This window comes from Bactrocera oleae, chromosome 2, assembly GCF_042242935.1.
Source record: "Bactrocera oleae isolate idBacOlea1 chromosome 2, idBacOlea1, whole genome shotgun sequence".
Taxonomy (NCBI): domain Eukaryota; kingdom Metazoa; phylum Arthropoda; class Insecta; order Diptera; family Tephritidae; genus Bactrocera; species Bactrocera oleae.
This window is the reverse complement of record NC_091536.1, coordinates 9020361-9131926: the sequence shown is the minus strand read 5'-3', so window position 1 is coordinate 9131926 and position 111566 is coordinate 9020361. Positions and strand designations below refer to the sequence as shown.

Here is a 111566-nt window from a genome sequence, read left to right as displayed (position 1 = left end):
AATCTAAAATAAATAACTTAATAATCACACGTTGCCGTAACAAGATATGGCAGACGAACATGATAAAAAATGGAGACTAAAGAAACATACATTTTTTCAAATTGGAAGTTTTCAAAAGTAATGCATCACCACCTACAAAAATATTTCGAAAGCAGTGCTCTAAAGTTTTTAAATTAAAATTAAAAAAAGAGTAAGAAGAACATTAAAGTATATGAATTCAGAATTAAACACCTTAATCGAATTTGTGAAAATATGTATTATATAAATACTCGAAACAGACAGAAACATAGTGAGTTTCAACGTTAATATGTATCATAAAAAACATGTTTCAGTGCAAACAAAGTTTGGCAAATATTAATTGATGCTGAAATTTTATAGTAACTAAATATGCGATTAGAGCCTGATCTCAACTCAACTGAAAACATTTGTTGAAAATATTAAATATCAGAATCCATTTGAACACAGTGAAAAAGTATACCCCGAGAGAGAAAGCTTTACCAATATTGATTAAATCAGTGACATTGTGTTAAAGTAGCGTAAGTCGGCTTTATTTAATGGTGGAAGCTAAATTTATTCAAAGCTGCGACTCGAAGTTGTTTAAATAATTGTTTAGAATCAAAAGCTACGAATAATGCTAAAATATATGGTATTTCTTAAAAATGCTAAATTTTTACTAGAGATCAAAAAAAAAATTACCTTAGTCTAAGTCGACTGGAACTATTTGTTGTAACATATTGTCACAAAAATATTCGTGTAAAAATGGTTAAATTGCAAAATATTAATTGAATTAGACATTTTTTCATTTGTCGAAATCAAAAATGGCCAAAAAATTTTTACTATAGCATTTAAAATATGCAGCGAAGAACTAATTTAATTCAAAATCCGAAATTTATTAATGAAATGTTTTTCAGAAATAAGTAATTGAATTTTTGAAAATATCATAACACTATGAAACCTAAAAAAAATTACCTTAAAATGATCCATATATACAGTATACCAAACGTATTTATTTTTTAACTGTTATTAATTCACGCAACTTTTACTCGTTCTGCAACGAGTTATAGTATGTATATTATTTTTTAAATGAAAATTATGGAAGCTCAACGAGCGAAAACGTAATTCGAAAACTGGTCAACTAAATAATTTAAGTTTAACAGATACATATATTAAAGAAATCTGCTCACATGAACTAATAGAATGTGAAGAATGGTAAGTGCAAGTAACAAACTGTGATATTAATGTGATTAATTGAAGTGCGCAATGCTCAAAGTCACTGCTCCCTACATACATATATACATATAAGAAAAATAACTTCTTAGTTTAGTTCTCTGCTTTACAGGCTGAAAAGGCGTTATAAGTGATATAAAAAAGTTTTGCCATAAACGAAACAAAACAAAAAAATTAAAAACAAAAAATAAAAGATTTGCTCAACCCGGATGCAAGAAAGAATTCAAAAATGGATAAACCAAGGAATGGTAAATTTTAAAATTCCTTTGAATTACATACATATGTACAAGTTTTGTTGAAATTCTTTAATTTTTGTTAAAATTATACCAACATATAAGTTTACAACTGTTTCTGTTTGTATCTCATTGATTTATTATTACAAATTTATGATTTTTTATAAAAAAAAAAAAAAAAACAAACCAAGACATTAGATAAGTGCAATAAATAAACAGTATAAATGAAATGAAAAATTAAGAAACAAAAATATGAGAAATAATAACAGCGTGCTATTATTGATAAAATATTCATAATAAAACAAAAAAGCCAACATAAAGTAATGGTTGTCTGAATATAAAATCTGAACAGGCATTTCGGCAACACGCTTATTATTACAAGCAAATTTTTAACTAAGAAGATATAAGAAACGAAAAAATCAACTAATTTCGGCTGCAAAATACAGAGAATGCCTGAAATATGTTCTCTGCGAAAAATGTTTTGGCAAATAAGCTCTTAAAAAGAAAATAACAAGTATATAGTGAAAGACAGATTTTAATATTGCAATATGAAAACACCAAATTTTATCAAATGAAAAAGTACAAAAAAATAAATTAATTAAGCACAAAGCTTGTATTTAAACTAATAAAGCAAAAATACTTAAAAGATAAAAATCACATTCCAATAAAACGTTTAAAAACCGAACAAATGCTGTAATTGCCAAGAAATGCTTCATTAGAAAGAGTTTTTAGCAAATAAAAAATATAGTACAAATATTCTTAAAGCGTCTGCTCAAAAAACCCGATGGCATAAAAGCAAAGTTGTGCAAAAATTATTATATGGATAGTTAAAAAAAAAAAAACTTGAATCAAAATGCAGATCATTTTGAAAATTTTATTCGATTGAATACCATCGCTTTTTTCGATAAAAAAATTAGTTAACTAAAATTCTGACCAAAAATTTCATACCAAAATATGTACTTTTGTGAAAGTTTATTTGAAATGATCGAAAGCAACAGAACTCCAGTAATACATACAAGCCATTATGAAGACTGATTTATATACACATTTATATTAAATAATGATAAATTCAAATAAAAAAAATTGAATATTCTAAAGATTTTGGACACAAACTTAAAAGTACTGATTGAAACGAATATTTTATTGCTTTATTTTTTCTAACGAAAATAATTATATTTTGTTTGTTTACATTTTTTTTTTGTTCTTATGAGCCGATTTGTTTAATTTTATCCCTTTTTTACTACTTTTCGTTTATGTGTAGAAAATAAATGAATAACATCTGTACTGCAGCTGACTCAATAAACATATTTTTAAACAATTTCGTGGTTTTAATAAAGCTTATATGAATTGAATTAATATCTATATACATATTTCAAAAGCGAGCGAACATCTTGCCAGCAACTGCTAACGTATTAAGGTAAGCATTTGTACATGTACACATGTTCATAACAGAAAATAATGCTAAAAAAATAACTGAATTAACATTTGAATTATTGTTTTTTTTTTAATTTTTAATCCCAATTTAAATTAAAAATAGTTTTTAATCCCAAATACCTGAATAAAACATAAAAAACAAGTACAAGTTAAAAAAAATTAATTTTTATTCCCAAATACCGAATAGAAAATATTTTTTATCCAAAAAATAAAATAACGAATTAACAAAGAAATTGTTTTAAAATTTACATATTTTGCGTTGGCGTACTAATTTTTTTACCATTTTAAACTAGAGCTCGCACTGAGTCATCGTACTCAATACTCTAGAGCACTGGTCGGCAAACTTTCAAATTCAAACGATTTGTTTCTTATCGATTTTTAATGCTGATAAAACACAAAATTTCTAATTTTAATCTCAACATCTTGAGTTTAAAAACCAGAATTAAAAAATTAAAAATAGATTTCCATCTAAGAATGATAAATTTAATTTTTAATCCAAAAATTTTCAATACTCAAAATTCGGTACCCTGGTTCATAATAAAACTAATATTGCGGCGCTTAAATCCTAGATCTATATTGGTTTTCAAAGAAACAAGAAAAAGACATTAACTTCGTCTGTATCGACGCTATAATACCCTTCACAGGTGCATTTCTTATAACATAAAACGATCTTTATTTTAATTTTAATCGTTCAGTTTGTATTATCTCGAAATCGTCCCAAATTTCGTAAAGAGATCTCTTCAAATAAAAAACTAAGTATTAAAAAAGACGTGTATTTGATCGTTCAGTTTTTATGGCAGTTATATATTATAGTAGTCCGATAACGAACGTTCTGACAAAGGAGCAGCTTCTTGAGAAGAAAAAGACGTGATGGATATGGCAAAATCGACTCATGCTTATCATTTATATATATTATAGGGTGTATGAATACACCCTGTTCAGGGTATAATAGCAACACTAAACTTCCTTAACCATATTTCCATCATTACGAGTACAAGCCATTAGGGCAATCGTTGTTGTAGTAGCATAAAATATTCTACAACGTGTTTGAATAATTCAACCATGCAATGACTCGTTATGACTGTGGTGGGACGATCTTACTGTATAATGTTCCACGGTTACAGTGATTATGGCTCCTGTGGGATTTATAGCTGAATCCCAACAAATACATCAACGAGTATACAATATAAAATGTTTCTGCTCATTCTACTACGACTGTTGTGTATATGGTCATGGAATAACTGCACCATTAGCATACAAATTTAAAATTTCCCAAAATCAGCTGATTCTCATAAATACCCCCATATCACTCACTATTGAAAAAAAAACAGATTTGATGGTGTCAAACTAAAAACCAATTTTGTTTACTTTCAACTAAAAACAAAAATTGACTAATTAACGCCACGACAACACAAAAATGGCGTGGATATCGGGCTTAGCAGACAAAGCCGAAAATATTTTAAACAAGTTAGATAAAAATGCCGCCACTGCATTGCAAGTAGCAGCTACTTCAGGAGGCGATGGTGATAGTGGCGAAGGTAACGCTTTGGAAGCGATGCGACGCAACTTATCCAATAGTAAATTGTCATTAAAAACAGGATTTTCCCCAATCAAAGCAAGAGGTAATATTAGTGCCAATATGAGTAAATCAGTAGAAGGTGATACGGATGTTTTAAACGCTTCATATCACACTGCATTGCCTGAGTCAGTGGAAGCAAGCGATAAAGTTGAATGGCATATAAACTCTACTGTTTCATCACGACGCAGTTCCACCAATTCACGTCCCGATGCTGTGGCGATTGAAGTGGAAGAAACAAGTCCGAAACATGACATACTGAAAAATGTTGATACAGAAGGATCTCTTCTAACTGGAACGCAGGAAAGTCAAGAGTTGATGGCATTTAAAATTGCATTAAGCGAAGTGACTAGCGAACGTGACAACTTGAAGGCACGCTTGACAAAAATAAACCGTGATAATGAAAAAACCGCATTTCTTACAAAAATACAAAGTTTGGAGACACTATTACAACGTTTAACCGAAGAGCGTGATCAAACACAATATGAACTGGGCAAAGCACAGGGTGCCAACAGTGTATATGCGCATACAATTTCAGAGCTCGAAACTAATTTAGCTAAACTGCAACAAGAGTACTTGGAGACGGCACATAAATTGCAAATGCAAATGAAGGAAACGGAGCAGCTCCGAAAAGAACTTCAAGAATATCGACATAAAGCGCAGCACTCACTGCAAATAAAGGACAACCTTATAGCCGAACTAAAGGCAAATGGTGTAACAGCTGGCTCAGCAACAAAAAGCGAAGATGAAAATGATTTGCGGTTGCTGCAAATGGAGCTGGACGCTTTAAAGCATGAACATCAGCAAACCTTAGATGAAAGTAGTACTTTGCGTATGCAAATAGAAGAATTACGACATGATTGGCAAGTGGTTAATGAACAACACACCACATATATGGCAAGTACACGCGCAGCTGAAGAAACGTTAAGAAAAGAATTACGTACGGAACGTGAACGTTTACTCGCAACAGAATCCGAACAACGTGTACAAGCGCAAGAGTTGGCAAAGTTACGACAGCAGCTCAGTAATCAAATGGCTGCAGCTGCGACACGCCTTCAAGAAAAGGATTCACAACTAGAAAAGCTACGTGCTGAGGTGCAACGGCGCATCGCAACAGTGCATGTCGCAGATGGTGCAGCGGTAGCTACGTTTGAAGAGCGCATTAAGGTGCTCACACAAACATTGGTGGATAAACAGCAAACTGTCGAACGCATCACATCCGAACGGAATGCTTTACGCATACAACTGGAGAAAATGCAAGATCAACTGCAACAGCAATACGCTTATAACAATAAGCCGCTTTCGCGTAACTCATTGTTATCCAATACAACTGATGACAGTAAGTACCTGCATGCACACCTATTTATATTTACATATATTTGTATATTATTTTACACTTTATTTGTCTGTGTAGTCAAAGCACAGTTTCCACTTCTGATGCGTGAGAATCCTTTCGACAACCGTGTGGCCCGTCGTGTTAAACGTGTCTACTCTTCACTCGACTCTGCTGGCATTCGCTTAGGCGCCTTCCTTCGACGTTATCCGCTAATGCGTATATTTGTGCTCATGTATGTTGGCCTCTTGCATTTGTGGGTTATGTTTGTGTTGATCTCATCGTCTCCAAATTAAAACCACTTCAATAAGTAATCAAATATTTAAATTTAATAGTGTTTAAACTAAACTTATGGACAATATTTTAAATAACCATAAAAAAAGTTGTATTATATATATATGTATGTATTGTAATTGTATTGTCATCTACACATTATTGGTGTTTAGCTGTATAATCAACTATTATATATATAAAGAGAACAATTTCTTGTTAATATTATATTTCTCGTTTTAGTGGAATTTAAAAACAAAACTTTAAATCGAAGTGTTTAATTATACGTATATTCATATGATCATAACCAAATTTAGCACATACTTAAATCAATATAGTCGCATATAAAAGTAAGTTTCCTTTCGTAAACAAAATAGATCAGCTAATTTTCCTGTGTAGAGTCGTTTTTGCCCAAATTGACGGCATCGAGCGTTTCTCTCCGCTCTCTTGAAGCTAAACAGATTGTTGCAGTATTGTTAATGTTTAAACCGAGTAAAGTGCAACTAATTCTTTTAGCAAGTAAATATATTCTTTAGAATTCAGAAGAGCAAACTCAGCTACTATCAACAGATTGTTGCGTAAACGATATATTTCAAGTCACTTTTACACCCGTTTCAAACGAAAAAAGAATGTAGAAGAAAACTTTTTCATATGGACGATGACTTGAAATTTCCTCATACTTTGATTTGCAGTCCGTGAGAACCAGCGACACGTAGAGGAGCTGTACTATTATCCAAATCCGCCAACGCTGTCCTTGTATATTGTAGTTGAATGTCCAAGATATTTAGATTTACACCAAACAAATTTTTTTAGATGTGGATTCACTGTGAAAGAACCTTAAGTGATATCAACTTAATTTATCCCCGTCCTTGTATGGAAAATGTTTCTATTTGATTTGATTTAAAATATCTTCAAGAAAATGGGCATAGAATATTCTCAAAGGCAATGCTATAATATCTGAACAAAATTTTGAGATCGGTCCACTATAGCATATAGCTGTCATATAAACTGTCCCAGGCAACGTTACAACTTTCGAACGAATTTTTTAGACCGGATCACAAACTCATGTGTGGAAACTTTTTTATTTGTGAATGGTATACTAGCTTCAGTGCAACGAAGTTAATTTGTTTTTTATTTTAATATTAGAATACAACAACTAAGTATGCGATTCAATACTCCAACCTAACGTATATCGCTACACCTTCACTAGCTGGTCCTGATTCTCCATCTATTTTTCTCAATGTTATGTACTCGTTAGAACTGTCTGCGAACGAATGGTTTTTTACCAAGTTTTTCCCAGTCAAAAGTACTCTAGTTTGTGAGTTTGCATCTATATATCTAGTGGCATAACCAAATAAAAATCGTTATTTAATTTTTATGTTTATTATATTAGAGAGAAAACAATTCACTTTATTGAAAATAATAGCTTTATTACATTTATATACATATGTTTATAATTAGTTGTTGCAAAATACATCTTTATCTGCGGGTCTGCGTTATTATTTCCGACAACTTAGAACTAAATAAATATTTGTTATATGCGCCAAAAATGTTAAATGTAAAATTTTTTGGGTTCAATGATGCCTTTTAATAGTGAGTATAAATATTGATATATGCTCGTATACATGTAAATATATGTATATGTTTTTTGCTTATTTATAAATATCTGCGGTCTCCGCTCCCTCGTGCTATTTTTTATATTTTTAGAATATATATCTGTCAATTTTTTTTTTAATTTTCTTTTCCAATATGCGTTTCTTTTTTTCTTTTAGTTTTGCCTGACAAGAATTACAATTGCAATAAAAACAACAATTAATTTTAAAAACTGTTTTATAATTTTTTTTTCAATTTTTACAAGCTCCCAACATATCTGGTGTGTATACGCCGTGTATATTATATATAAGTATATATTCCAGATGCACAAGTACAGAAAATTGTAATTCTTTATAAAGAGATCAACTTAAGAATATGTGTTATACATACATACATTTTATTTTTAATTTAATACATTACATATAATTTTCATAGTTTAAAAATATTTTTGTTTGCAAATTTACTGCTTGCATTTTTTTATTTTACCATAAAATTTTGCTATAATTTTTAATTTATTTTATGATTAAATAACTTTTTATTAAATTAAAGCGAATTTCTTTAATTTTCATTTGCAATAATTGGTCGTTTGTTATTGTTGGTTGTTCACATGGCGGTCGTGCTTGAGTGTGTGTTTGTGTTGCAAATCATAGAGTCCATCAAACGGTCAACTGTTGGTTAATATGTATTGGTGGCGGTGGCAACATTAGCGGCGCTGGAAATTTAACGCCTTTTGCCGAAACGCAAGAAAACGTGATCAACATCGGAACGCTTCAGGGGCGCCTGATCGGTCAACAGTGCTAATGCGTAAGATTGTTTAACACATATGAATATTTTGAAATTTTCAAAATTCTGAAAGTGAAATATTTTACCTGCGGCTTCGCTATTCAAGTACGATTTCAACGCTGTAGCCAATTGTTCCGAATTGTTCAGGGCCGAACAGACCTTTTGAATGTGTGGTGGCATATCTTCGACCATGCCCGATTGGCAGAATGGTGGCACACCCATGGCGTTGCTGGATTGCGCAGCGGCGATCAAAAGGGTGGCGAAGCAAAGGATTGCGAAGATTTGGCTTGACATGCTGAAAGTAAATAAAGCAAGAATTTTTTTTTTGAATAATCTCTTCCTAGCAATGTCTTTTTGGTTAACTAATGTACAAATTGTTTGATATATTGCGATGCCTATTCATAGTTGTATCTTCTAAATATATTTTAAATATTTATAGAGTTTAATTTTGTTATGTTAATAGCTTATTCGAAAGAGCGAACAATATTTTACGGACATGACTGCATGTATTTGTTTGCATCGGCTCTTTTTCTGCAGCGTGCCCTCTTAAACCAATTTTCAAAACCTCGAAAATGGTTTCTAGCATTATTCACGATTGGTTTGCTTGGTATCATATATAGCTTGTATATATTGCTGTTCCAGCTTTTGTCGGACTATTACATAGAATGCTCCTTGATTCCTTAGCGTCTTTGATTCATAACCGACATTCTAAGACTAATCGATGCATATGAAATCGCATAAAATTGATGTTTATTTGAATACTTTCTAATAAAAGAATCACCGTCACGAAAACGATCAATTCAATCTTAAAAAATTCTTTAAACTCACTCTTTGTAATTTTTGCTTAAGATCCATCGAAAGAAAAAAAAACTGACATAAAATTTTTTTTAAACCCACAAGAGTATATGACGTGCCCTTTCTTTTTCTCTCTCTCTCTAAGTCATAAACGGCTGTCTTACTTCAGTTTACGCTCCCGATTCTTAGTTTAGCTGAACTTTTTCTTCTATTAATGGCCTTTATTTTGATGCTCCCCACAAAATATTAAGTTAATAGTATTAAGCCACTTTACCCTTTGGATTGACAGACGAGAAGTGACCGTTAATAAAAAAAAATTTTAGGTTATGATTTTTTATCTCCAGTTGACAATGCTGAGCAAATTATCAGCATACACATATGTATGTATGTATAAACAAAACGTAAATCAACATAAATAACAGTTATGTAATATGAAAATCGTCCTTTCGCCCTTTTCTTTGTCTGTTTTAAGATTATATGCATATTTTGTGCTAGTAATATATATTCTACCTCAATAAATATACTTTAAGTTTCCTTTGCTTGGTGCAACAAGGATATTGTATTTCTTGCTTCGTCAATGTAAAAAGGGGGACAACTTTCTTTGCTACTGTATCTAACCTTCGATTTATCTTTGTTTTTCTGCTGGGAATAAATTACACTAGAATTTGAACTTTCTGAAATGCTTCCCTTATGAAAAAATAAATGTATGTACATATGTATGTAAGCACCCTTCTCAGAAGACTATACACAAAAAGATATAATTTATTTTTTTCTATATTTGAAACTATGTGCTCTTTAAATTCTTTAATGTTTTCCTTCATTTCCATTAAATAGTATATGCATTAATTTGTTGCTCAATATCTACTAAATAAGTCAATATATTCGCACTATTCATTGCTGTTCCGTTTGCGAACGCACCTTTGATTATATGCCATAAATATGTGATCTAATCTCCATAAAGACTCGACTATAAATTCCACTAGGCGAAATGGTAATAGTTGTCTTCGATTCGCCATACAATGGAAAGTGGCGAAAAGAACAAGCAATAGGCATAAATCAAGCAGGCTGACGTAATCAAACAGAGGTGGAAGAGTGGGCGGTTATATATAATATTAATTATTACTTCACTTCTATTAAATTTGACTTGTCACTAATTGTTTCTATTACATGCCAATTTTTTGACAAACGAGCAGAGCTCAAACATAACGAGCAGAGAAGAGACGAATCGAAGACGGCTATTATAAAAAAGTATATGATTTATATACCTACGAAGGCAGAGTGGAAACAGTCACATACAATAGTGAATTATTTAAACATTTATGGTAAATGGAAATAATATGGAGTAACGCTGTAAGTTTGCTACATAGATATCTGCTAGGCAAAATATATTTCTAATGGCTTATAATGAACGGTTCTTCTTTTGAAAATAAAAATAAAGAGGTTCCACGGTTTAAAAATTAATGACAATGTTCATCAATCTTGTGTATAATTTATTTGGATTTATTTAACATACTAAACTTCTGCCATAAGATGGTGTAACATCCCTGTATTGAATACATTAATGAACATTTATGAGTCATGATCGCTCCCATAGCACCTTTTAATTTTATTTGAGTATACTAACGGGTTTTTACTGTCTAAATATTATTTAGCTAACTATTTTTTACGTTATATGGTTCCTACAGAGTAATATGCTTGCTTGTTCCTGCTTGCATTGAATTAACTGTCAATAAAGCAAATGCCAACACAGGCTAGTGCAAATGATCCATCAAATCAAGGCTGGCGCTGTTACAATGTTTATGTCATCTGCGAGCATATAAGCATCTACCACACCTATACAGGTAAATGTAAAACGAAAATATAGAGAATGCAACTAGCAACAAGCGAGAACGTGCGCAACACATAGTCGAATAATCAAAGGCATGCATATGTATATTTGCACATACTCATTCATATGTATGGTACATAGTGCAGCTTAGAAGAACTTACACTCAACGCTACAAATTGTAGGCTGATAAAAATTCTTAGACTTAGACTTTTTTTAAGACAGGTTGGCGCTTCAATAAACAGTACCAGTCACACACACGCTTTCAGTAGACACCCTGTAGAGAAGTGTAAACTGGTAAATCATATTATGCATTGAGAGTAAAGAATATAGCGCTATTAGTAGCGCTAAATAGTAAATCAATGTACTATATCATATAATGTCTAGCTAATGGCAGTCGTTGGAATATACTTTCCGTTCACTTCGTCGACTATTGAGTTTCATTACTACTTCCTAACTTTTAAACTCTAGCGAAGTTATGTAGAAAGCGACAATTGGTACTTTGCACGGCATCACAATATTTGATTCGCTATTTTCTTAGATGGAAGAGAATTTGTTATGATCTTGTATTAAGAAGGTTATGAGTATTATAATGAGTATTATATATGTACCTTAAATTTGTTCGTTATTGTATAAATTATTCGAAACTAAAGCATTTCCCCGCATTGCATATATATATTTTGTAAAGCATAGTGTGTATTTGAAATTGTAATGAATACATAAATTAACTTTCAGTACAAAAAATACTTAAATTAATTTACTATAATTTTCTTTTGAATGCATAAACAATATGGTAAAGAGACAATGTCTCTTAGTGCCATAAAAATCGACTAATACCAATAAATGCCTGTAATAAAATAAAAGAAGTGACACTCACACTTTAGCAGATATACAACAAAGATTCGCCTTCATTATAAACTTAATGAAAAATAAAACTACTCTACACCCCAGTCACTATCAAGTTTGATTTTGCCATAAAATCTTTATTTCTAAACTAAAAACTACCGTTCACTGGCAGTCCACAAGGACTAATATCAACTTAGTCAAAGCACATATACCAAGTACAATACGCATTTCCTTGCCGGCAAACAACTGTATTGTGTGTCATTGACAGCTGGCAAATGACATACGACGCACTACGAATAAATATGAGTGTGAACGTACGTCTACCACTAACTTCTAACGGCACTAAGAGGGCAGGTTAAGAGGATAATGGATAAAAATTACCATCACGATTGCATTTTGCTATTCTGCACGCTATCAATCTGCTGTTTACACCGTACAGGTGGTGTTGCAAACCAGCCGCAAAAGCGAACAACAGGAAAGACGAGTGTTAATGTCAATAAGTTAGAAACTGGAAGTTAAATTCTGCAATAATCTTAATAAAGTGCCGCTCTTAAGCGCATCTTACGGCTCAGGCTCGTATTTTGCGCATGATATAATGTTAAATGATGAGAGCGTTACATACTTTACGGCACATTAGCGAGTGATTATCGGTTGCTTGGCGATCACAACATTGTATTGCATACTTTGCAAAGATTGTGCGTATTTAATGCCAGCAATTTGATTTACTTTGCGTATAATACGAACAGCTGTCGCTTGAAAGGCCGAAGGGCATGCAACTGATTGAAACACTAATGAAAATGTTATCTTTAATCTCATTACTATGCTTTCTATTCTTATAAAAATTTATACAATAATAGTACGGTAATTGCTTAGCGTTCATGTTTATGCAACATGTTTGGTCGTTTTTTTATACTGTCATACCCGCAAAGTGGCCTGCAAATGGGAGATCTTTCTCAAATGCTTCAAATTGACACTGTGAATGTTGGATTATTATTAGAAGCACTTTCATGTTAGTTATGCTACTGGGAGGTTTAACACTGTTGGCAACTAACTAAAAAAAATTGTATCTTTAATTTTGGTATTTATCTACGGTACGCGCACTACAAGTAGTTACTCAGTGTTTGGAATATAGATTTGAAATTTTACACAGGTTTTTTTTTCCCAAAAAGCTGCTTACCGATATCGGACCGCTATAGGATATACTTAGCTGCCATACAAACTGAACGATCGGAATGGTTGTATGGAAAAATTTTTGATTTGACGAGATATCTTTACGAAAATTTGGAATAGGTTATTGTTTAAGGTAACTATGCAATCTTCGAAGAAATTGTTTTAATCGTATTGCTATAGAATATAGCTGGCATACCAACAGGACAATCAGAATTAGGTGCTTGTGTGGAAAATTTGTTCAGATCGAGTCACTATAGCATATAGCTGCCATACAAACGACCGATCAAAGTTTTTGTAAGGAATCTTTTGTACTTGTGGGTATTATAGCTTCGGTGCATCCGCAGTTAACGTTTTTTCTTCTTTCAGTAATTTTGGAACTAAATACTTCCACATTCCACTGTGAATTCACTTAAATGAAACTCTAACGGTAAATGTGTGCTAAATGTTGAGAAGTATGGTCAGAGGCAGAAATTCTGTGAAATTTGTGATGATGAAAAGCCAATAAGTATACAATTGAGCTAATTTCGTGCTTCAAATTAAAAACCAGTTATTAAAGCATATTTTTAGCGGTAAATACTGCTACAAATACATTTTCAATTACCATAATATGCAACTACATTTTATGAAAATTATAACAAATTTTCCTAGTAATATCCATGTGTTCTTTTTAATTCTACCAGCTTCGTGGCTTTTAATCACTTTCGCATACACACATAATTATGTGTTCACGTGATTCGGTGCGTGTTATAATTGCTCGAAAAAGGGTTAGAAGCATATTGACTGAAGTGATGCTTGACACCTCATAGGCATTTGTCACGTTTAGAATGAAATTCGTTCTGTGCTGTGTCCGTGCGTTTAAGCATACATGCAAATATATCATATTCGTATATGTGTATATGAGATATGCAAGAATGCATGCACCAGCATTCCATTCCTATAGTTCCGAGTACCTTACTCAATTGCGTATGCTGTACGGGCATCTTTGTTTAACGAAGCTTACATTGCAATTTTTACTAAACTGTGGCAGCGTAGGGAGTAACCTTCCTAAAACATATGTACGGTGTGTCCTATATATGGTATACATATATAATATGTATGTAGATATACACAAAATTTAGAATAGTGTTTGAAAGGAATTTTCGACGTGATCGTGTACTGATATGAGGTTTTGTATTTACATAATTGTCCTTACTCAATAATTACTCACAACAATTCTGAAAATTGCGTTCAACTAACAATGTCGTCCAATTCTCAAGTAATGTTGTTAAACCTAACCATAAATATCCATATTTTTCACTGTTATATTATAAATGTTTGTATTACCCAAAAGCGTCAGATATCCTATAAAGTATATATAAATGATCAGCGTGAAGAGCTGAGTCGATTTAGCCATATTCATCTGTCTGTCCGTCCGCCTGTATATGTATATGCGAACTAGTCCTTTAGTTTTTATATATCGGAGATACCAAAAAGTTGCCAATTTGTCGATATCGGACCACTATAACATATGGCTGCCATACAAACTGAACGATCGGAACGAAGTTCTTGTGTGCCAAGCTTTTTCATTTGACGACGTATATTCACCAAATTCGGCACGGGTTATTGCCCAGGGCAACGGTGTAAGCTCCGAACAAATTGTTCAGATCGAGTCACTATAGCATATGGCTGCCATACAAACTTTGTGAAGGGTATTGTGGCTTTGAAGTTACCATTTTTTGGTTTTCATTAACCATATCTCAAAAATAATAACGATTTTAGATTAAAAAACTTTTAGTATTTCGAAAATCTGCTAACCGCTAATCGCTTATATATTATATAAATTTTATTTGAATTGTTTATAAAGATTTTAAAAAACTAAATATTTTTTCAAAAAGTTTTTTATATTTTTCAAAAATTGAAATTTTTATTTGAGTCAGATATACAAAAACTAAGATATAAAATACTATAATCCGCAAAAAAACCCAAAATTTATTCATATTCGTATGAAAATACTCATATTTACGTAATAAATTAAACTTCTTCAATATAAATTTTAATGAAAATAATATACTTAAATAAAAGCAAAAATTTATTTAAACGAGAAAAATATTTCAATATAATTAACTTTATTTTTTTGTTACTTTTAAAAATAGTCGGCTTCGTTTCACCATTGCCCGTTATATTTTTTTTGGGGCTCTACTCTTTTGACAGAGAATTGACGTAAAAAAAGAACAAATTTAGCCATTTGATTCACTACAAAAGAGTGAATAATATATATATACACATTTGATTATATAAATATGCATGTAGTATATAAATCTACTTCTATAAAGTACATTTTCTTTATGTTCATTTTTTATATATTATTTTACATTGTTCAACAGATATATATACAAGTACATAACTTCACTGCAAAAAAATCTCACTAGGATAACTGCGGCTACTTTCAATATGCACAACTATTTTAATTGTAAAAATTTCAACAGATAACTGTTTCATATTAAACTGTTGCTTTTTTGATTCCCTTGAACGGAATTGAAATCAAAGTTCATCAGTCAGCCCAGTTTTCTTCTATATTTACCCGGAAAAAGGCATTCGTAGAACAAAAATGTCTCAGCGTTCAGCATTGAAGAATATAAATGTAAATATCACAAAACTAAAAGTCGGAATATGAATATAAATAAGATTGTAGTGAATTTACTACTAATTTCATTTTTGAAAATAATTTTTTTAAAGTAAATATACTTGAAAATTGCCGAAAAACAAGCTACGTTTATAAAAATTCTTGTTTGTTCAAATTTTTCAATTTTGCAAAATTTATTTTATTACTATTATATATATGTACATACATATGTATAACTGTACATAAATGTGTACGTTTCGAATTTGGTAAAAGCTTTTTGCATTAACTTTATTACGCTATTCTAACCTATATTTACTTTCTCCACAAACTTCAATTCAAAATAAATAATATTTACGTTTTTTGTTTGGTTCCTTATCTTCTAATGAAACCTAACTAACTAACTATCAGTTGTAGGCGGTTATTTGCACTTTTTTTTCTATAAATAACACATTTTTATTGTGAAGCACAAAAAATTTTCATATAACTCGCTAAAGTATGAGCAAAACATTGTGCTAAAGAGCATTTATTTATTCGCCATAATTTTAAAATTCTTCAAAAGCGCACGATTACGCGCGAACACCTTAGCAACTATAGAATATACTTGTATTTTACGCACCTGTTGCTTTTACTGTTTACAGTTGTGAGTCTCACTGAAAAAATTCAAAAGTAACTGTCACTTGCGTTCGACTCGTACAAGAAGACTTGTGGCGATATTGCAACTGTATCGTCGAAGCACACTTGTTTGAATGATGTTTATCGCAAACAGGATACGTCTTTTTATATGCAACGAACGAACTCGGCTTTGGATGCTGGAATTAAATAAGCAGCATTGCCATTGGCTCACATTTCCAGCGGCGATTTTGATTGTTTGTCATTGTGGGTGGGATGTTGCTCATACGCCCTCGCCGACCATGCTGACAACCAAACGTTAGTGTGAGTGCGTGTATGTTTGAGTGAAGTTTGAAGAGCTGCAGTAATAACTAATTTTTGTACACTTGTGTATGTGTGGTGGTGTGCTTAAAAAATGTTACACTGTTGAGTTTATCTTAAATATTTAAGTTTTTTTATGAACATTCATCATTGACTATCGCTGGCGCGTGCACGCACACTTATGTGTGTATGCGCGTGTGTGCCGTCTAATCTCTAAGGTGCAGGTGCTTGCTTATTGCATTCAACAGCTTTCCTCTTCATAATCAATTTATTATATCATAAGTTTTTATACACTTTTTATGTTTTTAATTATCTGTCATGTGGAATACGCCTCTTTTGTAGAGGCACCACAGGATAATGCCGGTAAATATCATTTTATTATAGAAGCTTAACTAAAACAACGAGTATAACTATTTTTTGTGTTGTTAAAAAATGATTGTTTGTAACCATAGTTGTTAGACTATAAAAAACAGGCGACATATGCTCATATTATATATATTTTTTTGCATCACAAGAACGCATTGTTCTGAAGAATAACATGTGTACAGCTATACGAGTATATATGTATGTATATGCTATCAACGTTAATATTTTTATTTGTTTGTTCATTAAATAGCTAAATAATTAGCTTGCCATTATTACTGAAACTAAGTATTCACCGCCGAAGTTGAAAGTAAAAAGAAGAATATTTTACAAAGATCTGAACAATTCGTTCATAAATTGTAGTGTTGCCTTGGACAAGAAATGTCGTAAAGATAACTTATTAAATATAAAAGTTTTCCATAGAAGAACTTAATTTTGATCGTTCGGTTTGTATGAGAGCTATATTCTATAATGGGCTGATAACGACGGTTCTGACAAATGTGCAGCTTCCTGGGGAGAAAAAACTGTGTGCAAAATTTTAAATCGATATCTCAAAAATTGACGGATTAGTTCGCGTATATGGTATATACAGACGGACGGACAAGCGGACATGGCTAAATCGATTCAGCTCTTCACGATCAGTTGTGTATACGTCTGTCTGTATATATACGCCCTAGTCTGTCAGTTTTCAAGATATCAATCTGAAACTTTGCACCTGTCTTTTTCTCACTGAGAAGCTGTCATTTGTCGGAACGGCCGATATCGGACCATTATAGCATATAGCTGCCATACAAACCGAACGATCGGAATCAAGTGCTTGTATGGAAAACTGTTTTATTTGACGAGGTATCTTCACGAACCTAGGCACGAGTTATTGTTTAAAGCAACAATGTATTATCCGCAAAAACTGTTCAGATCAAATCATTATATCATATAGCTGAAATCAAGCAAAAAAAATATTCATTTTTTTACATACCCTAATACATATATTTACATTTACATTCCTCTTATTTTAACATTGAATTAGACCGTAGTATGTATATCTAGGTAGGTGTTTGTAAATGTGAAAAAGCAAAGCGCTACAGTGAAGGGCATTCATGAAAGAGGAGTGGGATGGAATTTCGCGTAATCTGTCCTTTATGACTCTGGGATTTGCATTGAGACAACGCAATTAATTTTGCAAAGAGCGTGTTCGGAATACGAGTCGCTTACCACATGATAAAGAATTCTCGAATTCTGGCTAAGATAATGGCAAAATCCAAAGAACAATTCGAAGAGTACTGTGAAAAGAGCATAAGTTGGTCATCTCGGGAAGCAGAATTACGTAAATACATTTAAACAAAAACGGGTGGTAGTTACCAGCACTCCAACAGCTTCTAACCATTTTCCACCATTCGTTCAATCAGCGTAATCAAATTGTTTAAGATATGTTAAGACGTTGTGAGCAGTATGTTTCGTACATATGTATAATCGCATTATCCTGCGCTAATGTGTGCATTTAATATCTCACATTCTGTGCACTCCAAACTATATACCATATGTACACACATACTTACAAAAAAGAAATATGACGAAATTCTAAGACTAGCTATACCCGCGCACATTGAATAAGCGCGGTATTCACATTTAGTTAACTGATCTCTTATATGACTATATATTCAATTAAAATATACGAAGATTACGAATCTGAACTAACAATAAAAGATTTCTAAGGCTTGGGTCGTGTACGTAAGAATGCTCAAAATCACAAAGTGAAGTGAGGGAATATCAGAATAAAGCGCTTTGAATTTGGCGTTCCATTGTACAAGTATGCTTAAGAAGAATCGTAAAGTCCTTGTCAGTTACTGTGCAAAATGTTTATTTTCATACATATATCATACATATAAGATGATATCGCGTTTATATCACATCAGTATACCTGTAATACCACGAAGGAAACGTCAAAACCTCTATAAAATCTATATATAAATGATCAGCATGACGAACTGAGTCAGTTTTGGAGATATCGACCTGAAGACCGCTCTTTCGTTCGAAATGCTGATAACGGACCATTATAGCATATAGCTGCTATACAAACCACTAGACTCTTAGATTCAATCTTAATATAAATTAAATTATTTATCGAACACTATTTGTGAAATAACAATTTGACTGTATGTATTCTGAAATGTCCAAATGAGGTAGGCAGCGAGACTATTGCGAAGGCTGAGTGTTCGAGATTACTTCAAAATTGTATAAAATGAAAATAAATTTATTTTTTGGTACTTTTTTCTTTTTAGCTCTACAGAGGCGACTTTTACCGGTAGGTTACTCCATCCAGAAGAAGCTTAATAGTTCGTACCCCTTCTGGACGAACCATTATTAACTGAATCCCTAAATAATATAAAAGTTCGTTTATGCCGGATGATAGATTTCCTTACTTGTTTCATATATAATTATTTTCTTTTGACATTATTCTTGATACACTTAATGTATGCTCATAATTTAGATATATGTACGACTGTGTACACATATTTATACATACATACATATACATATCCATTTATTGAAAGTTCTAAAATCTAATCGTAACCGAGCAACAACCAAGATGCGTATATCCAAGTGATAATAGTTTCATTGACGTTTAAAGTTTATCCCTTCGCTGTTGTTGGCATATTTTATGTATGGTAAATACGAAGTTTAGTTATGTAAGTACATACATACACACATTTTAAGTAAGTAGGCATTCGCGTGAAAATCAATCAAAAACCAATGGAATGTATATAAAATTTGCATAAACAAATTGCAATTCTGGCCGCTACATCAACTGCACTTCCAACGTGGTGCCTAGTACATCACGCACGAACACTTCGGGTATTTAGTCGGATTATGTCACACTTGTTGGTGGTGAAGTTTCCAGAAGACATTAATTCCGTCACTGATGTGGTTGTTGTCACATTACATATAATACATATGTATAAACGAGGTTGTTCCAATAAATATTTATCCTACAAAAGAAAAACAAAAATTTTGAAAATAATTAAGGTTCATTTCTCAATATAATTTTCTTTCAGCACAATACACATGACTTAGGGTTTCTCCAACTTCTTTAACCCGTCTGAAAATACGTTTTCGGGAAATCTTCAAAGTACGTCTCCCTGGCAGCGATAATCTCTTCGTTCGACTGAAATTTGCCTGGGGAAGAAAGAAGTCATACGGAGTCAAATCTGGAAAACACAGTGGATGGTACAGCGGTTCGTAGCTTAATAACTGATTTGAGCGTAGCGACGGCGGTGATGTGAGCAGATGCGTTATCATGGCGGAAGGGGCCTTTCTTGTCAATAAGACAGTATTCGCCTACTTTAGGACTCGCCGCAGAACAACTGCTAAGAAGTAGATTCACATTTGCACTTGGTGTCCTCCTCTTCAGTCGAGATCATATACTTTTGATACAAATTACACATACTATTTATGTCGCCGAAAGATGTTGGAAGGGAGTTGGATATGTGGAGTAACGTTCGTTCTTATACGAAATATAAACTCATTAAATGGTCTAAAGTGCCGACACAGGGTTGGTGGTGATCCAACCATTTATCAATGTATATGGACATATACTAAATGTCGAGTTCAAAACCGAAACGGGCCGATACTTACGAAGTCCGGAAAAGGGCTACCTCCACATATATCCGCTGTATTAAGCAAATGTTTTGAGGCAATTTGTTAGCCTATGTCGCTACAACAATAATAATCTTACCTCCGTTTAGTAAAAAATTCCAAAACGCAAGGGACAATTACTGAACTCCTTTTACTTATTACAGCAACAATAACTACATTAAAAACGCCTCATAAAAAGTATTTTACAATGAAATCAAAAAAAAAAAAAAAGAAAGGAAATCGACTTCGTAGTCAATTTTATATTCGTTCTACATTACCATATATATAAATATACAATAACCTTTAAAATAACAGTACATATGTTAGGTATGTACTAATTTCTTGTTACCGCTAAATCCCTTCAATTCTCAGAACTCGTTTTAGTAGTCAACGTAGGATCCGGCGCATTCATTGCGTAACCCAAAGTTTGTAATGCTCGTCGCAAGCCAGCAAACACTGTCGGATCTTCAATTGTAGACGGTATTTCTACCAACTGATTCTTTGCAAAATCTGCCATTACCCGACGCATTGTCTTGCCCGACCGTGTACGTGGTAATGCCTCCACGGGCGCCACTAAGCGAAAAGCGGCGATAGGCCCAACAACATCACGTATAATTTTAACGATTTCTAACGAGAGTTTCGCACCAGTCCTCTTACTATTATCCTTGGGTATATAAAGACAAAGTGGTACCTGCCCTTTGGTCGCTTCGGGCACACCAAATACAGCGGCGTCAACTATATCGGGATGACGTAAAACCGCATCTTCTAAACTTGATGTTGAAATACGATGACCAGCGACATTGATGACATCATCATCACGTGCCGTTACAAAAATATAATCATTTTCATCCTTATAACCAGCATCCATTGTATCGTAGTAGCCCTGGGATGAAAGTAGAAACGAGAAAATAACAAACAAATTATAACTTAACAACTGTGGAAAATATTTCCCCAAAATTTAAGATATTTGTAGTTCTCAGCTTGATATCTAACATTATTCTTAAGTTAATGTATTATTGAGACAGAATATTGGGAGCTTTAAAAGTACCTTAGTTTTTATCAAAGTTAAGTTACTTAATTAACATTTGTTTTCAACATTGCCTTACCGGATATTTCTGGAAATAAGTTTTCTTGAAGAGTACGTCATTTTTATAAAGTGTCGACATGAATCCAGGCGGAAGCGGCAATTTCAAAGCGATGCGACCCAACTTCGCGGTCTCACATTCTTCACCGTCGGGTTTTAGGACCTTAACTGGAGGATACTAGATGAATTTCTATGGTAAAGAAAAACTAATATTTTTTACTTACTATTATAGCCAAGGTATGGCAAACCAGTTGTGTACTTTGGCGGGTTCAGGCTGTGTTTAAAACCGGTACAAGTCGCAGTAACTGGCGAGCCCGACTCGGTTTGCCACCAATGATTCAATACTGGAACTTTAAAAACACGTTCTATCCAGTTTTTTGTCTCGATATCGCAGTGTTCACCAGCAATGAATATGTTACGCAGAGATTTAAGAGAATACTTTTGTCCATATATAACATCTGGATCAACACGACGTATAACACGGAAAGAAGTTGGCACAGAAAAGAGCGCATTGACGCGATGTTGTTCTATAATTCTGTAAAAGAACGATTTATTAATATAAACCTTGTGACTGCAATGTCCATATTATATTTTTTATTGTGGCACACCTGAAGTACTGGCCCGGATCAGGTGTACGATCTGGTTTGCCCTCATACATAACGCTTGTTGCGCCAAGTAATAGTGGACCATAGCACATATAGGAATGTCCAACAACCCAACCCAAGTCCGAGGCAGCCCACCACACATCAGACGGACTAAGGCCGTAGATCTTTTGAATCGTATACATCAGTGACACCAAATGTCCACCGGTTGGTCGCTGCACACCCTTCGGTTTGTCCGTAGTACCCGAGGTGTAGAGTATGTAGAGCGGATCATTAGCCTCGACGGGCACACAATCGATTGGTTGACCTAAATGTTGTACCGTCTCCCACAACATATCAGTTTTCCAATCCAAATTACCGCTCCGCAAAATATTTTCGCGTATGTGTACGATATTACAAATTGGTTTCCATTTTGACATTTCGACAGCCGCATGCAATATGTCTAAATAGGGTACAACCTTACGAGGTTCGACACCACAGTTCGCCGAAAGTATAAATTTCGGTTCAGCATGTTCAATACGCATACAAAGTTCATTGGCAGCGAAGCCACCAAATACCACAGAGTGCACAGCACCAAGTCGCACCGTGGCCAACATAGCGACAATTGCTTCTGGTATCAGTGGCATGTAGATAACGACGCGATCGCCTTTCTGCAATCCTAAACTTGCGAGACCGCCAGCAAAAGCTGAGACCTAACAGTATTAAAAATAATTTAAAGTACATAACAGCAGTAGATAAAATGGTATAAAGTACCTCATCATAAAGCTCTTGGTAGGTGACATGACGTATAGTATTCGTCAATGGACTATCGTATATAAGCGCCACTTTATTGCCATTACCATTGAGTACATGTCGATCCACAGCATTATAGCAAGCATTTACATAACCACCACAATACCACTTCGTAAATGGTGGATTTCTATTATCCATAACACGATCCCATGGCTTGTGCCAATCGATTAAGCGTCCAAGATCACTCCAAAATTCTTCAGGATTCGAAATGGACCGGTTATAGGCATCCATATACACTGGATCGTGTGCGTCACTTAGTAGTTCACCTGAAAAATAACCAATGCAATTTTTTTTATTTTTAATCAAAATAATATTTAAACAGTTACTCTCATCCACCAACAGGAGGAGTAAGTTTCCATTCCCACGACAAGCGATTTAACGTAACCAAAACGGACACCGATTATTATCCGACCAAAGACCGCCAAATCGACAGATTGCTCAAAATATAGGGAATGGTTTCTGCCGCTATAACAGCAGTATTAAGATCCACTGTTTGTGGCAAAATGTAAATAAAGGTAAGGCGTTCGTATAAAGTGTGAGTAATTTATGGTTTATAGTAGGACATCAGAATTCAATTACGAGTTCGGGAGTTCATTAGCCGTTTCTAATTGAATTCGCTTATTGAATAAAAAGGTAATCCAAAAAAAAATTATGTATTCGTTTAAGAAATGATTAAATGTGTTCCTTTTTTACCGCGGCTCTTCGCATTATGCAAGTTTTTTTAATTGAATTCAAATGACGGAAGAGAAATATGTCCATTTGTTGGTGCACTTTGGAGTATTGTATTAAATGTACAATATTACATAAATTCACTAAACGATTTATATTTTTTAAAAGCGAAACAAGAAAGGTTAATGTTTCAACATTCCTACAGTTTTATATAAACAAACGAATACATACATAAGTATGTAGAATACGGCGACATAGAAGACGATGATATGCCATTTTATTTTCCATTTCGGATATACAAATGATTTTTTGTTTAATTACAATTTCTAAAAGTTCATATTTTCTTTAATTGTGTAATTGTAAAATGCTTACTGGCAACATAAGTTTTTTCACCGAATTTCTATCTAACCGTTATTACAGATATTTAAACAATGCAATACTTTTTTGTGTTTTTGACAGCTGTTAACTTGATTTATACTCAGCTTGGTTTGACATTTCATAGTGAACAGACATATTCCGTATTAACGTTTGTAATTCGTGCAAATTTATTATCAAAATAATTCTCCATCCATCCACCGCAGGCAACAATTGGAGCCGCCTATAATGTTGCAGTCCACGGGGAAAGCTATAGAGCCATTATTAATGACGTTTTCTTGCCTGAATTGGAGGATGTTGATGTGGATGACCTTGATTCCAACAAGATGACGCTACATGCCATACAGCTAACAAAACAATCAATTTATTGAAGGTAACTTTTGGTGAGCGCATTATCTCGCATCGTGGGCCTGTGGCGTGACATCCAAGATCGTACGATTTAACGCCGCTAGACTATGTTTTATAATATTATGTCTCCGCAGATAAACCCGAAACGATTGACGCGTTATTGCTGACGTACGACTCCAATTGCCGCAAAAAGTGGTTAAAAATTTTACCTCTCGGCTGAAATTTATACTTGCCAGCAGCAGCACAGTTATCGCTTAGCCGAAATCATTTTTAAAACATAATTTCAAACCTATATCTTTATAATAAAGCTATATTCTTAGCACTAACATTAAATTATATGCGTTTGATTTTTCTTAAAAACCACATGTCTAAAAAAAACAATCTGTATGTAGACATATATTATATGCTACTACATATTAAACTTAAGAAAAAAAGTTAAGTTACTTAAGTTCACTCAGAAGTTAAAATGAACGGCAACATAAAATAGACGGTCGCTAGTAATAATTTTTTTTATGCTTTACATCGGCCGGTATAAGAATCCGCTTCACTTGCAGCTTCCTACAACTATGGAACACGGTATGGTGGACTATACTTATCACATGTGTTTTCGTTTAGTTAAATCCAAGTTCAATGTTGCTCTATTGTAGCCTTCGCATTTCATTTATCAACTTTCAATATGTTGTTCAGGTCTTCATCACCGGAGCATACCAACATTTATACCCATAAGGATAAAGAACAAGAAATTAACGTTAACTATTATGAAAATGTTTTATGTTGTTTCAACAACAACTATTAATTGTTGTGAGTATACACAACAATTTCAAAAAAAGCCTCACAACCTCAAATCTAACATCAAGGGACGAGAAATATTGAATCAAGAAAAGTTTTTGAGAGCATAAAATCCATTAAGGCCCGTAGCTGTTCAAAAGTACGAGAATTTCTAAAGTGACAGTAGACCATTTATTTACACAACATACTCGTACTCCCTGTCTTATCTCAATAAATACGAGTAATTTATTAGTTTAATATTAATTATCGAAATATATATTGCTTAAGCATAGGGTTTGCAGTTTATTATGACAGCCGAAATCGCTTACGAAACATGTGGTACGCAAACGATATGAATTTCAAAAAATATGATAACGGTGTAAAACGGTGTATGTTTTGTCACCCTTCGACGTGACGTCTGTGCATAGGTCAATCGTTTAAATTCCACATAGGTAAATTGTAAAACGTCTGAATAATTAATTTGTTGGTTAATTATGCCTTTATATTAGCTTACTAAATCATGCAAACACCCGTATATACATATGTACATTTTTTAGCTAGAGTCACTAGTGCATATGTATATAGATGGTCACCCGTTGTTTAGCTAAAAGCAGTTTCAGATTCTAAATGAACAAACCTTTAACCTTTCTAAACAAAAACAAAATTATCAAACAAAAACTCACATTTCAATCAAAAAATTAAAACTAACTGCATATTTTAATCTAAACAGTTAATCAAATAAGTTCAGCAGTTTTCGAGCGGCTTGAAAAATATACATATTTTACTTTTTTGTCAGCGAGCGGCAATTAACCATATGTTCCGGTCTTAACTATGTCAAACATTCCAGCAAAAAACAAAATACCCGAGTCATATCGTAAACGACTCAAAGCTGCGCCATGTCGCTTGGATCGCTTCGGATCCGCATCAGCTGTAAATGGATGTACTGCTCTGGTGTTATCACGCTCCAATAAAGCCAGTGAAACATTAGCTTGAATTAGATTACATGATCCCGAGATTTTCTGGAAAAATCTTGCAATAATACTATATACTTTTTACTCGATTAACACGCAATGCGTCGGGAGTTAGTTCAAATTCTGCCGAGGCATATTTTCAAAGCTTACACTTTTTTACCAAAATCTTCCACTACTCAAATATTCATGTTTACAGGATTTCGATCTTCCATTATCGAATGTTGTTTAATAATTATCTTCGACAGAGTTTATAACGCAACTCTGTACCAGACTTTTCAGACATTTTTGGTTTCTGCGTTTAGTGTGAAGTGTAGTAAAGTATGGTAAAGTGAGGACGATTCTCGAAATATTGCAAAAACTTATAGAAGAACCTGCCAAAGGATTACATGTGACATATTAAAATAACTACACTGAAAAATTTTGCTTGTTAATTTTGGCGGAATTTAACTTATGAACAGTTGTCCTCAGGCATCATAGATAAGATATTTTCCTTAAGTACAATATATCATTTCATTTTTAACCGATTTTCTTAATCCAGTTGTGCTTACTATCCCTAAAAAGTAACTAATATGATGTAGTAAAATCTTGTTTTTGTACGTTCCGACTGTTTCGGATTTTCAATTGAACAGTGATTTATCACTCTTAATGTGTATTACTGCCATCTGTCACTTCACACTCTTCACATGCTTGTTGCCGGCAATTAAATAGTTAACCGCTTTAATTACCCTTTTTTAAAACTGTGATCTAGTTTATAGGCATAATTTAAGTATTAATTATGTGTGTAGATTTAAAGTTACTCGGTGTATGTGCGTTTATAGAACTTACCCTGCAAAGTGTTAAGGTTACTTTTGTGTGCTTTATCGCCAGCCATTATATTTGCTTTGAATTGATAAACCGTTATTTAAATGCTCGGAGAAATCGAATATTTGCTTAAATAAGTTTTGATACACTTTAATTTTAATTAATATCCTTGATTGATCCTTTTTCACTTTGCCTAAGGCACTTTTCCCTTCGATGCTCCTTCTTTTTCGGTTTTCAATTCCACACACAGCCGTTGTCTTGAGTTGCTCAAGTCAAACTGAATTCGAGTTTTAAAACACTTATGCATTCATAAGCAATGTATAAATAAAAGAAGAAGAAGAGCGTCGCGGGAAAAGTGATTTTTAACAAACACACACATACAACGCATTTAAATAAGTAATAGGGTTATGTGAATAATTATACTAACTTCGGAATAAAAAACACAAATAAAATTTACATTGTTTCAATGCAAGTTTCCCCACTGGAGTGAAGTATTAATGCTTTAGTAGTGTTTTTAATTAGGCATAAAATTGCATATAAAAACATATTTTAAAACCACATAATTTTTTAAGAAAACTTTCCCACTTAATTTCACTTAAAGATCTAAAAGGACAGGTGTAAAACCGAAAATATTTTACGTGGTATATTGGCGATAAAAAAGGGACGTGATTGCATTAATTTTGACATTGCTCAGGTATACTCGAGAACAGAGTTTGAAGCATAGTTATGTTAAAATAATACTCACGGACCGACATATTCGGCATTAAACTTGTTAGAATAAAAAAAAATATTATATGTAGTACATGGTAGTTAATGGTAGTATTGGCCCGATTTTATCAATTTTGCCAATATCACATAATACTAACATGCCAGAGACTAATAAAATGCTCAAAGGTTTTAATTAACGTACCTCACACAACAACATCAATCACATGGAGTAAAGTAAGCCGGATGTTCGAAAAATCCTGATATTATTTATATGGGGTCAAGTTGTCACTCAATTTTATCCATTTTAGGCACAAATATACTTTCGGTAAAAAGTCAACTAAATGTATGGCGTCCACATATTCGGTACCTAGGGGCTTGAACAGTTTTGCTTTCGATTTGGTCATAAGGTGGGTTACTTTAAAGACATTATTCGTGGAAAGTTTAATGCCGATACATTAATTTTTGCTTGATTTTTATACTAGAAAGTGAGAGAATCAAATAGAATTAAAAATTTTGTTATATGGGAAGTAGGCGTAGCTGTAGTCCGTTATCGCCAATTTTCGCATTGTAACATAGAAATATCAAAAGAATGCTACACACCAAATTTTATTACTTTCATATCATAAAAAATCATGTAGGAAAAAGGCAAATTATAAACCAATTTAATGCATTAAAATTTACCCAGCTATTCAACACTCATTGTAATAATATACCAAAAATTTATAATGTATCCTCTAGTACGTCGTACACAGATGAAGTAACATTAATTAATCATCTTTTGTCCAGTTATAAATGGATCCGAACGTAAAAGAAGTGAATTCAACATGTCGGAGTTTATTATAATGCATGACTCAATTTTGTGGGTTTCATTGAGTCTACAACTCTTTAATAACTAATTGCTCGACTCTGCAGCTTCCTCCGAAAGCTATCCAGTTGATACAAGTGCATGCTCTAGCACATCAGATCCATGAATTAAAACCTTATGGACCGTAGCCGGCAAATAGTAATATGGATACTCTTGGATCAACTCTCTGGTAGTGTCAAGGGCGAATTCATTAAATTTGTCCAAATTAATCATGTAACCCGAGGCAATAGCTTGAAATATACAAGTAGTAGCACAACGATGGATGAGGTTTTCATTAGGTTCTGTAATTTTGGAAGCCAATTTGGTGTTTACAAAAATCGCATCGTTGAACGATCTCTGTTCACGTCTTGCTTTAAACATTTAGACAAGTTATTCAGATCCTTTGGATTTTCCCCACATATGTAATATTTGGAAGAGGATGATTCATTTAAGGCGTTGCATACTTTGCCATCCACCATCTTCAATTGTGAACTATATTCAACAAATATCTTTCTGTTATATATAAATAATTCTGTCGGCTTAAATTTATCTATTTTCTGACCTTAAAATATTATTCCTCTTCAATTGAGAGTTTGGTTGTCTCTATTTTATAGCCTTAACAGGGCTTCGGAGGAAACTTCGGAGACATAAAATATATATAATACATAAATGATCAGCATGATGAGCTGAGTTGATTAAGCCATGTTCGTCTGGCTGCTTATATATACCACTATAGCATATAGCTGCCATACAAACTGAACAATCGGAATCAAGTGCTTGTATGGAAAACTCTTTCATTTAACGAGGTGTCTTCACGAAATTTGGCATTTATTATTATTTAAGGCAGCAGTGTATTCTCCGCAGAAATTTTCCAGATCAGATCACTATATCGTATAGCTGACATACAAATTGAATGATCGGAATTAAAGTTCTCGGAATTAAAACTGAAAACGAACGTGTTGATGAAAGCCGGCGATTTTTCCAAATTATTGTATGGTTACTTTTTGAAATTAGTTGAAGAGATACGTATTATGTAACAAATAAGTTTTTGTCTTCAAAATCATTATTTGAAATTTTTTTTTGTACTCACTATGAGCTGTACTTCCATCAAATCACCATTTTCCAATTCAAATTGAATCACCCGTGGTTGATTCGACTACATTCCCTTGAAGCTCCAATATGTTCGATGCTGTATTGTCTAATAAACTTTGCAACTTGATTCGACTTCAGCATGAGATTCGTCTACAGAAATAATCTCTCGGTATCTTGTTTTTTTTGCATTTGACGTTCATTGCGCAAAGCAGAAACAGCGGACTCATTTCAATTTTTTTCACTTATGTATGCAGCCAATCGTTATAAAAACTTCCTTCAATTCAGGTATACAACCATTATTCTCAATATCATATTGAACAACGTCGACCATTTTCTCTAACTTCTTTGCATTGCTATCCATTTTTATGCACCTTAAATTAAAAATATGCAGTCTTGAAAGCACACACTGATACGAATCGCCTTTGAGAATGAAATCAAAAATTGAAAACAAATACAGCATAATTTAAATTGTTTTAAATAATATTAATTAAATGAACAGTGAAAACTGTAAACAATTACGAAAGAGGAAAAAAAAATAAGAAGGCATTAGTATTTTGACGATTACAAATACATCCGCAAATTTCCGCACATAACGTTTACATTTTTATTACCTTAAGACTCTGATAAAGACAATATAAAATAAACTTAAGAAGGAATCTTAGGGGAACGCAGTTACAACTTTATATAAACAAATTGAAGTCGCACAAAAAAGTTCCAAAAATAAACAAATACATAAGTAGGTGACATAAAACAATAATTTCACAAAAAACACAAATCAGTTTAGTCTTAATTTCATAAGATAAAGTAATTACCTTTAACTTCAAAATCCATAAAAAATATATTTAGTTTATTTACCTGTACAATTACCAGACCAGTTTGTTGTGCGCTCTTGATTCGAAATATTTCCCCGAAGCTCGGATGCGCTTTGAAAATAAACATGTGTTCATGCTTTTAATACAATTTTTAGAAAGTACCGTTAGATTTTCAGCGAAAACCGGTTTGCAAATAAGAAGATTCGACCATTTAGAGGCAAGTTGTAAACATTTTGACCGAAAATTCGAAGATGGATTTTTTTGATTTTTGGCCACTGTGCACTGAAGCGAAGTCTTATTGCTTTAGTAGTGTTTTTGATTAGGCATAAAAATGCATATAAATTTTTTTTTTAATACTTATGTGCATATATGTGGAAGTGTATATTTTCAGAATTTGTAAAATATTTATTTGCTACTAGTGACTTATATATGTGTGCAGGTATGTACGCGTATGTATATAGGGATATACATATATAAGATATGCGAATATGCAATTTTCTAAAGGCTCGACCATACCTATATACATATGTACATCTATGCATATTTATGTCTATTTGGGATCGGTAAAGCTACTATTCATATGAGCATCACGCCAAATCTCAAAATATTTTGATAGGTAAATTATTATATTATACTAATATAGATAGACTTCCGCGATCTTACTTTTAATTGCAATCAATGTGAAGGATGTGACATTATTTGAGCCTAATCCCCTTCGGATTTTGCATCGTTACGTGATCCATTGGAACACACCAGAGAATTATTTGATCATCCCATTATGACTGAGTTCCAAAAGTATATAAAATTTTCAAATTTATTTTTACAAAAATTATATTTACCCATATTTAGGTACTAAAGTTGTTTGATTTCAACTTAATGATGATGACAGCATACTTATTCTCCAACTTTATATATCCTTTTATTACCAATTCGTTGAGCCCTAGAAAAAATAAGGTTTCCATTGTTGGTGTAAGAGTGGTTAGGTTCTCAAAACAGATAGCCAGTAGCATAAGTGGGTTAACGAAGGGTCAACCAGGGAAAACTGAAATTTTATCTGCTGCACTACCCAGGTTATACAAGGGCTACTGTAGTTTGTATTCTGTTCAGGTTCATGTCTAATACTGTGCATATGCTTGTTGAGGGATTCGCCCATTGACAAGAACTGAGTTAAGAGGTTGTGAGTCTTCAAATGCTAAACTCATTTCATTGATTCTTGGCAATGTACCGGTTGTCGGAACTTCAAGTTGATGTCTCTTATTCGCAACTTCTTGAGATCGACCGGACCGAAAACTGTCCCATCTTTGAAAAAAGTAGGATCCTATTGCAACCGGCAAGACTCAGACAATCAAAACTAACATTTACGTTTTTTTTATTAACATCATATGTCGGCTCTTAAGAATTACTATTTCATTCACTCCAGTCATCGGTTATAGTTGGTTAAATTTTGTGACTTTTTTCATATGATTTTCTTTCCGCTCAATAATCTAGTTCAGATGTTTTCGCCAGTCAGGTAACACGCGTCTTACGAGATCAAATCGCTATTGGCTCAGAAATGCGTAGAGAAGATCAACAGCCAAGTCCGGGTCCACCGGGTTTTGGTATAGGTAGCACTCTACAGGAGTATGAGTAAAATTCTAGAGTTAACATTTTGCAGCATAGAGCCCCCACTCACCCCAAGCACGATCCTGGAATTTATCCGGATGCTGGGGCTAAATGAATCTTAGTGAAGGAGGGAAGACACAATTGACTAGATGTACACCTTACGATGTTACATTATATAAGTACACCCATATTTAATACCAATCTTTTCACATAAATATTTTCATTTGCTGGTCCCTGCGACAGGCGGGTCTGTGTAAATGGAACGTCTCCGAATTCATATCCAGTCTAGGAATGTTCTAATCACCATCATTATCAAAAAAAATAAAATAAGGAATATTTTCTATCTCTACAACAACAACAAGAGTTTCCTGCCTTTCACTTGTAGACAATGCTAAAGGCATAATTAGTTTTATTATATTAAAGCGCAAACACAATACCGAAGTAGCATCGGAGCGACTTTTGTTTATTGGTAAAAAAAAAACCTTTATTCGACTCTAAAAATAATTATTTCTTTTTCTTTTGCGATTTTTTGCTCTTCTTTTGTGGCGGAACACCATCTGCGGCATTTGCCGCCGCTGCATCCACCATTTCCACATCGCCACTCTGCTCTGCCGTCAATTCAGCGCTGAATCCTTTGATGTATGGTTTAACCAATTGAAAAACGAGTTTTTCATGTTGAACATTGCGCGAATCTAAACTCAAGCGCACAGTCACTGGATCAAACGCATGGAAAACGACATCACCGCAACGTTGTGTGTAGTCCTTTAGGCAAAGTAACGATATTTAATATTTAAAAGATATATAATAGTGAATTTGGGCTCACCTCTTCGTTAAACGTGAATATTACATCGCCTCGTGTGGACTTTTTGTCTCCGGATAAGGAGTTTAGATAAACGGTGCCCTCCAAACCGAATTTGGGAATGAGCACTTGCAATGCATTCTTACGTACAAACAACACATAACTGTAAATGCAAAAAATTAGTTTCAAATTCACATCTGCATGTCAAGGTATGCTCACCCTTCTTCGTCTTGTGTTTTGCCGCGGAAAAACAAATGCGTATTCAACGCTACAGATGCGCGTCCCGCATATTGCGCCATCTTGTGGCGATAATTTAGATTATGACATAACTCTTCATTCAACTTCTTATCCAACAAATCGGCATATGTGCTATCAGAGCCAATAGAAGCAGCTAATAGCCGATGTACAATGATATCCGAGTATCTGAAAATATATACAATATTTCTATTTGAACAGTTGTTACTAAAGTATATTTTGCAATACACACCTACGAATTGGCGATGTGAAGTGGGTATAAATAGGTGTGGCCAAACCGTAATGGAAGAATTCTTCCGGCTGCAGTGTGCCACTGATAAAGTACACTGCCTGCATCATGCAACGTGTGGTCAGAATACGTATCATCGTATTAAAGTATACGTTATCCGGTTTCACGCAAGCATCCAATGAGCTGGCCAACTCTAAACCCGTATCGGTTTTAATTTCAAAACCTTGATGACTCGCTGCTTTAATGAGCGGCTCAAAATTGCTCGGTGCAGGACGCGGATGTCGACGTAGCATAGCGCATTCGGGAAATTCTGCACATATATGCTCGGCCACGGTGCAATTTGCCAGCAACATAAACTCTTCAACCATGGAATTGGTTTCACGCACTTGTTTCGCTTCCACTTCGAGTGGTTCATGCGTTTCGCTATCCACCTGGAAGCGTATCTCAGGTGAGGCCAACACCAAAGCGCTGTAGAGTAGAATATATATATATATATATATGTATATATGTATGCTCAATAATGTTTAATAAAAATTCTTACCCATTATCCATACGTCGCTTTTTTAATATTTTCGCTAATCTATTGAGGTGTCGCAGAGATTTGGCGATTTCCGTTTGCTGTGTAGCGTCATCGATTATAATTTGTGCCTGTTCGTATGTCATTGCCGCTTTAGATTTGATTACACTCTTGTGAAAGCGTTTAGCTACTATATTCGCCTCATTATCCAGTTCCCAAACACAGGAAAATGCAAAACGTTCCACGCCACCTACTAGCGAACATAAATTGGAACTCAAAAGTTCCGGCACCATATCTATACGTTTGCCTACCAAATAAACAGTGGTACCACGTGCTGCTGCCTCATTGTCCAACGCGTTCCCCGGCCGTATAAAGTGACTTACATCAGCGATGTGTACACCCACTTCTAAACGACCGTTTGGCAGTTCGCGGCAATGAAGAGCATCATCAATATCTGTGCAGCCTGGTGGATCCACAGAGCATATATATAAATCGCGTAAATCGACGCGCTGTGCGTAGTCCTGTAGCGCAATAAAAACTTATATTCGAAAATAGTTAAAAATAAAAATATTTCGATAAACCTACCTCCTCCGTTATAACCCAAGGCATTTTTGGTAGAAAACTTAATACTTCTTCAGAGAACTTGCTGTGCGGCACATCGTGTTCTAGCAAGATCACTTCATTTTCGGTATTCATATCACCTAGCGGACCAAGACTGCGTACAAAGTGACCATGCGGATAACGCGAGTTGCGTGGCCAGGAATCGATAGCGACAATTATGCGCTTATTTTGTAGTTGTTCCGCCTGACGTGTTTCTATGCGTATGCGTGGAATTTTACGATCTGCCGGTACGAATAAATGGCGTGATGCGTTCTCCAGCAAACTAGGTTGTAAAATACCGCAATATTGACGCCATTTACGACGTATAATACCAACTACCTTGCCGGTGGGTCGTACTTCATCAGATTTTGTGAGACTCTTCTCAAATACAGATTTTTCTTTTTCAGTGCGTTCCACATTATCCCCAGGATCTTCATCGGCACCCTCTTCTAATACGATTTCACTTGGTGCCGTCCAATCTTCCTGTGGTAAAAGTTCGATCGCGACAATATCACCATCAACAGCACGATTAAGCGCTTCACGACCTTGTACTAGTACCTGTAATTTGACAAACCGGTAAGTGTTATATGAATAAATTAAGGAGCATATTAAAATACCGGATGCTCATAACCTTCAACAGATACGGCTCCCTCTAAGTAATTTTCACGTGACGCTTGATACGAACCCTGCAAAAGCTTTTTCGCTTTAATCCCATCATGTATTTCGTTAACACTTAAGTGCGTGGGGAATATAGGCAACGATTTTTTATCACTTTCAAAACTCTTGCGCGCATATTTATCAATTAACATAGGAAAGTCTGTTAGCGATTTTACATACTCCTCAGCACTAGCTACCAATATACCATCCTTTTCAGCACGCTCTCTATTGCCAACATCATCAGTGATCATAACAACTCTGGTGCGCGGCCGTCCTGACTTTTGCATTGCGCGACTATTTTGCGCCTCTTCTAGATGTTGATCATACCATAGTGTTGCTTTTCGAATAGCACGATCATTACGATCGTTAGCACTCTCACCGGGCTCACGTTCCACATATGTATCCCTTCAATAAATATATGCACATTATTCTAAAGAATGTGTAACAATAAAAAAAAAAACGAAATTACTTGTGGTGCTCGTTCACAAACACATAGAAACCGCGCGGCTTATGCTGCACAACTTCCCGGAATCGCTTATAAACAGCGCTACTATTATGCTTCACTTCACTCAGCACTGTCGAGAGTACAATCACATTGGATATTGCATCCTCTTCCAGTACATCAATTTGGTTAAGCACAACATTTGTGTCCAAGACTAAATAATGAGGAAAGGGAAATATCGTGCTTTTTACATTGCGCTCTGGCAACAAGGCCACAGATGTTTCATCCTGCACACAATTCATACAGATCTGGGCGCCACAACCCAAATCATCACGAAGATAATGCTCACGCACGATCTAATAATACAGTTAATTAGTGTTTATTTGTAATGTGTAATCGTTTGTTCCATACCTTTAAAATGTTACCACGCTTCGTTTTACGCGTGAATTCGCGTATTGTCTGCATTTTGGCGTAGGAAACTTTTGTTTTAATTAATAAAAACTTTCAACACTAATTTACAACGGGTAAGAGGCAAACATGTGGAAAAACAACAAAACTTCGACTAAAAACCATATGTTTTTTAGGTGCAATATTGTCAACTCACTATAACTTTCTAAAGGGCTTTTAAATATAGTTGGAACAGAATTATAGCTTGTAAATATTGTTATTGATTTATTATTTCATGCCCACATATTATATGCATTAATATTTTTATTGATAAAACTAAAACTTTTGCTTATTTTAAAATTTTTAATCACGAATTCGTGATTGAAAATGACTTTAGTCAAATCAGAAAATTCCCCTAGTCATAAAGAAACAACACTGTTCCTGACCACACGTGTGTTTCATTCTCACTACTTTTAACGCATTTTATTTTCATACTTCACTGTTCAATTATTTCCAAATTAATTGATTGATTTTTGTACAATATATATTGCTAAAATATAAAAAATGGTTATTGTGGAGAAGAGCTTTCCGCGAGGCGGAATCACACCAAAAGAAAGTAAGCCAGTGGAAGTGAAAGAAAACATTGTAAGTAAAGCAAGTTTCAAAAGTCCATGCACACACAAAATAAATTACATATGCTTTAGATTTTTGGAGCACTTCAAACCAAAATCAAGAAACCGAAGAAAAAACCTAAAGATGATGAATTCATTGCCGGCGCAGACGAAGAAAATGAACAAATTCAATCTGTGTCCGCTGAACTGCTCAATTACGATACCATACAAGATGGCATGAATATAATGGGTGTTGTAAAAGCTAAAGATCCGCTTTATCTGAGTATATCCCTTCCTGGACGCATGACGGCGCGGGTATCAGCGTTGGAAATATCGGACTCGTACACAAAAGCAACTAGAGAATTTCTGGAGCAAGCTGATACTAGTAACAATTTTAAACCACTGACCGACCTTTATCATCTTGGACAAATTGTTTATGGACGCATACAAGAAGTTAAACAAAACGAACATGGTCGTATGCAAATATTAATGTCATTGCGACCGAATGAGGTGCACTCAGAGCTTTCGCATAATAATGTGAAAAAAGGTTTTGTGTTTAACGGTGCTATAGCAGAAGTACAAGAACATGGTTATATTATTGAAACGGGTATTAAAGGTTTACGCACATTTGTACCATTGGAAAAAGCACAGCCCAATCATGTCGTTGGTGAGCTAATTTTTCTCAAAGTAGAAAAAATTACAGCTGATAAAGCAGTTAGTACATGTACATGCAAGGAACTCAAACCGGAGAACATGAAAATAAAGAATCAAACTGAACCGAACATTGATTACATTTTGCCCGGTACTATTATACAATTTTCGATAACAAAACAACTGAAGGATGGTCTGCAAGGCACAATAATGAACGAAGCATTAACAGCGTATGTAAACGAACACCAATTGACAGAAGCATTGGCACTGCCAGAAGACTATGCAATAAATTCTACATTAAATGCGCGTATTTTGTACGTTATGCCACTCACTAAGCTGGTATATCTGACTTTAAACCTGCGCACATCGGCTGTTGAACAAACTGTGGAAAAACATTATAAGCGAGGCGATATCATCGAAACAGCTAAAGTGCATCACCTAGGCACCGGTGGCGTTATTTTGGTGCTGAACAACAAGTTTAAAGGCGTATTATCATATAAATCAATCAAAGCGAACTTTAAGGGGAACTATGATCAAGACGAAGTTTTAGTCAAATACGCTAAGAAATCAAAGCATAAAGTGCGCGTGCTTGACTATGATCCAATGGACTTACTTTATATATGTACAGACGATGCAAATACAGTTAACGAAAAGATATTTGCTTTGGATGATTTAAAAGCAGGTGAATTTGTAACGGCCATTGTGAAGGAACTTGACGCTAAAGTTGGTGGTTATACGATGCAAGTGGGTCGGGTTAAGGGTATGTAAAAATATTAGATATGCATACATATATATATATTTTTGAATTTTCATATATTATTGTAATTATAGGTATCATTGAAAAGTTGTATCTTTCGCCCGTACCCAAAACTCTAGAAGTAAACGCCAAAGTACGCTGTCGTGTATTGGCTGTGAACAAAGAACGTCGTACAGTGTATCTAACCAATCGTCCTGAATATTTGGCGAAACACTGCAAGATACTTAGCACGCTGGCAAATGCACGTCAAAATGCCACTTATATGGGTACCATAGTAAAATGTAACGACGACTATATGCTGGTTAAATTCTTCAACAATATAAAAGGCATGCTATATAAACAACGCATGAGTTCAGTGCTTGGTAGTGAAATGTATACATTCTATGAAGGCCAGACAATGGCATTTCGCATATTATCAAAGAATGGCGAACAAATCACGCTAACACTGGCCGATGACACATTCGGTCTGGGTGAAATATGTCCCGTTACAGTTTTGCACACACTGGAATCGGGCTTAGAAATAAAAATCGCTTATCATCCAGAAGGTGACTATGAATTCGATGAAGACGATCCCGAAGCGAATGCCATCGAAGTGAAAGGTCTAGTACCATTACGTTTACTCTCAGACTATCCCGATTTAGTATATGCCAAATTACGCACATACACACCAAACACTGAAACGCAAGCCGTTTGTATTGTGAAGAATATATTTAGTATTCGTGATGTGTCATATTTTCTAACACATTTGACCAACAATTGGCAAAACATAAAACAAGGTGATATTTTGAAGGCATATGTGAAGAATGTGCATGAAGATATTGTAGAGTTGTTCGTACCCATACGTAATTATGGTAAATTAGTGAAAGTGCATTTGAAGATGTTGCTTGTAAATGCGCATAAAAATGCGAATGTGCAGCTTACGCCCGAGCAAGTGATCTATGTGAAAGTGCTGGGTAAAGAACCGGTCACGAGGACAATAACGGTGACAGCTAAATTAACAGACGTATGGGATGGGGAGCTAAGCAGCAGCGCGCATTATCTGGAAGAGTAAGTGTATAATTGTACAAAAAGTGTAATTTCAAAAATTTATATATTTTTTCTGTAGTTATCTAAATGAAGTAACGGAACTACGTAAAACACATAAAAAATTAGGACTCAATATAGCGCAACACAAAGTGGGTGACAAAGTTTCGGCACGTTTCCTTGGTGTAAATGCTGACACTAATGATTGGCAGTACGAGTTGGAGAAAACCAAAGTTTTAGCTGTGGCCAAATCGACATTGGTTAGTAAAGCCAAGCCACCCAAAGTGGGTGCTAGCCAAGAGTGCTTAGTGTTGTGGGTAGACTATTCAAATGAATTGGTTTACATCAGCAATAAACAAGTTGATGTTGCACATGTCAGCCAAGAGAAGCACATACCAAGCAATTTGGTAGACAAAACCGGCATTAATGCCAAGGTATTGTTGAAAACCGAACAGCTCTACGTATGCTCCTTAAAGAAAGGACCCAATCCACTCATCTATTGTCCGCTGCGTCTGCATTTTAACGATTTTGAAAATATTGCTTGCGCTACTTTGAAGGAAGGTGATTTCTGCAAAATTGCTTTTATACATAATAAATTACCTATTGCGGTGCCGGATAACACCTGGAAGTTGTGGCACGATATCAAGAAGAAACGTAAACTAAAAATGGAACTAGATAATGAACCGAAACTGAAGAAAGCGAAAACTGTTGCGACAAACAAATCAACACCAGCGATTAATGAAGTAAAAATAGCTGAAAAGCAACAAGAAAAGCCGACAAAAAAACAAAAACAACAAACCGTATCAGACGAAGGCGACATGCCGGCTAAGAAGAAGAAAAAAATGCTAGCCAAAACCGATGATATACTCTTTTACGAGGACAAAACACCAAATCAAATAGTTATTGTTGAAAATAATGCAGATACGGATGAGGAAGAAGTGCTGCCGAAAAAAACGCCAGAGACAAAGCCTGCACCTAAACTACCCGGTATCGGTGATTTTTGGAATGCAGATCTCTCCCGTTTGAACAATGACAACAAAGCGTTGGCATCCAGTGACGACGACGTAACGGACGATGAAGATGTCAACGTACAAGCGGGACAAAAGAAGAAAAAACTAACCGCCGCTGAGAAATTCAAATTGCAACGTGAAGAGGAAACACGTTTGCGTGAAATCGAAGCAAAATATGCCGATCCAAATCATCTGCCCGAGAGTATTGATCAATTCGATCGTTTAGTGCTCTCCGAGCCGAACAACAGTAAACACTGGATCAACTATATGGTCTATCACCTGCAATCGGCGGAGATGGAAAAGGCACGCGCAATTGCACAACGCGCCATCAAAGCCATCTCATATCGTGAAAATAATGAGCAGCTTAACATTTGGGTGGCATTGTTGAATTTAGAGCTGCGCTATGGTAATAAAGAAGCTTTCGACGAGGTGCTAAAGGAGGCGATCACCTACAATGATCCACTGAAGGTGTATTTACGCGCTTTGGAGATACTTTGTGATGCCAAGAAAACACAGGAACTCATTGAAATGATCAGCTTGGTAACAAAGAAGTTTAAGGCACAACCGGAGATTTGGCGTGCGGCAGCAAATGCATATTTTAGCATCGAGATGCACGAACGAGCGCAGCAACTGCTGCACAAAGCGCTGGCCTGTTTGCCCGAAAGAGAACGTAAGTATTGGTTAAAATAAATTAGGCGAACATTTTCTTTCTTTTATTTTTTAATAGAAATGGTCTAAAATAAATTTATACACTTATATTAATAACAACATTTCTTCATCGTTTAGATGTCAATACAATTGTTGCTTTCGGCAATTTAAATCACAAATATGGCAACAATGAAATGGCGCAAACACTGCTGGATCAAGTGGTTACCTCATATCCGAAACGTGTAGATGTATGGGCCCAGTACATTGATATGTTGGTAAAATCGGAAATGATTGATTCTGCGCGGTTCGTATTCTATTTAAGTTACTGTTTATATACATTTTGGTAAATGCATTATATTTTATCTACTGTAGAAGCGTTTTGGAGCGCGCCATCATACAAAAGATACCAATGAAGAAAATGCGCACGATTTTCAAGAAATATTTGGAGTTCGAAGAAAGCTTCGGCACCGCAGCCGATGTGGAGAAGGTGAAGAAAATTGCTAAGGAATATGTAAAACGCAATGCGCATCTTTAAACTTATTTCTTTCATATGTGAATACATGTATAATTTAGTATATTACATTTAAGTTTAATTAAAATAAAGAAATATTAGTATGCTAAAAGCTTTAAGTTAAAAGTTATAACAAATAACCGCTTAAGTCTATCGGAAAAGGGTTATACATGTTGATAATATCAGAAACTCCGCTTTATCCTCCTGTTGGAATAACTTTAAAGTTTTAAAGACTAGAATGCTGCTTAGCCAAGGTTGGATCAGGTAGGTTACGTATGTTCTACGGATTAAGCACCCAATTTTGACTTTGGATTTTGGATTCTAATCTTCTTAGGTTAATTGCTCTTCTGTGTGGCTTTGAACTAGCTTAGCATAAAATAACAAGTCTCTGTTATTATTGTAGCTTCGTGGACAGTCCCTGGTCGGATAAATACTGACTGGGCACAACTAAACTATCTTATCCTGAATGATTGTAAATTAGACGGTTTTAAGCCTGGTTAAATATAGAAAATGAAAGAATATTGGAAATTGCCCATCTGACTTCACTGCTCCACAAATTTCCGAACCGTAGCAGCGAACCTACTGAGTCGTCCCCTATAAGACTGGAATATAGTAGTTTAAGCGGTTATTTATATCGACTTGAAACGCACAGACATTTATTATATTTTAATCTTTTCTTTTTTTGAAGAGATATTTTATGGATAAATGTATTTATTATATTGTTATTATAAACAGCGATGCATTTTGAAAAATTTACTTGATCCCTAATTTACTATCTGAATGAGGATCTCTGAAAAAATTTGTCTTGCGGTGAAAAAGATTTTTCTGCTTAAAATAATATCAAATGCAAAAACAAACGTATAACAATAGATGACTACAAAAAATTATCAAAGAACACAATTTTGATTTTTGACCAAAGGGCGGCTTCCAAAAAAAAAATCGAAAAATAAAATTTTATTTATTTTTTAATTATTGTTAAAATCGTATTTCTTCCATCATTAGCGGCCAATATAATATATCTGTGAAGGTCGCGTGAAAATTTCAAGTCGATCGGTTCAGCTGTTTCGTAAAAAAATTTCCGCACCGACTCTAAAAACATGAAAAACGATTTTTACAAATAAGCTCAAGTCTCCGAAACTACCAGTTGCCGAATCAACTTCAAATTTTTGGAGAATATTTTCAAATATATAATAATATATGTTTGCACATTCGATATAGTAGATGAAAAAGGTCGTGCTTTTGAAATTCAACAGTGGAGATAACACTTTATGGGGTTACGGAAACCAATAGGAGCTACAATTTTGCGCATAACCCACTCCTCTTACCAATTATTCGCACATTCAAGAGTTGCTACAACAACAACAACAATATTTATGTAGGCATCCGGTAGGCATAATAATAAGACAATGAGATTTTGAAATTTCTATTTTGTATTTGATCTTATCTGTTCTAAGTGTAGTAGTAATTATAATTTTACATTGAAATAAGTTATGACTATGAGTAGTCAGATGAAAAAAAAGAAAATTACATATATATGGTGATGATGAGAGGCAATACCGATGGGCCGCGTTACTTTGTATGAAATGAAGGTATACTATAATGTATATAATTATGTTTGTATGGTATGTAAATTTAAGTGTGTTTACATATATCTATCTGCAGCAATTCAGATAATGAAAATGAACTGAGCCATACATAAAATATTTCAAATTAAATACAAATCAATAATTTGGTCTAATAATGTATTTAATAGGTAATTGGAAGCAGGAGAGCACTGTTAATATATGTTTGTTTCGCGGTTTACTTTGAGTTCAAATGAAATTTGAATTTAAAGCTTCTAAATGCTAAGACGAAAAGAAAAATTATAATTAATTTAAATAAAGAACACAGGGAAGTTAAAACAATTCATATATATAATTTTTAAATAATTAAGAAAGTAGCGAAAATAGTTTAACCTTCTTGGATATCGTGTAAAGTAAATGTGAAATTTCTTACAAAACAAGTTATATATTTATTGGCGCTTTTCATGTTACGTCTTTTATTGGCTCTATCAGCTTCCAAGTTACTACAAATCCCGAACATGTACAAATATATTTAAAGCATAAATTTTAACTAAATCTTAAATAACTAAATCAGCCGCGCACTTGAAAATCGGCAAAGCGTTTACAAAACTCACACGATAGCGCATATTTGTGTGCGATTTATTTATGTAACTATATTAGAAAGTGAAAGCGCGCGGCTAAAGCCAACTAAGTATTACATAAAAATTTAGAAATAATAATATTAATAATAATTACAAAGTTAGAAGCAAGATCTTGAAAACTTCTTGTGTCACATTTAACATGTTTTTCTTACTCTTTTTTCACATACATTTAACTATATGCATTAGTGTGTGTGTGAGTGTGTATGTCTGTGTGCGTGAATGGCTTTTAAATGTTAAATTTATAGCGTCGGTACTGCCATCACTCAGTCGGTAATACACGTGGGATTTAATCTTTGAAAATACCACGCGCTTTGGCTGAAATCTTACGTACGCGTCCACGACTACTAACGCTCACCAACTGCTCGTCGTCATCTTCCTCCGAACTATCCATATAATCGACATTGCGTGACGGTCGCGGAGCCGCTGTGCGCTGTGACGAGCTACCGACCACTTCACCAACACCACCACCACCATCTGCCTCACGACGTCGCTTTCTGCCGCCATTGTAATCGTGCGAGCCTTCATCATCGCTCTGTTCATTGTAACGCGGCCGTTTTTGATTGCGCGAACCGCGCTGTTGCCGACCGTCACGCTGTACACCATTACGATCACGTTCGCTGTGTCGACGCGAACGTGGTCCTTGCTGTTGTCGTCGATGTTGATGTTCCACTTCGTAGTCTTCATCATCATCATCGCATACGAATGAGTCGTCCGAACGACGCCGCCGATTGGGGCGACGCGCCGGTTTGCCATGATTACGTGTACGTCGACCGGATGGTACGTACGAGGTTAACGGTTGATTGTCTTCCGAATCATCGGTGGCATCATCGATATCATCATGTGTGCTCGAGCCACCATCGGTACCTTCATCAGATGCACCGCTGGCATTTTCCTCACCACTACCGTCGACAGCATTATCGTCGTCATCCTCATCTTCGGCAGTTTGCGAATTTTCTTGACTATAACGTGAACGTCCACGTCGCACTGTACGCTGCGGCGCACGTGTAGTCGCCGTTGCTGTTACCGTTCCGCCGTTGGTTGCGCTTTGCGACGTCGATGTGGGTAACGTACGGCGTATACGTTGATTTTGCATTAGCAGGCTTATATTCTCTAGTGGATCAGCGCTACTATCCAATTCGTCGGCATTACGCTGATGACGCGATAGTACACGACGTGTATTGCTGCGTCCGGCGGCTGCCGACGTGGACGGACCTACAGTTTCCGCGCCCAAATAATTGTGATCGTGCGCTGATAATGTGGAGGTAGTTACGTTTGACGAAGACGTTGTTGATGTGGCGTGTGAGCGGGTCATGTGCGCGTTACTCATGGCGGCGGCATGCGCTTGCAACCGCGGCGTGGCAGTGTTAGTTGTGCTGCGGGTTGGCGGGTAGCTGACAGCTTTAATGAAGAACGAAATTTCATTTCAATAATATATTCAAATCATCAATATTGTTTTATTAATTTTTTCTTATCGATTTACTTACGAGGTATGCGCCCATTAATGGCACCGCCGCCGCCTTGACTCGAAACGAGTGGTTCATTTTCACTTCCATCACCATCATCTGAGTCTTCGTCCTCGTCCAGCGGTTCAACGATCGTATTGCGATTGGTGCGCAGCTGACGCACTAGTCCCACCGCTACGGGTACAACAGCGCCGCCATGAGCAGCCCGACTGGTTGAAGGACCATTACTGGCATTGTTGGCCTTCGAGGGTGTTAACTTTGTGGGCGTCGGTGTAGGCAGAATCTGCAAATAGGTCATATATAAATTATAAGATTTAAATTAGTATAGATTAATATGTTTTATTCACACACCTCCTCCGCATCTTCGCTGTCCTCCTCTTCTACGGCTTCCTGTTCTGCGTCTTCCACATCGCTGGTGCGCGCCCACTCTAAGATTGCACGCTTAAAGCTCGATCTGGTTGGACGCGCATTCGCCGCCACTTCGCGCGAATCTGTATCGGAGTCGGCAATGCGTCCGTTGCGCACCGGCAAATGGTAACTGTGATCAATTTCTGTCGCGCTGCGCCTATTGCTCAGCGTACCCAAACCGCTTGATTGTGATGAGCTCGTTTGCATGCGCGTATTACGTGAGGGACTCTGTTGCAGCAATGCGCTGGCACTGGTCGATGCATCATTTTCACCTCCAACGCTACTCGTTTGGTTGCCACGTTGCGATCGGCCAGATGTGACGGCACGCTTTTTAGGCGTGGTCAAACCCGCTGCCGGCAGCCCGGTAATCGTATCTTGTGTGCTCTCATCTGGCTGTGAACTCGTATGATGGGCCATCATATCGGTGTGCTCGTCTTCTGACGACTGTAAACGCCGTCGATTGCCTCTGCGTACGTTGCCATTGGTGACGGCGTTATGACGCGTCCCACCATTCGTCATAGCTGTGGTGGTCCTTTTCGCATTGTGTTCCATGTAGTCCTCGTCACCATCGTCTTCGATGCGCCTGCGACGTTTGCGCGTAGCTTGTTGCCGTTTATCCTGTTGTTTTCGACTTGTCTTCTTTGCCGCTTTATTTTTTCGTCCACGCGTTCGACCACTACTTCGCCTACTACCGCGTCTATCATTATTCGGCTTATAACTGTCCTCTGAATCATCTACATCGCTGCGTCGCTTACGTCGCCTTGCTGCGCCACGTTTACCTCGCCCCATTTCCTTATCTGACCCTTCGTTGCTATCGTTTAAACCAAGCTCTGAGCTATCATCGCTGTCACTATCATCTTCTGAGGTGGAACTCGAGGCACTGCTATGCTCATCTGTTACGTGTATTTCAGCGTCCTCTTCTTCATCTTCGTTTTCATCATCGTCTAATTCTTGACTTGCAGCCTTCCGCCGAGAGCTGCGTGTTGCCTGTGTCGGTTCGCCGCCGCGCCGAGGTAATGAAGAGGATGAACTGACACGGTTTGAACCGGCTGATGTGCTCGCTGCCGCCGCTACAGTGTCACGATGTAGTCCGTTTCTACCGTTCGTAGTTGCACCGCCGACACGACGTTGACCCGCACGTGACTGAGCATTCATGTGACCTCTACCTGGTGCTTCGTCATCGTCGTCGTCGTCGTCATCATCATCATCATCATCGTCTGAGCTGTGCACTTGCAGTGTAGATCGGTGTGTACGGGCACGCTTCACTGCTTGCGATGGTTGTCGTTTGACAGGGCTACTGCTAGAGCCGCGGCCACCGCTTCCTGAAGTCTTATTCGCACGCCGACGCGCTGCCTTCCAGTTGCTTATCACTCTCTTTATTTGCGATTCGAAGAGCGCACTCAGACGCAACGTCATAGCATAGATCTAAAACAAAGAGTATTTATTGATATACCAATACAATTGTGTGGTTGGGTAAAAGTAAAAGTAAGGTTATGCGGGCCGTACAAGCAGCACATAGAAGTAGAAGATTTGAGGGGACGGGAAGAGGATAAGTAGAATTGCTAATGTGATTTATGTTGGGGTTTCAAGTGAATTGCAACCTTACCGCTAAACTTTCCTACAATGAGATCGTCATTCATTGCAATGATATTGTTTACATGATTGTTTGATTGATTGTTTGATTGATTGATTGATTGATTGATTGTTTGATTGATACATGGAAGCATGGTGGGAATGAAGAAAAATGAATTAACAATAGGAACATGATTTTTTATATAAAATTTTGTTTAATGCTATTAATGAAATACCATCAAATGAAAGGAAAGCAGAAAAAAAATTATATAAAAATCAGTAAAACAGCAAGGGATAAGGGAATGAAATGATATATATGGTATACATACGTGCAATCATTCACAATTTTTTTTTTTCATAAACATGTCGTCGTAAGTTTAGGAACGACGCAAAATTAAACAAACAACAACCAAGGCAGATTTGTATATAAGAAATTACTACAAACTATCGTTATGTCGTGGGTAAAACAAAGAATATCGATTAATGTATTATTACTTTATAAATAATCGCGCGAATACCTGCTGCTTAAATATCTTACGTTGAATTCGCCAAAAATTAAGCATCCACCTAATTTCACTCGTATGTGGTATATACTTAGTCTTGCCATAAATTCTGTTACAAAGTTTACAATGAACACAGCGCCGACGAATTCTTAATATAATTTGTATATAGCGTCTACTCATATATAATAATCAGTTAAGTGCGTCCTTTAGCTTTTTAACGGTGGAGTGGGAAGCTAGAGAAAATCGTATTACGGCGGTTTGTAAAAAAGCGCAAGTGAAATTATTGTGTTTCTAAAAAAACTTAATATTTCGAGAGTGTTTGTTTAGCGCGCACTATTGATCGTTTTTCCCGAAACGTATACGATGATAGAAAGAGAAGTGCACGTCCTCGTGTGGTTCGAACCAATTCTGCCATAAGAACTGTTCGCGAGCGCATTCACAGAAATCCAGAAACTTGGAAAACATAAAATTATTTCACCGAAAGGAGTCTTGGTTGAGTTAACTAGAATTTAACTGACAGATGGTTGCTAACCAGACATTGAGAAAACGGCCCTTAGTACTTTTCTACCTAACCGTTATAAAGTTAGTGGGCATGGTTATTATTTGATTTTGCCCATTTTCACAGGGTATCGAAAAGTGCTATTGTAAAAAAAAACTTCGATCGGAGCTACGCCCACTTTAAAACAAATTTCGGCCGATAGGTGTCCCTTGTTACCGCGACCCCCTGCATTAAATTACAGTTTGGTATCTTAATTACGTGCTTAGCAGTGGTCCGATTACGCCCATCTGCAATAGCAACCTCTTTTGGGTGCCGAGGAGCATATGTAGTAGGATCATCAAGATATCTCAATTTTTACTCAAGTTATCGCTGGGACGGAAAAAAGTTACAAACATACAGGTGAAGCTAATAAAAGCGTTATAAAAATGTATTAAAGTTTGATTTTTATAACGGCATGAGCTTGTAACAGAACTTATGGCAGGACTAAGTAACATAAAAGTAAAAAAAAAAACTGGGTAAACATAACACAGCGTCATATCGGTTGTTTTTGCAAGAGGTACATGATATTCGATAGAAAAATTAACACAGAAAATTTTTATAATTTTTAATAGACCAATTAACAACTAGTTGGGAGAAAATAAATCAAACCCACCTTTATAAAAAAAAAAAAAATAGCTGCGATGTTGCTATAGGAAAGGATGTTTCGAATGAAATAAAGTTATGAACGACGATCAAAATTAAAAAAGAAAATTGGTTATATTTTAATAGATTATAGTAACTGAAATGTAACAACCTTTAAGATAAATATATTCATATAAAAAGTGAAGTGTATAAGTTTTGATGGCAAAAAGAAGCAAAAATTTAATAATTAATAAGAAATAACTTGAAAATATGCACTCTGCTTTGTTTTAAAGAAAAACAATGAAACTATAAACGCAAGCATTAGGAAGAAATATAACAAAAAGGACCGAAACCGCACAAAAGCCCAAAGCAAAGCATCTTGATTACCAAAATATGTACAGGCATATTTCATTACTCACTTGTGAACGCTTATTGGTGTTATAATTGCGCGAATTTTGAAATATCAAACGCACATCCTTTGCAAAGTCTAAAGGATCTTCGTAATTGCCACCGAGTAAATCCTCTTTAACAGTGCGCAAATCCATTGGTGAGGCAATGATTTCCAAATAATCGGGGAATTCAAGTGTATCCACGGGCTCACGGAAGGGCAACGAGTCATTACGCTGCCACATTAAATCCAATAATTGTCGACATTCCGCACGCCAATCACCATCTGAACGTATGCGACTTGACCTGTAAATATATGCAACTCGTATTATACAAATCAGCGCTATAGAAGTGCAATGATGTGTATATACCGGCGTGTCGCTGATATCTTTTGACGTGCTGCTGCCGATGTTGAAGGGCCAGTGCTTGTCGAAGGCACCACATCTGACTCATTGTCATTCTCAGTTTCTGATGAATGATAAACGTCAACTAATTGATGATAAACAGCTGCTACATCTATATCGTTGGGCTCTCTACAATGTAAAAAAAAAAAAATTATACATTGAATAAAAATAAAATTTAAGAGCAAAAAATATATTTATAACTTTTCTATTACACACTCACCTTATTACGCGCAGACAAAGATCCGTTATAATGCGTGCATGTTTCACAATATTAGTATGCGAACGATTGTACTTCTCCGCATTGGTAGCCAGGTAGCGTACATCGAATTGAGCTGAAGTAATGCGCCGGTAGAAGTGATTTTCGAAACGTGACTTTATCGTCGTCAAGTCAATCGGATATTCGATCAGATAGGCGTAATCAGGATATACATTCAAATCAACCGGCGCCAAAAAATGTTCGGCAATCGATAGGCGCATAACCTAAAAAATTTTGTTTGCATTTTTTTTTTTTTTAATTTGCTGCGGCGGGTTATTTTCTTTACCTGTTCTAAACCGTTTATGATGCGCCTGCAAGAACCGTCACGATCACCACGATGCCATTCTTCCGATTTTGGTTGATACAAGGTGGCACGTATCTCTTCTTGCAACACGGGTACCGCACCACCGATCTCATCCGGTAGACGATTCTCATCAATCGGTTCCATATCCCATGGACTCATGTACTCGTACTCGCCATTATCCCAGCGCACGCGGAAACACATAAAATACGAATCGGGAAAGTCCGTTGAAAGTGCATAGCGTGATTCGATTTGTCCCATCCACCAACCATCACCAATCATACAACGAAAACGATCGCCAACACTCCAATTACGCTGCACCGCCAAATCGAAAGTTTGACGCAGGACCAAGAAGTCGAGCACGTCCGGCATATCATGGTATTTGATCTTGAAAGATGTGCCCGTCATATTGCCATCATCATCAATCATTGCCAATTTGAGACAGCACAAACGTGGTGGGCGTATTTCATATTTGATACCAATTACACGTACGTATTCGCGGTCGCGTAGCGTCCGGAAGTTCCACGGCTCCGAGCTGTGCGTCAGCTTGTATACTTTTTTGAGACGCACTGCTTCCAGATAACGTTGATGCCCTTGACGAAAATACACCACTTCATCACCCATTTGCGGATAGTAAGGTGCCTTACGCGGTATCACTTCGGACAACCATTCGGCTGGCCTATACAATTCGGGTATTTCACCATTCGGTGTTGGCGGCGGTATAACAACACGTTTGTTTCGCCTAGAAGATTTGGTCGCTGCACCGGCAGATGTGGTGGCTTGCTCTGTAGTCTCGTCACTGCTATCGTCGCTAAATGTACGTCTTCTCGACAAAGGTTTGCGTTTTGAACGTTTCGGTGGCTCCAAATTCGGACCAGGGGTATCGGCTACCCAATCGGAATAATCAGAACTTTCGGTGTCCGAATCATCCGATGACTCTTCTAGATTTTCTTCTACATTTGAGTAGCTAGTATCGCCCGACGATGAATTGCTCTCCTCATCCTCCTCCTCTTCTTCTGGAGGCGGTGGCGCATCTAGTTCTTCTTGATCGCGCACAGCGCGCGTACGATAAGCCGGCTGTGACTGACCGTTTTGCCCTTGGCGACGGCGTGAACGAACAGCACCGCCTGCACCGTTATTTCCGCGTGTATTACGTTGCCGACTGGCACTGGATTGTGCGCTTGCCACGTTCCCGGTGTTAATCATTATTGGTCGCCTGCGCATCTCACGTTTATACTCCTGTAGCTCAAACTGTCCTGCGGCAAACACAGTTTGCTTTAGATTTTGTAGTTGTTGGTATTTCATAGGACGTACGTAGATGCGGCGAAAGTATTTAATCTGTGATGGCTGTGCGGGCTGATCAACGATCGGTACCAATTGATGTTCACCTGATGTACGAACGCTACTGGTTCGCTGTCGAGTAGTGTTATTGGTATCAAGTTGACGTCCTGGCATATCATCGAAGCTGTAACGTGAATTTCCAACAGCACCAGCTGCAGAGCGATTGCTTGATGGGCGGTTATTAGAATCGGGTGCCTGATCTTGTCCTTGACGATTTGCAAGTGCCTCTATAAGACGATCTAGTTGTGAGTGATTAGCTGGTAGATTGTTTCCAACCGCCATTGCAGGCGGTACTGGAACAGTTCCTTGGCGATTAGCTAATACAGCAATTAGACGATCAATGTGTGAAAAGTTGCCAGCAGTACCATTGATATTGGGAACAATAACGGTACCATCATCACCAACTGTTAAAATTTGTCTTAATTGCTCGCGGGTACAATTCTCACGGCCAGGTACAAAACGTTGATACTGTACTGGATAGGGGTTACCTTCCGAATTCACGAGAAAAGGTGGCGGCATCAGATGTGGCATTACTTGTGTTTGTTCATCAACCACATATTGAGAAGCGTCACGCATTAAAGGACGATAGTCCGTATGAAAAAATAGTTCATTTGGAAGCTAAATTCGAAAGCATAATGATAATTAATTTTATTTTAATTTTTGCATATTAAAGTTGTAGCATACGTACTATTTTGTATTTATCTGGTCCAATTCCAAGTCCATATATAAGTAGATGACCATGCGAATCTGTAGCCGCAAACATTGTGCCATCTGGAGACCATTTTGCATCGAATACGCCACCATGACCCTGCCCGTCTATATCGTTCATAAACTCAGCTATAGAAACACCGTTTTCAACATCCCATAGAAACACCTGTCCGTCATGTCCTGCGGAAAGCAGTACATGCTCATCTTTCGGATTTGATTCCAATACGTAAAGTTCATCCTTGTGGCCGCGTAATACCCGATGCAATTTACCAGTTTTAGAATGCCAAATTTTTATCTTTAGATATTAAAATTATATTTATTATTATAAAAAATATTAAAAAATTAAATGAACTCACTGTAAAGTCATTAACGGCAGTAATAACATATTTATCTGAGCAATCCCAAGCAACCATAGTAACTTTTAACTTCTTTCCTTCCTCCGGTGGGGGGCAGCTGGATTTGGATTTTTACATTTTTATCAATGAGCACAAAAACTAAAAATGTTAAAACTTTCAGTATGATGATTCACTCACCTTGACAATCGCTCAGTCATACAAAGTTTTGTGCTCTTCCATTGCTGTGATTCGAAATTCCAAATATGTGCCGTACCATCTTTACTGCCGGATATGAAACGTAAACCACGATGCGACCATTGAACTGAATCTACGGCATCAGTATAAGCCTCCGATTCGAGTATACGTTTGGGTCCATCTTCCGACATTATATATACCCTTACGTGATGGTCTGCTGAACCGGCTGCAAGGAAAATGCCACCTGGCGAAAAGGTAGTACACATCATTTGTGCCTGCCCCGGTCGTAGTTTTTCATGATATTGTATTGGCTTGGGTGCAAATGTAATTTTCTGGCCGCGCGGTGTCGAATATTGCCAAAATGCAATTGAACCATCTGTACTTGTGGTGACTAGGTATTTTAAATCACCACGCGGTGAGGGGCAAAAATTTACGGATGTTATCATGCCAGTATGACCTGAAAGTACGGCTATAGGCGAAGTAGTTTGCATGTCCCAAACTCGTAATATACGATCCAATGAACCAGCTGCCAACATTGTATTATCAAGGTTAATAGCAATGTCTGTTATTTCTGCAGAAGCCCCACGCAGCGTAGCTAACAAACGGCCATCCATTGCTGACCATATTTTGATAAGTAAATCATCAGCACCCTAAATAAAATTTATATACAAACATATTATTTATCGATCATGTTTTGTGTTGCTATTAGTTACCGTTATAATATAACGTCCAGTGCGATCAAAGAGCACACAATAGACGGACGACAAATGACCCACGGTGCGTTTAAGTAATTTGGTTTTGCCGTATAAACTGATGGGTACCAATAATTTCCGACGCACTGGTCCTCCATACTCGCGTCCAATTAGTACTTTCTCTAAATTAATGAAAAAACAATACATAATATAAGTTTATTCACAATTTTTTTTTTTTACTTACGCAAATTGTGTATAGGTTTTGTTACCGACGAATCTGGCAGTGATACACCATGTAAACGTGTGCAATAATCTAGCAAGGACCGGGATCGATATATGCTCTCTTCGGTTCGTAGTAAGCTTTGACGACCAGTACCAAGTAAGGATACTATACCCAATACTGCCGGAGGTAGATCTTTGTCTAATATTGGTCCTATGCGACAACATATTTCTAAAAGATGATTTGGTCCAACATGTGCATATTTTTGCTCCTAAAATATATATATTTATATTTTGAATTTTATTAATTATAAAATATGAGATTTACAATAACAGAACTATTTATGAGAATTCAACCATACGTCAAAATTAAAAATAAATACGAAGATGGTAAAAGCAGAAAAGGAGAAGCAAAGCGCAATATCCACCACGGCTGTAATAGAACTGTTATCTCTTTTTAAAGCACTGTGTTTAATAAGATTAATACAGTTATGGATTATATACTGTTTTCTCTTTTTATAAAATAAAATTCGTCCCTATAAAATAATTGAGTAAAAGAGACAACCATCACGGCGAGGTATATGCTCAGTCAAAATGTCTGCCAACATCGTATGCAGCAACGAATGAAGAATATAAGATATCTAGCTATACATATTTACATGTTACTTGGTATTATATTTTTCAATTTCGAAAACTTTTAGTTGCTATTATTAATAAATTTTTGAACATTTCTTTAAATTTTCAAACGAAATCGAAAATTTTAGTTAAGTAGACAACTTCTCGTTGAAATTGTAAAATTTTAAAAATTATATAAACATTTTCAATAATACATGAGGTTTATTTAAATTAATTTAAATTATTTAGTCCTAAAATATTTAATTGCATTCGATTTCTTAACTTTTGCAGTATATCAAACAATCAATAAACATTTTCCACCCCTCATTAACGTATGAAACAACATGGCGGAGCAGCGTGCAAACAAGTACAATTGTAGTCATTATTACTACATCTGTATTTTGTTTTAAATATAATATAAACCATTATTTAAGTATTTGACATTACTTTATGTTGAAATAAATAACTTCCATATAACTGGTAGAACTTTCATCTCGAAAACAAAGAGCTTATTTTAAGTAGAGGACCCGTACAGTGGGACAAATTACATATAATACACTTACATTTTTAGTTTTGTTTTATATTTTCTTTTTAAGTGTTAAAAAGTTATAGAAAGATATTCAATTTAAAGTTAAATTTTTCATCTAAAATATTTATTACAAAAAATTTGTGATATGTTAAAAATTTAAACACAATTGTTTTCTTTGAACTATTCGGCCCACTGTTCTCAAATTTTTTGTTTATAAAGAATACTATGTACGTATCGTATATTTTACACTCACCAATTCTGCAAAGCTTTGTTCATGTTCATGACCAAGCCAATCCGTCCGACTTGGTAAAACCTTAAAAAAAGTAAAAAAAAAAAAATAAAATAAAATATTTTTTAGGCATTTCTTACTATATTTAAAAACAATTGGGGATGTTATTTTTTTACTTATACAATTTTTTCGAACTTTCTTAGAAAACCACAAATTAGTTGCACCCGAAAATTGACAAAATAGTAAGAAATTAAAGAACAAAACAAAAACGAAAACATAAACAATGATATTCGAGCAAAAGGTAAAAGCTATTTAATTGCAATAGTCAAATTTTATAGGACTATAATTAATATCTTACAGAATCAATACTTGACAAATTAATTTATTTACTCCCATCGCAATACCATAATGATGCATTGGAACAATCCAGGAGTTTAGTATATATCTTCCCATATATATTTACTCATCAAGAAATGTATAAGCACGTGTATTTACCCAAAATAACCTGCACTGAATATAGCCTGGGTACACAGGCATATCATTTAGCGTAGTGCAATTTGCCTTTTTACTAAACTAGTCACAAATTCTGATTAAGAATAGCTGTAGACATTGAAATAGGTGCATGCGTTTCAGGGAAGAGCGGCGTTATGACTTCCATAATAAATGTAAACGAGAAGCATGTAAGTTTGTTTACAAATAAAATGCTTCTGCTAATATTACTAAGTGCACTGCTTCTTATTTACAAATTTTCTATAATTGCAAAAAAGACATACTTACTTTCTTTTGTTCCAACTCTCGCACTAGAACCTGAAAAGTATATAAAATAATATTTAACTTTTGTTTTATAATAAACCACATTGCATAAAATTCGTTTGCAATCAACTCTCACCTCAGCAGTTTCCCGCAGCGGACCCGAAGCCAAGAACTTGGATATGAGAAAATATAGCTCTGCAACAAGAAAATAATTTACTTAATAACCAAATTATGTTTTATATTATATATGAAGTTGTTCAAAAAATATATTTATTAATTTCACTTTACATAGTGGATGACAATCGCTTCCTTGTTCCACTGTTCTTCAACACCGTCGGCCAATACATTTATTGGTCTGTAATTTTTTCCCGTAAAATTGACATAACTTACCTGGAGTTACAATTCTCTCCGCCACCAGTTGTTTGTTATTTTCCATTATGACACATTTATTTAATTAAATGCCACATTGATTTACTATTATTGTTATTTTTGTTTGCATAAATTGAAATTATTTTCTCAGTCAATGCGTTCAAGCTAATGAAAAATTTCTTCTTCTGCTGCTGCAATCTTCGTCGCCTCATATTCTTGTCGTCTGTCTATTTTCACGGTGATTCGTGCCTCGCTCGTTTGGTTGGCCGAGTGGTGAAATTGTTGAATCCGTTTTGACAACTTCTCAAGAAGAATGAAAGAGATAGCTGCTTGTTATATCAGTGTAATATGAATTATATTGTTAAAAGAACAAAATTATTCTTTTACATATCATGTGCAAATTCTCTAATTCTCTCATTACAAAATACAAAACATATATATAATTTATATAAGTTACTATAATATTATATTTAGATGCAATATTTGATTGGTAAAAAGAAAACATATCTGGTTCTACTATGAATGTCAGCTGATAACAAGAATGATAGAAATACAGCGTACGACATTTTCCCTTCGTTACTTTCTTTACTATCAGTTTGACAGATTGGCATCTAGAAAAGTGGCTTGAAAACCTAAGAAACCAACCAAAATAATAATAAAATAATAGCATCAATTAGATTTCATAAATTTTAGCTTTAATTGTACATGTATATATCACACCTATCATAAATAAATGTATATCTTTACAATTAAACAAACTACTGCTATAAGCTTCGCAATCACATCACTTAATTTGTAATTACTCAGTCAAATATATAGTTACTTAAATATGATCTAAACATATTCCCGATGCAGTCTTCTACTTTGCTCACCGAAACCTCTTTATTATAAACTAATAAAGTTTAATTCATGCATTTATAAAGCTGCTTTTTGCAGGGAATGTAGATTATATTTTACATTCTCTGCTTTTTGTTTTTGATTTACAATTTTTTGTAAATATGACACTTTTTCTACATTGGCTCTTCTCTTTCTTGGTTCTATGTCGTCACATGTCGCAGTCTTGTTTCTGTCATTCTTAAGCTGATATAATTGATTGAGTATGATACGGCGGGTTACACAAAATCTATCAGCTAAATTTTTTATTATTATTGATAGGGATGAGTGTTATTAAAGTTGTTTTATAGGGGAAGAAACAAAAGAAAACTTACTGAGATAATGTGGATTTCAGATTATAAGTATAAATGGCACGAAATACTGGCCATGAAAATTATGCGCTCCGGTGGTTATATACCACGACACATTGCGTTTGTAATGGACGGTAATCGCCGATATGCAAAATCTCAACATTTGCGCAACATAGAAGGACATTCGCATGGATTTGATAAGTTGGCAAAATGTTTACGTTGGTGTTTAGATATAGGAATAAAAGAGGTAACCACTTTTGCATTTAGCATCGAAAACTTCAAAAGATCTGATGAAGAAGTGAAAGATTTGTTGGATTTGGCGAGAGAAAAATTCCTAAATATAATAAATGATGAAGCAAAATTGAATGAACATGGAGTACGCATCAGGGTAATTGGAAATCTGAATTTGTTGCCTGAGGATTTGCAGAAGTTAATCGCAAAAGCAATGATAATTACCGAGCATAATGATAAACTGTTCCTTAATATAGCCTTCTCATACACGTCACGAGATGAAATGACACAGTCTGTTGAAACTATACTCAAACTGGGTGACGAATTACAACCGGAAGATATCAACGAACGACTAATTGAAGAATGTCTGTATACAAGACATTCCCCACCACCTGATTTGCTTTTTCGAACATCGGGAGAAACGCGTATAAGCGATTTTATGATGTGGCAGGTAGGATAATTTTTGATTTAGAGGTCTTAATTGATGTATGTATATATATAATTTTTTTTTAGCTTTCGACGACAGTTATTTACTTCACAAATATTTTATGGCCAGATATAACCCTTTGGAATTTTTTAAGTGGTATATTTGCATACCAACGCGCAAGTATACGCTTAGAAGCATTTAAACAACAAAAACGACTGGAGCATGCACAACAGGCAAAAAACTGTAATTACTATTCTGACCGTGTTCAACTTTTTTTGCGTACAGTAGATAGTTATAGAAAAAAATTACTCTTAAGTTTATCTACAAGCAATTAAGTATATAGAAATTTATTAAGAGTTCAATGTTAAAAGTACTATTAAAAATAAATACGATAATTCTAAACTTTGGTATTTGAATTGTTGTTGTTTATTAAATGACAATTCAAATGCTACATACAGCTACAGCCGAGAAATGAGTAGTTTCTTGGAGATAAAAAAAAACGTGTTCAAAATTTCAAATCGATACCTCAAAAACTGATTCAACTAGTTGGCGTATATACAGACATACGAATCGAAACAACTGTTCATTTACATACCATATACATTTTATAGGGTCTGCGACGTTTTATTTTGGGTGTTATAAACCTCGTGGCAAAAGTAATATACCCTGTTCAGGGTATAATAAAGAATATGCTGTTCTTTCAAAAATATGCAATTTCAGTTATATTTTTAAGTTGCTTTCAGATTCACAACTCAAATGCCAAAGAAAAAAGTCGTGCCAAGTAGCCAATATCGATATCGAAATATAAATTTAAAAATTTGTTCCTGGAATTTCATTTCCTCCAAGGTAATGTACATATTTACATATTTCCCAAAACCACGCAAATAACGTATTGCAATGTACTTTTTTTTAAGTTTTGTTATAGTTTTTATACATTATTATATATACGGGTTTTTCATTGATATAGTCCTTTATTACATTCCCAAAATGGTCATTTGGGAAGCAGAAAACTGAAGTTGATGATCATTAACATTCTCTGGTTAAACCGAAATTACAGTGTGAATTCACAATAGTGTTCTAAATTTTACAAATTGAATCAAATACATTATAACACAATTTATTAATGCTATTTTTTACTTGTTGTAGAAATCACTGATTTCTGCACAAATTTTTAAATAAAATGTGTATGTTTTAATCCGAAAATTTTATTGTTATTGTTCACTACAAACCAAATGGTTAGAAGTCCATTATTCAAGATATCTATTATTTTTGGAGGTGTCATGAAACGGTAATTATAAATTATAGAAACGAAGAAAAATCTAGGGACAACTAGTGAATACTACTTATATAGACAAGCATCTCCCTCTTGTGCATATGCAACTAATTGAAAATATTCCATGGCTGCATTTATTCTATTCCTTTTTAACTGATGGTAACGAGTGAAACGCTGGTCAACAAAGCACAAAGTACAAACGAAAAAGTAGCGAGTATGTTCACAAACGAGTGCGCATTTTCTGAGAGCAATCATTCTGTAGTGAACTTCATTGAGTACCTCGTGCGTCTAAATTTACGTTGTTTTGATTAAAATAAAACAAATTATTATATAGTGTTTGCAAGTTTCCGACGGCTTTTACTAAATGTGAGATAATTGATTTCCTAGAATATGGCGGGATATTTAGGAAAAATTGTACGCTTGAATTTGCAATTGCCTGAGTGTTAACGGTAGGCGGTTGCTTGTCATATATTTTAATTCGGGAACAATAAAAGTAAATACACATGAAAATTGTATAACTATAAAGTTCTTTGCTTCAGTGCAAAGCTCAACATTTGAAACATGTGCAAAAACTGTGCAGGTAAAATTTTTCGCGAAAAATATAATTGCAAAAAATTACCACGCATAGCAAAACGCCATTAGTGCCGCTTTTCTAGAGTTGCCAACAAAAGCCAACTATTAATATGACTTGGAACGTAAAGGTATACGATAAAGGAAATTAAATTTCTTTAATAATTTAAGTTTTGTAATGAAATTTTTTGCACAACTGAATAAAATGAAAATCAATTCTATATATTGTTGCACGCTCGCCTATTAAAATTTGGTTTTGCTAAATTTTGGCAATACTGTTTGTCTACTATGAATCAACGAGTGGCGAGTGAGAGTTCTTTGGATTAGCAAATACGTGCTTTGGGTCGGTCACTCGGTGTTTTCTGAAATAGTGTGTGTGCGCTTGCGGGAACGAAGAATGCGTACAAAATTCACGGCATCAGTGACAGTGAAATAGCGAGTAGATGGAAGAGCATGGAAGAATGGAGAAAAGTGCACGGAATATTTGACAAATGAATATTTAATTTACCCACAGTTTTGTGAAAAGAAAGATTTTTTATACAATTCAAGTGAATGTGAAATGAATACTACAAGCGATTTGATAAAAAATGAGGAAGTAGTTCGATTTGGGAGAAAATGGTATTTTTTAATTGCTTTTGTTTATATCTTTTTTTTGTGGATTCAGTTTTGTGTGGTCGGGCTCTTTCGGTCGCTTGTTGGTCGATCGTGTCGGTTACGTTTTGGTTACGTCGGTTTTGTACGTTGGGATTTTTTAGTGGTATGTTTGGTGGTATGACAGGGCTGTATTAAAGTAGGGTAGGCGAAATTTATTTATTCTAAATTTTAAGGAAATGTTTTTATCAATGACACTGGATATGTAAATATAGTTTGAAATAAGTTATAATTTCCGATTATATTTATTTAATCAAATTATATAAGTTCGTTTATTAAACATTTGCAATAATTTTCACTCAATATTATTATTTTTTTATTGTTTGCGTTAGGAATACAGAATATTGCTATGCTAGATTTTAACTTAAATATCTAAATTGCAGCAAACTGATAATCGCTAAATTATATACCCAAAAAGTTTAATAGAAATCATATATGTTGGAGAGTATACAAAATGTAATAGTTTAAAGCCAATGCAACCCTACTGCGTGTTGAGCGTTTTTTTTTTTTTTTGTTGGCTCGTTTGGTTAGTTTTGTGCGGTTTGCGTTTCCGACTGTGGTTGATGGTTTCGTGCGGGTGTATGTGTTTGCTTGTGGTGGCGCTGCCACTCGTTACCTACAACAATCTGCTCGCTACTCGTCAGTTCCCACCACACGCATAACACTGTCGCGGGCGCCTTGACTGGCTGTGGCTGTGCTACATAGTGGTTACGTGTATGTTGCTTTGTGTGCACAATTCTACGTATCGAAAAGACATGTAAAAGAAAATACGGAAAAAACCAACGAGCGAGCGAGCAAAAGTAGAAAAAGTTGTGCAAAATAATAAAAATTCTTTTAAATATAAAGAAATTGTTAAAAAATTAATAAAAATTATAGCATATTGTTCTTAAAGGTCCAATGGAACGTAACTAAATAAATTTTATTATAAACTCACCCTTTAATACTTAAAAAATCTCAATGAAAAAACTGAACAAATAAAGTCTTCTCAGTAAAGAAGCGCAAGCACCCCATAGTGCAAGAAAGTGTGCAAGACAAGACGGCAAAAGGAAGGAAGGCGCAGGGTGCTTCAGGGCTAGAAAGCATAAAGCAGCCTATTAGTCCAACTTGCTGGACGATTAGAATTTAAACGTTCCAACACTTATGATTACATTTACTGTTGGAATAACAAACTTTAGGCGCAATTAAATGGTTTAATTGTGGAAAAAATATTGGCGGAGTCTCCTAATCTAACCATAGTTAATCACAGCTAACAGTGGTATTGGTGTAAGGTGTGTGCATCCGGCTTTAAAGTTTCATCAACCTACAAAACGGACCAGAATCATACATAAGCTAGAAAACGACAAGGTGTTAGCCGCCTTTCAAATAAAAAATAATTTAACAATATATTATAAGCCTGCATTTGGAAGTTTTTGGTAAGCGGGAAATTAATAGCACAATAGAATCTGCTCTCTTCCACAAGAGTCGCAAAAGCAAAGCAAGAGTAACAGCAGCAGTTGTGTGGTGTAGTGCGCAAAATGTATCCTGCACCGGTGCGTCATCCCTCGGCGGGGGTAAGTGCACAAGTGCATTATGGCACTATTTATTTTACATTTTATACAATTTTATAATACCATCACCAAAAATAATACTAATAAAACATATTTTATTTTTCATGTACCAACAAACAACACAATTGTCACAACGTATGTGTAAAATATTAAAATTTAAACGATACATAGGGACCGCCACCTCAGGGCCCATTGAAATTCACAATCGTTGACACATTAGAACGAATTAAGGAGGAGTTCAACTTTCTGCAGGCACAATATCATACGTAAGTATTTTTAACATAATTTATAAAGTTTTTAGTGCGCAAAAATAACAAACTACTAATCTACCACAACTTTATTTCCATTATAAATTTTTTTTAATCTAACTGATATGCTATAACTTTTTTTCGGTAATAAATTATTTAGAGCATATTCTATCGTTACCGAATTTCTTATTTACTTAAACGTTTCACTCCGTTTCTTCTTTTACTATTTTGACATGCATGTTAATCGAAATTCATGTATACATTTGTTTTTTTTTTTTACTTTAAGCATACCTTTTATAATATTACTTTCCTGGCTCCATACATAAATATCTGGTTAATCATCTAAATTTTAAAATAAATCTTATCTTCACATGTTTATTTACATACATATGTATAATCCCCGAGAAAAAAATTTAAAAATTTTGAATGAATTTTATGTCTCAAGGTAATCTTATCATCTAAGTTGAGCATACTGTATACAAAACTTATGCCATATAATGAATTTATTTTCACTTAAATTTTTGTCTGTAGAAATAATGCCATTGCTTATAATGCATACTTAGGTGATGTTAAAGTCATCTCAATATGAAATTTATGGAAACCCAATGAACCTTCCTCTTCTAGTGTTTCAAATTATTTATTGAAAATTATAAATTATGTTTGCCCTGAAGTTTGTAACACCCAGAAGGAAACGTCGAAGACCCTATAAAACAAATGATCAGCGCGACGAGCTGAGTTGATTTAGTCATGTTCTATATGGTGTATATACGCTCCCTCAGTTTTTGAGGTATCGTTATGAAATTTTGCGCACATTCCTATCCTCAAAAAGCTGCTCATACCTATGTCGAAACCGTCGAATATCGGATCATTATTGTATATCGCTGCGATACAAACTGAACAATCAAAATCAAGTTCTTGCATGAAAAAGTTTTTTTATTTGATAAGTTATCTGCCCGAAATTTGGCATGGATTGTTGTCCAACTGACATTGCAATCTCGGAAAAAATTGTTTAGATTGGAGCACTCTAGCATAAAGCTGCCATACAAACTGCAATTGCACCATAAAAATCGAGCATAATTCTTAATTAAAGAATAAAATGCGAACAGTTCTATGTCAGCTTTGAAATTTATCCATATGTATATAAATATGAATGCTTGTGTATATTTACCTACATTCTATAGTATTTATATTCATAAGTATAATATGTATATTAAAAAGTGTATACAACATAACATTGCACATTTTGTTTCATACTACTGCTCTAGACCGGCAACGATTGCGGGTTTGATTTTACTGTTGGAACGAGATATTGGTGTAACGGCGGAAGGCGGCTGTTGAGTTCTTAGGCTCAAGTTGTAGAATTGTTTTTTTTTTTGTTTTAGCAATTTAAATTCAAATTTGTGCGGTAAAAATTTCGAGCTGTCAAAATAGTTGCAAACTACAAATTCTTACCACACTCCCGCCTTTTCTTACTCAACACTTAATCTTTGGTTCAGGAAAACATGAGTAGTATGATTGTGTTGTTGGTACGGATAATGTATTAATAAAAAAAAAAACCATAAAGCTTTAGATAAACGCTCACGCCTATGTACATATGCGATAGTTAACAGTGGGTCTCGGGCGACACATATTAACAAAATACACTGTTCACACAACTGTCGGATCTCTGTAACCAAAATGAACCCGGATTTTTAATCGGCCAAGTAGTGTCTACTCTGCAAGAACTCATCCAAATTATTTCAAATGTTATATACCGCTACAACAACAACTTTAATAATATGGAGGAGAATAGAACATTTAATTGATCAATTGTTTTGATGAATGAAATTATTTAAAGGATGTTGACTTGTCACTCCAGCGGTATACTCTAAAACAGTTTTAGTTTTTTAATGTAAAACGATGCATACTTAAGTGTAGCTGTTATCAACGTGTTATAAACATATCAACCTATAATTGTCATTCATTTTAGATAGGCATTGCATCGAATTTTTTTAATATATATATTTATATTTTGTTTATATATTTCATATTTGTTTTTATTTTTTATTTCATTTTTTAAATTTTATTTTAGTTTTTTTTTAATATCTAATTTTTTTTTTAGTATCTTATTTATTTCTTTTGTTTAATATTTTTAAAATTTTTGTTATATATTTTTTGATATTTAAAAAAATTTTTATATTCTTATATATTTTTTTTTAATATTTTAAAAATTTTTTAATTATATATATTTTTTAAAATATTTTTAACATTTTTTAATTATATATTTTTTATATTTTTTTAAGATTTGTTTTTATATATTTTTATTTAAATTTGTTTTTTTTTATTTTTTTTATATATATTTTTTTTATATATATTTGTTTTATATATATTTTTTTTTCATATTAATATTTTAGCAAAAAAACTACTTTTATTTTCAAACTTTATAACTCTTGTTATTTTAAAAGATTTATTTTCGAGTTTGCCTCACTGTTTCGTACAACGCCCCCTACTTTACCCCCTTTCAATTTACTCCTTAATCGCTTTAGCAAGCACCGAAAAACGTTCACTTCACGCTTTTGCGCACGTTGCTCCTCCAAAATAGCACGGCAGTAGCAATAAGACAAGAACAACAATAACAAACAACTACAGCAACAACAATTATACTTCACTCCATATTCGACACTCGTGTCATTGTTTTTTTCTTGTTGTTGCATTTAGCAGTTTTATATTCACATATCTACAAACTTATGTACATTTGTATGTTTGTATTCTGTGTTTATTTTCTTTTTATGTTTTGGTTTTTGTGTGCGGCCGCTTCACGCGAAGTATAGGCAAACAAAACGAACTCAGAGGCAGGCAGTCAAGCGGACAAGTACGAGGTAGACCAGACCTGACTGATAGACAGTAGCATAGTCAGCATCTGAAAACCGGTTCCCCTCGTGTTCTGCTTAACGTTTTTTTTTTTTATACTTCTGTTGTTATTCACACTCGATATTTTGCTCTTGTTGTTAAATACAACAAATGGACGGACAAATATTTGGATGGCTGGATACCTACATATGTATATATGTATGTTTGTTGTAGGTACATATAAAATGGTTTGGCCAAGTGACTGACAAGCTGGATGCTGCTCGTGAGTTCGATTTGTTGGTATGGTGTAGTAGGATGTGCATAAATGTTCATTAATGTGTACATATGTATATACGTAGGTTTGTGTGTAGGATAAACATCTACCCTACTTGATCGGATCTGTTCTCGGGGTAACCGAATAAGGTTTTAGGACTGCTGCTGCGCTACACGCTGTCGATTGTTATAATTGCATTTTTTTTGTTTCTGATAGTGCATAGTTAGGCATGCGTATGTATGTGTAAAGACGTGTTTTTTTTTTTTTTTTGCTATTGCGTGCGTTTGCACAAAATCATCACCAGGGGAATTGCGAAGAGGAAATAATATATTGAGCAGTTGCATGCAAAAAAAGTGCAAGCATGAGAGGAGTAGTAATTAGGCCTTAGAATGCTGAAGGTTGTTCCCTAAGTGCCAGCGATGTAAAGATAGGTTTAGGCTCAAAAATTGTACACGATTGGTAATCGTTCCTGGCACTCAGGTACTAGATACCTTCTTTGATTTGAAAGGGATTAAATGATTTCATGTTATTCTCCCTGCTTAAAAAGTTATTTGTTATTCAATTAGTTATGCTAACCTTTAGGGTTTCAGGGTCCAGCTAGCTTCGAACTAACCTTTTGTTTTGATATATGAATTTAGTTTTTTTCGAGTTTATATACCTCATATAACTATGGAACTATGTTTCCTTACAAAGCGAAGCGATACTTCTCTTTAGCGGCTAATTATTGTCACACTAAGAACTGTTTGTAGCCATTTACTGATTACTTAAATGATAATCATATCAACCTAATAATGCTTTTCAAATAGTAAAAATGTATATAGATTCTTGTTGAATAATTTGGTTTTATTATCGTAAAAGAATTTGAACTTCCGACAAGCAATGACATAGTAAAATATCAAGATTTTGTTTTGTTTGTTGTGCTACTAAATATTTCCCATTCGTCGGAACCATGTTCAGAACGGACTGCTATAACATATAGCGGCCCTTGCACGGGGGGAAAGCAATAAGTTTAACTGTCATCGAAATCACTTAACAATAGGCTAAGGAAACGAGCTGTTTCGACCGTTCTCAATAAAGTCGGGTTTAAGCAAACGGTACGGGCTCGGATTTTTATTCCGCCAAGGACTGTCAACTCGGCACCATTCCTTGAAATAACTTCAGGAATGTTTTCTGCAACAACAACGGGTTCGGATCCGAGAGTTTGGATAGGGAAGTTAAGTGAGTCGCTTAATTCATGGATTATTGTCTACGGCAACGCTACAGTCTCCGAAGAAATTTTTTTAGATAGGTTTAGATAGATTAAGTGGTTAGGGGTAGTCAGTGGCACGAAAAATTCAATCGAATAAAAAATAAATTTTATAAATAGATAATACTGGGCCTGATTGATTTTTTTTTCTTTTTGAAAAATTAACAAAATGGCGGCATCAGGAAATTTTTTTCTAGATTTTTGGGAAAAAATCAACAGTTAATTGGTCTTAAAAAGTCGAAATTAAAAAAAAAGTCCTTCGATCAGACCCGAGTTTATTATGTATTCTAAAAGCTGTATAAATTTCATTAAAATGTACGGAGCGGTTTTCGAGTTAAATTTGTCACCAGTTCGAAAAAGATAGTTTTGAGAATAACGCACTTTCTACCTGATCCCGAGCGCTCTGTTATTTGTCGAATAACTCAAAAAGTAGATATCGGATCAACTTGAAATTTTCAGAGAATATTTTTAAGATATTACACTTAAAAATTGATTTTTTGAAAATTCTGACTATCCCTAACCCCTTAAACCAACTGTTTAAAATCAAGATTTTGTATGACAAGTTTCTTGTGAAGGGTTTATAGCTTCGGTGCAAACGAAGTTAACGTTTATTCATGTCTTATGATAAACTATTACATTTTTTAGGCGTATATATTAAATACATATCTGCTAACTTTTTGAACTTTCTCATTTTCGCCGCAAAGCTATTTCATTTATTTGATTTTATGCCTTGTGGCCGTCTTTTTGCTTTATAATAGATTTGTTTTCTCGTTTGAGCATCAGCTTACTTACTTTGACTCTTTTGTATTGCCTCTTTGTATATACCGCGGCGCTTTAATTATACCACTTGCTTTGACGGTAATTAATTGTCCTAATTAATCTTATTCTCTACAATTCGAACGATTTCTATGCTAGCTATATCTAAGAGCCGCGGCTTAATATGTTTTTGATCGGCTTCCGCTGGTTACTCTTGACTGAAATACTAATTCGCTTCAACATTTCTTTCATTTCAGATTAAAACTGGAGTGCGAAAAACTTGCCAATGAAAAAACAGAAATGCAGCGCCATTATGTGATGGTAATTTTCTACCTATATCTTATTTATTTTTATTATTATTTTTTAATTTTAATATTTTTTCTTTCAGTACTACGAAATGTCATATGGCCTTAATGTTGAAATGCACAAACAGGTAATTTCCTTTTATAAAAATACGAATGAAAAATAAAACATTTATAATAAAAACAACAACAAATACACATAACTCACCACTAACAAACATAGTCGCCAAAGTCGACATAGCGGCCAAGTTGTCGAATGTATCAGGCAACACGAGTGCCTGAATGGTGCACTCCTGTCGGCGCTTGAAATTACATACACAAAAACACAATTTTTTGTTTTTTTGCTGCTAACGCCTCTACTCACACAGCTTGACACATAAACACACATACAATGTATTTTGTTCGTTTTTCGTCTGAAAATTTGTTCTAATTCCTTTTCTATTTACTTTCTTTCCAATGTGCGCTTCCGCTTGAATAAAAAAAAAAAAAAACTAAAACAAAAACAAATATATCAACTGCAACATACACTGCATGCATCAACCAACGTGATATGTTTGCGCAATCATACTCTGCTCTTCATCTATTCTTATGCTCGCGTGTGCAGACGGAAATCGCCAAACGTTTAAATACCTTGATAAATCAGCTGCTACCATTTCTACAAGCCGATCATCAGCAGCAGGTCTTAAATGCAGTGGAGCGCGCGAAACAAGTTACGATGCAGGAATTAAATCTGATTATCGGGGTAAGTTTTATTTATACGAATTTCCTCAACTATTGTACAATAAAACATAACGCTTATTCGCTTCGATCGTTGCTACTACAACAAATAATAAATATTGTGCAATAATGTGCATAAATCCTTTTTTCATTTCTTAAATTTTGCTAGAGTAAATACACACAGATATGCGTACACAACAAGTGCATATGTAATGTATTCTAGCAGACAATGTGTAATAGCTTGAAAACACTTGCTTATCATACTGGTCTGCAGTAATTTTTATCTGGTATATTTCTTATAGCATAAAAGGGTTTATCTTGATTTTTCTAGGTCAACTTGTATGTTAGCTTTAAGTCATAGTGGTCCGATCTGAAAAATTTGTATTCGGATATTGTCCGGTTGTTTTGGACTATATCCCTGCTAAATTTCGTGAACAAATCTTGTCAAATAAAAAATACTTCCATACAAGATTTCGTGGCAAAACAATTTGTAGCGGCATAAAAATTTCCTAAATATATTTTGTTTACAGTCCTTGGTCGGACAAAAAACCGATTGAGTCTCGTTTGCGTAGAACCTTTGTATTATAATTTTTAACGGCGTTACATAATATAAAAATACTTTCAAAACATAAAGTTTTACCACTTTATGCCTTTAAATAAAATTCGGTTTATAAAATAACAACGAAAATGTATCATTGTCCAGCAGACGTACGCTCCACTTAAGTCTTGTCTCAGTCAAACATCTCTATTAGGTAATAGTACTAAGAATAAAGCTTTCTTTTTTTATTTGTATTGTTGGTATAAATAATTTGTTGTTGTTGTATGTATGTACATATGGTTGCAAAAAGTTAAAAAAATAATAAAAATAATTGGTTTGACAGCTGATAAATTTTTTGTTTTTGTAACTTTTTTACGTTTTATTTTTTATTTTGATTGATCTTAACTTTAATATGCCGCCAGCAAGTTAAAATAATGTACTCGTATATATATGTACATATTTTAAAAGGCAGCGTATGGAATTGATTTAATTTTTTCTACATTCCCTCTAAGTATAGCCCGTTTTTGCAATGAAACAAAATAAAATAATGTATATTATATATATTGTATATATATATATTTTTTTTTTGTATTCTTCAACAAAATAATTGTTAGATTGTATTCACCATTTATATACATATGTATAAAAACTTCTGTCTATACATATCATAGAAATTTGTTGCGAATTTCTCAGTTATTTGTGTTGACACTTTGATTAATAATCATATTCTAATACTTTAATTTCTTTTTTCATTTTATTTTATGCTCACTTTCATTCAAAAAAAAAAAATAAAACTAAAATAATGCAACAAAAATCGTTTAATAAAACAAATGTATACCCTTCACACACACATCAAATTTCTTGATGTTGCAACGCGCAGCATCAGCATCAGGGAATTCAACAACTTCTCGTAAGTTCCTTTTCCACTTTCTCAATACGTTTATTACTGCTATTTCTCTACCACTAGTTTTTATACTTCTAACGCTCAGTTATGTACTTGTTTCGCTTACTTTATACTTAATTTTTTTTTTGTCTAACAATTACAAGTTTAACAATAAATTAAATATACATACACGTACATACTTATACATGCATAGGCGCAATAATACTTGTTTGTTGAGAGTATTTTTATAAAATAATAATATTTCTTCATATGCATAACGGTTAAAATTTGTCACTTGTGCGCATTCTGTGCCTGTTGGCTTTCGTTTATTTCAAACTGAAAATGTTTATATATTAAATAATATTTACATAAATTAAAAGAAAAACAAAATTGCACATATTTGGTGCGAAATTTAATTAATTATAGTTTGCTTACTGTTAATATGCATTTAAATATTTGTTTCTTATAAATTACCTGTTTTTAATGTGTGTGCCTGTTCGCTAGCATATTGTTGCAAGTCGCTCCCAATTCGATTAATACGATTAATAACTGTATAAATATTTTTTGTTTTGTTTACAAGCATAACTGTAGTTTGTAGGTTTGATTGCTTTATCTACATTTTATTATTGCAAATTTTTGAAATAATTTAATTAAAATTATGCTTCGATTTCCCTACTTAAATTTTGAGCTTGTATTAGTGAGCTTACTTCTAGTGTTATAAGGGACTGGAGTTCAACAAAATACATGTGACATGAAATACATACTATGTAAAAAAAAAAGTTTTAGAAAATTTATTAAACTTCACCTGTTGTATAATAGCTTTATACATTTTGATTTTATAGGTTTTCTCGCAGTATTTTTTGGCGCCTGCCAAGCATAGTTGCCCAACGAACATAACTAATATTAGTTAAAATTCTGTGACCATTAAATTATTACTTGTTAATTTTTTAAATATTTTATCTCTCTCTAATGCTTTTTTCTTAGCTTTGCTACATTTTTTCACTTTGTTGCATTATATCTGCATTGCATGGCATTGCGTCGTCTGCCAATTTGGCTATTTGCTCTATAAAGTAGCAGTTTTTCATTATTGTTGTTTTTCATTTCTAATTTATTTATAATTCTTCACAAAATACTGATTTTTTTGTAAACTATATTTTTATTTTTAAATAAATATTCAGCTGTCAAATCAAGTATTTTGGGATCAGAGTTGAAAAAAGCAAATATATGTATTTGCGCTTTAAATATTAATTTTGAAAAGAACAAGCTATACAAATTTTTAGCAACTGGTGTTTTGTTAAAAAAATTTTTTTTATAGTTTTTATTAAGCGTTATGCGCTTAAATTAAATTGTTCAAAAATTACATGCATACAACAATTATATTTATACATTTTAGTTTTAATTAGATTATTGACCTTATTAAAGCATAATTTAATTAATTTAGTCTATTATTCGTTATTCCATAACGTTCAAGTCGTTGCAGCAATATTATTTGTGTTGATATTTTGTATTTAAAGTTTTCTTCACTTTTTTTTTCAAAATTGTCAAATTTGCAGTTTATTTGAATAATTAGTGCGCTATAGCATCCAAATTGTGCACTATAAAATTCTTTTAAAATCATAAAAATCTGATAACTAGGTCTAAACAAACACCTTAAAATCGCGAAATTAAAATTTATTATTAAACATATTAATAACGAAAAAAAATTTTATTGTTCAAAAAAAATAATAAATAAATAATTACAATAGGTAAAATAACAATGAACTCTCTTTACCACATATTTTATTTCAAAATAAATTGTGAATATCGAAAAATTTAATATATGTATTTATATTAAAAAATAATTTTTTTTTTTAAATTAAATTTTTTTTTTTAAATTAATTTTATTTAAAAATTTAAAGTTTTTGATAAAACCAATTTATTTTTAAACATAATATACGAAAAAGATAGTTCATTGTTATTTAATCTATTGAATTATTGTTTTTCACTTTTTTCAATAATCTTATGTTTTTTTAATTTTCCAAATTTCGTATTGTATTTTTTTTTTACTTTTTTCAATAAATTTTTTTGTTTTCATATTTCTCTTGTCTACAATTTGTTTATCTGTTTATTAATTACTCGTTTGTTTTAAACATTTTGTACACAACTTTAGTGAGGTTAGGTAGTTTAGTTTCTACGTAAATTAAAGCTTGTGATTGCTTTGTAAATAATTTTAAATTTATAAACATTATTGCATTGAAATTGAAACACTTCACCACCAATTCTTGCGAAATAATCTCGTTGAAAGTTAAAATATCATGAAAATTTGAAAATAATTTCGTTTTTGTCACTCTTGCTTAGACCATGGCTCTCTTGTTGGTTGACACTTTGTGAATGTGCGTTTTACTAAACGACCTTGTTTATTGATTTTATTTCAATTTCCAACTATTCTATGCTTAACCTAAATAAATAAACAATTATTCCAAAAATGTCGTAAAGAATAATACAATTTTGTTGAATAACTAATAACATATGCCATCCTTTCTTTGTCTTTCTTTCATTTGCATATGCAGCAGCAAATACATGCACAGCAAGTGCCCGGTGGACCACCGCAGCCAATGGCCGGTTTAGCGCCACTAGCTGGCCCATTTGGTGCTTTGGGCGCGTCAATGGGTCTACCACATGCACCACAGGGCCTACTTAAAGCACCAACAGATCATCATCGACCCGATATCAAACCAACAGGCCTCGACGGGCCGGCTGGCGCTGAAGAGCGTCTAGTAAGTGTGAAATTCATAAAGTCAAATATAATATTTAACTAATTGTTTTTTATTTATTATCTTGTAGCGGAATTCAGTGTCCCCAGCTGATCGTGAGAAATATCGCACACGCTCACCATTGGATATTGAAAATGATTCGAAGCGTCGAAAAGACGAGAAACTACAAGTGAGTATTTTGCTAACGTTATGCCGAACGATAGCACGATGTGTTTTAGAAGATGAAGCATAGTAGTAATTCTACTTTATTTGTATTATTATGTATGAAAACATTAAATTAATCAACAACAACCTAGTTATATAATTACATAGTACAATAGTAATATATATCAAAACTCCACTTTACGCATTTTACTTACACTACCTCTACCTCAACCTCCATCATCAACACCTTCATCAACACTGTCCTGCTCGCCCTGACAAAGTTTGAATTAAAAATTTGAATGACATATAGGTAAAAAGCTTTTACTTTGGCTTTGGTTAAATGACCTATACTTCTACTATAGTAATTTATTGATAAAATAAAAATTGTGTAATTATTGTTTTTACGTTGGCATTTATTGGAAAATTACATTGTATACCATAATATTGTTTAAAATCATATACTAAAGAACGATTTGTTGTAGTATATAATGATAAAATATACAAAAAAAAAATATAATACAAATAATTTAATATAGATTTATTACAAATGCTGTACAAAACGAAAAAAAAAAATTCAAAAACTTGTTTGCCATAAAATTGTAAAACTCAACTCACCATATTTTGTTACGCCAAAACAAAGAAAAAAAAAAATAATAAAAAAACACGGTTTCAAAAAGCAACTCACTTTGAAAGTAACAGAGAGTAACAGCAGGACGGCGCTGCATCGTGCACGTCTGTTAGTTTAGTGCCTTTTATATATTTTCAATTACTTTTTTTTAACATTAAAAATATAGCTGAATATAGTTTAGCTTTAGCTTTATATAATTTCCTGCATAAATATGTTTTAGCTGGTTTGTAGTAGTAGTGACTTTTATTTTGTAGCTATCATAGAATAATCCTCTCTCTTTCTCTTGTAATACACTGTCCGCAAATATTTAGTTTTTTTTTTGCAAATACAATATTTTTTTCTGCAAATATTTTTCTTCTGTAAATATTTTTGTTTTTACCAAATTTTTTTGCGAATTTTGTTTTTTTTTTTTAACAAATATTTTAATTTTGCTAAAAAAAATTTTTTTTCGCAAATAACTTTTATTTCGCCAAAACTTTTTGTTTTTTTTTTGGCAAATATTGCTTATTATTTTTATTTTTTTATTTAATTTTTTTTTTGATTTTTTTAATGTTTTAAATTTTTTTTAATTATCTTCTTTCTTTCTATTTTCATTATTTTTATTATTTGTATTATTTTGTTTAATTTGGTCAGGTTTGTCCGCTTCGCTTGACAGCCAACAAATTATTTATTGGTTTTTAGAGTAATTAAGCCATTTCCAAATATATATTTCTTATCTTTGTTAAATATACGCTCAGTTTAAGTTGCTACACATTCTTGAGTTTAAATTACAATTCCGTAAAAAATTTCGCATTTTATTTACATATTGAATGATTAGTTTGCGCCAACACGTTTCGTAAATTTTCGGTTACTTTGTTACTATTGCTAGTTTATATCTTTTTCTCTCGCTTCCGCTTTTTCGTTTTTTTTGTTTTTTGCTTTTTTCTTTTGTTTTCGTAGCAAATATTACTTGAGTATTTCATTTTAATATGGTTTAGTAAAAAAAAAAAAATTAATTGCAAAAGTTTACAACAACAACAAAAAAGTTCGTGCGTTGATAATATTTTTTTATTTTTCAAAATTTTTGCAGGACGATGAAGGAGAGAAAAGCGATCAAGATTTAGTCGTAGATGTTGCAAATGAAATGGTGAGTTGAGTTTGTCAAACCCAAAGTATAGCAGAACGTAATAAGAAAAAATATATATGTACATTAACATGAACACAGTGTTTCCCCCATTTGCTGCATCCCAAATGCCTCATTAACATATTTATTTACACGTTCATAAGTATTATTTGTTTGCAAATATCTGTTTTATTTTTTAACATTTTATTCAAATAACAAGATTATTTTGTAATAACGGTTTTTTCTTGTTTTGTCACAGGAATCCCACTCGCCACGTCCGAACGGCGAACACATGTCGATGGAAGCGCGCGATCGTGAAAGTCTGAACGGTGAACGTCTCGATAAACCGGGTAGCAGCGGTGTCAAACCGCCTAATGAACGACCACCATCACGTTCCGGCTCCAGCTCGTCGCGCTCAACTCCCAGCCTAAAAACTAAAGATGTAAGTATAAATGTGTGTAAGGGGGGGGGGTGCTTAAAATCGTCAAAAGTGCAAGCGCCAGTATAATATTGCCAAAATAGATTCCTGAATAGGGTTAGTCTAGCAGCAAGATTTTAATTGATTGACGGTTTTTTCTGTTTTATTTTAATGCAGTGAAATTGGATTTTGTTTTCAGATTATACATTTCGAGAATTTAAATATTGTTGATTTTGACTTTAGTATTTTTTATGTCCTTAACATATTTTAATAATTCAATTATACAAATATTTTTTAATTTTTAATTTACATTTTTTTTATTATTGTTTTTTGTAATTTTTTTTTTGTAGTTTTAAAAAAATTTTTTTTTAAATTTAATTTTTAATATTAATTTTTTTTGTAATTTTAATTTTGGAATAATTTTTTACGTCTTTTACCTATCAATATTCAAAAATTTGTAAATTGAATTCAATTTATTATAATGGGTTATAAAACCTCCAAAAAGTGACGTAATGGAAATTTTTCGATAGTTTATTATTACACGATAGTTATATATCAATAGATAGTTTATTATATCAACAAAACAAAAACACGTTTTCCTTGCAACATAAGTTTTTCGAATTATTATCAAATAAAATTTTGTTTATAAAAATATATTTTTCAAAAAATGCCGAGTTTATTTCTTACATAACATAAAAACTTTACATTGTAGATGGACAAGCCAGGCACACCGGGCGCCAAGGCACGCACTCCCACCCCAAATGCTGCCGCACCAGCTCCGGGCGTAAATCCCAAACAGCTGATGCCACAAGGCGGTCCACCGCCAGCCGGTTATCCAGCCTCAGCGTATCAGCGACCTGCTGACCCCTATCAGAGGCCACCATCCGATCCGGCATATGGACGACCGCCACCACTACCTTACGATCCGCATGCGCATGTACGAACAAATGGCATTCCACATCCTCAAGCGTTAACTGGTGGAAAGCCGTAAGTTGCAACAAACAAAACAATTTATATTATTTTTCATAAAACTCAAATGGAAAATCTTTCATCAATCTCTCTCTTGTAGCGCATATTCGTTCCACATGAACGGCGAAGGCAGCTTACAACCTGTGCCGTTCCCATCCGACGCACTAGTTGGTGTTGGTATACCACGACACGCCCGACAAATAAATACACTATCACACGGCGAGGTAGTGTGCGCTGTCACCATTTCGAATCCCACGAAGTATGTGTATACAGGCGGCAAGGGTTGCGTCAAAGTTTGGGACATCTCACAGCCGAATAATAAAAATCCAGTCAGCCAATTAGACTGTCTGCAACGTGACAATTACATACGCTCCGTGAAATTACTGCCCGACGGTCGTACGTTAATTGTGGGCGGTGAGGCGTCCAATCTCTCCATATGGGATTTAGCCAGTCCGACGCCACGCATTAAAGCCGAATTGACATCCGCAGCGCCGGCTTGTTACGCGCTCGCCATTAGTCCTGATTCGAAGGTGTGCTTTTCGTGCTGTAGCGATGGCAATATCGCGGTGTGGGATTTGCACAATGAGATATTGGTGCGCCAATTCCAAGGACACACTGACGGCGCCTCATGCATCGACATCAGTCCGGATGGTTCGCGACTGTGGACCGGTGGTCTTGACAATACGGTGCGTTCGTGGGATTTACGCGAAGGTCGCCAATTGCAGCAGCATGATTTCAGTTCTCAAATATTCTCCCTGGGCTATTGTCCGACAGGTAAGTTCGCACAGCATTCCAGATCGCATATTCCTTAGACAATCGGGTCTATGTTACCGCAACGGACTTGGGTTTTTACTCAGTCAGGGACTGTCAACTCGGCAGTATTCTTGAAATATTTCTTCGGGCTGTTGCTGCTGCTTTTTCAACAACCGTTATTATAGTTATGTATATAAAAAAGGTCACAATGACAAGACAAAAGTCTCACTGTCCGTCGCAAGCGATAATTGGTGGATATCTGAATGTAACTTGACACACTACTTGACCAATTTTAACTATATTGAATGCAAAGCATTCGCAATATGTCACCGACCTGATAATGGACAAAACTCAACCATAACAGTTTCTAGGGCATTAATTGAGATATCGAGAAACTTGTAGAGAAAACATCACTGATTGTTATTATTATTATATTATTATTGCTGTTGTAGCAGCGTAAAATATTATCCAAAAAGTTTTGGAGCAATGCGGTAGAGTTGACTTTCTAGCCTGATGTAAATCTGGATCCGTTCCGGTTATGCAGACCCAACTGCCATGGGTTAAAATCGTCTAATCTCATACATACATATTTTCGTTGCAATATTAAAAAAAATATGAGACGTCTCAAAATCAGGGTTGCAAAATTTTATAATCAAAGAAATTTTGTAAAAATTAAATTTTAAATTATTAATTTCAGTTTAAAAATTGACAATTTAATTTTTCATTTAAAATGTTGAGATTCAACTTTGAAGAGTTAATTTTTAATTGCAGATGCAATTATTTTTTTTTATAATTATATATGTATATACATATATTATATATATCAATTTGGTATTTAGAGTTAGAAATTTGAAATTTTTTTTAAATTAAGATTTTTGGGATTACAAAATAAGAAAAAATTAATTTAATTGTTAAGTAGATTAAATTTTTAAGTATTATGTGCAACCCTATTTTAATATAAATTAATAGTAAATTTTAATAATAATTAATGATATATTTTAATAATAATTAATGATATATTTTAATAATAATTAATGATATATTTTAATAATAATTAATGATATATTTTAATAATAATTAATAATATTTAATGATACATTCTTTTATTTATTATTTTTTTTCATCAGGCGAATGGCTCGCTGTGGGTATGGAGAACTCACATGTCGAAGTATTGCACGCATCCAAGCCAGACAAATATCAACTGCATCTACACGAAAGTTGTGTGCTCTCGTTACGCTTCGCCACCTGTGGCAAATGGTTCGTCTCCACTGGCAAGGACAATCTATTGAATGCCTGGCGAACACCATACGGTGCAAGCATATTCCAGGTATGTTCGCTTCGTGTTACAATTTCACAAACTTATTTATATTTATATTTATTTGTATGTATTAATTCTGTTTTGCAGTCGAAAGAAACTTCATCCGTACTTAGCTGCGACATATCAACCGATGACAAATACATTGTGACGGGCTCCGGCGACAAAAAAGCAACGGTTTACGAAGTTATTTACTAATAAGTTCTAATTTGTTTAATTTTGCTATAAACCTATAAGAAGAAATGCTAAGTTTTCTTTTGTGCAAAACAATTATATTACCACACAGCAGCGATCATACATACACACACATACACATATACAATGGCAAACAAACTGACGAAAATAATAAGTTGCGAAAATATGTATCAATGTATGAGCGCGCAAACGCGAATGTCGTGCCGACAGGGCAATGAAAAATGATTAGTTCGCTTTGTAGTAGTGGCTTTTGATAGGACTCACGAAAAGCTAAGCAAAACAAAACAAAACAAAACAAAAAAACACAACACAAAAAAGAAAGAAAGAAATTCAATTCAGAAAATTGCAGAAGCAAGAGTGCAGAGAGTTTGGGTAAGGAGGGACAATGAATATTCTTATAAGCGGACGTACATGGAAATCATGTTTAATGAAAAATAGTAACAAGAAATACGAAAAAGGTAAAGAAGAAACGATAAATAAGAATTAAAATTGAAAATATATAATTATAAATAATAACATAAACAAATTGTAGCTTTTAAGTAATTTTAAGTAAAGTTAAAGAGACAAGAAGAAAGAAGAAAACAACAAATAATAATTAAAAACTAAGCAAAACGCGCAGCAGAAGCGCAAGAATGCAGGAACTTATTAAAATATTATAAAATATAAAAACACAAAAACACAAAAAAAAAAAAACAACAACATACAACAAAAACACCGTAACTTAAGCAAACGAAATAAATACATAACTGCAAAACATGTGCGGCACAGTAAAGCAGTAAAAGAAAAATGTTTGCTTATTCATTGACAAAAAGTATGCTGGACTACTCGAATGTGTGAACCATGTGTATGGGGTCAACAGAATTTGTTTATTTTATAGCCTGTTGACAAATGACAGCTTGCAAACAGTTAACAGTACGCATGCATGCCACTTCCAAGGTTAATAATATGTATGTTTGTATGTATGCACGCTGCTATAACCCTAAAACTGTTGCTGCATGGAAAGTCGAAACAATTCAACAACAAACAATTTTGTTCTTAGCACATATTTTACTGCATTATTTGCATATAATTTATTTATATTGCATATTTATACAAGTGACTAAAGAAATGTAGCAAAGAAAAGAGAAAAATAACACAAAATAAATTGTAAAAAAAAAACGAAAAATTACAATTAAAACTTCTATGTTCAGGGATTTTATTGAACTGTTAACGAAATATGTTTTTACACAGCTTTCGCGTAAATGCTTAGAAAAAGCATAAGTTGTCGCCTGTCGTTTCATATGTATGTACATATATATGGCCCGGTCGGTCACAGTTTGCGCAGTGCCGCTTGTGACACTAGTTGCGCTGCGTCGAGTCGCCTTAGACCTAGACCAAACAAGCATTCGCGCAACGTTTCTTGTCTTAATTTTTTTTTTTTTTTGGTTTTGACTTTTTTTTAGGCAGCCGCGTCATAATTTCTGTAATTTGTTTTCTAAGCTAAGCTAATTTCCAAACATATCTGTGTATGTATTGTTTCTTACGCAGACACTATAGTTTTCTTTGGCTACTTTTCGTAATAGCTTCCGCATGCCTCATGCTTTCTGTTGATTGTTATATTCGAGCTTTCTTCTTGCTCTAATTTTTCATTTTTTGTTTTCTGCAACATTTAAACATTTTACTTGTATATTTTTAAATAAAAAATTTCAAATATCATTTCTTCATGTATGTATGTAAACGCTTAAATACCTAGTTTTAATGATTTATTATGATTTTAATATATAATATAATTTTTTCTTGTCCATTTTAAGCGCATTGATATTTTATTTTATTGTATTCTTTAATTTTAATTGTCTACATATATACATAGATATATATAAATATATATATTTTTGTGTAGTTTAAGTGCGTACGATAATACTGTATGAAAAAATGAATAAACGAAGAACTTTAAATTTAAATAAATTAAATTATAGTAAAGAAACGTCGTATCAAAATGGAATAGAAAATAACACTTAAGTATATATGTACATATGCGTTTAATGCGCGTATTTGCAGAGCGTTAACCAAAACAACAACAAAGAAGTGAAAACAACGGCAAACGAATTAACAAAGTGAAGATGCTTTATTAAAAAGCATAAATTTTTTGCTTTACAGTTAGTAATTGCCACAGTGTTGCACTACTACAACTACAGAAACATGTCGCTGCTGCACAAAATAATGAAAATTTCATTCAAAATCGCAAGCGTTTTTCGTAATTAGCTATTCGACTTGGTTAGCGCGCAGCTGTGTGGCAATTATTGCAAGTCTAACCCAACGAGCTCAAGCATTACTTCGGCTACATACACGCCCCGTCCACACAGTTATGGTTGCTTAATTTTCTACTTTTGAGTTTTTTTTTTTTTTTTTTACTTCTATTTACTTTTTATTTTCTTTCTTTTATTTTTCTCTCACACAGTCCATTCCGCTTTTTCACCTATTTTGCAGACTTTCTGAACTGCTCTATTTCTCAATCTTCCAAAAACGTGCATATAGTATGCAACAAAAAGCAAAAACAAAAAAAATTACACATATACACACACACGCGCATACACATGGAAATATAAAAGTATATATATGTATATATATCCATATATAAATATAAATACTTATATATAGTAATTAAATTTAAATTCAAATAAAACATGCATTATGTAATTAAGTAACGAAAATAAATTTGGTATGACAATGAAATGATAAAAGAAAATATACTTGTATAAGCAGCGAGTGCGAAGCGTAAATTTAACTGAATATAAATAAAAAGTATATATACATATATAACTGAAAAAAGTCACATAATTACCGTTATATTCATATTTAAGTTGTTAGTTGGTACAAGTGCTAGAATAAGTTGTGCTTGAGCGGCAAATTTGACATTAAAGATAACGGCCATTCTTTGAGACTCGAGTTGTCAACTGCCATATGGTGCAAAAATTTTCAGAAAATTTTAAACAAAACAATTTTAAACTTCTCACTTTTTGTTTTTTTTTGGATTTAAAAACGTTTTAACTTTATAAATTTTCATATGTGCGCCTAAATCTATGCTGGTTTATAAATAACTTTAAAAGTTTAGATTTTCGAATGTTTCAATAAATTTTGTAACATCGAACATCTGTGAATGCCTAATTGTAAACTTCGTGATGGTTCGTACTTGCAAAAAAGAACAACAATATGAAAAATTATGCTTGCTTAAGAGAGTCGGACCACGGTAGTAGAATGCTTAAAAATTTGCATGCGACCAAGTTGTGGCATTACAGCTATTATATTGCCAAAACTTATTGGCGTATTTTTATTGCTGCCGAAACAACAACGTATTATATTTGTTGCCTATCGGAAGTTTAAAATTTTTTGCTAAAGCTCAACTAACTTTCTCTGGGTAATTTTTTTTTTTTTTTTTTGCAAATTCTAAGCCACATATTTTATCCAAATGTTTTCCGTAAAGGAGCTTTTAGCAGTTGTGCCTCGGTAAATGGTATTTTTCGAGTCATTTTCCATTTATGTGTGTAAATAATAAAAAATTAATTTTATTGCCACTTAAAATTACAAAGCAAGTTATTTTTATTGCGATAAAATTTTATTTCGAAAAAATAACATAAACATATAGAAATATAATTTGTATACAATGTAAATAGTAAACCGTTATTTTCTGAAAATTATGCTAAAGTCAACGTTACCGGTTTCTTTGTTTTTGATTTTTATTTAAACTTACGCTTCGCTGCAACAGCTACTTAAATCCACACACCCACTTGTATGCACCTGTGTATGTGCGCATGCGCAGAAGAACGCACTCACACAACGATAAAGTCGAAAAATGCAAAGTAAAGTGACGAAATGCATGAAAAAAAACTAAATTAATTTTTACTTTTAATTTATATGTAGAATATATTTGAAGTACATACATAGGTTATATACATATATATAAACACTGTGTACTTTTATTAACTAAATATAAAAAGTAAATTTTACATTCGTAAGCTAAAGAAAAGTTAAAATAAAAATAAAAAAATCAACGCAAAAACTGAGAGTGCAACGCTTTAACGTTTTACTTCAAACCAACACTGCTTTAAATACACATAACTGTAATGTAGTTAAAAGAAAAGGTGAAAAACTGCATATACATACCTACACATATAAGAACCTTTAGAAGGCAACACGGCGTTTACATATTTATTTGTGGGCTAGTTTGTGTGCATTGTTGGCAAATGTTTTGTTAGCCAATTCGAATACAAAAAAAAAAAACAAAAAAAAAAAACAAAAAAAGAAATACAAAAAATTTAACATTACAAATATGAGGAAACGTGTTTTGTTGGCAGACAACAACAACAACAACCAGCTAAAATACTAGAAAATCACACGCTGCACACAATATGCAATTTCGGTTTGTGGAAAAAACGCAGCAAATAATCGATTAAAATTTATTAATGTGGTTATTTATGTACATAATTATTATATAATATAAATTTAAATTAATAATAATTATTATTATAATGATAATGATAATAAAATGAAAAAATATATGTGTAATCAAAGTAATGCGAAAATAAGCATATCGATGCGTTTGTTTTTTTTAGCGTATATGTACATATGCACATATATGTAAATACGTTAGCTATTTTTGTTTTTGTGCTTTTCAAATGGCTGTGATCTCTTTTCAAAATACATCAGTTTGATAGACACTACGCTGCTTGGGCACAGGCGCCAACTGTTTGCGCAAATGACGCTGCAAATCCAAAAGCATTTCACAGTTACGTTCACTACCACTTATGCTACGGAAATTGGCCATAGCGATTGGCAGCAATTCTTCCAGCAGGTATAGCTTATTCTTCAGCACGAAGTTGGGCTGCGTAAGATAAATAAAAAAAGAATGCACACAGGCAGGAAATATGAAATGTAAAAATAAATTTAAAAAAAAAATTGCTTACATCCACACTCAGGCCTGTGACCGGCTTTACAGCTTGCTGCGCCATCATCAGATCACGCAAAAGCACTTCTAAACTGGGCCACAGCACCTCACTTTTGGCCAAGTGTGCGCATTGTGCCGTCAACTGTAGATAATGGCGTGTGAACAACACTGTGGACTGCGTGAGATTGATCCATGTATCGCCGGTGGTATGTGTGCGCATATCAATGCCAAGCGCATCCAATTCTAATAGCAAGCGTTTGAGATTGCTTTTGGTTTGCAAATTGTATGGTTGCCAAGTGTCTTCGCTACGTCCAACTGTTTCCAGCAAACGCACACGTGATTCCTCGATAAGCGACTCCAGTGTGCTGCGCAAGAGACCTTCAAGGTGGTATGAGAGGTCTAAACCGATTTCTGTCAGCTGGCAGTGGCAATAAGCAATTAAAAAAATGATTGAAAACGAAAATCTACTGCACCAACCTTAGCGCATGGCTTGCGTATGCCCTCAATGCATTTCGCTACAGCATCCAAGTGCGTACCTTTGGTAAGATAATGCTTTATCAGCTGACTGGCGAAATACTGCAGTTCAGCATTGCACCACACCACGAGTGCTATAAGAAAATTGTTCAAATATTTATGATTTATAGACAAACGCATGTAAAGTACGCACCGCCGACACATGCCGGTTGTGTTTCGAAGGCAGTTAAGAATTCGCATGCCACCTGCGTCAGATCGCAGAAGAACAACTCCGATATCTCGGTGTTGTTGCGTCGCGCCTCACGCTGTGCTGTACGTAGCGCCATTGTGGCCACTTTGAGTAGCGTACCGCAGGCCTGTCGCGCACGTCCTATATCGACGAGTATTTTTAGCGAACGCCGTGAGGCACGCAAAGTGACTTGCAAATTACGACAATGACAGTTGGAAAGTTCTTGCAGCAGTACGTCTGTCAGCTGTGTTTCTAAGGCTTTAACTTTTTCCGTTATTTGCTTCGCATTCACAAAACTCGAGTCTTTTGCTATATAGTCTTGGGTGCGTCTAATTAACGCCTGCGCATCTTCAAAATATCTTTGTGCGACAAGTGTTTGTATTTCTTCGCTGGCCGTATGTATCCAATCGGGTCCATAGTTTTCAATAGCTTTGCCAGTATGCGAATCAGAGGGACTGAGATCGGAGACTAACGATTTGGCGTCACTTGGCGAATCCTTTTGCTGTTGCGTTGACTGTTTCGCCTTGGGTGGTTGTGGTGCCGGCCCTTTTTTGTTGGTTTTCTTCTGTTGGTCAAAACGAAAGGCAACTTCCAATTTCTCGATCCACTCCGTCTACGTGTAAATTATATCATTTAAGCAATTTTTAACATTATGAATACAATAACTAAACTTACTTTGCCCGCAGCAGTAACGCTTTGGAAAATCTTCGAGCCATCTGGTGTTATTATGTTTATTGCATTGCGTACTCCATCTAAATCTTTGATATTTATTACAGCAATCTTCTTGGGATCATATTCTGTTAGAAACTCCAGCCGCCTAAATCATAACGTTTTTTTTTACTAAAAAGACAACATATAAATAGCTTCCTTTACTTACTTGTCATGTTTTACTTTACAAACGATAAGCACATCGTTAAATAGAAAGAAAAATACCCGCTGTATAGGCCGATAATCATTGCTGTCTAGTTCGATGAGTGCACCCTCGTTAAGGAAAGTTTTCCCCTCTAGATTGCCATTGAAACCCTGCACCATTTCCTTTACAGCACGTGTAGCGTGACTGTTTTCCACATCCTCCTGTGTTGGTTGCTCTTCGCCTTCCTCGTTATTCTGCGCATTCCCTGGTGACTTTTCGTCAGTAAGAGAGGCGAGTATATTACGCTGTTCTATGAGTATATGTGATAACTGATACATCTCCGATTCGAGATCTGCAAATAATGGAATTTTATTTGTATATTTAGCTGGACTTAACCATTGTTCAATAAATATTACGTGAAATTTCTTTTGCAGTTTCAATGAATTGCATATAATTCGCATAGACGGATTTCTTTAACGTTGCTGATGTTTGGTCGCTGTAAACCTGAATATCCTTTTTACGTTGCTGTAAGTCTGCGCCTCCGACACATTCTTTAACTAATTGTTTGGTGTCTACAAGCCAAAATAAACAAAAAGTTAATTTTTTTATTCGTAGCCAATTGAAATCATTGTTTTCTCACATTTATCCACACTAAAGTCAGGTTTATCAAAATCTTTCATCACTTCAGACATTATGACTAAATTTTATATTGGATATAAAAAATCTATAATTAATTTCTAATTATCAAACACAGAAAATATTTCTACAACTGCGGCACTCCCCTAAATGGATGTCAAGAAAACATGAACAGCTGTTTGCTTCTATTGACATTTTGAAAGATGTGTTTGAGTACCAAATATTTTACCAATTATCACAATCACAATATTATAACACATGAAAAAAAAGCTCAAAATAAAATTAATCCATAAACTTTTAAATCGAAGTTCGACCAAAATTTTCTTTTACAGTATATAAAATATATATATATTAGGCTTTTAACCAGACTTTTAGACATTAACTTGGCCGCACTCTTCCCATTCGGGATGACATTTGCCTTAGTAAACAGTTGACATTTGTGGATGAGTAATTGTTTTTTTTGTGTGTGTTTTTTATTTGGATTTGGTCATCATTTCAACATAATATAAGAAAAGTGAAAATCCTTTCCAACTTTGCTAAAGATTTTTGTGCACGTAGTTTCTATTAGATTAACAAGATAAAATCTCATCATGGATTGGTTATTTGGTAAAAAAATCTCACCGGATGAGATGCTACGCAAGAACCAACGCGCCCTGAATAAAGCTATGCGTGAACTGGACAGAGAACGTATGAAAATGGAGCAGCAGGAGAAAAAGATTATTGCGGACATAAAACGTATGGCTAAGGAAGGTCAAATGGATGCAGTGAAAATTATGGCCAAAGATTTGGTACGCACACGACGCTATGTGAAGAAATTCATGTTGATGAAGGCAAATATACAAGCAGTCTCGCTGAAAATACAAACTCTAAAATCACAAAATACCATGGCACAAGCGATGCGCGGTAAGTAACTGCTTTCATGACGAAGTTTCGTAATTTTATTTAATTAACATGGTTGTACACTCTTCTTTGTTTTGCTGCATTAGGCGTTACTAAGGCAATGCAAAATATGAACCGCCAATTGAATCTCCCACAAATTCAAAAGATATTACATGAATTTGAAAAGCAATCTGAAATCATGGATATGAAAGAAGAAATGATCAATGAAGCCATTGACGATGCGATGGAAGATGAGGGTGATGAAGAGGAGACCGATGCTGTAGTTTCCCAAGTGTTAGATGAATTAGGCTTACAGCTCGGTGAACAACTAGGAGATTTGCCCACTGCCTCAGGATCATTATCTGTTGCTGGTGGCGCTAAGACTACACCGGCTGCGGTAGCTGCTGGTGGTATAGGGTCGGGCGCAGGTGGTGGCGGCAATGGTGGTAATGGCGGTAGCACAGCAGCAGCTGGTGGAAGTGGTGCATCTTCGCCAGTGTCCGATGCTGATGCCGATTTGCAAGCTCGTTTGGACAAACTGCGTCGGGACTAGGAATTATTCGAAAACGATTGAACAGAAAGCAGGCATTTGCGCTTCGTAACACACTTTAAATATTAGTATTTTACTTTATGCATATATGATCTTAAGTTTTATATTAAATAATAGCTGAAATAAGGTGGTAATTTTATATGAATTAATTTCCTTTCAAACACGTTATTAAAAAAGCGAAGTGCATATAAAAGATTTTTCATGTACATAATAAAAAGTATGTAAGCCTTTTGGCAGAACAATTGAAACACACGTTAAAAAATTGAAAGATCCGTCAGTGGTCTGAATTGTTAGAAAAACGAATTGCTTTTATTTAAAATATTTTATTTATTTAATCAATAACAATTTCGTTGAAGAATTTTCTATAAATTCGATTCACACATTATTGAATTTTCTAAATTAGATGAGCAAAGCTGCACATATTTTTATATATGTAATCAATATAAATACCATTAATAATTTCCCTCAACTTAAATTAATAAAATAAGTTAATCGTTGATTTACTAGCATATATATAATATGTATTGATAAGGTTATTCATCATCTTTTGTTTTGTATGTAATTTTTTTTCAAGTATCGTCTTATCTTATAAGCGCACAGCAGTTTCACAGACGTCACTGAATGTACCTCTCCCTGCCTTCTCTTTCTAAAAGTTGTATTACTTTATGGAGCTTTCTTAATATCAGCCGCTCGCCCAATGAAATTTCGCTTTTATATAAAGGGCTAGTCATTCTTATCAAGCCTAATTTGTACAAACGTGTGTGTGTGTTTGCAAATAATGCATGTTTGACCGATAATATACCTTTGAAATTTATTTAACAACTTTGCAAAACACAAATATTACATATTTTTTAATATATTTGCATGACTTATAACTAAATTGCATACAATAAGCATAGTGTTCACAAACTGACCCTATCGTAAGAATACGGTATTACTGTTATCAATAGTAAACAAACAGTTGTAGAATAATTTAAATTTAGGCTTCCTTGGCAAGTATACAGAACGTGACCTTGAGTACATATACTTTAAAACGATTAAAACACCACACGTTTTAATGTACATGCGTATGTAAAATTAAGTATTCTAATATCCCATTCGATACAATTTAATATTCAATAGTAACAATATCCGCAACATTTTAACCTGGATGATATTGCAGATCAAGGTAGGTGTAGTGGCTGTATACTTAATTGCACGTTGCCCTTCTATTGGAAACCTGCGTCGACAAACACTTTTTCTACATTCTTGAAAACTTCATCAGCACTTGGAATAGCATCGATTTGTTTCACTTTTCCAAGTTGTTCATAGTGCTTGATAATCGGTAATGAATCGTTGTTGTACGTTTGTATACGCTTCTTTAAACTCTCTAAATTGTCATCACTGCGTCCGGAACCAGCTTGACCGCGAGCCAAACAACGCTCCACACATTTATCTTCAGCGCAATTAAAGAACAACACAAATAGGAAATCGACTTTGTCCGACATCTGACGTGTCCAGCCGTCAAGGTTATCTTGGTTACGTGGAAAACCGTCGATGAGGAACTTATTTTTGCCCGAGTTTTGCATCGCTTTTTCCAGCAGTGAGCATGTTACTTCAACAGGCACGATTTTACCATCGCGTATGTAGCTTTCTATTAATGTGCCATATTGGGAACCCTCACGTGCACGTTCTTCGCGCAGTAAATCACCGGCAGAGAGATGTACAAATTGGAAACGCTCTACGATATTGGAGCATTGTGTTCCTTTGCCAGCGCCGGGGCCGCCCAACACAAATACAACTTGAGGCTTTTGCTCTTCTGGCATAATTATTTTATTTGTTTTGTTGAATGAACGTAATATTGATTTGCTACAAATCTGCGCCAATTTTTGTAGCTGCTCTGGGGTTATATTGAATGGTCGGCAAGCGGAAATAGCTGTTGAGTAATTAAATTTGCACAGGTCACGATACAGATATGTGCCAGCACTTCGAACTGCTGCGTTGAGCATGAAATTGTTTTACCTGTATACGTGTACTGAAAGTGGTTGATTCGCCTATATACTTTCTGTTTCTTTTCCATACAATTCTTGTTTGTTGAAAGATGCACGGCTTCTCCACTTAATGTTTTTTTTTTCAGTACAATAATTGACAGGGCACGGAAGGGCAATGTGCTAATCAGTTATTCGTCATTTCAGTTTCTCAGCTTTTTATTGTGTATATTTCTTCAAGCAATAGAAAGTATAGCGTTCTCACTTTGGCAAACACCCGTAGCTTGCAGAATGCAATTTGAAAATTATGTCGTTGATGCATTGTGGTCTAAGTGCATCAACGCCACTTTTTCTTATTAATTAAAAATTCAGGATAATTATATTTAATGCTATATCAAATCAAATTTTGGCCAACAAAATTGAAAATCAGTTTGAATGATAGAAAAATTAGGTGTTAACATAGAGAATTAATTTATTTAATTTTTAATCGATAACTAATCGATATCTGATAGACTAATGTAACATTGATGTTTAGCAACCTTTTTTCGAACGAAAATTGCACCAACATTGTTTTTGCAAATAATATATCCGTATCCACGTTAAGTTATTTTTTAAAGTTGGTTGATATTTGAATAGTTAGACAGATTTTAGCATAAATATTTTTACCAACGGGCTGTCAACAAACTAAAGGGGATCAATCGATAAATTTGAATTCTTACGAATTATCAAAAATCATTTCTTTCTAAATAAACAGTAGCTTTCAAACGCTCAAATTTCGAGTGGAATATCATCTTGGTAAAATGTATATATACATACCATGGATATCATAACGACCAGTGAGTCCGAAAAATGCCCTCATTGTACATTTAACATGTGTCATTAAATTTTGATTGTTTCAAATCATCTAAACCAAATTAAGGTAAAACTTACATGCCATTCTTTAACAGTTTTTTAGGGGTTTATTAAAATATTCATACAACAGATACTTTATGTTTTGTAAACATGTATTATCGCACTACACATACATATATTTAATATTGAATAGTCGAACAATTTTTGCTATCGTACGAAGGCTGGGGGCAGAGTTGCAAATGTCAAATATCCTGTGTGGCCTGGTAGTGTAGGCGGCGCACAGGATGTGAGCACTTTCTTGGTTTCCTTAGGGGTTTTTACAGAATCTGCCTTTTCATTAGTACCCGATTCATCCAATTTCTGGGAAGAGGGTTTCTATAAAATGTTAAGTTCATTTATCTCTACCTTAGTGCATATAAATGCTAATAACAGTTACCTTGTGCTTCAGGAACTCTAAATCTAGCACTGGCAATGTTCTAGTCTTAACAACATGCTCTTGCTGTAGTATTTCCATTGAACGAATCTCTGTGAATCCATGTTCTTGTAAAGCGATACAACAACGTTGCGACTGTTCAATACAAGGTGAAAATGAACAAAACCGTCCACCTAAAGAAATATTTAATATATTTTTATATTTTTGAATTTCCATGATCACAAAAATGCATTTAGTTTTACCCTCCGATTTCAGTGTTTTAGCTGCAAATGGTACCGCTAGCTGAGGTGCCGGCAAGTCCAAAAATACTGCATCCGCTTTGCCTTCCAACTCATTGCTAAAACCCAGTTGACACACATCGCGATGATAAACGGTTACAAAATCACCTAAACCATGTCGTTCGAATTCTTCTCGCGCTTGTTGCACTCGCGCTTCGTGGAAGTCAAATGTGTGTAAATGACCATTAGGTTTAATGGCACGTAAAAAATAATGTGACAGTGAGCCCGAGCCAGTACCAGATTCAACTACCACTGAATCTGGCCCAACTTCGAGTTGGAAGAGTATCATACTGATATCGGGTGTGTAAATGATTTGTGTGCGATGCGGCAGCGTTTGCGTCCATAATTCTGGATTAGGTTGCAGCACATAGGCCCAACCTTTTGAGAGTTCCACGCGCGAACCATAAGTGACACCAATTAGATTACGTACTTTTAACGCGCCGTATGAAGTTTGAAAGATCTACATGAAATATTCACATAATTTAACATAAGCTAATATCATTTAATTCAAAAATTATTTACATATTCAATGGTTTCGCCCTTTTTGTTGACTATTGTTGGTGTAGCTTCAATGGCATGCATTGAATTTACAGTAAGATATAGTATTACTGTATCACCCTCTTCAATTAGTTCTTTTGGCTTAAGAAAACTCATTTTATAATATTTTACTTGCTGATAGATATTCAGCTTAGTAATTTGAAGAAAACACGCCGCCTAAAAATTGTAAACAAATATTTTGACATTTCGCCCGTTTACGATTTTGCAAGCAGATTTTATTTTCTGGTTCACGTGCTACAATTGTAGGGTGATTCAATGATTGAGCATTAAAATTTTAGTTTTATTTATTTGATACATTTATTTTATTAATAACGTTTTGTTTATATTAGAAGTAAATTTACAAAATTTACCATTTTTGTTTAAACCTAAGCCGATAAATTAAATTTTGAAAGGTTAAGTTTACATTTCTTTTACGTTCCCTGTATAAACATTTTATTTCAATTTTCAAGTACGTTTCGAAAGCCTAATGTTTGCCATCTGAAGTCATTGGTTTAAACTATTTTAAAGTGCTAGACATTTTTGAATATATATTTTTGTTGGAAGGAAATTACATCTTGATAAAATATGAAGTCATGTTTAAACTTAGAGTTTCCTTTTCTTTGCTTATGAAGAGTACAGTTATAATGACAGTTTAAAGCAAAACATGGTATAAACTTAAAACTGGTATTCCGACTAATAAATCGAAAGCAAATTGTTGCCCGTTTGTCATTGACGATTGAGCAACGGGATAAAAATCTAGAAATGCAAACCGTTGACATTGTAGCTATATCAGCAACAACAACAAAAGCCACAATTACGTACTCGCAATTGTGCAAAGCGTAGCTGCTGGAACTTGTGGCATGTAGAAAAATCTCTCATGACATTCAAGTGTTGAGTATGTTGAAAGTGCAGCGCGACTTGATCGTCATTCGTACTACTGATGTGCACTGATGGCGGCAGTGATGCGCTGCTGTAGTTGAAGTACTGACTGACTGCTAAACAAGTTGAAGGACTGACTACCGCCTGTAGAATGGGCGCCCGGCCGTTTGGATGCGTTGCAGTGTTGGATGAATTGACTGTTAGATGGTTTGACAAAGCAGCTGCTGAGTTGACTGACTGACGTGTAGACATTGTCGAATGTTGCAGTTTGCGGCTTTTACAATTTTTGCTTATTAGGATTTGTTGTTGTTGTCGACCACAACTTACTTCAAAGGCATATTGTTTTTAACACCAATTTTGTGTTCTTAATTTCTATTTGCATATAAACACATAAAAAACTGTTTGCTAGTTTGGTCACTTGTTGCATTGTAAGGGCGAAACAAAAATTGGAGCTTCAGAGACCTGAAGCGCTGAAATATTTATTTTCCAATTCTTGATGACTCGTAAATAATTTGCCTCCAATTTACGCCCCATTAAATATGTTCTTTTAGTCACTCGCTGGGCGTGTTAACCTCAAACAATATGCGGTTTATGCAATTTTATGCATAATTTAAATTATATATGTGGGCACCATTGTTTTTGTTGTTGGAAATTTTATCACACCAAATTGCTTGCGTTTATGTGCGAAAATTTTAAAATTTAAGACAAAAAAACGACACGACGAATTAATAACACAAAGTAAAAAGCGTGTCACATAATTTCTAATTGTCATTGCTTGCACCTAAAGTGTTGTTGTTGCTCGAGTAGCTGTCACAACAATTCAGCAATCTCACATTACGGCTCATCACTAACCGACTCGGCAGCTCTGCGATGCCATCGACAACACTTCACGCATTTCTGCGCCGCAATTGCGCGTGTTAATTGTTGTTGCTATTGCTATTGTTGCAAACTTACATACATATATTTATATTCAGTTGCATAAAACAGTACAGTAACAACTGCAGCTGCGCTGCAAGGAACTCACATGTCCACTAACCACAACTGCAATTGACATACACTGTTAAAATAGCAATAACAACAAATTTTACATTCAAGCGTCGTCGCGATATTTACTGAGTGTGTGAGTGTGTCTCAAGACCAAGTGCAATTCGGTTTATTCTCTGCCATTTTTGGTTCGTACCTACTTTGCGGCGCTTTTCTTTTGAAAATACGCGCCCAACTCCCCCCTTCTTTTCCGCTCTCCTCTCCCGTGCAGCACTTGCAACGCATTGCTTGTTTACTCATATGTCAACTTCTGTTGTGGTTTTCTGTTGCTGATTGATGTTAAGTGCTGTTTGCTAGATTAGTGCTAGCACAACAACAACAGCAACCACACATATGCATGCACTATTCGCTCTGTGCATATTGTTGTACAAGCTTGCCCACACTTGCTTGCCTCTTGTTGCGCTTCTTTCTGCGCCACCCGCTGACTCTCTGCCTCCCTCATTCTCTCTCGGCAGTGAAGCGCTGTATCAGCACTGGTGTCTTCTTGAATTGCAGCAGCAATATTTTCTTGCTGTTGTTATTATTGTTGTATTATTGCAGTTACTGCTATTGCTGCTGGACCTTCGCCGGCTCGCCGGTTCGTTGTTGCTGCAACATCATTGCTGCCACTAAATTGTCTGTCGTCACATTTGTTGCTGTCGTCGCCAACATTTCTACATGACCACATTGCAGCGCGGCTATTTGCGTGTGTTGTTGTTGTTGTTGCTGTGTTGTTTAGCTGACTGATCGCTGATCGCCGGCGAATGTTTGTTAGCAAATTTTCATACTAATTGTCAGGCAATTTTGTCCGTTTTCATCCGCCGCATCGGCCGTTTGCCTTTGCATAATCGTAAACAGTTAATGCACATACATACATACATACATAAGTATATGTACATAGCACTGTAGAAAATAAAAAATGTTTGTCAGCACTCGGCCACGCTTAAAAGGCGAGAATCACATGTGCATAAAGTTTAATCGTAAATTGCGAGTGAAATGTGCGGCGATTATGTTGGTCATTGAGCACAAGAGAGGCGAATACAGAGGCACATATGTAAACTCTTATAGAAAAGAGTCACAGTGAAGAACTACTAGAAAGTATTTATTATTATTATTTATAGAACATTAGATATTTTTGTGCGCTGTATTAACTAATCTGATGCCTCTGGTGCTGAGAACTAGAAATATTCATACGGAAATTTAAAAATTAACGGATTAATACATCTAGAGTTGGAATTCAGTAACGATTGGGTGGTTAGTGTACAGCAAAAATGTTACTTATTCAACTAGGAAGTAATCTAAAGACTTCCAAATCAATTAGATTTTACTTTTGTGCCTTTACTAACCATCTGCTCAAATTTGATCTGGTCTTGAACTGTGCGTACAAACCGAGTGATACAATTTCTTTTTTCTGACAGTGCTTAAAAGCCGTCATGTTGACAACATAGAGTTAGCAGAGAGCATTCAACATTTTTAATGTAACGACTTAACACATTTTGGTTAACGTTTTGGGTATGAAGCGTGTCAATGTAAGACTCATACCAAAAGACCTGAATCTTTTGCAGAAACGTCGTAGCAGAGATCCCTACATTCATTAAACGCAATATTACTGATAACAAAACTTGGGTTTATGACTACAATCAATATCTTATGGCGCTCCAAAATATGAGCTGAAACCGAAAAAACCAAAATTCGCTGAAGGCACAGAAGGTCAAACCAGACTCAGGCGCCGACGATTATAAATATTTGTATTCAAATATGCGAAACGTTTTTTTCTGTCAATCCGGGTCAATTTTGATCAGATGATATATAATATGTAGCTATAGCTTGTTGATTGTTGAAGATCGTTCTTTCATCTAAACCATGAACGACAACGATTTTCTTATTTTCAAAGTAATATTTTCCTTATATGCAAAATAAAAAGATTCCATGTTGCTGCCATGTCAAGAATCTTAACAAAAACCGAATTTTGAGAATACATTCAGGCTTTTTGTTTGCGAAAATAGTGGTATTTTATTCAGTTGACATTGCTGCTGAGTTAAAAGTGGGTCTCATCAGAGAATGTAATTTTTTACTAAAATTCAGATAATTTCTAAGATCAATTATTGCTGCAGCTTATTTTAAAGCCATTTAGGGTCAAAGTACATTCGCCAAATAAATCGCTTTAAATCTCAGAAAAATTATTTATTTTTATTATTATTATAAATTAGACTGAACCTAGAAATAATAATTGCGACTCGTCTATAGTGACCAATGTTTCTGAAAACGAACGAAAACAAGAAAGAACGCTAGCTTCGGCTGCTCCGAAGTTACAATAATCTACACAGACACATTTCTTATAGCCACGTTGTTTAATCAAGAACAACTTTTTCCAATTGCGGCCATAAAAAGTTGACTATCAGCGCTCTATACCACTCTCCATTGACAGTAACGGTGTCACCAGCTTCATTTCGAAAGAAGTACGGACTGATGATTCCACCAGACCAAAAACCACACCAAACTGTCAATTTAGGTGAATGTAAAGGTTGTGCATGAATAATTTGATTAACAGTTTTGTTTATTTACCGCACCACTTAGATAAAAGTGAGGTGATTTTTAAAAAAAAAAATTGTAATTGAAGAACGATTATTTTAATAATAATATTGAATAATTTTTAAACGCGTTTCTTACGTATATCTTTTCATGATGAAATTGAAAACATTACTGAATACAATGAAAAAAATTACAGATCATGACATATTAAAAATGACCGAAGCGACACTACGAAATCATATTATCCCTATTGGAAAACCCGATATATATACTTTATAGAGTTTGAGACGTTTCTTTCTGGGTGTAACAAACAACTTGGCAAACTTAGTATACTCTGGACAGTGTATAAATATCAACCTTATAAATGTAAAAATAATAAACTAAGACGCTAAATCAAAAGACTTAAGCTACGAACTTCAGCAAAAACTACGTTATTACTTCAACCAAGTGAGTTTTAGTTCAAGAAAGCGAAAACCTATACTTAAATTAACTTACATTACGTTAAGTTATGTTAAGTTGGATTAAGTTAGGGAGAGTTAGGTTGGGCGGGGTATAAGTGGTGCACTAAGGTTACCTAACCGTAATGTTACATTTTGGGATATTGGACAGGCCCTGCTCTCCAACTTTGACCACAGGCTGACAATCTATTTTCAAAGTTTATTTATTGCTTTTCTACTTCCCTAAGAATATTCGATGTTCCCCCCTTTTTCAAGTGAACCTCTTCTAACTACGAGTTAATTGTGTTTATAATACAATACTGTTAACTAAATATAATTGCCCGTGCACACAAATTGACCACACCACTAATCTGAAGACACATTAATTTTGCTACAAATTACTGCAGCAAAAAACCAAAGCAACAACAAACAACAATCGCAATAATAACTGACATTGAATTGTTGTGCATAAAAACGGAACGTCACCAAAAATACAATAACAAAGAATCGCTATGGAACGCCTTCAAAAGCAGCAGCAGCTGTGCGCGCGGCTAATGAAAAAAAAAAATAAATAAATAAAAACGTACAACAACAATAAAAAATGTGGCAAATGCGGCATTATGAGCGCTGCAACGCTTTTGTTCAGTGCGACTGGCGAACGAATTAGTGGACATGCAATCTGATTAAGAGATTGATACACTTCTTGCATGCTGGCTGCCTGGCTAGCCGGCTGGTCGGCTAGCTGTTCAGCGTCATCCTATAGGCGCGAGCAGAAACTTATTAAGAATTAAAAAAGTATATAAACTTAAAATAAAAGGAAGCCAACAGCAGCGGTGGCAGCAATAGCAAGAGCTTTAAGCCACCACCACTAGCAATTCGCACGCCACTTGCTTTGGCTGCTAAAATGAACTACCGTGGCTGCTGCAGCGTTGAACTCAAGCCCACTCCACTCAACTTGATTCAGCGCTGCGGCCACGCACTCGGCTCTTCTCCACTTTTTACCTTTTGACTTTATTTAACTCATTTCACAGCATACAATGCTGCTGCTTTGTCTTTATTTGTTTGTTGTGGTTTTGTATACTAATTTTGTATACCCTTAGCAGAGTATATTATATAATTTCCACGGATGTTTTAACATCTAGAAGGAACTCTATAAAGTGTGTATATATAATATATTAATGATTAGCGATTACTAGTACCTGTAGTCCCTCAGTTGCGATAACGTTATGGAACTTTGCACCCGTTCTTTTTATTTTTCTCAAGAAGCTGCTTATTTGTTGGAACCGCCAATATCTCGGACCACAATAAGTTATAGCTGCCGTACAAGCTAGACGTTCAACATCAAATCCTTATATAAAAAAACTTTTTTATTTGACAAGCTATCTGCGCGAAATTTGGCATAGCATATTAACCAAGACAACGCTATAACCTCCAAACATATTGTTCAGATCGCATAACTATAGCATATAGCTGCTATACAAACTGACCGCTCGAAATTAAGATACATTTATTTTATACCCTTTCAGGCTATAAGAAATGCATCTGTGCAGGGTATTATAGCTTCGTTGCAGCCGAGGTTAACGTCGCTTTATTTTGTGTTTTTGTAGTTTTCTTGCCTTGCTTATCACTAACTCATCATTTGGTTTTAATTTTTATGCCTCTGCGTCTCGGACAGTAAGCAAAAAGATCCCGTGCGGACAGCCTTATTATTTTTTTATTATTGCTTATATTGTTGTTGTTGCTGCTGCTGATTATTTGCTGTGCGCTGGCGCATTTCACAGTCATTTTGCGCTTCATTTCATAGTTGGCTGGCTGTCTGCTTTGCTTTTATCACTTGGCTTTGCGATTTTTTTTTACCAATGTGCTCCTTGCCAATTTTGGGCGGTTTTGTGGCTTTGCTGTTGTTGTTATTATTTTTTATTTATAAATTTTTTTCTCTACAACTTGCTAATACTTTTGCTTCTCACCTCAGTTTTGTGGTTTCTTTCTGTTTTTTTTTATAGTTTTGTTATTGTTGTTGTTGCTGTTGCCATATAAATTGCATTAAATTATGTTTGAACTGATTAAGAGTTCAATTTATGGCTTTGTGGGCGTGTTGACTTTATTTTAAAGAGGCATTGCTTTATTGGCCATTTTTGCCGGCTATCGCGATTTCAAGCACAAGTGTTTGTTGGTGTGAACTTTGTTGTTTTCAAAAGAGAGATTTCGCATTATATTTGTATTTCTCATATTTTATGCTTCTTCCTTTACAATTTTTACATATTGTTCAAGTATATATAAGGGGCAATTGAGCGCCGAAGAACTAAGCTTATACGCCTTAAACTTCTCCTCATTCTAGTTTAAAATCTGTTTTGAATATGTTTTCCATATATCTAATAAGGCGGTTTTGTGAAACTCAAGCTAAGAATTTTCTGAAAGATTTATAATATTTGTCCTGCCTCCATTCAGCTATGGCAAAGAGCGTCCATCAGATCGTTCCCACGACAGTCGGGTCTACGTAATCGGAACGGACCCGGATTTTATCCGGCCAAGGACTGTCAACACGGTAGAATTCTGCCGCTACAACAACAACAACAGCGTCAATCAGAATATTAATCCGCACCGCATGTGAACCTATTGGAAAGTGTCCGGACGTAACGACTGACGAGATTCACTTTGCTAAGAGCCAGTAGTTCAGAGCACCTCCTACGATTTACTTTGGGCCAGAAGCATATCGTCGCCGTACAAGTTCTGGTTGTTGACCAGCGCTTGCTGAGCGCACTAGAGATCCAAAGGTAAAATGCGCAAGAAGACATCGGAAAATCCAACATGCTTCTAATTGGATGAAATTAGAGAAAGGGTGCCCTTTCTGGCAAGCTAATCGGCATTGAAGTTTCCTGCGATTTCGCTGTGACCGGGTCTACAAGTCTAATATAAAATCTTGAAGCTATTGCTAAGGAAGTCGTGCCATCTGTTGACTAGTTTTGAGCGCACAATCAGCGATGTGCTTGATAGTTTTTACAAGGAATACGAAATTGTTTGATGGTTTTAACTACCAAAACTGGCTTGAGAGCCAAAAAGTGATTGCAGTGAGAGGTGATTCGTAGACCTTTTGGGTTTACTCAGAGACGGGACTCCTTTCTGTAATAAGATTACCGGCCCACCACAGTTAATAACAGTAGCTGCGGCGAAGTTACTTTTGTCTATCTCTCGCTCAAAAAGATCCCCATTCTTGTGGATTGAGCCGATTACAATTAAAGGTCAGAAAAAGAGTAATATATCGCAGGTCGTTCATTGGGTTCTGCAGCTCTATAGTTGGATTGTAACTATCTCGTGTATATATAATATATAATATATATGTATATATACATATAAATACATATATGTATGTACTTATATATATGGTATATGTATATCTACCAGTGTTACACTTTCATTGTTTAAAACGCAAAATATTTATTGGACGAAAACATGGACAAAATGTTGCAGACCACGAACTCTACAGATTGCAAATGAAAAGGAAGCTTTTTACTGCCAGCGCGCGGCAGTTGGGGAAGGGAAATGTATGACAAAGCATTACACTGGCTGGCGACTGGCAGGAGCCGCTAGATTTATTTCGTTTTCTAGGTTAAACTGTCTGTTCAACATTATGATCGTCTACATCTCGCCAATTTTTTGTAGTTCTGTTTTTCTCTTTGCTTTTGTTTTTGCATGGACGTCTGCTTGCTGGCGAAGCTTGTAGCACTGCTCCATAGGAATAGGCTCACATATGAATAAATATACATATGTACAGAAGTGTATATATTTAATATATGAGAATGTGTTTGTGTGACTGTGAGAAAATATATTTACTGAGCTATAGAAAAATCTCTCAAAAATTAAAACCAAAAAAATGAGACTGGTGAAACGAAAATTTTTAAACCCGCAGTACATTTTTGTAAACAGGTTTGTTCATAGTGAAGATCAGGGAGTATATGGATCTAGAGAACCGCGAGGGCAAATAGATTTGTCCGAACTAAAGATGTTAGGGGGTGTATGGGTCGATCATTGATACTTATTTCAAAATACCCGGCACTTATGGGTTCGTAAAGGTCTTACCAAATTGCGGAACACTTTGAAGTTTTGTTATTTACCTTAAGCTCCCGTGGACTCTGTATGAACATAAAGCTCAATCAATGGTTGTATACTTAGAGCGTATCCGGAATCATGGGTTCACCTAAACAGTTTCAGTGACTGCGCGGATCTTCTTGAATGATCTGGTAACTTTTTGTCCCTCGAGTTAACTGTGAGTGAATATTTCTTGAATAACACGAAAATATTGTTAAGCTGATTTTGAGCGACCTCTTGAGAGCTGCAAAGTCAGAAAGAATTAGTAGATCCTTCCTTTGTAACAGGGTAGTCAAAAATAAGTGGAGAAAATGGTCTATAAAAATGAAAAAAAGGGAAAACAATATAGAAAGCCCTTGCATTATGTTTCATCCTTTAATCCACATAAAGATATCTCTGCTTTAAGCCAAGACGTGCTCCATCTATATATGCTCTAGGAACGTCAACCTGACAATGCTGAAAATATTTTATATACTACCATAATAAAAAAAAAAATTATTATTATTCGTCTGCTTCTTAATGGAATATTCACTGTTAGAAGCCACAGCTTATGAAAATTTTAAAGGGTGCATTTGTATTGTATGTAATTCGTCATTCGGATTCTTGCTTATCCATTATTGTTTTCTAAGTATATTTTTCTAAATTTTTTCCGGAAATTTTTATGACCGTGACGGAGATTGCGTACTTCATCAGAACTTGAGCTATGTACTCTAAATATCGCTTGTCTCGAGCTCGTTCTGCTTTGTAGTTAAATTTTTTGCTAAAAACTCCACGTCATATTCTCGTTTTTCTATTTGAGTTAGGTGTCTAGTGAGGATTTTGTGGTAACTAATTTTAAAAATCGCGCTTTCTGGACCCTAGCAAAAATTGCATTAGGCTTAAGGAAGTTTTAACCCAAATTTTTTATATTATGATGCTTCGTGTGGAGACTTTGATCGCCAACTATGAATGCTTGCCGTTGAGTTATGCCTAATTTTTAAATTAGTCGATCTTTATTTATTTGATACTTTATTTTTTATAACCGTTATATAGATTCATATATAATTAGCATATATAATCTTTCTACAAATGGAGTGATCTATAATTTCTTAAATTATATCCGGTCTGTTGCCGGATTTTATGTGAGCTTTTTCCATATTGGAAATAAAGTCAGTGGCTAGTTGTTGTCTTCGTCTAACTGACAGTTCCCGTTAGAAAAACAAATAATTATACATATATGATTTTAGATTTTTGCATCATCCGAGATTCAAACCCACAACCCTTTCAGTTGGTAGTCACACACTTAACACAACCTTCTTTGTACTCTAGCAAGCTTTCGGATATAAGAAGACCGCAACATTAATATTGAATACTTTTTCCCTCATCACTAACCTCCAAACTTACTTGCAAGTAAACATACGCTACAATGCCTACTTAAATATGTAGCTACCTACAATTGTGGGTTACATACAAACAAAAGGATGCTTACAAGCAATTTTTTCAAAAAGTTTGTCGCATTGTCAACTCAACATTCATTGTGTTGCATTCTATATGTTGTTTTTGTGTTTTTTTTTCTCACTGCATTATTATTACAATTCTGCCGTTGTTATTGTTATGATTACCTTTGTTGTTGTTGCAGTTGTTGCTGTTTGTCTTTGTAGGCATTGTCGCTAATATCGATCGACATAAACTCATATTGTACGCCAGATTGGAAATCGGCCGAGCGAATGCAGCAACCTATTGGCGACAACGGCGCACAGAGCAAACAATAACAACAATTATAATAGCAGCATGTGAGGGAATCAATGCCTATGTAGGTCTGTAAGTATGTATGTAGGCGACACGAATGACAATAGTAGTGTGGATAATAATAAAAAATATGCTTATGATTTTGTAAACATACGCAAAAATATTGTCGAATGAACACATGCATACATACACGTATATATATGTAGCAACACATAGAGTAAAGTATAGCCAAACAGACGGCCAGACAGATTTCAACGTTGTGCCGAAAAACTTCTCAGGGTTCAGTCGCAATTCGCCCACAGTTAGCAGCTATGCTGTTAAAATATGCATGTATGTATGCATATATGTACGAGGGTGGTCCGACAAATGCTTAGTCTCACCGACAGATGGCGCCACTAACGAAAATCGAGAAATTTACTATTATGTTGGTGAATCTAGCTTGGAGTTTTGTTGTGACTGCGATTGAAAGCGAGCGCGTTTGCCGATTTTAGAAAAATGCTGAAAAAAGCTATCAGTCGGTGATTCGATTCTTATTTTTGGAAGGAAAACAAACAGCGCTTGGATGCTATATACTGTAACTCTTCGCCTTGTCTGTTGACCGCCAAAGATTGGTTGACAAGTTCAAAGTGGTGACATGTTGATTTTTGATGGGGCACCCCTAAATGCCACGTTAACGACTACCACGGAGTATTACGTGACGAAAGTCAACGATATATCTCTAAAGACCACGTCATGCTTATTATGCATGAAATATTGGGCATGAGCAAGCTGTTGGTGTGTTGAGTGGCGCGATTGCTCATTTCGGAATACAAATGCAACCGTGAGATTACTTCACTGTAGTATTAGACCCTGTTTGAGCGCAATCTGAAGCAGTTTCTGGATCGTTTCGTTACCGCTGACGAAAACTAAATACTAGAGATAAAAAAACGGCCAAAACAGTGGACTTCATCTGGCGAATCTGTTTCGAAGAGAGTGAAGACTGTCTTATCGGTCGCAAAAGTGATGACTACTTTTTCTGAGTGACCCAAGATGTGACCTACGACTACCGGGCGAAGAGCAAGAGTGTCACAAGACTCCACTATGTCGAATTATTGGGAAAATTCGACGCCGAATTGCGGAGAAAACGTCCGCATTTGGCGAAGAAAAAAGTGCTTTGTCGCCATGAAAACGCTTCGGCTTACATCTCCTCCGCCGCCACAGCTAAGCTGGTCGGCCTTGATTATGAACTGCTGCCCCATCCATCATATTATATTGTCCAACATTTTCATTTCTCTTTTATAGATTAAGGAATCATCGGACCACCCTCGTAAGTACCGCTGTTTGCAGGGGCCGAACGACGTCTGGTATGAAGTGCAGAAAATGCAGAGAACGTTTCAACGCAGCAACAGCAACAGCTGCTGGTTACACTGCCTTGGCGACAATGTCACCAATGAAATTCAGCAAAAACAATGTAAAAATTGTGGAAGCATCATTGCCTTCGTGTAGCGCCATGCTGCAACGCTGCCACATGGCTTCCTTTGCCACTTTCTGTGTTGTTTTTTGTTTTCAACTCTACTACTGTTTTTATTTTTCGTTTCGTATTTGTTTTGTGAAGCGCTTTTTAGTTGCACATATATTTTGTTTTTACTTTTGTGTATTTTTCTTTGCCTCCTTTTATGCATGCAACATCGTTGTTAACGTACTCATATTTGCTCTGATTTATTTGGCGTCTATTGTTTTCCATTTCGGCGCGTTCGATGTTCGCTGCTCTGTGTGTGTGTTTTGTGTTGTTCATTTTGTTTTTGCTTTGGCTGTGTTGCCCTGGTTTTCAGCCAGTTTCAATTGTGTCTTTTGAAATCAATATGATTTCAATAGCTTTTAAGTAGTCTTTTTCCTCGTTGGCGTCTTCGTTCGTCGTCTACTTCGGCTCGGGAGTCATCATACGGAATATAGCAAATGTTGTTACCGTTTTGGCAGTCTGAGCGCCTTTAAGTGCCTGGGAAAATGTGTTGCTACAAGCATTGCGGTTGGCAGTTGAATGGGTTAGGACAACAACAACAGCATATCTAACTAAATGTAGGCTAATAAGGATGAATAATGGATAGATTTCATAATTTTTTGAATGTTCAATATAGAAATAGCGGTTTATATATGTATGAGTAATAAATTAGAAAATAAACTAGAAATATTAGTAGGAAATAAGTAAGAAGTGGATAAGTAGAGTGCAATCGAATATTTGATTTTGATGAGGCAATACTAAAAAAAAAAAAACAATTATTGAAAGCATAACCTTCGTAAAGGTCCATACTTCCTTGAGGCAATTTCTTTTAAAATTATAAGCCAACCAGAGCGCAGTACCCCGTAACGGATATTTGAGCTGCGTGGAAAATTATAATTCTCAGCGAGCCGAAATTGGCGAATTGTTTAACGAAGCTGTGACTTTTGTATTCTTCGTTGGTAAGCGTCGACTTTGGACCCACTACTCGACGTTTCTATTACAAAACAAAACATATACTATTTTGATAAGTTGCTGGTCTATCTACAAGTAATGCTGAAAGTCTCTTTTAACTTGCTTATGATATACTCTTCAAGAAGTTGTGGCAATGTTTTCAATTATCTTGCTAAAAAAATGCTGTGGGGAGCAAAACATTTCAAACAAACGATTTTTTCAATAGTAAAATTCTCCGTACCAATTTTGTGTGTTGTGAACAAATAGCTGTAAAATACGCAACAATTGTGTTGTACCTCGCTCAAACGGAAAAGTTGGTTGGAACATTGGTGTCATTCCGGATAAATAGTTGTATTGGAAAGCGAACATTGTGGAGCGTGTAATGATTACTTTAAGGCTACAGACTGATTTTTTAATAGAATTTCCAAGGCAAATGTGAAAAAAGTACACAAAACATGAATTATTGAACTTTAGGGAGCTCTTCAGATCTTCTCAACATTTATAGCATATAAGACAGGCATAATTGTTTAATAAAAAGGATTCCGCTTTGACAGCACTCGAAACAACATAATCGAGCGTGAACAGTCACCGCGACATATTTTCCCAAAGACTAAAGATAGTCATGTCTAAACTAATAACAAATTTTGACCTTTCAGTAATTTGTATACTGAGGAATTATGAAGTATTGGTAAACTTAGTGGGCATGAGATAGGCTTTACTCGATTGAATATACTCGTATTCAATTGGCTTTGATTCGGACACTGAATAGGTTAAGTCGTACTCCTTTCATGGTTTCACAGTTAAATGGGTTGTGCTAAGTATAATAATCTCTATAAGCGGTCACATTCTTTTCATTCGTACGCTCTTTCAATTCCAGGTTCACCTTATACTGAAGCACTTTACTTACTATACTTTTTTGATCTTTATGTCCGGAAAGAATTCACAAAGTTCAACGAAATATTTTTTTAGTGTCATAAAAACTTTCATACAGATCCTTATATTGATGATATCTTAAGTTTTAGTGTCATTTGGGGTGCTTGCTGTTCGTACCAACTAGCTAATCTAATGTGAGTGACTTTTCAGCGTTATTTATTTTGTAGCAAAGGTGGTCAATAAGTATATATTAGACAGACTATTAACAATTGAACCGAGTTTTTATAATAAACTTATACTGGCGGATAAGGAAATATAGAATACCCGTTGCCTTTAACACAAAAAAAAAGCCATATTTTGTGAAGAAGAAATCTACACGATGAATCTCGCTCGTCGGAGCACCATTACCAGAAAGTGTGGCCATTTCGACTGGTGTTTAGACGAAAATCACTACGAACCCATTCATTCTGCAACCCCTTACATGTCAAAGTAAGTGGGTTTCCAGATTTCTAGGTTTTTAGGGGTTAGACTTAAAATTGACCCAGACTGGTATTTTTTCCTAGATTGGTACAACCATTTTTTGTTCATCTGGTGTTTGATCGCCATATGTCAATTAAAGGTGTTTGTTGACGAAGCAAACATTTTGGTTGGCATATTTTATTATGGAAAAAAAAATTTGGTTGAAGTTTTGTGGTTTCAATGGAATCACGACAACGGAATTGTTGAAAATATTGCAGAAGTGTTTTAGGGGGTCTACTTTACCAAGAACACAGGTATTTAAGAGGCACAAAGCATTTCGTGAAGGTCATGAAGTCATCGAAAACTTGCCTCATGCTCTTTTAATGACGATACAATCGAAAAAGTTAAAGAAAAACCGGCGTGTTGGCAACAGAGAGATAGAAGAGGACTTCAACACCTCTTTTGGAACGACTAAACACATTCTGGTTAATGTTTTGGGTATGAAGCGTATAAATATTTAAAAGACACGAGTCGATTCGAGTAGAGATGCCTGGCGACGAGATGTGGATTTATGAGTACGATGTCGAAACTATTCAAAATTCCCTGAAGGCACTGAAAGTATAGAAAATAAGGATTAAGCGTTGGCATGCTTGTATTGGCTCAGGACCCTGTTTTGAAGAGAGCCAAGATTGAATCTCCAGGGATGCGAGGTATTCCAACCTAAAATTTTTTATAAGCAATAGTTTCCAACATCTATTTTTAATGTCGCCTCGAATTTTCTCAGCGATTTTTTCCGCACGCGAAGTTGCGAATGCTAGAAATTGCGTCAATTTTTCTCTCGACCATTTGTTGCGGAAATTTATTTGCTCACTTAGGAGCCGTGGTAATTTTTAGCTTGTTCTACAAATTGAAATTGCGTTCTTTTGTTGTTGCCGCCACAAAGAGTTGTTGCCGCAAGCGCGAGTGAGAACGCATAAATTAAAGATGCGACAAATGTTCCAATGTTGAAACAAAAACAACAAAACAAGCAATGTTGCATGAGTTGCTGGGACATTAGGTGCGACGCGGTGTTGTTGGGTGTGTCAATATGGTCTTAAAAGGAATTGAATAAGAAGAGCGGGTAATTCCCGTCATTTGGAAATAACTCGCTACTCTACAACAATAACAATGAGATAGCACCTAAGCATAGCAATCACTTTGCGCTTTCAAGTTGCTTTTTAAGTTACAACCAAGAATCTGTTTTATATAAACTTGTTGTTGTTGTTTTCATTGCATCTGCAAGCTACGTTGTGTGCATTGCGCATTGGCGACGATCGCTTAATCGCCTCATTTAATTTACTTAAATTACTCTAATGATATAAAGTGTTGAAGCCACGGGTTGCGACGGCTGTGTAGCACGACAACAAAAACAACAACTAGAACAACTAGAGAATGTATAAGAAAGTCAAATGCATGCAACTTCTATAAATTTACAGTTGTTCTGACGATAAAGCAAAGCAGTTGCGTACCTGTTTTCAAGCAACAACAACACAAAAGTGGCTAAATACGAGCATAATTAGTAAACGGTTTAATATTTTTAGAAATATTTCATTTCAGGATCAGTTTATACTCAACTGGGTCCTGAGTCCTGAATAAAACCTGCAGTGACGACTCAAAACAAAACTCAATCAGAGAGCTGGGTGGAGACTCTTTGGTCCTGGAGGGGCTAAACTCAAAACTAATTTTTTTCATGTGCTTTGGTTTCGATTTCCTAAATGCTTAGCCTGATATTTACTTTGAAGACTGAATTGTAAACAGATTGCTCGGATAACCGGAATGGTACTTTGCAGCTCTGAGATGTTCAATTTATGTTTAAAATTAAGCTGATCACAATAACGATTTCAGGAGTTTTTTTCTAGAAAACACTATTGAGCGGTTTCAGATGTGGGATTTCTGATATCGTTCTTGTTGCTATTGCAGCAGAAGAAAATGTTAATAAATAGTTTTTAAAAATGCTGGAAAGTTGACAGCTCTTAAGCCAGATAAAAATCTGTATATCAATGCCACGTTACCGAAATCGACCCTATTTTATCCGCGCTAAGGCTTTTCCTGGCGATCTAGCCCTCCTTGAATTGATAAGTAGCTGTCAGCTCTTTGTGTGAACTTTTTATCAGATTGATGTTGATTAGTAGTGATCGATGACAAGTGGATGTTTCCGAACTGAGTCGTATATCGACAAGCTAACAATAGAATGAATAGCAACCTTACTGTTGTCGAAAGTATGCCGGTTTCACGAATTTATTACTCAAATTCGCATACAACAGAAGTTCCTTTTAGCGATGTTAATTCGAAAAGTGTAAATTTCACCACGCGAATTTATGATACTGACTGGCAATCAAGAAGTAAGGCCCATGTGGGGCTCACCGTAGTGCCTACATTTAAACGAAAATATTAAAAAGGCTTCCACAAATTTAAAGAAGCGCTTAAATATCTGCATATTTAAAAAAGGTGGCATTACCAAAATTTAAATTTTTTACCATTCTTATGTAATATCTATAATATTTATATTTTTTATACGGCAATACGAAAATCCTTTTCACAAATTAAAAAAATCTTAATATCTATACCCAAATAAAGGTGGCATCATCAAAATTTTTATTTCTTACTACATTATCTAATATTCAATTTTTTTTATACGATGCAGAAAAAATATCGAATATTATTACATTTAAAAAAGGTGGCATCACCCAATTTTTATTTGCTACTATTTATACCTAATAATTTTATTTTTGCGTAATAATTTTATTTTTTCTTATACAAAGTATGAAAAATCACAAATATTATTACTTTAAAAAAAGGTGGCAATACCAAATTTTTATTTTTTAACAAATTTATTATTTAGTATTTTATAGTTTTACTTTTTTTATACAAAGTAACAAGAATCTCGTGTGGCATCACCAAATTTTTATTTGCTAACAAATTTATTATTTAATATTTTAAACTTTTTATACAAAGTAACAATAATCTCGTTACATTTAAAAAAGGTGGCATCATCAAATTTTTATTTTTCACTACTTTTATGTAATAATTTTAATTTTTTATGGCAAATATTCATTAAAATTTGTTTTCAACGAATATTTGTCGAATAATTTCTTTAATGCCATCGTGTATTTTCGCCCCTTTTATATCCTATACTCTGCGTATTTGTATGTATGTATATATGTACATATAGTTTGTTATTGTTGTTGTCGTGTGGCGTGCACTAAATTTGCATTTCAAATGCGTTCAGGTTTGCACATTTGCTGTCGTTTACACGGCACCTAAATAGCATCAAGTATTCTATATTGTTGCTGTTGTTGTTTGTGGCTGCTGTTGCAAGAAAATTACGGCTTGACATTTAAATGAAGTGCCTGTGACGATATTTGCGCCTTAACACCGCAACTGTTGAAATGACAAAAACAATAACTAGTGCTTGCTATATGCCGATTGTTTTTGTTATTATTGTTGCTTGCTACCTTTGTACTGTCATCCAGTGCCGCCGTAACAACTTTTTGCCTAATTCCATTCATAAACAAAACTTTAATTTCGCATAAAGAAAGCATTTGAACATTCAGCATTTGTTGTTGCTGTTGTTGTTATTGCAACCAACGTAATTGTGTAGCGTTGTTGTTGTTATTATACTTGTATCTTGTTATCGCTGCGCTTTGCCAGTTCAACACATCCGCGTTCTGCGCTGTCGCCGTGTTCGTTTGTCAGACCCGACCGGCCAATTGCTTGGACCTCGAAATCCGCAAATGATGGCGTTGCTGCGCCTTTTGCGCTTAAGCGGCGTCACAATTTGTTGGCTATTTAACAGCCTTTGCATTGTTGCCGTCGCTTTTGCCGCTGCGCATTTTGAGTTGGTGGCGCGCGGTGTCCCAAATGGCTCAATTAGTTCTCACGCTGTTCGCTCGGCGATTTCCATTTTGCTTTGGTTTTGTTTGTCTTTTTCTATGAGCAACGTTTTTTTTTCTCGTCGATTTTCTATGCATTTTTATATTGGCGTTTCGCGGCCGCTTTGGTGCGCTGGTCAGTAATTTGGTTTGGTAATTTGCAAAAAATAAAATGCGGCGTTCGGAGGAAAAAAAAGCGAGAAAAAAGAGGAAAATGTGTACAAATTTAATTGAAAAGAAAATAGAGGAAAATTAAAATTGATTTGGCTTGTTGCATCGTTTCTGGTTAAAGGAGCGCCCAGCGAAAGTTTGCTTCGGCTTCGGCTTCGGCTTTCTTTCATACCCGCTTGGTATATGTTGCATGAGAAAGTAGTGGAAATCATTCGCGGGAGTGGGGCATGAAAAGAAATTAGTTCAGTAGATTAGTGAGCCGAATTTCCCATGTATACTGCTCAATGTGGACCACACTTTAGATGTAACAGGCGGTGTAGAAAGGATAATTACAAAAACAGAAAGAACTTTTGATCTTTTGATCGCTTGTATTGGTTCCCAGTTTATTTCATACTTACGAACTAGTTAAAATTATTTACAAATACTGGGTTGAGATGCCAGTTGCTCTAGCCTTTGTTATCGTTCTAATTCTCGATCTCTTAATAACATCATAGTGATATCAACTGTGGTAATAAATTAATCGCCCTAATGTCGGACATGGAATGAATATATATCTCGGAATGCTTGAGAGATTTTACGAAAATCCTTTTCATGGCTCGTATATGCTCGCAGAATCGCCATTGCCTGCCGAAGAAACTCAACATTTTGGATTCAGATTTCGCGAAGAGGTAGTCCGCGCCTCTAATTCCTACACTAAGGCTGTAGCTATTTCATTCTAATGATCTTTTTAGTATACATAAATGTCAAAGAAATTGATTTATTAGTATTGACTCAATCATAATGCTAATCTCAAGCACGAATTATGTGATGATATGGGGCGTCTCGCTCTCCTTCAGCTATTCCTAGATGATTATTTGAACCAAATTTTGAAGAAGTCGCTGATGATCAAAGGTGTACCAGCCAACACAGGAGAAGCAGTAATAACATCAACTGTTGTCTTACTACTTCTTACCAATCCAAATAGCATTACACTTTTGTACGTCAAGAGAGAAGCAAGAGAGAGAGAGAGAAAGAGATATTACTTAGATTTAGGTGGAGGCTCCCTATATGATTTTATAGTATACCTGTCTTTGTCCACGATAAAAGTTAAAATATGTGTCTTCTAAGGTCTGAATGTGGCTGCTATCAAAGTGGCACTGGATATACTGCATCGAAGTGCAGTTTCCTTCAGAGAGGTGTGCATTCACTTCAATAGCTGAGCGGATTTACTGGCTTAAAGCTCGCTGACTGTGCGCTCAAAACTAGTCAATTAGTGCATGACCTTATTAGTAATAGCTTCAAGCTTCTTCTACATATGTATGTTAGACTTGTATGGGTGCACGGTCACAGCGGAATCGCCGGAAACTGCAAAGTCCAGTGAGTTTAGCAAGCACTGTCCAGACCAGAAGGAGCTTGTGCGATTGTGATGTCATTCTGGCCCCGAGTGAACCGTAAGAGATCCTCCGAACTATTGACTCTTAGCAAAGTCAATCCCGCCGTAATGGTCGCCGGTTTTTTTTTTACCATTTAAGACACATATTTTGTTATTACCATATCAAATTATTCTTTTGAGCGTCTATATAGACTATAATATACAATAAACTAAAGAATTATTTGCATATCAAAATACCTCTATGTCTCTTGCTTCAAATTGCACCTTTGTTTTTCCAGCAAGTCATTGGCTTGTGCGTAGTTAAAGTGCTTAATGTGAGCGCACGCCACAAATCGCAGCTGCGATATTTTAATCGAAGACATACAACATAATTAATGCCATTATTACCCCTTGTTAGCATGAAGATTTCCGCAATTATCGCAAATAAATTGATTTTCGCACGCAATCGAGAATAAACAAATGGTGAGGCAAATTAAAATTTCTTGGAATAAAGAGTTCAGCGCGAACGAAAAAATAGTGGGTTAGGGATTAGCAACCCTGTTACGGGAAAAATTTAGAAAGTTAGGAAAAGAAGACTTATTATCTGCTAACTGGCACAGAAGAGTGCAGTTCAAGTTAATTCCAAGTTAATAGTATTAAGATAAGTACACATATATCCACTTATACAATTATAATATTTATACTAGAAATGTCAATAATCTGTCCAAGGTTCCATTCTCCCTCTTCAACTTAAAAACAAGAAAATTGGTAATAATTTTATTTTTGGCTCAAAATGAAGGATTTTGGATGAATACAGCAGGATGGCGGGACATTCCAGTTAACTTAAGCAGATTTGTATACTACAGAGGTTTGATAACGCTGCAGCGTTTCCAAAAACTATGTAAGGAATATTTTATGCTGCTCGAACCTCATTAAAAATAGCCTCGACATTCTGACTGAACGAATAGTTGAATGACTGCCGTCAGTGCCGCCTTCTAAGCATTGACATCTCGTCGTAAATTAAATAGACCATGTTTGAATATTAGTTTTCAACAATACGTACATATAAAAGATTGCGCTCATTTCGAAACTGAGTAAAGGTATGTGACTCTGCTTATTTTATATTGTGCCTAAATGTATGCAACATTTATTAGGGCCTTTTATAATATGATTTCAGACCGATTATTGACTATTTCGTGGGGCTTAATTCAATAATTAATCAATTAAATTCATTAATTTTTAAGCTTCCGTCACACTCTGTATACTACAAATTTCATGTGACCGATACAAAAAGTACGTTCGGGACAACGTACAAGACGTACTAGAGGTAATATTTCCATGTGATT

General features: G+C 34.8%; 12 protein-coding genes and 1 long non-coding RNA gene across 23 annotated transcripts; 5 read left to right on the top strand and 8 right to left on the bottom strand.

Moving 5' to 3' along the window:
• Window positions 1–4198: 4198 nt before the first annotated feature.
• Window positions 4199–6597, top strand: Golgin84 (golgin A5). The gene is made up of 2 exons (XM_014236041.3): window positions 4199–5809; window positions 5885–6597. The coding sequence occupies exons 1-2, from the start codon at window positions 4312–4314 to the stop codon at window positions 6097–6099; spliced, it is 1713 nt and encodes a 570-aa protein (XP_014091516.2). The 5' UTR covers window positions 4199–4311; the 3' UTR covers window positions 6100–6597.
• A 1288-nt stretch (window positions 6598–7885) lies between these two features.
• On the bottom strand, window positions 7886–16454 carry Ms (neuropeptide receptor myosuppressin). The gene is made up of 3 exons (XM_014236045.3): window positions 16304–16454; window positions 8536–8744; window positions 7886–8463 (listed from the first exon to the last, which is right to left on the bottom strand). Exons 2-3 carry the CDS (start codon window positions 8741–8743, stop codon window positions 8387–8389), a joined length of 285 nt encoding a protein of 94 aa, XP_014091520.1. The 5' UTR covers window position 8744; window positions 16304–16454; the 3' UTR covers window positions 7886–8386.
• Window positions 16455–20853: 4399 nt separating this feature from the next.
• LOC106618351 (acyl-CoA synthetase short-chain family member 3, mitochondrial) lies at window positions 20854–27316 on the bottom strand. Its single transcript, XM_014236069.3, has 6 exons — window positions 27048–27316; window positions 23053–23357; window positions 22306–22991; window positions 21922–22232; window positions 21720–21865; window positions 20854–21496 (listed from the first exon to the last, which is right to left on the bottom strand). Exons 1-6 carry the CDS (start codon window positions 27091–27093, stop codon window positions 20975–20977), a joined length of 2016 nt encoding a protein of 671 aa, XP_014091544.1. The 5' UTR covers window positions 27094–27316; the 3' UTR covers window positions 20854–20974.
• Window positions 27317–27959: 643 nt separating this feature from the next.
• On the bottom strand, window positions 27960–30290 carry LOC138857608 (uncharacterized). The gene is made up of 3 exons (XR_011396766.1): window positions 30227–30290; window positions 29666–30038; window positions 27960–28209 (listed from the first exon to the last, which is right to left on the bottom strand). It is a non-coding gene; the product is annotated as an uncharacterized lncRNA (long non-coding RNA).
• A 2194-nt stretch (window positions 30291–32484) lies between these two features.
• Window positions 32485–36152, bottom strand: Dis3 (exosome complex exonuclease RRP44-like protein Dis3). Its single transcript, XM_036373111.2, has 9 exons — window positions 35992–36152; window positions 35608–35936; window positions 35099–35543; window positions 34467–35039; window positions 33906–34402; window positions 33368–33832; window positions 33100–33303; window positions 32905–33043; window positions 32485–32843 (listed from the first exon to the last, which is right to left on the bottom strand). Exons 1-9 carry the CDS (start codon window positions 36043–36045, stop codon window positions 32586–32588), a joined length of 2964 nt encoding a protein of 987 aa, XP_036229004.2. The 5' UTR covers window positions 36046–36152; the 3' UTR covers window positions 32485–32585.
• A 280-nt stretch (window positions 36153–36432) lies between these two features.
• Window positions 36433–41290, top strand: Rrp5 (Ribosomal RNA Processing 5). Its single transcript, XM_014236066.3, has 6 exons — window positions 36433–36612; window positions 36672–37989; window positions 38061–39033; window positions 39092–40689; window positions 40806–40971; window positions 41040–41290. The coding sequence occupies exons 1-6, from the start codon at window positions 36532–36534 to the stop codon at window positions 41200–41202; spliced, it is 4299 nt and encodes a 1432-aa protein (XP_014091541.3). The 5' UTR covers window positions 36433–36531; the 3' UTR covers window positions 41203–41290.
• A 1300-nt stretch (window positions 41291–42590) lies between these two features.
• On the bottom strand, window positions 42591–56075 carry BRWD3 (bromodomain and WD repeat-containing protein). The gene is made up of 16 exons (XM_014236055.3): window positions 55802–56075; window positions 55548–55606; window positions 55436–55465; window positions 54683–54742; window positions 53311–53557; window positions 53088–53248; window positions 52378–53024; window positions 52201–52297; window positions 51825–52139; window positions 49781–51754; window positions 49459–49718; window positions 49206–49367; window positions 48867–49140; window positions 45196–46677; window positions 44866–45127; window positions 42591–44779 (listed from the first exon to the last, which is right to left on the bottom strand). The coding sequence occupies exons 1-16, from the start codon at window positions 55845–55847 to the stop codon at window positions 43668–43670; spliced, it is 7188 nt and encodes a 2395-aa protein (XP_014091530.2). The 5' UTR covers window positions 55848–56075; the 3' UTR covers window positions 42591–43667.
• Window positions 56076–56840: 765 nt separating this feature from the next.
• Dhdds (Dehydrodolichyl diphosphate synthase subunit) lies at window positions 56841–58038 on the top strand. Its single transcript, XM_014236042.3, has 2 exons — window positions 56841–57646; window positions 57709–58038. Exons 1-2 carry the CDS (start codon window positions 56996–56998, stop codon window positions 57955–57957), a joined length of 900 nt encoding a protein of 299 aa, XP_014091517.1. The 5' UTR covers window positions 56841–56995; the 3' UTR covers window positions 57958–58038.
• Window positions 58039–59128: 1090 nt separating this feature from the next.
• gro (TLE family member transcriptional corepressor groucho) lies at window positions 59129–80689 on the top strand. Of its 10 annotated transcripts, none has more exons than XM_014236057.3 (15): window positions 59129–59596; window positions 61009–61666; window positions 61835–61929; window positions 67274–67337; window positions 67405–67449; window positions 67923–68060; window positions 69454–69483; window positions 72006–72212; window positions 72280–72378; window positions 74051–74107; window positions 74343–74525; window positions 75214–75488; window positions 75571–76244; window positions 77351–77550; window positions 77629–80689. In XM_014236057.3, the coding sequence occupies exons 2-15, from the start codon at window positions 61631–61633 to the stop codon at window positions 77734–77736; spliced, it is 2211 nt and encodes a 736-aa protein (XP_014091532.1). In that variant the 5' UTR covers window positions 59129–59596; window positions 61009–61630; the 3' UTR covers window positions 77737–80689. The 10 variants fall into 10 exon arrangements, with proteins under 10 accessions (XP_014091532.1, XP_069964460.1, XP_014091531.1 ...); XM_070108359.1 differs by having other exon boundaries at window positions 60993–61666; window positions 72009–72212; XM_014236056.3 differs by having other exon boundaries at window positions 60993–61666.
• A 424-nt stretch (window positions 80690–81113) lies between these two features.
• On the bottom strand, window positions 81114–85078 carry Exo84 (exocyst 84). The gene is made up of 8 exons (XM_014236040.3): window positions 84851–85078; window positions 84627–84782; window positions 84235–84562; window positions 84033–84174; window positions 83322–83970; window positions 83132–83262; window positions 82674–83072; window positions 81114–82591 (listed from the first exon to the last, which is right to left on the bottom strand). The coding sequence occupies exons 1-8, from the start codon at window positions 84900–84902 to the stop codon at window positions 82403–82405; spliced, it is 2046 nt and encodes a 681-aa protein (XP_014091515.2). The 5' UTR covers window positions 84903–85078; the 3' UTR covers window positions 81114–82402.
• A 199-nt stretch (window positions 85079–85277) lies between these two features.
• Vps2 (vacuolar protein sorting 2) lies at window positions 85278–86815 on the top strand. Its single transcript, XM_014236068.3, has 2 exons — window positions 85278–85749; window positions 85833–86815. Exons 1-2 carry the CDS (start codon window positions 85437–85439, stop codon window positions 86276–86278), a joined length of 759 nt encoding a protein of 252 aa, XP_014091543.1. The 5' UTR covers window positions 85278–85436; the 3' UTR covers window positions 86279–86815.
• Window positions 86816–87060: 245 nt separating this feature from the next.
• On the bottom strand, window positions 87061–88476 carry Cmpk (cytidine/uridine monophosphate kinase Dak1). The gene is made up of 2 exons (XM_014236067.3): window positions 88277–88476; window positions 87061–88190 (listed from the first exon to the last, which is right to left on the bottom strand). Exons 1-2 carry the CDS (start codon window positions 88332–88334, stop codon window positions 87484–87486), a joined length of 765 nt encoding a protein of 254 aa, XP_014091542.2. The 5' UTR covers window positions 88335–88476; the 3' UTR covers window positions 87061–87483.
• Window positions 88477–89178: 702 nt separating this feature from the next.
• Window positions 89179–90576, bottom strand: Trmt61 (tRNA methyltransferase 61). Of its 2 annotated transcripts, none has more exons than XM_014236048.3 (4): window positions 90328–90576; window positions 89770–90265; window positions 89531–89700; window positions 89179–89454 (listed from the first exon to the last, which is right to left on the bottom strand). In XM_014236048.3, the coding sequence occupies exons 1-4, from the start codon at window positions 90457–90459 to the stop codon at window positions 89302–89304; spliced, it is 951 nt and encodes a 316-aa protein (XP_014091523.1). In that variant the 5' UTR covers window positions 90460–90576; the 3' UTR covers window positions 89179–89301. The 2 variants fall into 2 exon arrangements, with proteins under 2 accessions (XP_014091523.1, XP_014091522.1); XM_014236047.3 differs by having other exon boundaries at window positions 89179–89469; window positions 90328–90570.
• Window positions 90577–111566: the final 20990 nt, after the last annotated feature.

Bases quoted from the DNA above. Each gene is read 5' to 3' on its own strand.
- Dis3 (XM_036373111.2), bottom strand. From the start codon at position 36,045: ATGCAGACAATACGCGAATTCACGCGTAAAACGAAGCGTGGTAACATT. The intron at 35,544-35,607 runs GTAATTTCGTTT...TATTTATTGAAG, and splicing joins TTTGTGAACGAGCACCACAA to GGATACATATGTGGAACGTG. The intron at 34,403-34,466 runs GTAGGTTTATCG...ATTGCGCTACAG, and splicing joins CTTGGGTTATAACGGAGGAG to GACTACGCACAGCGCGTCGA.
- Exo84 (XM_014236040.3), bottom strand. From the start codon at position 84,902: ATGTCTGAAGTGATGAAAGATTTTGATAAACCTGACTTTAGTGTGGAT. The intron at 83,263-83,321 runs GTGCGTACTTTA...ATTTTCTTATAG, and splicing joins ACAACCGGCATGTGTCGGCG to CACTCGTGGTGTGGTGCAAT. The intron at 82,592-82,673 runs GTAAGCAATTTT...TATCTTACGCAG, and splicing joins TCACAGGCCTGAGTGTGGAT to CCCAACTTCGTGCTGAAGAA.
- Cmpk (XM_014236067.3), bottom strand. From the start codon at position 88,334: ATGGAAAAGAAACAGAAAGTATATAGGCGAATCAACCACTTTCAGTAC. The intron at 88,191-88,276 runs GTAAAACAATTT...ATTACTCAACAG, and splicing joins CTTTCAGTACACGTATACAG to CTATTTCCGCTTGCCGACCA.
- gro (XM_014236057.3), top strand. From the start codon at position 61,631: ATGTATCCTGCACCGGTGCGTCATCCCTCGGCGGGG. The intron at 61,667-61,834 runs GTAAGTGCACAA...AACGATACATAG, and splicing joins TGCGTCATCCCTCGGCGGGG to GGACCGCCACCTCAGGGCCC. The intron at 72,379-74,050 runs GTGAGTATTTTG...AAATTTTTGCAG, and splicing joins GAAAAGACGAGAAACTACAA to GACGATGAAGGAGAGAAAAG.
- Dhdds (XM_014236042.3), top strand. From the start codon at position 56,996: ATGTGGATTTCAGATTATAAGTATAAATGGCACGAAATACTGGCCATG. The intron at 57,647-57,708 runs GTAGGATAATTT...ATTTTTTTTTAG, and splicing joins GCGATTTTATGATGTGGCAG to CTTTCGACGACAGTTATTTA.
- Golgin84 (XM_014236041.3), top strand. From the start codon at position 4,312: ATGGCGTGGATATCGGGCTTAGCAGACAAAGCCGAAAATATTTTAAAC. The intron at 5,810-5,884 runs GTAAGTACCTGC...TTGTCTGTGTAG, and splicing joins ATCCAATACAACTGATGACA to TCAAAGCACAGTTTCCACTT.
- Trmt61 (XM_014236047.3), bottom strand. From the start codon at position 90,459: ATGAGTTTTCTTAAGCCAAAAGAACTAATTGAAGAGGGTGATACAGTA. The intron at 90,266-90,327 runs GTAAATAATTTT...TATTTCATGTAG, and splicing joins AGGGCGAAACCATTGAATAT to ATCTTTCAAACTTCATACGG. The intron at 89,701-89,769 runs GTAAAACTAAAT...ATATTTCTTTAG, and splicing joins TAAAACACTGAAATCGGAGG to GTGGACGGTTTTGTTCATTT.
- Rrp5 (XM_014236066.3), top strand. From the start codon at position 36,532: ATGGTTATTGTGGAGAAGAGCTTTCCGCGAGGCGGAATCACACCAAAA. The intron at 40,690-40,805 runs GTAAGTATTGGT...TTCATCGTTTAG, and splicing joins CTGTTTGCCCGAAAGAGAAC to ATGTCAATACAATTGTTGCT. The intron at 40,972-41,039 runs GTTCGTATTCTA...TATCTACTGTAG, and splicing joins GAAATGATTGATTCTGCGCG to AAGCGTTTTGGAGCGCGCCA.
- BRWD3 (XM_014236055.3), bottom strand. From the start codon at position 55,847: ATGGAAAATAACAAACAACTGGTGGCGGAGAGAATTGTAACTCCAG. The intron at 52,140-52,200 runs GTGAGTTCATTT...TAATATCTAAAG, and splicing joins CTGCCGTTAATGACTTTACA to ATAAAAATTTGGCATTCTAA. The intron at 49,141-49,205 runs GTATATACACAT...ATATATTTACAG, and splicing joins AAGATATCAGCGACACGCCG to GTCAAGTCGCATACGTTCAG.
- LOC106618351 (XM_014236069.3), bottom strand. From the start codon at position 27,093: ATGGCTGGCGATAAAGCACACAAAAGTAACCTTAACACTTTGCAGG. The intron at 21,866-21,921 runs GTAAGTAAAAAA...AGTATCCTCCAG, and splicing joins GCCATACCTTGGCTATAATA to TTAAGGTCCTAAAACCCGAC. The intron at 21,497-21,719 runs GTAAGGCAATGT...CTTTCATCCCAG, and splicing joins CTTATTTCCAGAAATATCCG to GGCTACTACGATACAATGGA.
- Vps2 (XM_014236068.3), top strand. From the start codon at position 85,437: ATGGATTGGTTATTTGGTAAAAAAATCTCACCGGATGAGATGCTACGC. The intron at 85,750-85,832 runs GTAAGTAACTGC...TTGCTGCATTAG, and splicing joins CATGGCACAAGCGATGCGCG to GCGTTACTAAGGCAATGCAA.
- Ms (XM_014236045.3), bottom strand. From the start codon at position 8,743: ATGTCAAGCCAAATCTTCGCAATCCTTTGCTTCGCCACCCTTTTGATC. The intron at 8,464-8,535 runs GTAAAATATTTC...CTTACGCATTAG, and splicing joins CTTGAATAGCGAAGCCGCAG to CACTGTTGACCGATCAGGCG.